At 50.9% G+C, this 143,055-nt stretch overlaps 2 protein-coding genes across 3 annotated transcripts; both read right to left on the bottom strand.

Moving 5' to 3' along the window:
• Positions 1–2,899: 2,899 nt before the first annotated feature.
• Positions 2,900–10,935, bottom strand: VPS37D (VPS37D subunit of ESCRT-I). Its single transcript, XM_038376183.2, has 4 exons — positions 10,763–10,935; positions 5,150–5,321; positions 4,774–4,856; positions 2,900–4,366 (listed from the first exon to the last, which is right to left on the bottom strand). The coding sequence occupies exons 1-4, from the start codon at positions 10,889–10,891 to the stop codon at positions 3,860–3,862; spliced, it is 891 nt and encodes a 296-aa protein (XP_038232111.1). The 5' UTR covers positions 10,892–10,935; the 3' UTR covers positions 2,900–3,859.
• A 32,590-nt stretch (positions 10,936–43,525) lies between these two features.
• On the bottom strand, positions 43,526–126,480 carry SEPTIN4 (septin 4). 2 transcript variants are annotated; one of them, XM_038375655.2, is made up of 12 exons: positions 126,317–126,480; positions 85,399–85,716; positions 84,450–84,543; positions 83,832–83,918; positions 75,085–75,208; positions 72,479–72,613; positions 71,889–72,006; positions 70,908–71,009; positions 68,300–68,396; positions 67,690–67,852; positions 49,505–49,604; positions 43,526–48,567 (listed from the first exon to the last, which is right to left on the bottom strand). In XM_038375655.2, exons 1-12 carry the CDS (start codon positions 126,317–126,319, stop codon positions 48,508–48,510), a joined length of 1,401 nt encoding a protein of 466 aa, XP_038231583.1. In that variant the 5' UTR covers positions 126,320–126,480; the 3' UTR covers positions 43,526–48,507. The 2 variants fall into 2 exon arrangements, with proteins under 2 accessions (XP_038231583.1, XP_043355345.1); XM_043499410.1 differs by lacking the exons at positions 43,526–48,567; positions 49,505–49,604 and adding an exon at positions 65,965–66,223 and having other exon boundaries at positions 126,317–126,425.
• Between the last annotated feature and the right edge of the window lie 16,575 nt (positions 126,481–143,055).

Raw genomic sequence — 143,055 nt, 5'->3', positions numbered from 1 at the left:
AGACTAACACGGCTGCTACTCTGAAACCTCAGATTAGACTGGTTTCCAAGCTGCCTGTTGGTTTTGACCTACAATGCCCTAAGGGGCCTGCCTGTGACCTGCCTATCCAAGAGACCTCTCTCTCCCTATGGCCTACTACACATCAGCAGAGGTATCCGAGCTGAAGCCCTGTTGGTATAATAGAGATGGGCAACTGGCAGGGCCTTCCTCGCAATGCACTGCCACCCCAGGCCTAAACCACATTGTCTGTCACCCTTCAGGGCATGGAGGCCAGCCCCACATCTTCCCCCTTCCTTTGCTGCAGTGGGCACAGGCTGGAACAGGTGGTGGGGGACTCTAGGGGCAGGGGGCAAGTCAATGGATTAGGGCTGTATTTCTGCTCTTGCTGGCTATTTGATCTGATCTGGGAGAGCAGACAGCTGTTTGTGTCTTTACCAGGCTCTGTAGGGCTCCCAGCACAGCGGTGGGTCATTTGGGCTAAAGGTGTGTCAGGCCTTCCTCCCCACACACAGCAGCTCCAGCACGGAGAGTCAGGGAGCTCTGCTAACTCCCCAAGCGAGCGGCACAGTTGGCCCCTATCTAACCTGAGTGACTGCCAGGGGGCGCGAGGGAATGCCTGCTCCAGCCGTCCTCTCTGAACGATCCCTTTGTGCTGCTAACCGCAGCGTCTGAGTAAAACCCCACAGCCTCACTGACACTGGAGAAGAGCCGCCTGCCTCTCCTCTCCTGCTCACTCCCATTGCACTGAAGTCCCCACCAGGGGTCAGGTTTGAAATGCTGCTATGCTTAGCGCTCTCTGCCTCCTTCCCCGCTTGGAGCAAACGTTTACATCGGAGCATCCTGAGGGGCCAGAGCCTCAAACAATGGGAGACACAGGGGCTCAGCACCTCTTAGGACTGGGCCTGTAATGATTGAGAATACCTGTTAGTTCATCCAGAGATTGGGCTGCTGTCCCCTACGGGCCACCTACAAGGGCACCTTCCCCCTCTAGCTTCCATGTCCCAAGCATGGGGACGTGCTCCCTCCCTGGGAGACCATTCCACAGCCTCACAGATCCCACTGGTGTGAAGTTGGTCTGTCTCCCTTTAATTAAGATTCCCAGCCTTCTCGCCTTTGTTCCTTATTCATTAGGGCCCCAATCCTTCATTGCACACTCAGAATTCTCAATGGGAGTTCTGGCTACACAGGGTAATTCCCCAAAACTGGCTTCCTGAAATCTGTAATGCTCCTTCATGAAAATGTACACAAATAGCTCATGGTCACTGGTTCCAAGCCTTCCTTTTAGTCTGAGTCAGACAAACCAGAGCTAGGGCACCTTCTCCTTGGGTGGGAATCTTTAGGTTAAGTTGGGCTATATTTGCTTGCTTAGATAAAATCTCACATGCGTATATCATCTTTCATTCCCAGTGCCTTAAGAACAAAGGGCTTTTTCAGTCTCACTGCTCTCCAGTCCTAGTGACCTGTAGTAGATACCCACGCTCATTTCTCCCCTTTTTTCCTTGCTCACTGGAGTTCCTCACCATAATCTTGCCAGGGCTTCCCTGCAGGACACTGACCAGAACCCAAAAGACTCCAAGGAGTGCTAAGGACACCAGAGGGAGGGAATCGCACTCAGGTGTTTGTGTTTTTCCATCACTGTGTTGCAGTCTATGAGTAAAGTGTGTACACACGTCTAAGAAGTTCCTTTGTAAAACCTGTGTTCTTTGCTTTACCCGTCATATGGTCTCTAAAGAGTTAAATTATAACCCAGAGCACCCATGGAGGATGGACTCTGGAGAGAGCATACACAGGCTTGGCAGGTTCTCAGAGCTAAGGGTAGTTGGACTGTGGGGTCCCACAGTGCCAGAGATAGAGTTTGCACCCTAGCAATGTGCCCAAGTGGCCACGACTAGAGCCAGTGCCTGGGCACTGCTCCGCCCCAGTTGGCTTGCAAGCACGAAGGATCCAAAGTTGGGATCCAATACAGCCAACTGCTGAATGTCCACATGGGGGGCTCAGCCAGGGCAGCAAGCGATAACAATGCCTTCCTTCCCCAATGGCAGGGGAGGCATAAGTGGGATGTAACGCTGGCAGGAGGACACGGCCGTTAAAAGCCCCTTGCTTGGTGAGACCCACCATAGGGCTTCCATGGCCACAAGGGGTTGGGAGCTGAGCCAAGCGGCAGCACGGGTGGGAGGCTCCTGGCGAGGTATGCCCCCCCCCACGCACTGAGGCTAACAAGGACGAGAAGGCTGTCTCTGGTTACCATAATTACTCACTGAGCGAAGGGTAGGAGAGGCAGAGCCACCGGGAGAAGGCCCTGCGGGCACCACAATTAGGGGAAACCTGAGATCCCTCCAACAGACAGGGCCACAAACCGACCTCTCTCCCCTTTGTCCATGGGCAGTTTAGCCTTCCCCTGCAGCAGGCTGCTGGCCTGTACTGAGCAGGGAGTCACAATCTAGGTATCACAGCAAGGTCTGGGACACCCAGGGGACGGGGTGCAGCTCCCAGAGCAGCACCAGAGAAGAGATGGGTGGGGGAGGAGAAGGGGCAATGGAGATTTTCAAGATTCACCCCATTTATTAGCCCCTCTCACATCCCAGCGCATCTGCCATTTCCCCAGTGCTGTGCCCTGGTGCCCCGTGGAGCAATCTGCTGCAGCCACCCCCTTCCCACAGCACGGCCTCACTCTCCCTATCCCTTCCATTTCCTCAAGCACAGCAAAATGCCAGCCAGGATTAAACAGCTCCCTCCCCAGCACAGCGTTCGCCCATCTCCCCCACACCGTGCAGCCCCCCACCAGCCCCCTATTCCCTGCAGCACAGTGCACTGCCCCTACTCCTCAAGGCACTCAGTGACTCTCCTGGGAGAGCAAATTCCCCTCCTCTCACAGCACAAGCACCAAGTAAAGAGCAGAGACTGGAAAGCGCCTTTATTTGGAAAATGATCTTTGTGTCCCATGCTCCCCAGGGCAGCCTGACAAACTGCCACGTATCTGCCTGGGAGGCCCTAGTGCCATACAGCGTGGTACCAGGGGCCCTGCCCTGTCCTCTTTGACCCTGCCCCTCATGTCTCCCACACTCCTGCCCCTGGCTATCACACCTCATTCACGCGCGCCCCCACACAGACTGTCCCCCACAGGCTGGCAGAGCTGGGGGGGGGGGAGGGGAGACAGCAAGAGCCCTCCTTCTGCGAGTCCTCTGCACCCCACATGGCCCTGTTCTTATCCCGCTCACTGTACCCTCATAGCCCTCAGCCCGGGTCTGCATTCCCCTCTGTGCCCCACGGACTCTCCTCGTCCCCATATCTTCCTCTCATCCGCATTCACCTCCAACCCATGCAGGGCAGCTGGGATCCTGTCCCTTATGCCCGTAATCTGCCAGCAACCCCCCCACCTCCTCAGGCTGTGTACCCCCCTCACCACATGCCTGCTGGCTCCTACTGACACTGCCATCTGACAACCCCCCATCGCCCCAGTCCCAACTCCGCCTAGCCTGCTGCTCTCACTGCTGCTGCAGAATCAGACGCCCCCATGCAACACCTGCCAGAATTTGGCACCCAGCTTCTCGGGAAACCCCTATTATAATTAACCACTGCCAGGCTGCCTCTAACACTCCTGCCTCTGGCCACGTGGCAGCCACACAGACCCCACTGCTAGCTGCATCCAGGAGCAGTTCATTACGTCACCGCCGCAGACAGCAGCGCACCCTAGAGGCTTCCTGAGAACCTGGGGTGGAAGCGAACAATGCCTTCGAGCCGCCCAGCTGGCAGGGACTGTGTTCGGTTCACATTCATTCTCTAGCACAGGAAGCTCACGTGTGCTGGTCGGCTGGTGTATCAAGGACTCGGGTCTGAGGACATCTCATCGCCCCAATAGCTACCGGTGGGGCGGCTCCTGCTTCTGTGGGTAAGATGGGTGCGCATGCTGCACACGGAAAGGCCGCGGGCTAAGCAGGGGGATGTGTCCAATCAGACGCAGAGGGGAGCCCAGGCATGGGATACTGGAGCGAGATGTTGGAGACTGGCCTGAGCGAGAGGCCAGGGGAGGAAGGTTTCGGCTGGGAGGGGCAACGGGCACAGGGAATGGTATGATGGCATCAGAAGGGACCAGCACGGCAGGCGTGTAGCCACAGTGGAGCTGGAACATCTTGGGAGAGGCTGCATTTTGCACCAGGGCAACTTGGGCTTGGGCTGGGCTTAGCGGGGTGGCTCGCTGCCCCTTGCAGCACGTGGGGAGCCAACTCAGCTGCTTCTCCTTCCGCAGGAGTTGCTCCAGTTTCTCCACTTGTGTCCTGCGGAGGTGGGACAGCATCCGGCTCTGCTGAAAGAATTCCAGGAAGGCATCCAGGGGCAGCTTCCGGCCCAGGAACTTCTCCACCTGCACCTGTGGGGCACAGAAAATGGGACATCAGCCTGGGGTGGAAGGCAGGAACATGCAAATCCCGGATGGCCCATGGGACCCCGGAGACGGATAGCAACACTGAGCCAGAGAGCAGGCAGGAACCATCCAGAGCGGAGGGGACTCCCAGAAACCTGATGGGGCAGCCGTAGGAGAGGATGCTCTGGGGGTGAAATCCTGAAGTCAATGGGGGTTTGACATTGACTTCAGCAGAGTCAAGATTTCACCCATGCAGGCTTCCGAGAGGATGCAGGTGACACATGGCTTGGTGGCCAGCTCCATGCAGCTCCCATCGCTACCGACCGAGAGGTCCCAGGGGCTGAGGAAGCTGAGTAGCTACAAGGTCACCAGAGTCAGGGAGGTCAATGGCAAAGCAGGTCCTGCAAACTCACCTCCGACTCCACCTCGGCTGCATCCAGAGTGGCTTGGAGTTGGCTCAGGATGCTCTGCAGGCTCCACTTCCTCAGGCAGGTCTCTGCTCGGGGGGAAAGCAGCTTCAGCCAGGGGCATACAAACGAACCTGGCCCTGCAACGGAGCCTCCAGCCACCCCCCTCCGGCCAGTCCAAGGAGAGGCCTCCGACCCCATTGCCCAGCCATATTTCTGCCCTTGCGGGGCCATCATTTGCTGAGCCGAAAGTTCCTCCCTCAATGGCCATCAAGGCAGGGCCCAGCCAGCGAGTGACAGGTCAGAGCCAGCTTCCCCACTGCATCCCAGAACCAGAGCCTGGGGACAGCTGTCCCCACTGACACAGGGCGGCTCCACTCACCCACTCGCTGCTGCTTTTCCTGACATGCCTCCCTTGTCTCCTGCAGCTCCTGGTACTTTATGGCCAGTGAGGCTTTGCCGTTCTCCAGCTGCGGCCGCAGGGACAGGTTTTCCTTGGCCAGGGCATAGTTCGAAGCCAGGCACATTTCCCGCTCCAGCTGCAAGCTCTGAAACTGTAGGGACATCATAGCTCAGAACTAGCCACCCTCCAACTCCATTGCCACCACCACTTGCAGGGCCTAACCCCACTCTCCAGAAAACACTCCTCAGCACTCTGTCACTCCCACAACTCTCCTCTAAAGCTAGCCCCGCTGACGGGCCCATCGCAGCTCAGTCCTCCACAGAGAGCACCCCAATTCACTCAGCCAGCCAAGTACAGAGGGTGTTAACCAGAGCACTGGCCAGAGCGGCCAGGTCCGCATCAAAATAAGACCTTTTACGAGCTCCGCCTCTCCGTACCATTCTGCTCCCTCCGCCCCAGCTTCCCCAGAAGCAACAGGTGGGGGAAGAGTTCCTGGCAAGAGGCAGCAGCTGCATTAAAATCCAGGCGCACAGCTAGGAGCCCCACACACCAACTGGTCTGGGGGAGATTACACAAAAATGCCACACATCTTAAATGGGCCAGACAGTTTCTCTGCGGGCTAACAGGCTAACACCTGTATTCCCCACACTGACAGGCACGAGCCAACCACTGAGACAGGTTTGCTTTCTGACAGGCCTGGGGAAGAGATGCTGGAAAGCGGGCCGAGAAAGACTAAAAATAATCTGACCCAATTCCCCAGGAACATATCCCAGCACGTCAGAGCCAAATAAACCTTCACAATTGATCCTAGTGGCACTAGCATTCCTGCGCAGAGCCCAGAGGCGGCATTCTGGTCATCCTTTTTTCTTTGGTTGGTTGGTTGTTTTTTTTTTTTGCTTGGGCAGTTGCGCTCTCAGAGCTTGGGGTGGCAAATTTTTTGCTTGGGGTGACAAAAAAACCTAGAGCCAGCCCTGGACAGAAAGATCTGCACAGCACTTCCTCTGGGGTTGTTTTAAGAGATGCCCGCACCGTACCACGGGGGGGGGAGGGGGCGAACTGGCTTTGGGAAAGCGTCTAATTAACCACTGGAACAATGTACTGAGGGTCGTGTTGAGTTCTCCAACACTGGCAATTAGAAAAACCTCCAATCTCTATTTAACAGATCTGCACCCGGAATTATTTGGGGCATGTCTCTGGCCTGTGTAATAAGGGAGGTCAAATGAGCTGGTCACAATGGTCCCATCTGGCCTTGGAATCTATAATCTATATCAGCAGTTCTCAAATTTTAGCAGCCCAAGGACCCCCATTTTGATTTAAATTTTTTGTGGACCCCTAAGGCCCCCACTCCACCCCTCCCCCAAGGCTCCACCCCTGCCCCTCCTCTTTCCGCCCCTTCCCCCAAGTGTGCCCCATCCCTCCCACGCGCCACTGAACAGCTGTTCCACGGCATGCAAAGGCACTGGGAGGGAGGGGGAGGAGTTGATCAGCAGGGTCAGCAGCCCTGGACATGACTTGCAGACCCCTGGAGTACCCTCACGTTGATCTATATATTTTAAAAAAAGAAAAAAGAAAAAAAAAAGGCAAGCAGGCCTCTGGAGGGGAACACTGGCTTTGGGAGAGGGATCCCTTTTCTCCCTTCACACCTAGGTTTCTTTCCCATGCTGACCCAGGCCTACAGTTTTGGATATTTTGCTGGTCTAGCAGAGATGATGGGAAGATCTTTGGATCATGGTGACTCTTCCTTCTCAATTACCCAGCCCAAGGCAAGCTCCCTCGGTAGCTCCAATCCTCACCATGGCCTCCATTAGCTTTTCAGCACTATGAACAGTTGGGGTGGCTAATAGAAAGTCTATCTCTTTGGAACAAGTTACTGTATCTAGTAATGACTTCAGACCAATTCCCACAGCTCCCCATATTCCTACTGGGTAATTAGCAAATCTTTAGGTGCCAAAGTCTACACTGTAAAATCTCCCAGACTGAAACTCAGTTCCAAATGACAGAGAAGGACCTTGTTGATATGGAAGCACAGGAAGTATCAAGGCACTAACTGGAGTCTTAATTAAAGGTAATTCCTCACTACCTTGGAATATGCCAAATCAAGAAGATTGTAGCAAGAATATTGGATTTGGCTTTGATGTCTGGGTGGGGAGCTTTTAACTCTCCCTGTTATTAAATTCTTTGCTAGACTGTAATCCTCTCCTCTGGCTATCTAAGATTTTGAGGATATCCAATAAAGGTTCTGCATGGAAACCTTTACACAAATCTAGTCTCTCACTGTCTTACTATTGTAAGATTTACACATTTTTTTATGATAAAGAGTATGGCCATAGTCAAGAAAAAGATGGAAACATTAAGTATGATAACAAGCAAACATCTTTCCAAATACATCTAAAGCCACCCACACTAGACGTAAACAACTATTTTTGCTTAAGGCTACTTTTGATTTCTTGCCCTCCTTTCTCTTCCCTGCCAAGCTTGGATTAATCGAAGTTCAAACACATTACATGTCTTCTGGGTATGACAACGGGAAGAACTTGCTGGATTCCATTAGCTCTGTTCATTTTTTATTATTTGATCCTTCTGAGACAACTGACTAATCTTATCTCTATTTAAGAATTAGTCTTGTATCAATTTGAGCAAATTCAACTGCTTTTTTGAGACTTTTGGAAGATTTTTTTAAAAATGAATTTTGAATGATTTTCCCTTTTGTTATCCTTCAATAAGTCCTTGCCTGAGGACTTATTTCTGAAGATAAAATGTATTCAAGAATTCCTATGATATTGAACTTCATACAAACTTTATTTGGTCTTTGATTATGAATGAAATAACAAAAGGCAAAAACCCTCACTAATATAGCTTCGATGCTGAAAATTAAACCACAGCGCACACAGGAAATGAAAGCATCACGGGTCTCAGAGCCCACACAGCACATCCTGTGCAGCTTGAAGTAAATGTTTAACAGCCTACCTAGAAAACAAAAATACTCCCTATGTGTAATATGGGTGAAGCGACGATGTTTGAGAGTGCGGACTTCTGCATTTCTTGGCCCGAGCATGTTTCCATTTGCAACATTAATACAGGTTTCTGCATTTCAGTGGTATATTATTCACTGAAAACACTATCTGGGCTAGCCATGCCAGGAAGAGAGTCAAGGCCCAATACAGAGATATGAGGCAGTAGGTGTGGTCATTATGGGGAGATAAGTCTACCTGTGAAGGAAGAAAAGGGCTTTACACCCCCACAGCTGGTGTTCCCCTCTGTTGGTCTCCTACCTCTCCTTCTGAACCCAGGTCCCAGGGATGCCAGATTCTGAGCCTTGCAGGACAATTCTCCCCATAGAAGTGCTAGCTGCATGTGGTCTGCCTCCCTCCTGGCAGCTGTGCTAGGCTGGCACTCTCTATGGCACAAGACCAACAGCAGCAGTGCTAAGTGGTGGCAGAGGGATCGGCTCTCAGAGAAGGCTGAGGAGGAAAGCATGGCCCAGGATCTGGCCCAGGGGCAGAGGAAGTGAGAGATTTGGGAAGCCACCTCTAAGCTGCCAAATGGGAGCAGACAAAAAGCCCCCCCGCCTGGACTCCCCTGCGCCCAGACCAGGGGAGGACAGGAGCAACTGGGGATGAGTTTACAGGATGGGGTCTGCCCCAGTCTCCCCCACCCCACAAGCTAGGCATAAGTGGAGGGGCTGAGTGGGAGAAGTGTTTGCTCCCACTAAGCTCGGAGGGGGGAGTCCCTACAGCCGTGTGCTCACCCCAGCGGTGCCTTGAGAGGCTCAGCCAGGCCTTGCCACAGGGCCAGCCCAGGAGACTGCCGGGGAAATATGAGGGTCGTTTACATTAAGTGAGTCTTGTCATCACGTCCCCCCGGCTGACCCTTGTGGACAGAATGTTGGGGAGCCCAGCCTGGCCCCCGACCCCCATTACAGACCCTCACAGCGCCTGCCTGTCTGCCGGCCAGGGGCGATCTCACCTTCATCCCCACAGCATCTGAGCCCCGCAAGGGACCACCTGTCCCAGCGTATCCCCGCCCCTTCCCCTGGGCAGCTACAGGCCAGGGGCACCCCAGCGTGTGGCCAAGCTGAGCCAGGGGGAGGAGAAATGGCCCGTGGAGGATGGGGGGGGACGCAGCAGGGGGAGCCCTGGAGGGGGGAGCTGCGGGGGGGGGGGAAGGCAGGATGCAGGGGGGATGGAGGAAGGCACGGGGACGGGCAGACAGCTGGGGGGAAATCACCAGGGGACAGGGTATGTAGGGGATGGAGCAGGGGACAAATAGAGGGGTGAACAGGGTGTGTGGGGGAAGATCCCAGAAGGCTGGAGGGAGATGAGGGAAGAAGCCGGTCGACAGGGGAGAAGGAGCCGGGAAGGATGGAGGGGGACAGGGCGCGGGGGTGGAGGAGCCGGGGAGGATGGAGGGGAACGGGGCGCAGGGGGGAAAGGAGCCCGAGGGGACGGAGGTGAAGTACCGGGGGGATGGAGGGGGACAAGAGAAGGAATGGGGGGGGGGGTGCAGCTGGAGGGGAGCTCCAGGGAAAGGATCCAGGAAGACGGGGGGAATGGATGGGGATAAGAGAAGGAATGGGGAGGAATGGAGGGGGATGGGATGCAGGGGGCGGGATGATTGGGGGAGACATGGGGATGGAGGGGGGAGAGAAGGAACGGGGGGGCGCAGCTGGAGGGGAGACGGGGGGATATGGAGGAGGATGAGAGAAGAAAAGGGGGGGTGGAGGGGGATGGGACACGGGGGAGGAAGATCCAGGGAGACGAAGGGGGGAAAGAACGAACAGGGGAGATGGAAGATATGGGGGGATGGAAGGGGGACAGAAAGGATGGAGGGGGGAGAGAAGGGACGGGGGAGATTCAGGGGGGACGGAGGGGGAGAGAACGGACGGGGGGAGATTCAGGGGGGACGGGGGGGGAGAGAAGGGACGGGGGAGATTCGGGGGGGACGGAGGGGGGAGATTCAGGGGGGACGGAGGGGGGAGAGAAGGGACGGGGGTGATTCGGGGGGGACGGAGGGGGAGAGAAGGGACGGGGGGAGATTCGGGGGGGACGGGGGGGGGAGAGAAGGGACGGGGGGAGATTCGGGGGGGACGGGGGGGGGAGAGAAGGGACGGGGGAGATTCGGGGGGGACGGGGGGGGAGAGAAGGGACGGGGGAGATTCGGGGGGGACGGGGGGGGAGAGAAGGGACGGGGGGGGGATTCGGGGGGACGGAGGGGGGAGATTCAGGGGGGACGGGGGGGACGGAGGGGGAGAGAAGGGACGGGGGGGATCGGGGGGACGGAGGGGGAGAGAAGGGACGGGGGAGATTCGGGGGGGACGGAGGGGGGAGAGAAGGGACGGGGGGAGATTCAGGGGGGACGGAGGGGACGGAGGGGGAGAGAAGGGACGGGGGGGATCGGGGGAACGGAGGGGGGAGAGAAGGGACGGGGGGAGATTCGGGGGGGACGGGGGGGATCGGGGGGGACGGAGGGGGAGAGAAGGGACGGGGGAGATTCGGGGGGGACGGAGGGGGGAGATTCAGGGGGGACGGAGGGGGAGAGAAGGGACGGGGGGGGATCGGGGGAGACGGGCGGCAGCAGCCCCGGCCCCGCTACCTTCCTGCTCATGCTCAGCCGCACGATGCGCTCCAGCTGCGGCTCGTCCTGCAGAAGGCCGCGGAGCTGCGCGGTGCTGAGCCCCGGGGAGCTGGGCTCGGCCGCCCGCGCGCGCCTGCCCCGGTACATGCCGCCCGCCGCCCCGAGCCGTCCGCGGGCTGCAGCCAGCCCGCTAGGGGGCGGCGCGGGGGCTCTTAAAGGGGCCGCGCCCCTGTGGGCGGGCACTGCTGGGGCGAGCGCAGCAAGGAGTCCCTGTACGTCGGGACCGGGGGGCTCGCTCCCCAGTGCTGCCTGGGCAGCAGGTGCCATCGCCCCCTTCATACCTGGAGCGGCCCCGGGCCTGCCAGGGCTTCAGGGAGGGCAGCTCAGCCGGGCTGCTGGGAGGCCATGGGACCGTGCGCGGGGGATCCGGTGCAGGGCCCAGGACTCCTGAGCTCTGGCTGGCCCGGGCAGATCGGCGTGCACCTGCCTTCCCCTCTGCCATGCGGTGAGGGTAGTGCCTGGGGCAGTGCCTGGGGCTGTCCCCGTGGAAGGGCTCTGCCTGTCTCCAGTTTCTCGCTCTGTGACATTAAAGGGACATGTTTAAGGTTGCGGAGTGGAGAACTCAAATGTCAGGAAATGCCAGAATTACAGCTTCGATCCCCTGCATTGAGTGAGACAGGGGCCTGTGGAAACTAAGATGGGGTGCTGTCATCAAGGAGTGGGTCGTAATGCACAACGGAGCAAAGTCAAGGGTGCCCAAGCAGCCGTAAACCTGGCCTTTCCTAAGGTTTGGCTGCTTGACTCTGCAACTGGGACATTCTTTTCATGTAAGGGGTTTGTGTGCAATTTCCGAGGGATTCTGCAAAAGATAAAAATAAATTCTAATGTGTGCAATTAGCTGTTATCAGCATACCATGTGTCAACAGTAGGGCTCCAGCTCGGAGCCTTCAGCAAAGACTCACACCACTTGAGCTACAGGACTAATTACATACACTAGCAGCACAAGGCTGTTATCCCTGGGGGAGGAGAGGGGACGGGCTGCACCCCTGTGGGTGGGCACTGCTGTGTAAAGGGGGTAGGTCTAGCTTTCTGTCCTTCCCCTGCTTCCCCAGGAGATGATGCTGTATGTGGAGCCCTAGGAGAGGAGGATGGGGTACTCGGGTCATGTGCAGGGCCCAATGGGTGCAGATCCAGGCCTAGCTATGACTCCAGCACCTCGCAGTGCAGCCTCTGCTGCTGTGGTGGCAGGACCCAGCTGTTGAGAACGTTCTTGTTCAGTCATTTGGATACCAACATTTTCCAGAGAAACACAATCCAAAGCAGGGTAATGGTGTATCCCAGCCAAAGCTGAATGGACAGGGACAAAGAAAAGGCACTCTCCTGCCCCCATGGCTTTCTCCCTGAGGAATTTCAGAGGCCAGCTGCAAACAATGGAAGTGCTGGAGCTTCTCAAAATGGCTCACCAGAGTTCTTTAAAATGGAAAATGACAGGCATGCTAAATAAAGGGGCCTCTACCAGCCGCCCTACAATTATTCCTGGTATTCTGGAGATGGCACTTAGCCTACTGGGAGCTGTTCTCACTGCAGGCTTCCCTGTCACACTAACACTGGGGGATGGAGTGGGAAAGACCTGCTTTCAGAGTAGCAGCTGTGTTAGTCTGTATTCGCAAAAAGAAAAGGAGTACTTGTGGCACCTTAGAGACTAACAAATTTATCTGAGCATAAGCTTTCGTGAGCTACAGCTCACTTCATCGGATGCATTCACCTGCATTTGCTTTCCCCAGCTCCTGGCAAACTGCCAACAACTGAGCTCAGTTTGGCTCTTCCCTCCAGGCCCAAAAAAGAAAAGGAGTACTTGTGGCACCTTAAAGACTAACAAATTTATTTGAGCATAAGCTTTCGTGAGCTACAGCTCACTTCATTGGATGCATCATGAAAGCTTATGCTCAAATAAATGTGTTAGTCTCTGAGGTGCCTCAAGTACTCCTTTTCTTTTTTGCGAATACAGACTAACACGGCTGCTACTCTGAAACCTCCAGGCCCAGTGATCCCTGTTCCTGTGGCCATGCTGGGTGCTCTGACCAGCCCTGCAGGTGGCATGGAGTCACTGCCAGATTATGAGAGGCTTCTGTTGAAACCAGTCTGACATTCCTGATGCCCATCTCCCTAGGAGAAGGGCCTGATCCGGACTTTCAGTGAGAGGATGCAGTGCTGCCGTAGTCGTGGCGGTGCCGGGATGCTAGACAGACAAGGTGTGGGAGGGAATGTCTGTTACAGGACCAACTTCTGTTGGTGAGAGAGGCCTGAAGCAGGGCTCGGTGTAGCTCCAAAGCGTGTCTCTCTGACCGGAGATGGTCTATTACAGGCATGGCCAAACTGCGGCATGCGAGTTGCATGCGGCTCTTTTACGGTTAAAGTGCGACTCTTGGAGCTCCCCCAGGCCCTCCCTTTTCTCCACCTACTAGACTGGGGAGTGAGCTTGGGACCTCTCCCTTGCAGCAGGATGGTGGGGTAGCCCTTCTGCCCTGCCGGGTGGGGTGGGGGGACTCTTGGGGACTCAGCCCTGTGGGGATTACCTGCTGGGGCTTGGGGATTCAGCAGGAGCAAGGCTGAAGCCTTGAGCACCGTCAGGTGTGCCCCGGTTCTCAAACTTCTATTACCTCCCCCGACTCATCTCTCTGTACCAGTGACAGGGCAGGAAGGATCAATCCAGGTCCCCGGGGTGGGGGCATTCAGAGGGGAGGCAGGAGGAGCAGGTCTCTGTTTACTAAAGGAACCAGAGGTACCAGCTGGGAGAATGACCCATCCAAGCTATTGAGCTGCTCGCTGGGGTGAATGCAAGTTGCTGGGGATGGAAGTGAAACACCTTGTGCTGCCCTGGAGCAGAACGTGTACCCCCTCAGTAGCACATGCTCCAGCCCTCCTGAGGACCCCCCCCCCCCCCGCCCCCGTGCCAGTCACTTGGGAGCCAGGAGGAAGAGCTGGAATGATGCTTTGCTCCTGGCAGACTGTGTCCTTTCCTGTGTGCTCAAACACAACCCACACCGGTACAGCTGTTCACATGGGGGCCACTTACTGGTTGGGTGCAATTGTTTTCGATTGTCTTATATCTGCAGGGTCAGGGCTGTGGCTCAGCTGCGAGGAGAGAATAGCACATCACACTGAAGAGAAGGCAGTGGAAAGGCTGATGAGAAGACAGAGTTGTGTCTATGTGCAGGTTACCACCTGTGTGTGGGGAGGCTGTGTGAGAGAGGGAAGTGTGTAGCCACATAGCAGGGAGATGAGGCATCGGTCTTCACCCTGACTGCAGTCTGAGTTTTAATGAAAACACATTTCAGAGGCATTAGGCTCTGCTGTCCTTGCAGCTCTCAGCCCGTGTGTGGTTACATTCGTTCCCCATACCCAGCAATGAAACCAAGGAACAGAGAGCAAAGGCATTTGGCCTCGTCAATGAGGTCAGCTACCTGTATAGTGAACACAGTGCCTCTGCCCGTGCAGGCCCCATGCCAGGGCAAGCAGGTTCCATGTCCTGCCTATTGTCAGGGTGATGGCAATGTGCCCTCCTTACCCCGGCTCACTGGCACACCTTGCAGGCACTTGGAATCCCACAGTGAACATGCCCAGTCTCCTGGTGCCAGTATCTGCTAGAGTCCCAAAGGTGCGCAGTGGCAAAGGTGCCAGCTGAAGCTGCATTGGGCAGTGAGCTCCCATTACACACTGTACTTGGAGGAGTAATACAGAGCCGGGACCCTGAGCACCTCTTCTGGGATGGCCACACCCACATTTCTGACACAACACCGGAAAAGGGAACGAGCCCGTACTGTGCATTCAGGCTGCTCATCTGTGCCCCGCCTGCTCAGCCCTGAGAGAGGGCAGCATCCTTGCTTGATGTGAGGGGAAGAGGTGAAATGTATTATATGCGTGAGAATCCAGCCCTGTCTTTTCCAGCCCCTTCACTGTCAGCAGCATAAACAGCTGTGGTTCCTTCTGCTGCCAACCCAGAGCTTGTGGCTCAGGCTCAGGAAACTTTTGTTAACTCTGATAAAAACTGATAAAAAGCTTCAGAGAACGTCTGAGATGCTGCAAATACCCAGCTTGGCCAGGGACCTCAGCACCCAGCTGCTTCAGTGCACAGCCTCTTTGAGATACTCATAACACTCTGTGTGCATTGCACCCCCCTTACTCACACAGAGCCCTCTGTGTGCATTACACAACACATACACACAGCCCTCTGTGTGCACTGTACCACACACACAGCTCTGTGCACACTACACCACACACAGAACCCTCTGTGTGCATTACACCACACACACACACACACACACACTCACACACAGCTCTCTGTGTGCAATGCACGACACACACACACAGCCCTGTGTGTGAACTGCACCACACACAGAGAGAGCCTTCTGTGCACACTGCACAATACACACAGCCCTCTGAGCACACTGCATCACGTGCACACACACATACACTCACAGACAGGGCTGGCCTTACCATGAGGCGAACTGAGACGGCCGCCTAAGGTGCCAGACTCGGGGGGAGGGCACCACTAGGACCCAGAGTGTAGAAAATTGTGTCTGCTGCTGGTGCATCTGTATTCTCTCTGCTCTAGATGCACAGAGAGGGTGCAGTGCTGTGCTGGAGGGAGGAGGGCACAAGAGACAGAACAGGCAGGCAGGAGAAAAGTGGAGAGGGAATAACAGAAAGCTGCAGGAGCTACAGGGAGAGAGGGGAGGAGGAGCCTCTTAGGTACCTTTTCAGCACCCCTAGGAGCCTGGACTGATTAACCCCATCTTCTCAGGGAGCTTCCTATTTCCAGCTGCTTCCCTGAACCCACTTGAGGAGAACAGGCAGTCAACTGAAGTAGTAGGAGCCAGTTAGGCCCTTAAGACGCTGACATCTTCCCTCGCTCAGGCCCTGCTACCAGTTCTGAAGAGTGCACAGAAGTTGGCAGAGGAACTTCATACTGAAGCTATTTTCCCACCCATTCAAGAATACAAGAGTCACCGAAGAAGACATTTTGATTGCGAGGCACGGGATAATCCCATAAGAGACCCCAAACAACAACTCAAAGTTGAATTCTTTAACCAGGTGCTAGACTGTGCAATACAGTCAGTTGAAGAAAGTTTCATGCAGCTCAAGGAACACAGCAGTATATTTCGGATGTTGTATGCTATTTCAAAACTCCTCACTATACTTGAAGAAGGCCTACGCCAGCAATGCAAGGCACTAGAGATAGTGTGAACACATGATGACATGCGCGATATTGAGGCGAGTGATTTAGGTGATGAATTGAAAGCTCTTGCAAGATACATTTCATCAGGATCAGCTCCAAAGGCTGTTCTGAAATATATGTGCACAAATGAGATGGCCACCCTCTTTCCAAATGCTTTTGTTGCTCTATGCCTACTTCTAACACTTCCTGTAACAGTTGCCAGTGAAGAACGCAGCTTCTCCAAGCCAAAGTTAATAAAAATACATCTATGTTCCACAATGACACAGGAGAGGCTGGTCAGCCTTGCAACCATCTCAATAGAGCATGAGCTGGCCCAGACTGTGGACCTTCAGGAAGCAGTTCAAATCTTTGCAACCAAGAAGGCACAGAAAGCATCACTTTGATTATTCAAACAGATAAAAATGCCAGTGTTTACTATGCAGACAAGAAAAGTTACATTTGCTGTTCAGGCGTTTGAAAGTTAAGTGTTACTTAAAATTTTCGAACAAGGCATTGTAAGTTGTTAGTTCTCCTTTTTAGTGGGGTAGGTAGCAGAGCAGTACCATGAGAGGAGTAGAACAGGAAGAAGGCAGAATTGAGACCCAAAGTTTTGGCCCAAGCGAGGGGGCATGGGGGCGTCATTTGAGCTCCCCGCCTAAGGTGCCAAAATGTTGTGGGCCGGCCCCGCCCAGAGGAAACCCTTCATCACACGCCAGAGCAAACCCTTCACCCAATCCAGAGCAAATTTCCACAATTTGCCCCAGATTCAATGTTGTAAAAAGGTTTTAGGAGCAGAATGGAAGGTGTTCTGAGCTGGAGAAAAAAGCCTATTTGTTGGGGAAATCTAACAACTGAGGTGAAACCATTCATGTTTAAAAATTGCATCTAAGATGGGCCAGAAAGCACGCAGCTGCACATACAGAGCGTGCAACATCTCGCTCAATTTGCACATTTGTATGTAACTATAAATGCAAGGGGCTGGCCTTAAGTCAAAAGTGCACCTAAAGGGTGGAGCCCATTAGGCTGGAATAGACTCCTGAAGAAATGTGTAGAAGTCTCATTCTGAGTCCTTTAAAACTAGACTGGAGAACAACAGACTGTAAGGACCAAGCCTATGCTACCCTGCAGAAGACAGGCCCTCTCAGAGGTCCAGAGAGGCCCAGGCCACTTCCAGCTTTTGAGGCCCCTAGCCATAATAAAAATAAAAAATAACAACATTTGGTCTAATCTTGTGCCATCAGAACTGATATATTTTTATCAATATGAATATTTTTAACTCTTTAATATGACAAAATCTATATCAGTTAACAAAAAAATTATGTCTTTTATCAAAAATTTGCAGCTCTAAGCTGAGAGAGCATGTCCCATTTTGGTCCAATAGGGATGTGCATAAAAACAAGTTGCAAAACTTATCAAATGCCAAATAAGTAACTAGTGTCTAAATTTGAGGCCCCCCTTTGAGCTTGAGACCCAGACCAAATGGCCCTCCTGCCCCCCGCCCTCCCTGATTGGCCCTGGCAGGAGATGGGCCGGATGGGACTCTCTAGGTGTTGTCCCTCTCTAATTTCCATGAACCTCAAAGATGTCAGTGTGCCAGGATCTCACATAGTGCTATTAGCGTCTATCTGGGGCAGGTTCCATTGTCTTCTACTAATCCTAGCAGAATTTAGTGCATTCACAATCGCTGCAGGGTGAGCCCGTGTTCATTTCCTCCTAGCTAAAAGCCACAGCCCGAGCCCCAGGTCCCAGAAGCACCACATTTTAGGTGCACTATTGGCTTAAGGCCAGCTGTTGCACTTACAGTTATATACAAATGTGCTAATTGTGTGAGGTGTTGCGCTCTCTGTAAGTGCAGCTGCGTGCTTTCTGGTGCAGCTTCAGGGCCGGCCTTTGGGGTAGGCTGTATGGTCTCGCCCAGGGCGACCCACCAAAGGGTGTGTCGTGCGCAGGGTTTGGATTCCCACCTGACCTGCCAAGCGCTAGCTGGGCTGACAGAGGCCTTATTGGGATTCAGGAAGTGGGCGGGCAAAGCCCGCCCACTGCTAAAGGATCCTCCCCCAGCCTAAGAGGGAGGTCCACAGGACCTGGAAAAACAAATAATTACGGGGGACAACTAATGAACAACAGGGACAGGAGTGCGGTCAAAGGGTCAAATGAAGGGAACAGGATGGGGACACCGAGCAGAGGACCCCGGACAGCGCCCACTGCTCCTTGAAGGCATCAAGGGAGTCAGAGGACGCCGCCCAGAGGAACTCTGCCCGGATACGTGAACGGATGGAGGATCGGAAATAGGCCCCACAGTCACAGGAGACTCCATCGGCCAACCTCCTCACTCTGGTTTTATAGATGGCCACTTTAGCTAGGACCAGGAGGAGGTTGACCAGGAGGTCCCGTGACTTACTGGGGCCACGGACAGGGAGTGCATAGATAAGGAGGTGAGGGGAAAAGTGCAACCAAAATCTTAACAAAATATTTGTGAGGAGCCGGAATAGGGGCTGCAACCTGGCGCACTCCAGGTAGACGTGAGCCAGGGTTTCCCTCATGCCACAAAAGGGGCAAGTGTCCGGGATTGGGGTGAACCGCGCCAAGTACAAGTCCGTGCTCATGGCCCCATGAAGGAGCCACCAACTGATATCCCCAGCAGGCCTCGGGACCAGGGTGGAATATAGGCCGGCCCACCAGGGCCCCCTCACCCTCTAAAGGTGGCAGGAGGTCCCGCCACTTCGTGTCTGGGCAGGGCACGAGGGTGAGGATGTGAAGGGTGTGGAGCACGAGTGTGTATAGATGTTTCCTTGACGCGGTCTGGAAATGGACCGGCTGCAGCTCGTGTAGCCGGCTCACGGTGAAGAGGCGGGGTGTCAGTCGGCGGGGTGATGACATCTTCATCATCTGGACCTATGGAAAAGAAGCCCCTGAGGAATTCCACCATGATTTCAACAATTTTCATCCCACCATCAACCTCAGCCTGGACCAGTCCACACAAGAGATCCACTTCCCGGACACTATGGTCCTAATAAGCAATGGTCACATAAACACCATCCTATACCGGAAACCTACTGACCGCTATACCTACCTATATGCCTCCAGCTTTCATCCAGACCACAAAACAATCCATTGTCTACAGCCAAGCTGTTTGATACAACCGCATTTGCTCCAACCCCTCAAACAGAGACAAACACCTACAAGATCTCTATCAAGCATTCCTTCAACTACAATACCCACCTGCTGAAGTGAAGAAACAGATTGACAGAGCCAGAAGAGTAGCCAGAAGTCACCTACTACAGGACAGGCCCAACAAAGAAAATGACAGAACACCACTAGCCATCACCTTCAGCCCCCAACTAAAACCTCTCCAACACATCATCAAAGATCTACAACCTATCCTGAAGGACGACCCATCACTCTCACAGATCTTGGGAGACAGGCCAGTCCTTGCTTACAGACAGCCCCCCAACCTGAAGCAAATACTCACCAGCAACCACACACCACACAATAGAACCACTAACCCAGGAACAAGAAAAGGAGTACTTGTGGTACTTTAGAGACTAACAAATTTATTAGAGCATAAGCTTTCGTGAGCTACAGCTCACTTCATCGGATGCATTTGGTGGGAAAAAACCAAAAACCAAAAAAACCAAAAACCCAGGAACCTATCCTTGCAACAAAGCCCGTTGCCAACTCTGTCCACATATCTATTCAGGGGACACCAACATAGGGCCTAATCACATCAGCCACACTATCAGAGGCTCTGTCATAAATATAAAGAAAAGGGTAAATACCTTTAAAATCCCACCTGGTCAGAGGAAAAACCCTTTCACCTGTAAAGGGTTACGAAGCTAGGATAACCTCGCTGGCACCTGACCACAATGACCAATGAGGAGACAAGATACTTTCAAAGCTGGAGAGGGGGAGAAACAAAGGCTCTCTCTGTCTGTGTGATGCTTTTGCTGGGAACAGAACAGGAATGGAGTCTTAGAACTTAGTTAGTAATCTAGCTAGAGATGCGTTAGATTCTGTTTGTTTAAATGGCGGAGAAAATAAGCTGTGCTGAATGGAATGGCTATTCCTGTCTTTGTGTCTTTTTGTAACTTAAGGTTTTGCCTAGAGGGATTCTCTACGTTTTGAATCTAATTACCCTGTAAGGTATTTACCATCTTGATTTTACAGAGGTGATTCTTTTTACCTTTTCTTCTATTAAAATTCTTCTTTTAAGAAACTGATTGCTTTTTCATTGTTCTTAAGATCCAAGGGTTTGGGTCTGTGGTCACATATGCAAATTGGTGACAATTTTTATCAAACCTTCCCCAGGAAGGGGGGTGCAAGGTTTTGGTGAGGATTTTGGGGGGAAAGATGTTTCCAAATGGGCTCTTTCCTAATAAAATAAAACCGGTTAGACATTTAGTGGTGGCAGCGAAAGTCCAAGGGCAAAAGGTAAAATAGTTTTTACCTTGGGGAAGTTTTAACTTAAGCTGGTAAAAGTAAGCTTAGGAGGTTTTCATGCAGTTCCCCACATCTGTACCCTAGAGTTCACAGTGGGGAAGAAACCTTGACATGGTGGCAGAGCGGTGGGATCAACTTGAAATCATTTTGAGATTTTTTGAACCAGAAGCACAGATTTGAAAAGGAAATATTTTTTTTTCCTTTGGGCTTCTGGAAATCAGGTTAAACTGAAAGCAGTTAGAGGGTTTTTTTTTCTCTGCTTTGGGGCCAGAGCAGAGACAAAAGGGAATTGTCTTTTGTGAGCTGGAGTTTTCTCTACCTAAAGGCAGGGTATCATAGAATCATAGAATATCAGGGTTGAAAGGGACCTCAGGAGGTCATCTTGTCCAACCTCCTGCTCAAAGCAGGACCAATCCCCAAATAAATCATCCCAGCCAGGATTTGTCAAGCCTGACCTTAAAAACTTCTAAGGAAGGAGATTCCACCACCTCCCTAGGTAACCCATTCCAATGCTTCACCACCCTCCTAGTGAAAAAGTTTTTCCTAATATCCAACCTAAACCTCCCCCACTGCAACTTGAGACCATTACTCCTTGTTCTGTCATCTGCTACCACTGAGAACAGTCTAGATCCATCCTCTTTGGAACCCCCTTTCAGGTAGTTGAAAGCAGCTATCAAATCCCCCCTCATTCTTCTCTTCCACAGACTAAACAATCCCAGTTCCCTCAGTCTCTCCTCATAAGTCATGTGTTCCAGTCCCTAATCATTTTTGTTGCCCGCTGCTGGATGCTTTCCAATTTTTCCACAGCCTTCTTATAGTGTGTGGCCGAAAACTGGACACAGTACTCCAGATGAGGCCTCACCAATGTCGAATAGAGGGGAACGATCACGTCCATCGATCTGCTGGCAATGCCCCTACTTATATATCCCAAAATGCCGTTGGCCTTCTTGGCAACAAGGGCACACTGTTGACTCATATCCAGCTTCTCGTCCACTGTAACCTCTAAGTCCTTTTCTGCAGAACTGCTGCCGAGCCATTCGGTCCCTAGTCTGTAGCGGTGCATGGGATTCTTCCTTCCTAAATGCAGAACTCTGCACTTGTCCTTGTTGATCCTGATCAGATTTCTTTTGGCCCAATCCTCTAATTTGTCTAGAGCCCTCTGTATCCTATCCCTACCCTCCAGCGTATCTACCTATCCTCCCAGTTTAGTGTCATCTGCAAACTTGCTGAGGGTGCAATCCACACCATCCTCCAGATCATTTATGAAGATATTGAACAAAACCAGCCTGGAGGTAGTTAACCTCCTGCAAGGAAATTCACAAGTCTTCACAGACCTGAAGTTTTTTTTTTACCTAAGAGCAACTAGAGGGGTTTTCTGCCTATTTGCCTGGAGACAAAGGTGTTAGGGTTTTTTGTTTTTTTTTTTTGTTTTTTTAGATTTTCTCTGTAGGCTGACAATCACTATCAGAGAATATAGGTATCATATTACAGCACAGCAAAATTTTACAAGCCAAGGTTTTTTTGTTTTCTTTCTAACTCTCGGGTGCAAAGTTAGTTAAAAACAGAGAGGTTAGGAAGACAGACTCAATGGTTCAACAAAAGCTGGAATTAGCCAGATTTGAGGCTGAGGAAAAACAAAAGGAACATGAAAGACAGGTAGAACTCAGACGGATGAAGATGGAGGAGAAGGAAAAAGAGACGAAGCATGCACTGGAGATGGAGAAGGCAAAGGCTCAGCAGAATATACCAACAAACCCTAGCAATCCTTCTCCAGGTACCACTTCCCTTCCCAGAAAGTTCCCCACCTACAAGCAGGCGATGATACCGAGGCCTTCTTAGAAAACTTCGAAAGGGCCTGCCTTGGGTACAGCATCTCTACAGACCAATACATGGTAGAGCTGAGGCCACAGCTCAGTGGACCCTTAGCTGAGGTGGCGGCTGAAATGCCTAAGGAACACATACACCAGTATGAACTGATTAAAACCAAGGCAAGAGTCAAAATGCTAACACCCAAGCATTCCCGTCGGCGGTTCAGAGCCCTAAGGTGGAAACCAGATGTGTCATTTACCCGACATGCCTACCACATTGTGAAACATTGGGATGCCTGGAGATCAGGAGCAAGTGTTAAATCTCCAGAAGATTTGCCCTTCCTAATGCAAATGGAGCAGTTCCTAGAGGGTGTTCCTGAGGAAATAGAAAGATACATCCTAGATGGGAAGCCCAAAACTGTAATCGAGGCGGGGGAGATTGGAGCCAAATGGGTGGAGGTGGCAGAAAAGAAAAAAACTGGTCGCAGTTGGAGCAGATACCAGAAGGGAGAACCTCAGAACACCCCCTACTACTGGGGGCCGCCCAAGACCCCAACTATCACCCAAGGAACCCTCCATACACCTTATCGTCCCGCCACACCATTCTCCAGCAACCCACCTCGCCCCAGTGACCCGTCAGCTGGAGGATGTTTTAAATGCAACGAGACGGGGCATGTAAAGGCCAACTGCCCCAAGAACCCCAACAGATTACAGTTCATTGCACCAGAATCACACCAGAGGTCCTCAGGCCCAGAAACCTCCCAGATACTCTTGGAGCGGAGGGAAATTGTGAGTGGGGGGAGAAGAAGGTCACCACGTGGAGGGACACCGGAGCACAAGTGTCAGCTATTCATGCTTCCTTAGTGGACCCCAATTTAATCAACCCAGAGATCCAAGTGATAATTCAACCCTTCAAGTCTAACTCTTTCAATTTGCCTACAGCCAGTACAGACAGTACCTTGCACTGTCCAGTACAAGGGCTGGTCAGGAGCATGGACTTTTGCAGTCTCTGATGATTAGCCCATCCCCATGCTGTTGGGGGAAGACTTAGCCAATCGTGTGAAGTCAGCCAAGAGGATGGGAATGGTCACCCGCAGGGAGGCTAAACCAGCCATCACGCATAGCTCTGTTCTGGAAACTTCTACCAAGACCCAGTCAGATGTGATGGAACCGGACCCCAGGCCAATGTCTGCAACAGCAGTAGTGGATCCAGTCCCAGAGACCCAGACAGAGCCAGTCCCAGAACCAGAACCTGTGGAACAACTAACACCAGACCCATTGCCAGCACTGAACCCAGTACTTGCAACCCCAACACCAGAGGGCCCCACCGAACCTGAACCGGCAGCAGCCGATAACCCTACACAAAAGGCTCAGCCAGAGCCTGAACCCCAACATAGTGCACCAGTGAAGAGCGGTTCACAGTCAATGGAAACAGCCCCATCCCCTACATCGCTTCCAGAGGGACCAAGCATAGGTCCACAATCCATTGAGGAACTGATGTCTCCAGCATCAAGGGAACAGTTCCAGATCGAATAGGAAGTAGATGAAAGCCTCCAGAGAGCTTGGATGGTGGGATGGAGCAACCCACCGCCTCTCACATCTTCTAATCGATCCAGGTTTGTTGTAGAAAGAGGACTTTTATACAAGGAAACTCTTTCTAGTGGACACCAGGAAGACTGGCATCCTCAGAGACAGTTGGTAGTTCCAACTAAGTACCGGGTCAAGCTCTTGAGCTTAGCCCACGATCATCCTAGTGGCCATGCTGAGGTGATCAGGACCAAAGACCGGTTGGGGAGGTCATTCCAATGGGAGGGAATGGGCAAGGATGTTTCTATCTATGTCCGGTCTCGTGAGGTATGCCAAAAAGTGGGAAAACTCCAAGACCAAGTCAAAGCCCCTCTCCAGCCACTCCCCATTATTGAAGTTCTATTTCAGCGAGTAACTGTAGATATTCTGGGTCCTTTTCCGAAAAAGACACCAAGAGGAAAGCAGTACATACTGACTTTCATTGATGTTTCCACCCGATGGCCGGAAGCAGTAGCTCTAAGCAACACCAGGGCTAAAAGTGTGTGCCAGGCATTAGCAGACATTTTTGCCAGGGTAGGTTGGCCCTCCGACATCCTCACAGATGCAGGAACTAATTTCCTGGCAGAAACCATGGAAAGCCTTTGGGAAGCTCATGGAGTAAATCACTTTGTTGCCACCCCTTGCCATCATCAAACAAATGGCCTGGTGGAGAAGTTTAATGGAACTTTGGGGGCCATGATACATAAATTCATAAATGAGCACTCCAATGATTGGGACCTAGTGTTGCAGCAGTAGCTCTTTGCCTACAGAGCTGTACCACATCCCAGTTTAGGGTTTTCACCATTTGAACTTGTATATGGCTGCGAGGTTAAGGGGCCATTACAGTTGGCGAAGCAGCAATGAGAGGGGTTTACACCTTCTCCAGGAACTAACATTCTGGACATTGTCACCAGCCTACAAAACACCCTCTGAAACTCTCTAGCCCTTGCTAAAGAAAACCTAAAGGATGCTCAAAAAGAGCAAAAAGCCTGGTATGATAAACATGCCAGAGAGTGTTCCTTCAAAGTAGGGGACCAGGTCATGGTCTTAAAGGCGCTGCAGGCGCATAAAATGGAAGCGTCGTGGGAAGGGCCATTCATGGTCCAGGAGCACCTGAGAGCTGTTAATTATCTCATAGCATTCCCCACCTCCAACCGAAAGCCTAAGATGTACCATGTTAATTCTCTAAAACCCTTTTATTCCAGAGAATTAAAGGTTTGTCAGTTTACAGCCCAGGGAGGAGATGACGCTGAGTGGCCTGAAGGTGTCTACTATGAAGGGAAAAGTGCTGGTGGCGTGGAAGAGGTGAAACTCTCCATGACCCTTGGGCGTATGCAGCGACAGCATATCCAGGCGCTGTGCACTAGCTACGTGCCGACATTCTCAGCCACCCCAGGACTGACTGAACGGGCATACCACTCCATCGACACAGGTAATGCTCACCCAATTAAAGTCCAACCTTACTGGGTGTCTCCTCAAGCTAAAACTGTTATAGAAAAGGAGATTCAGGATATGTTACAGATGGGTGTAATCCCCCCCTCTGGCAGTGCATGGGCATCTCCAGTGGTTCTAGTTCCCAAACCAGATGGGGAGATACGTTTTTGCGTGGACTACCATAAGCTAAACGCTGTAACTCGCCCAGACAACTATCCAATGCCACGCAACAGATGAACTATTAGAGAAACTGGGACAGGCCCAGTTCAATCCTTGATGGAAGATTTTCTGCTCCTTGAAGTCTTTAAACCACGATTTGAAGACTTCAATAGCTCAGACATAGGTGAGGTTTTTCGCAGGAGTGGGTGAGTGAGATTCTGTGGCCTGTGTTGTGCAGGAGGTCAGACTAGATGATCAGAATGGTTCCTTCTGACCTTAGTATCTATGTATCTATGTATCTATGTATGTATCTCTACCTTGGACTTAACCAAGTGGTACTGGCATGTACTGCTAGATGAATCCGCCAAGGAAAGGTCAGCCCTCACCACACATGTCGGGCTGTATGAATTTAATGTACTCCCTTTTGGGCTGCGGAATGCACCCGCCACCTTCCAAAGACTTGTAGATGGTCTCCTAGCGGGATTAGGAGAATATGCAGTCGCCTACCTTGACGATGTGGCCATATTTTCGGATTCCTGGGCAGAACACCTGGAACATCTACAAAAAGTCTTCAAGTGCAGAAGGGAGGCAGGACTAACTGTTAAGGCTAAGAAGTGTCAAATAGGCCTAAACAGAGTGACTTATCTTGGACACCAGGTGGGTCAAGGAACTATCAACCCCCTACAGGCCAAATTGGATGCTATCCAAAAGTGGCCTGTCCCAAGGTCAAAGAAACAGGTTCAATCCTTCTTAGGCTTGGCCGGTTATTACAGGCGATTTGTATCGTAATAGAGCCAAATCGCCACCCCACTGACAGACCTAACCAAAAAGAAGCAGCCAAATGCCGTTCAGTGGACCGAAGAGTGTCAGAAGGCCTTTAACCAGCTTAAAGCGACACTCATGTCTGACCCTGTACTAAGGGCCTCAGACTTTGACAAACCATTCCTAGTAATCCCCGATGCGTCTGAGCATGGTGTGGGAAGAGTTTTAATGCAGGAAGGACCAGATCAAAAATTCCACCCTGTAGTGTTTCTCACCAAGAAGCTGTCTGAGAGGGAAAGCAACTGGTCAGTCACTGAAAAAGAATGTTACGCCATTGTCTATGCTCTGGAAAAGCTACTCCCATATGTTTGGGGACAATGTTTCCACCTGCAAACTGACCATGCTGCACTACAGTGGATTCATACCACCATGGGAAATAACAAAAAACTTCTTTGGTGGAGTTTAGCTCTCCAAGATTTTGATTTCGACATCCAACACATCTCAGGAGCTTCTAACAAAGTGGCTGATGCACTCTCCCGTGAAAGTTTCCCAGAATCAACTGGTTAAAATTGTCTTTGAGATGTGGAAAATATTGTTAGTCTTTATATACTTGGCTAGTATATTTAGAGGTGCATGTGTCTATTTAACTCTGTTTTTTTCTAGAGCTCCAGGAAGAAATCCCAGCCAGCGTTTCACCCTATCTGTGATTTGGGGGGCGTGTCATAAATATAAAGGGAAGAGAAACACCTTTAAAATCCCAGCTGGCCAGAGGAAAATCCTTTTCACCTGTAAAGGGTTACGAAGCTAGTATAACCTCGCTGGCACCTGACCACAATGACCAATGAGGAGACAAGATACTTTCAAAGCTGGAGAGGGGGAGAAACAAAGGCTCTCTCTGTCTGTGTGATGCTTTTGCTGGGAACAGAACAGGAATGGAGTCTTAGAACTTAGTTAGTAATCTAGCTAGAGATGCGTTAGATTCTGTTTGTTTAAATGGCTGAGAAAATAAGCTGTGCTGAATGGAATGTATATTCCTGTCTTTGTGTCTTTTTGTAACTTAAAGTTTTGCCTAGAGGGATTCTCTGTGTTTTGAATCTAATTACCCTGTAAGGTATTTACCATCCTGATTTTACAGAGGTGATTCTTTTTACTTTTTCTTCTATTAAAATTCTTCTTTTAAGAAACTGATTGCTTTTTCATTGTTCTTAAGATCCAAGGGTTTGGGTCTGTGGTCACCTGTGCAAATTGGTGAGGATTTTTATCTAACTTTCCCCAGGAAGGGGGGTGCAAGGTTTTGGTGAGGATTTTGGGGGGAAAGACGTTTCCAAACGGGCTCTTTCCTAATAAAATAAAACCGGTTAGATGTTTAGTGGTGGCAGCGAAAGTCCAAGGGCAAAAGGTAAAATAGTTTGTACCTTGGGGAAGTTTTAACCTAAGCTGGTAAAAGTAAGCTTAGGAGGTTTTCATGCAGTTCCCCACATCTGTATCCTAGAGTTCACAGTGGGGAAGGAACCTTGACAGGCTCGTTCACCTGCACATCTACCAATGTGATATATGCCATCATGTGCCAGCAATGCCCCTCTGCCATGTACATTGGTCAAACTGGACAGTCTCTACATAAAAGAATGAATGGACACAAATCAGATGTCAAGAATTATAACATTCAAAAACCAGTCGGAGAACACTTCAATCTCTCTGGTCACTTGAGTACAGACCTAAAAGTTGCAATTCTTCAACAAAAAAACTTCAAAAACAGACTCCAATGAGAGACTGCTGAATTGGAATTAATTTGCAACTGGATACAATTAACTTAGGCTTGAATAACGACTGGGAGTGGATGGGTCATTACACAAAGTAAAAGTATTTCCCCATGTTTATTCTACTCCCGCCCACCCCCCACTGTTCCTCAGACGTTCTTATCAACTGCTGGAAATGGCTCACCTTGATTATCACTACAAAAGGTTTTTTTCTCCTCCGCTCTGCTAGTAATAGCTCACCTTACCTGATCACTCTTGTTACAGTGCATATGGTAATACTCATTGTTTCATGTTCTCTATGTATATAAATCTCCCCACTGTATTTTCCACTGAATGCATCCAATTAAGTGAGCTGTAGCTCACGAAAGCTTATGCTCAAATAAATTTGTTAGTCTCTAAGGTGCCACAAGTACTCCTTTTCTTTTTGCGGATAGAGACTAATATGGCTGCCACTCTGAAACCTATCTTAACTAAGTGTCATTCAGACACAATCCACAGTGCTGAGCTACTTGATTTAGATTCATAGATTCATAGATACTAAGGTCAGAAGGGACCATTCTGACCATCTAGTCCGACCTCCTGCACAGCGCAGGCCACAGAATCTCATATCCTAGACTTCACTAGGTACCTTCGCTATCTTGAGATCTGAGGTTCACGTGCAGTGTGGGGGGGTTTTCTCTGGAAGGTAGTGAATAGCCTCCAAGTATTTATTTACTGAGCTGAGGTTTCCAAAGCTACTTAAGGATATGAATCCCACAGGGCAGGAGGGAGATATAAATACTGGACCAAGCATCCCTCCAGCCAGCCTGCACCTGCAGCAGCTTCCAGCATCACATGTGTCCCTGCAGAGACGGCATGGGTAAGTCTGGGAACAACACAGCAAATGTGCCACTCCACTGCTGTATGCACCTGCATGTTCAAGAAAGCTATGGTTTCCTCTCCTGACACCTTGCTTTCCTAGGGTGTCTCTGACCTCTGCTATTTCTGCTCCCAGTGCCTCAACCTCTCCCCGGAACTACACTTCCCATGCCACGGCCTTTGAGTGCCTATGACAGCTGGTGCTCTTGAGGGGAGCCTGGGGAGTTGGGGGGTGCATATTGCTTTATAATCTTTGTACGAGTGTGGAGTGCCGCAGGGCCTATTTGAAAAAATGCAGATCAATCAGTAACTTACTGTGTTTCCTGCCCTTCTAGGAGTAGCACAGTGGCATCAAGTGGGCAATGCAGCTACAGTAACTCCTTGCTTAATGTAATTATGTTCCTGAAAAATGCTACTTTAAGCGAAACGATGCTAATCCAATTTCCCCATAAGAATTAATATAAATAGAGGGGGGTTAGGTTTCAGGGAATTTTTTTCGCCGGACAAAAGACTATATATATATATAGTATAGGTATAGTGTAAGTTTTAAACAAACAATTTAATACTGCACACAGCAGTGATGATTGTGAAGCTTGGTTGAGGTGGTGGAGTCAGAGGGTGGAAGAGGGTGGGATATTTCCCAGGGAATGCCTTGCTGCTAAATGATGAACTAGCACTCAGCTGAGCCCTCAAGGGTTAACACGTTGTTAATGTAGCCTCACACTTTACAAGGCAGCAGGAATGGAGGGAGGAGATACAACAGGGCAGAGAGAGATACACACATGTACACACACACATGTGTGTGTGTGTGTGTGCGTGAGACAGACAGACAGACAGAGACACACCCTGTGTATGAGATGCACATTGCCCTTTTAAGTTCACGGACCCCACTCTAAGCCTTGGTCTACACTGGGGAGGGGAAGTGTTGACCTAAGATATGCAACTTCAGCTACGCGAATAGCATATCTTAGGTTGAGTTACCTGGCTGTGAGGACGGCGGCGAGTCGACCGCTGCCGCTCCCCTGTCGAAGTGAAGACCTGACCTAAGCACACTGCCTTTTTAAGTAGATCAGCAAGTTGAGACAGCAACTGCTGCCAGCAAGCTCCCTCCGTCCTGAGCCCTGTCCTGTCCTGGCCCCTGCACAGCAAGCAGGAGGCTCCCGGGAACAGCTCCCAGGCAGAGGGCAGGAGCAGCACAGGGCAGTTGGGGAGGGACAGCTGAACTGCTGGCAATTGATAGCCTGCTGGGCAGCTGCTGCACAGGGAACTTAGGGGAGCTGATTCCAAGCCCGCACTGGGCTGCTCTTCCTGCAAGCAGTGGACAAAGCAGGCGGCTGCCAAACAACGTTCTAAGGGAGATTGCACAATTTTAAATGAGCATGTTTCCTACTTGATCAGCAACAAAACAACGTTAACCGGGAGGATGTTAAGTGAGGAGTTACTGTATTTAACTGGTGCTCACTGGCAGGTTGTGTGCTCACAAGCTTGCGGCCAGCACTGCGCCCCTTGCTGTGCAAGTGCATGCTGCTCTGCGCCGGGGGGTGGCCCTTGCTTCCAGGGAAGTCATGAATGGGGAACAGCCCCTCACCTTGTGCACTGAGTTGCCCTGTAAGGCCAGTACCACTAACCTTAATGTGCACCAACCTTTCCTGGCCTAACGAATGACTCAGAGTAGGTGATCAGTTACAAGTGTGTGAGAGCAAAAACTAACCAGTAACTCACACAAAATGGGTCTCTCCTAGGGAGGAGTCTAGCGCAGGCAATGCTGCACTACTAGACAAACCCACCTGCCTAGAAGGGACAGTCCCCGTTTGAGGGTTTCCCCACCCCGGCCCTACGAAGCTCTCCTCATGCAGCCAGCTCCGCTAATTGCAGGAGAGCTCTCAGGTCCTGGCAGGAAGGCAGTGAGAAAGTGTCTGAGCCTGCTATGGTGAGATACATTCTCCTCTTACCGGAGAGAGGCCCCAGCATCAAGGTTTTCCTGTAGTTTGGGACATGTGGGAGCCACTGTGCTGTACACACTTTATTTGTATTCACAGACAGCAATAAAAAATGGAAATAGAAGCTCTGAACTATAATTAAACTGACAAGGAGAACTCCACGGTAGCATTAAATACTAAGCTGCTTGTGTTAGTAACTGCATTTAACAGTGGAAGGGAGAGAACACTTCAGCCAGCCTATAAACCATAAAACCAGAGCAGCAGAGCCCCTGTTAGAATGCTGTCAGTTCCTTTGCAGGACAGGGATGTGTGCAGCAGTTATGCCAAGTGCCATGACTTCCCCGCTTGTGGTTGTTATGGCTAGTGCTGTGTGTTATGGCTCATGCCAGACATTTCTTGAGGGACACATGCTGAGCCGTCTGGTGGGGTTTTGCCTAATGCTCTCTGGTTCTGTCTATTGAGCTAGGTTTTTATCCCACACCCATCCTTGCAGTAGCTAAGCCCCTTTCTGGAAAATACAGACACAACCTGCTTTCCTGCAATAGCGATGATGCTCTTTGCTCCATAAGGGTAACATTTATCCTTAATCTGCAATTTGGACTATGCCCAGGTGCCTTCTCAAAACCAGGCTCTGAAAGCCAGCACCTAGTTCCAGGCCATGCTGCTGAGAGCCAGGGCAATGCAGAAGAGTTACTCACCTGTAGGGCCTTGCCAACTCCCTCTACAGGCTCTGCTTTTAACAACTTGTTCCTGATGCTGTTCGCTTTTGTTCTGGGTTAAGAATTTTTCACTGTTCTTGGGTCTTGAAGCACTAGTGTACCCTGTGGATTTGTCCAGTTCGTGAGTCTGGTGTGACTTCAGTGGAGCTGGGTCAGTTGTGATTCTTGAAGGGAGGGTTTGTATTTCTAGTGTCACTCCATCTCTTCCTTTTTTCAGCTGCCCAGCACTTCCTGCTCCTCACCTGCCTGCTGGTCCTGTCAGCCACAGTTCTCACCTTGGACATAGGAAACCTGAATATCTTCAATGGACCTTCAGATAAAATTCTGAACCTCAGTCCAGGGGATCCTGTGCCTGGTATGCAATTTATCTCTGCTGTCCTTAAACGCTGCTCTTTTGAGTTCCTGGAGTCCCAGAGCCGCCACACAGACAGAACAGGAGCAAGACAGACAAGATGTTATTGTGTTAGAGAGAGAGAAACTGGGTCAGATCCAGTAAGAACCTCTACAGACCTTCATCCCAACTCATACCAAACCCAAGCAGTTTGAGATTTGGAAGTTCAGACCATTTCTTCATTCTGCATTCTCTGGTTTCATAGAATCATAGGGTTGGAAGGGACTTCAGGAGATCATCTTGTCCAACCCCCTGCTCAAAGCAGGACCAATCCCCAATTTTTGCCCCAGATCCCTAAATGGCCCCCTCAAGGATTGAACTCACAACCCTGGGTATAACAGGGCAATGCTCAAACCACTGAGCTATCCCTCCCCTCAATTTCAACCAGGAAGGATGCAAAAATTCCATGAGAGCTTTGTTCTCTGTATTTCTGGCCCATCCAATACCAGGAAGTATCCAAAATCTTTGTGAAAGGAGCTAATCATTTCATGAGTCTTCAGCCCACTTTCAGAGAAACGATGCATAAGATACCCAACCAAAGTGCCCTGCTTTCTGTGGGTCACCCAGCACAAATCATATTGAGGACCGGGCATTAACAATGCCACAGCTAAGAGACCCTCTGCTGGGAACTTTCCCTTCTGGAACCTAACATTAGGGCTACCTCTGAAGTGAGGGAGCAGGGCAATCACCTGTCTACCTGCCACCTACAGCCTGAGGAAACCAATTTTCAAATCTGCCTGTGGGATTTGGGTGCCCAATTCTCATTAAAATTCATGGGACCTGCTGCCCAAATTCCTGGGGGACCCTGCCGATCTCACACTCCATACACAGCAGAGCAAGTGGGAAGGAAATTCCGACATTTTGGAAATCCCTTTCACCCCAAATGAGAATGAAAAGTCCGAATTTTAAATTTCCTCTAAACCCCCAAAGTTATAATATAAAATTAGGTAATGACATGACGAGGTAACCTAGGCCGGAAGCAATGTAATTACAGCATCTTCCGTGGCCACACTTTGCATTCCTCCTGTCTTGTGCACAGCCACCAAAGCAGCGACCGCTGGACAGTCAGAGAACTTTTCGCCATTTTGATGACTTTCTCTGCCCTGTGCTGATTGGCCATTTGCTCCAACCCCTCCCTCACAATCTCTTCCCCTCAGCTTCACTCCACACCTGCCCCTCTGACCTCTACTCCCCGGCCCAGGGCCCCTAATCCCTTTCCCTTCACTTCTCTTTCCATTAACTGAGTCCCTCTGAACTAAATTCATCCGCACAAAACTGTGGCACTTCCATAGTGTTTGCTGCCATCCCATTGCACCCTCTGCTGGTGGTGGTGTGTTCTACACCTTCCCCCGCGCTGCGTCTGGCAGGTCTATCTGGATAGACAGCTCTTTGGGCAGGGACCATCTGCTACTCTGTTTGTGTACAGTCCGTACAGCTTGGCTTGGCCTTAGGCACTATGGCAATGATATAATTAATAAATCACTCCAGGTTCCAGCTCTCCAGACTAGTGCACAATGGTGATGTCCACCCACCTTCTGGCATGAATCACTGACACCCCAAACAACTCCACCGGATTCCCACTCATTTCAGGAGCCAGTTCAAAAAGCAACCCCCATATTTTTGAAATCCTCCATGGATTTTCCCTTGATCCCATCCTAGAAATGTTCTCTCTTTATTTCCCTTCCAGTCTCCCTTCTTCTCCACCAGCACCCTGCTCCACCCTTCAGACAATCTTCTCATCATCACTGGTGGAAGAGTTTTCTTCTCTTCGCTGCCTGAGGCCTGGATCAGCTGCCCCAGCTCTGTAGATCATCAGCTCTCCAGCCATTGCTTTTTTTCCCCCTTGCTGTTATTCCCATTATTTTTTCCCATCTTGCTGTTATTTAGCATTTGATTCTGTAAAGCATTTGGAGACAAAATTTGTCTCAAAGATGCTAAACTGGGAAAATAAAGCCCCCCTTCCCTTGGACAGTTTGGGACTATGATGATGATGCTCACCTGACCCTGAAGTGTGTGTGTGTGGGGGGGGGCAAAGCCAAGAGGGAAGAAAGAACATGATAAAGGGAAGAGATGTTTGCCACGCTCTTCCGCTCTCTTCCACCTCCATCTACAGACATCACCACCAAGTGACTGAAGTGCTGATCAAAGGGGAAAGCCTGGCTGAAGGTTGACCAGCCAGCCTGTGGTGAGAAGCTTCTAAATTTATAAGGGCACTGAAAGTGTTGAGATCAGCTTCAAATGTGTTTTGCTTTTATTTCATTTGACCAAATCTGGCTTGTTGTGCTTTGACTTATAATCACTTAAAATCTATCGTTTGTAGTTAATGCATTTGTTTGTTTAGTCTATCTGAAGCAGTGCATTTGGTTTGAAGCATGTCAGAGACTCCCCTTGGGATAACAAGCCTGTTCATATCAATTTCTTTGTAAAATTGATGAACTCATATAAGCTTGCAGCGTCCAGCAGGCATAACTGGACATTGCAAGATGGAGGCTCCTAGGGTTGTGTCTGGGACCAGAGATATTGGCTAGTGTCATTCAGTTGCATGATCCAAGCAGCTTACATGCCAGAGGCTGTGCATGAACAGCCCAGGAGTGGGGGTTCTCACAGCAGAGCAGGGTAAGGCTGGCTCCCAGAGTCAAGGATTGGAGTGACCTAGCAGGTTTCCAGTCCAGATAACATCAGGGGAACATCACAGTCCAGAGAAGAGCAACAAAAATGATAAACGGTCTAGAAAACATGACCTATGAGGGAAGATTGAAAAAATTTGATTTGTTTAGTCTGGAAAAGAGTAGACTTGGGGAATATGGGGGGGGGCATGATATCAGTTTTCAATTACATAAGGGAGTAAATTTGTTCTTGTTAATCTCTCAGGATAGGACAAGAAGCAATAGGCTTAAACTGCAGTAAGGAAGTTTAGGTTAGACATTAGGAAAAACATCCTAGTGGTCAGGGTGGTTAAGTAGTGGAATAAATTGCTAGGGAGGTTGTGGAATCTCCATCATTGGAGGTTTTTAAGAGCAGGTTGGACAAACACCTGTCAGGGATGGTCTAGATAATACTAGATGACCTCTTGAGGTCCCTTCCAGCCCTACGATTCTATAGGTCATAGCAGAGGCATCTTTGTGGCAGCCTAGGGGACAGGATCCTGGTGTGCTGACTGAACCAGTGCCGTTGTCATGGTTATCCATGTGTTAGTGTATCTGTAACTCCTATGGGGCGCTAGTACTGGGCCTTCACAGCCATAAACCTGGCCGAGCGCCTTTGCTACTGAACTGAGCCCGTAGCCTGTCTTTATGAGGAACATTGAGGTGTGCTGAATCAGCATGCTGCATCCTCTGTTTGCGCAGCTTCTCTGCAATGCACCTCCCCTCCAGAAACCAGCCTCATCACAAGCTAAGGTAAGGGAGCTTTCTGGGGGAGCCCTGGGTTAAAGTATTGGCAGTTCTTCACTGTAGAACAGTCTCCTCTTCTTAGCCGGCATGCTATGAAACATCTGTCAGCTGGTGAGTCCTAACAGCACCTGGTAAAACGCAGCCACCATGTGCCAATGACCAGGGTGAGTGTGGATGGAGGACAGAACACTAGAGAGCAATACACATGGCATATTCTGGGTGTGATGCACCATCCTGTTAGTCCAGGGCTGAGAGAAATGGAATCACACACCATCCACCTGGAGTGGGGCATAACATGTGGGGCATGAATAGTGCTTAACATGGGACACTGCTTAATAACAGAGCACTGGATAGGCCCCCAGCTGGTGCCTTGAAGTCAAGACTATTATGGGGAACCCACCACGCCTTTCCTGACTACTGTACAACCCTATATGTACACCTGCCCCACCCCACACATAATGTCTGCCCAGTTTGTGACCATGCCAGTGGTGAATGAGGAGAGGGGACAGAGGGCTGGGGAGAAGTACAATGTGGTTGAAATTAGGGCTGTCAAACAATTAAAAATAGTAATCATGTTTATTCGCACTGTGAAACAAGAACAGAATACACCTAGTGAACTTTATTATATCCATTTTGGGATGTTTTTCTACATTTTCAAATATATTAATTCTAATTACAAGGCAGAATACAAAGTGTATAGTGCTCGCTTTCTTTTATTATTTTTGATTACAAATATTTGCACTGTAAAAAAAAGATAACAAAAGAATATTTAGCATATCTGGCACCTAAATACCTTGCAACACCAGCTACAACAGTGCCATGTGAACTCCTGTTCTCACTTTCAGGTGACATTGTAAATAAGAAGAGGGCAGTATTATCTCCCATAAATGTAAACAAACTTGTTGTCTTAGCAATTGGCTGAACAAGAAATAGGACTGAGTGGACTTATGGACTCTAAAGTTTTACATTGTTTTGTTTTTTGAGTGCAGTTATGTACAAAAAAAAATTTCTACATTTGTAAGTTGCACTTTCATGATAAAGAGATTGCACTACAGTACTTGTATGAGATAAACTGAAAAATACTATTGCTTTAGTTTCTTTTTTATAGTGAAAATATTTGTAATAAAAATAATAATAGAAAGTGAGCAGTGTGCACTTTGTATTCTGTGTTGTAACTGAAATCACTATATTTGAAAATGTAAAAAAAAACATCCACAATATTTATAATAGATGCAAGTTGGTATTCTGTTGTTTAACAGTGGGATTAAAATGGCGATTAATCACAATTAATTTTTTAATCAAGTTAATTTGTTTTGAGTGAATCTCTTGAGTTAACTGTGATTAACTGACAGCCCTAACTGAAATACAAAATGTTGCTGTGCTGTATGTGGGAAGAGTTCAGGCCTGGACCCGTAAAAGGTCATGGGTGTTGCAACAGCATCACACTGCTTACCTGTTAGGTGCCTAGCAAATCACTGGCACACACTGCGATCCGTGAGCCTGCGGTAGGTTCCCAGGTTCCCTGTACATTGCCCAGGGTGAGATGGGCTCCTGAGAAAGGGAGCATGCTAGGTGGGAAGCTGCCTAAACTAGCCAGTGGGAGAAGCTGCCCCGATGGGGTGCTGGGCCCCATCTCTCTCTCAGAGATAGGTACGGAAAGCCAGGCTGCAGGGAGGCACCCAGCTCTGCTAGTGAGTCTCAGCTGAGAAACAGCTCCAGAAAGTGGGTGCCTCTCGCAAGAAGCTGGTGGGAGGGCAGAGGAAGACACCCTCCCTTGTAAGACTTGGCCCAGTGATTAGTGAACTCACCCAGCCTGCGAGTGGGTTGTGGGTCCAGTCCGTCCTGCCTGATGAGAATGGGAGTTCCTCACCATGGGGTTGTGGGGCTCCCTCGTGGAGAAACTGCTCCATGTTGGCTAAATAATGAAAGCATGGGTGGGGTGGGATGGAAGGAGCACATGAGCACGAGAATGACGCTGCAGCCTGGTGAGAGAGCGAGCACCTTGCTCCAATGGCTCTGAGCATGACCACCAGATCGGGCCCAGCAGGCAAGCACCTCTCCTCCCCCAAGGTGTGACTCACTCTGGGGCTTAGCTGGGCGACAGGCATCCAGACCCCTAGATGGAGGAAGCAGAGCACAAGTCCAGAGGCAGAAATGGAGACACTTGCGAAACAGCCCAAGCTGTTGTTCTGAGAGCAGCAAGGGGACACTATGTACTGTGGGTTCCCCCCACTGGTGGGTCTAGCTTCTGCTAGCTCCACATACAGTTCACACCCCTGCTGAGGGCCTGTCAGGGATTCTCACTCACCACAGGTGGTACCTCCTCCTGGCTGCTCTGGGGAATAGCTCGCTTCCAGATCCGACGCATTCCCTTGTGGTCTCCCCTGACTGCAGCCCCTCTCTTGTGCCAGGAGCTGCAGCTTCCTCTTGGTGACTCAGCCCTCCAGCCAGGTCACTATGGGGTGTCCCCTCTGGGGTACAGAGTCTCACTGGACCCACTGTCCAGGCAGAGTCACTCCACCAGTGGCTGATAGGGGCCTCAGGCTCACCCACTACGCCAAGTCCAGCCCAGGGACCCTACAAGATGCAGCCAAGGTCTTCTCAGTCCCCAACCCTGCTGTTTTCTCCCTGGGCTGCTTCCTACCCGCCTCCCACAGGCTTCCCGAGTCCACCCTTCCCCTAGGGCCAGGCCCCCAGGGGTCCTGCTCTTTCCCTGGCTTCCCCCCATTCCCTCCCTAATGCACAAGAGGGGTGACTGCAGCCTTCCTCCCTGCAGCCAGTTCTGGAGCCAGCTTCCTGGCTATTCTAGCATAGCCTGCACCAGCTCCATCACCCAGTCAGCGGTTGCTTCTCCAGCCTGAGCCCCCCATGTGGGGCCAATCTCCCTAACTGGCCCTTTCTCCTCCCAAAGGCCTGACCGGAGGGGACTGGTCACACAATGGGGTTAACAATAAGAGAATACCCATGATGGACACAAAACTGCCTGACTCCCATTCGTTTTAATGGGATTTGGGTGTCTAAATCCTTGCAGCTACACTGAAAGTCTCAGCCATGGTTCCCAAACGCCCCAGAGGCTGGAATTCATTTGCATAAAATGTTCATCAAACAATTAAAAATAAACAAATTAGGAAAAATCAGTGTTTGTGAACAGTTTGGGCCAGCCTGATCCCCTTAGCTTTTTACCCTGGCCCTGGCCCCACTGGTGTCACTGGAGCTATTCAAGGAGTCAGGCACAAGTCACCATGAGCCAGGGGATCAGAACCTAGTCTCCTGGAACCAAAATATGGGCCAAATCCATCCACTGAGCTGTTTGTTACAAACCGGTCGCCTAGCCCAAGGCCTGCATTCTGTCATGCCAAAACCTAGAGATAGTAACTTTTTGCATCCGATGAAGTGAGCTGTAGCTCACGAAAGCTTATGCTCTAATAAATTTGTTAGTCTCTAAGGTGCCACAAGTACTCCTTTTCTTTTTACATGGACTCCTTCTCATTGGCACACACCTTAGCACAAACACACCCACACCCTACAAGAACAAACATACACACACGCATGCCAGGTTCCTGTTACAAGAGGTTCCCCCCACCACGTAATTCACATCAGCCATATTTATTGAGAACTTTGTGGAGGGATAAAAATATTTCCACTAGAGCTGTAAGATTTTATAAACCTATAGTCTTTATATACTTTAATAAATGCCTTTCTGACAATCATGCAAAGATAGGTATTTCTGTAAGAAAACAGCTCGATAAAAAGGGAAATGGAAAGCACTAATCCATCCAGTAAGGCTCTCCTGCCCTGGACAGTTGCATGGTCCCTCACGCAGCCAGGGAGAAGACACCCTCTGGCTTTTTGGCCTACTCAGGAATGCAAGTTTCAGAGTAGCAGCTGTGTTAGGTGCCACAAGTACTCCTTTTCTTTTTGTGAATACAGACTTAGAGACTAACAAATTTATTTGAAAAGGAGTACTTGTGGCACCTTAGAGACTAACAAATTTATTAGAGCATAAGCTTTCGTGAGCTACAGCTCACTTCATCGGATGCATTTGGTGGAAAAAACAGAGGAGAGATTTATATACACACACAGAGAACATGAAACAATGGGTTTAACATACACACTGTAAGGAGAGTGATCACTTAAGATAAGCCATCACCCACAGCAGGGGGGGGAAGGAGGAAAACCTTCCATGGTGACAAGCAGGTAGGCTAATTCCAGCAGTTAACAAGAATATCAGAGGAACAGTGGGGGGTGGGGTGGGGGGGAGAAATACCATGGGGAAATAGTTTTACTTTGTGTAATGACTCATCCATTCCCAGTCTCTATTCAAGCCTAAGTTAATTGTATCCAGTTTGCAAATTAATTCCAATTCAGCAGTCTCTCGTTGGAGTCTGTTTTTGAAGCTTTTTTGTTGAAGTATAGCCACTCTTAGGTCTGTGATCGAGTGACCAGAGAGATTGAAGTGTTCTCCAACTGGTTTTTGAATGTTATAATTCTTGACGTCTGATTTGTGTCCATTCATTCTTTTACGTAGCGACTGTCCAGTTTGGCCAATGTACATGGCAGAGGGGCATTGCTGGCACATGATGGCATATATCACATTGGTAGATGCGCAGGTGAACGAGCCTCTGATAGTCTGGCTGATGTGATTAGGCCCTATGATGGTATCCCCTGAATAGATATGTGGACAGAGTTGGCAACGGGCTTTGTTGCAAGGATAGGTTCCTGGGTTAGTGGTTCTGTTGTGTGGTGTGTGGTTGCTGGTGAGTATTTGCTTCAGATTGGGGGGCTGTCTGTAAGCAAGGACTGGTCTATCTCCCAAGATCTGAGAGAGTGATGGCTCGTCCTTCAGGATAGGTTGTAGATCCTTGATGATGCGTTGGAGAGGTTTTAGTTGGGGGCTGAAGGTGATGGCTAGTGGCGTTCTGTTGTTTTCTTTGTTGGGCCTGTCCTGTAGTAGGTGACTTCTGGGTTCTCTTCTGGCTCTGTCAATCTGTTTCTTCACTTCAGCAGGTGGCTATTGTAGTTGTAGGAATGCATAATAGAGATCTTGTAGGTGTTTGTCTCTGTCTGAGGGGTTGGAGCAAATGCGGTTATATCGTAGAGCTTGGCTGTAGACAATGGATCGAGTGGTATGATCTGGATGAAAGCTAGAGGCATGTAGGTAGGAATAGCGGTCAGTAGGTTTCCGATATAGGGTGGTGTTTATGTGACCATCGCTTATTAGCACCGTAGTGTCCAGGAAGTGGATCTCTTGTGTGGACTGGTCCAGGCTGAGGTTGATGGTGGGATGGAAATTGTTGAAATCATGGTGGAATTCCTCAAGAGCTTCTTTTCCATGGGTCCAGATGATGAAGATGTCATCAATGTAGCGCAAGTAGAGTAGGGGCATTAGGGGACGAGAGCTGAGGAAGCGTTGTTCTAAGTCAGCCATAAAAATGTTGGCATACTGTGGGGCCATGCGGGTACCCATCGCAGTGCCGCTGATTTGAAGGTATACATTGTCACCAAATGTGAAATAGTTATGGGTCAGGACAAAGTCACAAAGTTCTGCCACCAGGTTAGCCGTGACAGTATCGGGGATACTGTTCCTGACGGCTTGTAGTCCATCTTTGTGTGGAATGTTGGTCTAGAGGCTTCTACATCCATAGTGGCTAGGATGGTGTTTTTAGGAAGATCACCAATGGACTGTAGTTTCCTCAGGAAATCGGTGGTGTCTCGAAGATAGCTGGGAGTGCTGGTAACGAAGGGCCTGAGGAGGGAGTCTACATAGCCAGACAATCCTGCTGTCAGGGTGCCAATGCCTGAGATGATGGGGTGTCCCGGATTTCCAGGTTTATGGATCTTGGGTAGCAGATAGAATACCCCAGGTCGGGGCTCCAGGGGTGTGTCTGTGCAGATTTGTTCTTGTGCTTTTTCAGGGAGTTTCTTGAGCAAATGCTGTAGTTTCTTTTGGTAACTCTCAGTGGGATCAGAGGGTAATGGCTTGTAGAAAGTGGTGTTGGAGAGCTGCCTAGTAGCCTCTTGTTCATCAAGCCTCTGACATCATAACCAAAAAGGCTGACAAAGGAGGTGCTGTCGTCATCATGAATAGGTCGGAGTATGAACAAGAGGCTACTAGGCAGCTCTCCAACACCACTTTCTACAAGCCATTACCCTCTGATCCCACTGAGAGTTACCAAAAGAAACTACAGCATTTGCTCAAGAAACTCCCTGAAAAAGCACAAGAACAAATCCGCACAGACACACCCCTGGAGCCCCGACCTGGGGTATTCTATCTGCTACCCAAGATCCATAAACCTGGAAATCCTGGACGCCCCATCATCTCAGGCATTGGCACCCTGACAGCAGGATTGTCTGGCTATGTAGACTCCCTCCTCAGGCCCTTCGTTACCAGCACTCCCAGCTATCTTCGAGACACCACCGATTTCCTGAGAAAACTACAGTCCATTGGTGATCTTCCTAAAAACACCATCCTAGCCACTATGGATGTAGAAGCCTCTACACCAACATTCCACACAAAGATGGACTACAAGCCGTCAGGAACAGTATCCCCGATACTGTCACGGCTAACCTGGTGGCTGAACTTTGTGACTTTGTCCTCACCCATAACTATTTCACATTTGGTGACAATGTATACCTTCAAATCAGCGGCACTGCGATGGGTACCCGCATGGCCCCACAGTATGCCAACATTTTTATGGCTGACTTAGAACAACGCTTCCTCAGCTCTCGTCCCCTAATGCCCCTACTCTACTTGCGCTACATTGATGACATCTTCATCATCTGGACCCATGGAAAAGAAGCTCTTGAGGAATTCCACCATGATTTCAACAATTTCCATCCCACCATCAACCTCAGCCTGGACCAGTCCACACAAGAGATCCACTTCCTGGACACTACGGTGCTAATAAGCGATGGTCACATAAACACCACCCTATATCGGAAACCTACTGACCGCTATTCCTACCTACATGCCTCTAGCTTTCATCCAGATCATACCACTCGATCCATTGTCTACAGCCAAGCGCTACGATATAACCGCATTTGCTCCAACCCCTCAGACAGAGACAAACACCTACAAGATCTCTATCATGCATTCCTACAACTACAATACCCACCTGCTGAAGTGAAGAAACAGATTGACAGAGCCAGAAGAGTACCCAGAAGTCACCTACTACAGGACAGGCCCAACAAAGAAAACAACAGAACGCCACTAGCCATCACCTTCAGCCCCCAACTAAAACCTCTCCAACGCATCATCAAGGATCTACAACCTATCCTGAAGGACGAGCCATCACTCTCTCAGATCTTGGGAGATAGACCAGTCCTTGCTTACAGACAGCCCCCCAATCTGAAGCAAATACTCACCAGCAACCACACACCACACAACAGAACCACTAACCCAGGAACCTATCCTTGCAACAAAGCCCGTTGCCAACTCTGTCCACATATCTATTCAGGGGATACCATCATAGGGCCTAATCACATCAGCCACACTATCAGAGGCTCGTTCACCTGCGCATCTACCAATGTGATATATGCCATCATGTGCCAGCAATGCCCCTCTGCCATGTACATTGGCCAAACTGGACAGTCTCTACGTAAAAGAATGAATGGACACAAATCAGACGTCAAGAATTATAACATTCAAAAACCAGTTGGAGAACACTTCAATCTCTCTGGTCACTCGATCACAGACCTAAGAGTGGCTATACTTCAACAAAAAAGCTTCAAAAACAGACCCCAACGAGAGACTGCTGAATTGGAATTAATTTGCATACTGGATACAATTAACTTAGGCTTGAATAGAGACTGGGAATGGATGAGTCATTACACAAAGTAAAACTATTTCCCCATGGTATTTCTCCCCCCCACCCCACCCCCCACTGTTCCTCTGATATTCTTGTTAACTGCTGGAATTAGCCTACCTGCTTGTCACCATGAAAGGTTTTCCTCCTTTCCCCCCCCTGCTGCTGGTGATGGCTTATCTTAAGTGATCACTCTCCTTACAGTGTGTATGATAAACCCATTGTTTCATGTTCTCTGTGTGTGTGTATATAAATCTCTCCTCTGTTTTTTCCACCAAATGCATCCGATGAAGTGAGCTGTAGCTCACGAAAGCTTATGCTCTAATAAATTTGTTAGTCTCTAAGGTGCCACAAGTACTCCTTTTCTTTTTGCGAATACAGACTAACACGGCTGCTACTCTGAAACCTAAATTTATTTGAGCATAAGCTTTCATGAGCTACAGCTCCGATGAAGTGAGCTGTAGCTCACGAAAGCTTATGCTCAAATAAATTTGTTAGTCTCTAAGGTGCCACAAGCACTCCTTTTCTTTTCAGGAATGCAAATCACTCATGACGTGGTACAGTTTTTCCACAATGCCCTGCTTCTAGCAGACTAGCCAGATGTGTCCCCTCAGAGTGTGGAATGACCTACAGACCTTTCCCCACCGCCCAGCACAGGACATGTCCTAGAAAAAATTGCTTTGACCCATACTGACTACACTGAAGGGCAGCAGGGAGACAGCTTCCTTTCCTCCTATTGCAACTCTGTCCAGCACTCCTGGAGAGACACTGCGTCAGTCACATCTCAGAAGTGCTGTGGCCAGGAGGCTGACTGGCAAGTACCCACAGCTTTGCATGTAGCCTGCAATGGGGGAGTGGAAAATGATGTTGAACCAGAATGTGCAAAAGCAGCCAGAATTTGGAGACAAATACACATCACTGAGTGAAAAGCAAACTGTGCAAAAGGCAGAAGAGATGGAGGAAGCCCAGCACTCAGACCTGAGCTCGGATTCTGACCACCCATCATGGGAGGAATGGGATCTGGGTGGGCGGTGAGCTTATCTGCACAAATACACACACCAGTGGCAGGAAGCCTAGCACGCGGGCTGCAAGCTTCAGTGGCACCAAGACCGGGAGCAAGGACATGGCTGTTTGTGGAAAGCAGGCCACCTACTCCAACTTCCCAGCTGAACTCAGCTACTTTCCTAATAGTGGCACTAAGGGAAATGAAGCCCAGTTAGGCCTAGGAAACTGCCCTGACTTCCCATGAATGATGCCTTCAGAGAACCTCAGCTTGGTCTGGCAACCTACTAAGAAGCAGACGTGCAGCCGTCACTTTGGAGACAAGGTTGTTGCCCTCATTTATTAGGATCTTTACATACAAACAGGACCACTGGTGCTTAGGCATCCATGGGCTGCTTTTTGTTCCCCAGATTCTTCTGTGTGTGACATCACAGTGGTTGCTATGGAGATTATCAAGATGTCACAGAGGGTTCTGACAACTTCTGGGGAATAAACACCAATGATCCTGCTTTCATGCAAATGTCCCTTGTAGGAGACATAGCATGGAGGTGACTTCTAGAGCAGCCGGACTCTGCAGAATGTTATTCAGAGCTCTCAGCTGGTCTGTATGGGGAAGGAATGGGCTTGCACTGCACAGCCTCTGGTTGGTGCATCTGCATTTTCTATGTTCCTCGGCTCCTCTGCTGAGAGGGAGGAGCTAAGTGAGGTCAGCTGTGCTGTGGCAGATGCGATGACCTCAGTGGTTACAAAACCAGAAAGGGACTCTTGCCACCTGGAGTCTGATTGTTCAAACCCAGGACTGCCTCCAGCTGGGCACTCTCACTGGGGTAACGACACTGTGGGCAGTGTGGGAATTGCTATTGCAGGATGCTGCTTAGGACTTATGCTCACTCGGGTGGAACTTTGTTGCTGAAAATGGCTAGTGGGAAGGGATCGCCGGTCTGAGCCAAGCTGCTCAGAAATCACACAACACTTGAGAACAAGTTCAGGAAAGCCTTCCCCATTGGTCGCTAAACATTTGTTTCAATGGACATTTTTGATGGAGCTTTAAATTTCAGACAACGAAATGGGGTACCCCTATGGGGTAAGAGCTAATTAATACACTGGCATTTCAAAAGAGCCGATTGTCCTAGTACCTGAGCACCAGACACAAGAAGCTGAAGAATTCCCCTCTACTTGACACTGGTGAGGCCACATCTGGAGGATTGCATCCAGTTTTGGGCCCCCCACTACAGAAGGGATGTGGACAAATTGGAGACAGTCCAGCGGAGGGCAACGAAAATGATTAGGGGGCTGGGGCACATGACTTATGAGGGGAGGCTGAGGGAACTGAGTTTGTTTAGTCTGCAGAAGAGAAGAGTGAGGGGGGATTTGATAGCAGCCTTCACCTGAAGGGGGTTCCAAAGAGGATGGAGCTTGGCTGTTCTCAGTGGTGGCAGATGACAGAACAAGGAGCAATGGTCTCAAGTTGCAGAGGGGGAGGTCTAGGCTGGATATTGGGAAAAACAATTTCACTAGGAGGATGGTGAAGCACTGGAATGGGTTACCTAGGGAGGTGGTGGAACCTCCCTCCTTAGAGGTTTTTAAGGCCTGGCTTGACAAAGCCCTGGCTGGGATGATTTAGTGGGGTTGGTCCTACTCTGAGCAGGGGATTGGACTAGATGACCTCCTGAGGTCTCTTCCAACCCTAATCTTCTATGATTCTATGATTCTAAGTAGGCTCCTCCCAAGGGAGGACCCCGAACTCTTTGCTAAAGAGATGCTGAACCAGAGACAGCAGCTGGTGCAGGGCCTGTGCATGGAGATTGACGTGACACTGGGACACCCACAAGAATCACCCATCCTTTCTCCACATGGTATTGGTCACCATCTGACAGAGGCAGGATTCAGAGAAAGTGATGGGAACACCTCAAGGAACTGGACTGTGCCCCAAAGTGACACACCCCAAAGGGTGGAAGCTTCTCAGAATTTATCCAAACTATCTTGAACCTAGTGAGTCTGCAAAGTTGGGCTGGATGACTCACAAGAACCAGCTTCTTCAGGAGATTTCTGGTCTTCTTTGCTTTGCTGGGCTGGAGATGCTGTCAGGACAATGCTCCTCTCCATTCTTCAACACCTCTGTTTTGGGGCAGAATGCAGGCAGCCTAGCAAGCGTGGGAAGCCCTGGAAAGGTTTTGTTCAAGTTTTGGGCAAAGGTTCAAGTAAGTCTATTTTATTCAAATTGGTTTCTCCATCTATGGTGTCCCAGAAGGATAGAAATACCAACTGTCTGAATGAGGAATGCTCTCCGGGCACAACCAGAGAAGTCAGTTGTAGAGGGAAGAAGCTCCATGAGGACCATTGAGCAAGTCTTTAATCTGGATTGAGGCAAACAAAGAGGTTTTCCATTGTGTTTGTGAGTGATATTTAGTAGGAGACTTTGCGAGACAATGCAGAAGACACTGGGAGTGGAGGTCTGGGTGTAGATAGAAGAAAGCTGCTTCTGTCCTTGAAATGGTTTGGCTAGTCTCCAGGCCCCACCTTGTTGCCAGAGCTGGCTGGGAGGGTGAGCTCACCCAGGTCTTGGTTCCTGTTCTTTGCAGTGATGTTGGGAAATCCACTCTGGACATTGTGAGTCTTTGACCTCATCCACCAATTTGCTACAGTCACGCTCCTTGCAAGGTGGAGTCCGTGATCAGCAAGGGGGGTTACACGGAGCTGTCAGCTGCTGTGTCCCTGGACTGGTGTGCAGCACACTGCGGGATGGGAGACTGGAAATGGGGCCTTAGTCTCCAGCATGGCCAATGGAGGTTCATTGAGACTCTCCCAACGAGGCAAGGACACTGGCTGAAACAGGGCACAGAATGGCAACTTTCCTGGCCAGGGGATTTCTGGGAGGGCCTAGCGTCAGGGATCTCCTTGTGCACTGCCATGTACAACTCACAATGAAATGCTGCCTTCATGCCCCGATCACCCAGCTCACAGGAGAGAGGAGGGGCCCTGCAGTGTCTGTGTGAACGTGCCTGGAGGAGACCTGGTGCCTGCTGTATGAGTGCGTAGGCACCTGTGCCAGGCTAGGGCCCTGCAGTGTGTGTGTGCATGTGTGAGCACTGCAGCACCAGCCCTGTGCTTTCACACACAGCACCGCTCCCATTGCTAGGCCAGGTGTTCCTGTCCGTCTCTCACTGCCCTGCTGGGGGAGTGCCTGGTGTGGGAGATGCTGCCTGGCCACATCAGGATTAGCAGAGCAGACGGGGGCACTGGAGGATCCTGATATCCAATCCCTCGAAGAAGCATATTCCTGAGCATATTTACCACCATGGGACATGGGTTCTGTGGCACTAGGACTGTTTCTATCGTCTCTGCTCCTCTCCCACCGGTGCCATTAGGCCACACTCTTCTCTGAGTGCCACGTATGGAGCCCACTGGCCTCACCAGTGTAGCACATGTAGGAGAGAATAGAATGTGGTCCACCAGTCCCAAGACCTGGGTAGGTCCCTGAGGGTGGCTCTCAGCTGGTGGCTGGGAGGGAGGGGGCTCACAGAGGCTACAGGTGCCCAGCAAGTGGTGTGTGACTGTGGCTTGGGGACACAGACCCGCACTAGTTTTAATATAGCGAGGGCGGGCTGCAAGTAGTGAAGCTAACTGGAGTATGGACCCAGCATCCTGGAGAGTTTTACTTGGGAGGCTAGCCCATGTTGAAGCCTGTGCTGCTGTCGTTACCCACGCTAGCTAGACTGACGCTAACAGGGGCATGCAATGTCTGCTACAATCCCCCCTTCACTTGCTGTGTCGACATCCCATACATCCGCTCTGCCTGGGCAGGGCACTGGGGGAGCAGCTCATGCTTTGGTGGGAGCAGAGCAGAGCTCCCTGCAGCATGAGCTGCCAGGTCACAGGCTGCCTTGGGGACTGAGGGTTTTGCTCTGGAATCACTGCAAAATGCTGACTTCACTGGCTCCTCACACTGCTGGGGAGCAGTCTGGGCACACGGCCATGGCCACTGCGCTGCACCAATCAGCCACGTCCCAGACCTGCACCTGCAGCACGAGGCCTGCTCTGGGGCCCAACTGTGCAGGAGCCTTGAGGGGAAAATATGTGAAACTCAGCACTGGGGGGGGGGAGAGAGGGGGGAGGAGGGACTCTGCAGACAGACATGCAGCTCTGCACACATTCAACATGAGGGAAGCAGCCCAGTGGCTGGGCCTGACTCAGTCAGACCACAGGGAAGCACTGCCTGCAGCCGCAGCTGGGCAAGGCTGGGTTTGCAGGAGCCTTGCCAAGGAAGCCAGCTGAGTCCAAGCCAGGGTAGGCATGGGGAGGGTGGCTGTAGAAGCTCTGGTGCGGGTCAGCCTTTATTTCCTGTAGGTCGCTGAGGAAAGCGCAGTGAGGGTCCACCATAAGGCATATTGCATCAGCTGAAGGTGTTAGGTGCGTTGTTGGTATTGAGTAGCATAGCTGGCTTTGATGGCTGGGGTTTGATGTAAACACTTCTGGTCTAAGTGGGGCGGGAGCTGGAGGGGAATGTGGTGGCTAGTGGGAGTCCTTCATCTGTCTCTGGATCTTCTGCAGCATCTCCTGCATCCGCCGCAACTGAAATGGAATAAAAAAGCATGTGAGGGCCAGCTCCCCACCACCCATTGCCTGGGCACTCAGAACTCTGCTTCGGAGACTGGGACACAACCGCTGTGCTCCCTTGTGCCAGCCAGTGGGAGTGACAGCACAGAAGACTCGTCCTCTATCACTGTAGGGCCTGATTCTCCCCCACCTCACACTCGGGCAGCTCTTTTATACCTGTGCACAGTGAGTGCAGGGGCTGTTCAATGCTGCCCCGTCTGAACGTTCCACCTGCACTAAGGGTGAATGATGGTGAAGAGTGTTGGGGCGAGGAGCAGCATAGTTAGGCAAAGCCTTGGGAATACAGCGAAAGGGGTTTCTCCTGGGAACTCCAGTGGCAATGCAGTGAGGAAGGAGGAACTGGTGAAGCGGAAGGGGTCCAGGCCAGCTCTGGCTTTAGCTCTAGCTCTTCAGTCCTGAGCTGGAAGAGGGGAGCAGGTCCCTGGAATGTGCAGAGGAGGCCAACCTCGGGGTGTGCCAGGGCCAGCGAGAACAGGGAAACAAGCCGGTTAGCACCATAGACAGAGCAAACTCGACCTTCAAAGGAGGTAGCTATTTCCTTGGGGGGGTGGGGGAGAACCCAAAGCCCAGTTCTGCAGGAGGGAGACCCAGGGAGGCGGTAATGGCTGCAGGAGGCCAAAGGGCAGTGGACAGCTTTGCACTGTAGTTGCAGCTGGACTCTGTTAGCTCCTCCAGTGGGAGGGGAGTGGAAATACGCAAAGCGAGGAGTGTGTCAGGCCCTGCTGCAGGCTGCCTGTGCTGCCATGGAGAGCGAGGGGGCCACAGCCCAGCACAAATGCATGCAGGGAGCAGGAGAGAGTGCAGCTCTCAGTTCTAACCAGGCCTCCCACGTGCGGGGGTGGCTCCAGTGCAGCCCCTGGCAGGAGACAGAGTCCCCAGCCCCGACACACACCTCTTCGTCCTTCTCCCGAATGAGTTTCTCTGTCTCAGAGTCCGGCACTGCTGGGATAGCTGGGATGGGGAAATCTGTCCCGCTTTCCCGCGTCAGTTTGCTAGGAGGCAAAAGAGGAAGAAACACAAGAGTAGTTAGCATGGCCCTCAGTGTCCTGGAGAGGCCAGGCCAACCAGGCAGGAGGCATTCAGAGCAATGGCACGAGGGCAGTGGAACCGCGGGAGACTGTGCCCCATAAGCCGCACCTTCCAGTCTCTCCGAGACTGTACACCAGTGGTACCAGCACCAGAGGAGCAGGATCGGCCCTGAGGCTCCTGTGCCCTATGTCCGTGTTTCCACCGGTGCAAATGGGGGGCAGAGCAGCACCACGCTGACAGGTCAGCGTGTCACACCCAACCTGCACTGGGGAACACGACCCCACAGACAGCGGACAAGGCAGACTCAGGCCGTGGCTGCAAAGGCTCCTCAGAGTTGCTCTGGTGTTTGTGTTGCCCATGGTCACACACTGCCGGGCCTGTCTCCTTCTGGGGAGCGCGCAGGGCCAGCCGGCTTGAAGGGGAAGTGAGCAGGGACTGCTCCCTACAGAGCCCCTGCCCCTCACAACAGTCATAGAGTGAACAGGTGACTTCCCATCACAAGGGACAGGCCCACAGTAGGATCTTGCTGGAGAATTGGCAGATCAGAGAAAATCAAAATGCAGAGGGGGGTGGATTTACCACAGAGCCCAGAGTCGGGGGAGGGGAGTAACGGAACAAGCCAAAGTTCCTAATTCCCCCCAGATGGGGCCATCACTTAACACCCGAGCAGCTCCCCTTTGCCACTCAAAGCCCGGCCAAAGAGCCAGGTCTTGGAGACGGGGGAGCCCATTGGTAGGGCCCCAGTGCCTCTTCCCTCTCCTCCCACCTGGGGTAACCTGAGGATATGCACACTGGGTCTGTGAGCCCTGGGGCTTCTTTCTGAGAAGTCAAGCCCCAGCAAACCGCGCCCACAAGAGGGCTTGACACTGTGCCCATCACTTTGGTATCTTCCAGAGAGGCATTCATGACCTGACTGGCCCCGGGCCCCCTCCTGCTGCTGTGCAGTGCTGGGTTTCAACTGGGGAAGGCAGGCTGAAGCAGTGCACCTCAACTTGGAGCAGGACGGGGCGAGGTTTGTGGAGGTTCTTTGTCCTGGTGGAAGGGAGTTCCACAGTCCCGACCTAGCCTCTGAGAAAGCTCTGTCCCCAGGTGAGCTACTCCCATGCCACTGGCTGCCGGTGCTGCAGGTGACAGAGTCCTGTTCCACTCCTGCTGCTGAGGGGCTTGCCAGACAGGCTCTGGGGCCACTGCTTGACCCCATTTGGATGTATGGGGATGTTACATTCCCCAGTCTAGAGGGTCCAGGCACATAGGCTCCGTGGTCATAGCCAGCTACCCAGAGAGGATGCTAACGTGTTCTCGGACCACCATGCTCGGGAATGGTCCAGCTGGCAAGTGCAGCCTGGCTGCTTCATGGCAGATACTCTCCTAGTCTCTAGCTTTGCATCCATTTATCTCAGGGTCAGTCAGCATTTAGCCAGAGACCCAGGTCACCCCCCCCCACTCTGGCCTTTACCAAAGACACACCCAGGCCCTGCTCAGTGGGGCAGCTCTTCTTAACACGCATACTATGATTCATATAGGGATCAGCCTTCTAATCCACACAATAAGACTCAACATGAAATGCGATGGCCCAGTACGACATAATCCACCCAAGGCTTTGCCATGTGGCTGGACCACAGAGCTTCACCCTGGGATGCCAGGGACCTGTTCCTCCAGCAATCAGGGAAATTCCACAAGAGCATGAGTGCCATCTTGTGGGGCATCCAGGATTGTTAGGATGTCCCACAAGGTGTCCCTACCACGCATTGGGCCTTGCGTGTCTCTGGGCATTAGGAATAGCTGACGATCCCTGAGCATACTCCCATGGGGAACACACACTGGCCTCCCCTTGTCATTCTGCAGACAGACTGGGCCCATCAGCAGCCAGGGCTCCTTTCTCCTGTACAGGCATCTGCGGTGCTTTTGGTGGGTCCGGTACCCTAGCAAGGGCCTTCCCCTCTGTCAGCGGTCAGTGTCCTCTCTCAGCCACTGGCCGACATCCGGACCCATCAGCCAGACACTGTCACACAGCTTGGGGACCGCGATACTTGCCATCAGATGATCAGTTTGTAGACATATAAGAACTGCTGTTGAAAGAAGCCCAGGTTAACGGGGAGGGCCCAGGACAAGTAGAATCCAAGACCAGTGCAGGGGCAAGTGCTAGGACTACAGCCCCCCTTGCCACTTGTGTGGCTCACCAATATAGCAGCAAACTCACTGTACGACAGGCAGTGCTTGCCTAGCAAGCGCTTGTTCCAGGATTTGCTGGATTCCAAACTCGGGTGCAAAACTTCAAAATACATTTCTTTAGGAGGAAACTCAATTTGTATAAACATAGCCAGATTGGGATGGTCCCACGCTTCCCAGGGGCAAGGGGCCATTTCACAGAAAGTGAGATTCCTCAGTGGGAGAAGAGTCTGGAACAAAACAATGGTGATGCTCTCGTTACATGAAGCACAGCTCCAGGGGACAACTGCTCTAGCTGAGCTCAGTGACGAGTGAAAGTCACCCCTATGCAGAGGGTTAGCACATGGCCTATGCACTGCTTCCCTCCCATCTAAACTCATGCCACTTCAGCACTGCCCATGCCCTGGGCTTGCCTTCTGCCCAGCAGCAAATGCCACCCAACAGACAGCAAACTGCAGACAAAAAGGCAGCTTGTGTGCAGAGGAGCAGGAGAGCGCTGGGGGGTCACCCCAGGTAAGAGACTAAACTGGCAGCTGGAGCAACTCATTCTGGGTGATGAATCAAAGCATGTCTCTTCATGCGCAGTGTTTTCCACTTCCCCCTGGAGAACGAGGAGAGACACGGTGCTGCAGCAACTGTTCTATGGACTGAGCCTGTGGAGTGCTCGGCATCGACTGACACCTGGCAGGTCTGTCTCCCAGGGACGCCAGCAGAAGGGGAGAGGCTGTGGCTCTATGGAGCACAGGACTCCCCCAGTGGGAGAACCCTGGTGCTGGTTCACGTCCATCCTTTGGTGGAGTGTTGCTCTGACTTGTCACAGATCGTGTCCCCCTGGGGGTGGATCTTCAGATGCATTCAGCACTGGCCTGGCTCTACTCCCACTGATGTCGGGAGGAGTTTTCCCACTGACTTCACCAGGCACAGAGAAAGGCCAGCACTGAGCACTGACCAAACTCCCACCCCAGGGGATTTAGTTATTTATTATCTGACGTGGTCGTGCCCAAAGCCCCCACTCTGGCCAACCCCATTGTGCTGGACACTGTACAAACCCAGAAGACAGAGACCGTCCCTGCCCCAATGAGCTACAATCATATAACAGCGCCTGGAGGGGCTTGCTGCTTGTCACTAGCAAAGCATTGTGAGAGACAGCCCAGGCTGGGGAGAGTTCAGGGGGCACAGTGCTCCCACGGTCCCAGGCTGCATCCTGGGGATCCCATTACAGTGCCACTGTGAGCAGGATGAAATACACAGCTTGTTGTACTGAGCAAGATTTGCACTTCATACACTGGTGTAAAGATTTTAAGTGTGGTGGCTAAGGAGTGTCAGGAGGAGGCTACCAGTGTGTTATTTTGGGAAAGGGAAGTAGGGACAGAAAAGCAGGAAAATGACTGAAAGAAGTGAAATCTTTGTAAAGTTGGAGTTTTTTAGACTGCAGGTTGCAGAAAAAGAGAGAGAACACCAGAGACTCAGTCTCAGCACTAAAGAAACTGGCCATGGAGGAGAAGGAAAGAGCGTGAGAGGAAACAGAGAGAGAGAAAACATGAACTGGACCTGCTAGAGAAGGAGAACCAGAAACCACCAACCCCAACCATTCCTTTCACTCCAAAAATTCACAGTTGGGACCATCTATGGCCTGCATACAACAAGACCAGCTCCTGCATTGGAGCTGGAGGCAACACCACACCAGGAAGAGATGGTGATGTAATGCCTGCCAGGGAGTGAATTGTCCAGCAATTTGCAGCTGAACCAGAGACAAACCCAGCTCTAGGGAGCATAGAGAAATGTGTCCCAGAGGAGAGCCCAGGGAAGGGGCAGGGAATCTCAGAAACTACTGAGGTGGGTGAGGATTCCTGTGACTCCGTAACACAGGGAAGCAGGGTGCTTCCAGGTATGGTGGAGGCTGAGACTAGCTTCTTTCCAGCAGAAGGCAACATGCCTTCAGGAGCAGGGGCAGGAGAAGTGTTGCCAGTGATTAAGGAAACTACCCCAGTTGTTAGCTGGCAGTGTTTTGCAGATGAACAAGGGATGGATTCCTTCTTGGAGAGCACAGAAAAATGTGTCTTGGAGGGGAATCTAGAGGAGGAAACTAGGGAAGGAATAGTGGGAGTACAGGAATGTCTCCTCATTGGTCACTTGAGAGAGGATGCTCACGACTGAATGGGTGAGTCAGCATCTGATCAGTCTGTGACCCAGGTTTTGAGACTGACCTTCTGGAGGGGGGCAGTCACACAGCTGACTTCTCAGGGACAGAGAAAGGGGTGGCGGAGGGTACCCCAATCCAGGTCCCAGTTTTTTGGGATGCTATTTCTGATAAGTTTTTGGAAAGTAACTGTCTCTTTACATCAAGATGCAGCTCCAACGCCTGTGACAGCAGAGGAGTTGAGACCAGGAAATTGCCAGGTGGTCGTTTGTGAGAATGCAAATGGCCCAACTGACAGAGAGGGGGGTGTCCTTCCCCTGACTGGTGAGACATCGAAAGCAGCTGTGGGAAAGCTGCTGGGAAAAGGTGAACCTGATCAAAAGGTAAACACACCTAGCCCAGAGAGCATGGATCACAGCCCTCTAGGGGCAGGGAAGGACTCGGTGCTGGGAGGGGGAAACACAGGGTAACCCCAAAAAGGGAGCTGGATTTTTTGCATATGTACAGTCCTGTGGTTGGGAGACAGCTCCCCAAAGGGCCAGCCAATATGCAGGATCCCCCTAAAAATCTATCTTGCCAGACCCTGAGGTACCAAAATCCCAGAAACATGATTAAAATAAGAACCCAGGCAGAAGGGAACACTGGAGGGAAAGAAAAACCAGTGCCTGATTACATGGGAGAGAGTCAAAGGACACCATAGGTAATGAACAAACCAACGTCAAACCAGACTGTCTGAACAGAGGGCATGGTATCATAATGATACTTGTAAACACCCATCTGTTATAACAATGTTGGTATTAATTTTAAATCTTGGGGTAAGAATTTTGATACTGATGTTAAAACTTGTGGTAACGTTAGTTCTCAGTTAATACATGTAAACAGATTTAAAGCTTATCACAATAGAGAAACCATAACAAACCTGGTTTGCTGTGTGTGAGGGGGAAACTGAGGCATGCTGCCTCATGGTCTTGATGGCTGGATTCCAAGAGAACTATAACACAAACTGCCTTCAGGTTAGTCAGTGACTAAATCCTCTTGCAGTAAACTAAGGGGGGGGGAGGTGTGACATTCTGTACCTTGGGGGAGCACCCTGTAATCCTCCATGTTCCTTATTTTTATATAATTGTGATATTACATATAAAGTAGGCCTTGTAAGGCATCAGGGGAAAGGTTATGATCTGCTGAAAGTCATTTCTCTATCCATAGATGTATATCATTAATGCACATGATGTTATGAGAATTGTGTTGTATGACTGTCACTAAAACATGCTGCAAGTTGGGGAATCAGCCAGATATTAGTTCCCCAGAGGCAACTGCAAGGAAAGTGACCAGCGATCGGGCAGGGTGTGAAACAGCCCATCCACAACCATTGTCCAACAAGGGAGCTACAATGCAGTGACTCACCTGCATGAGGCTATACCAGGGAAATTGCTCAACCTTGCCTGTAGATTAAGCAATGCCCCCCAGACATGCCTGGATTTGTGTTCTACAAGCACATGGACTGGGAGTATAAAATTGAACACAGGGGGGCCATGCTTGACCTTTCTACTTCACCCACCTACACTGCAAGCAATAAGGACACTCTGAAGCCTCCAACTGAGGGGACTGGCCCAGATTTCAAGGGTGAAATCTGTGTACCATGAACTGCAATATCCAGTGTGGTGAGAAAAACTGCTTAGTCTAGTTGTTGCCCAGTCTAACAGGGTTGAGAGACTGCATGCTTATATTTTATTTCTTTTGGTAACTAACTCTGACTTTTTGTCTATCACTTAATATCACTTAAAATCTATCTTTTGTAGTCAATAAATTTGATTTACTGTTTATCTTTACCAGTGAGTCTGTATGAAGTGTGTGGCAAATCTGCTCAGGTTCTGCAAAGGCTGGTGTATGTCCACTTTCCACTGACGAAGTGGTGAACCAATTAATAAATTTGCACTGCTCATCTTGAGCAGTGCAAGACGGTATATTCCTGAGGTACAAGGCTAGGAGCTGGTGCCTTTCTCTGTGTGATTCATGAGTGGTTCTGGTTCTGATTCATGCAATCTAGCTGGGTGTGGGCTCCACATGCTGTTGTGCTGAGTGATCACAACACCTGGAAGGGCTTGCTGCTTGTCACTAGCAAAGCATAGTGAGAGACAGCCCAGCCTGGGGAGAGTTAAGGGAGCACAGTGGTCCCACGGTCCCAGGCTGCACCCCACAGAACCCATCACAGTTCACACGCTGTACTGTGGCCAAATAAAGCCTCCTATTGCTACCCCATAGCCTACAATTGGGCAGCATAGGGCATGAGGGAAAGCTCTGGTTAACTACATAGGGCATGTGATTTTTTGTGTTATTAGATTGGATGACTTATGTAACTAGTCATAACCCCAACATGGACCCCAATACCTGGTGTTGACCCTCAGCCCGATTCCTGACTCTGTCCCTAACCCTTGGTTTGACTGCTGACTTGGACCTCAACTCGTTCTTGACACGGATACTTGCTCTGACCCCTTGCTTCAGTTCCTGGCTCCCAAGCTGTTGCCACTAGTCCTGCCTACCTCCACCCTGGATCCTCAGAGTTTGCCTGGACCCCCACATAACCATGGAGAAGGCCGGCCTGGTGGGGACATGGAGGCAGCGGGACACCACTTACCCGGCATGTCCCACCAGGCACTAGACTTTCCTGAATGGGTTGACAACCTCCAGGAGGACTTCCCCCATTGTGAACACAAGTTGTGCAGCTCTCATCTGAGAACCAGTCTCTGCAGGTGCAGATCACCCAGCTATTGCGAGAGCAGGCTGCCCAGGCTTGGAACGAGATCACTGCGCTCCGAGCATGCGGTGCAGCCGCTCACCTGGACCCCAGACTGACACTCCCCCTCCCAGAGCACTTCAACAGAGACTGCCAAAACTTCAGCAGGTTCCTTAACCAAAGTTATCTGCTCCACCCCCCTCTTCTACCCCACAGACCAGGCCAAAGTAGGACTCATAACTACTCTCCTGTCAAGGGAGGCGCTGGATTGGGCTTTGCCTCTACTAGAACGACAGAGCCTGACACTGTCATACTGGGAAACCTTCCCCCAGGCCTTCTCTTCTGTTTTTGATGACCCCTATCATGCTTGGTTGGCTGAGGCGGCCTGCAAAAACTACAGCAAGGGCAGGGACCACTCGCCTCCTTGGCCACCCACTGTAGGTGGTTCCTCTCCTATACAGAGTGGAACAAAGTGGCCCAGCTCCACCAATTCCAGTGAGGATCATGCAAAAAGACCAAAGATGAGCTAGCTCACATGGAAATACTCACCCATCTAGGTGACTTAGCTGGCCTCATCATATGCACTGACAACAAGTTGCATGAGCAAAGTGAAGAAAGGAAGGGGACTGCGTTGCTTCCTAGTTGGTGGTCCCGAGTACCCATCTCCAAGCTGGTCCCAGAAACCAAGCAAATTGGTGCAGCCCATCATCACGTGACCCTGAAGGAAAGGGAGCACCATCCAGTATTTCTACTGCGGAGAGTCTGGCCATACTCTCGCCAACGGTCCCTTGCAGGCTCTCACACAGAAAAAGACAGGAATGACCAAACACAGGCCTGGAGATGTGTGCCAGCATGGGTGGGCCCTGGGTTATACATCTCGCTGGTTGCCCACATATTATCAAACCACATCCAAGACACAGTAAGCCCTTGCCGTACTTGCAAATCCAGGTTTTTGTGCACATCACAGGGAAGCCCTAAACAAATTCCCCACAGTGGTGCTCGTGGACTCCAGGCCTATGGTCACTTTTATAGATGCCGGTATGGCACAAGCCTTGGGCATTCTGGGGCAGCAAAAAACAGCCCCCAACCTCATAGAGACTATAGATGGCTCACACCTGTCCTGGCCCAGTAACTCTGGAAACTGTGCCCCTGGAAGTTGTTATCCAGGACCATGAAGAAATCCTGTGATTCAGAATGACTGGCTCGCCCCAATTCCCCGTAATTCTCAGCACCTTATGGCTGGCCACTCATGACCTGCATGTCCTTTGGCATGAGCAGAATGTCAGTTTCTGCTCTGAATTCAGTTTGCCTGAGTGGACCAACAGACAAGTCTTGGCTTCAAGATACACTCGTCCAGGCCAAATCCAGGTCGCCCTAGAGGTGCCCTCAGGCCCAGGGTGTGGCCCAGCTGTGTTCTACCATCCAAGCTGACTCCTGCTCTTCCTGCTAAGCGCCATGACTATGCGGATGTTTTTGAGAAGAACATTGATGTCCTACCACTGCACTGTGACAACTGAGCTGTAACCTGAGGCCAAGACACCTTTTGGTTGCATCTTTGACATGTCAGAGCTGGAGATGGCCACCCTGTGATCCAAAATCCAGGAGAACCTAGCCCAGGGGATTATCCATCCCTCCACCTCCCCTGATGGGGCCCCAGTTCTTTCTGTGCGCAGATTACTGGGCCCTCAATCAGGTAAACCATCAGAAACCAGTATCTTCTCCCACTCATTTCGGAATTGTAGGACTGCATATGATCAGCCCAGATATTTCCCAAACTCAGTCTGCGAGGAGCCTACAACCTGGTGCAGATATGTGCAGGGGATGAGTGGAAAACAGACTTTTGAACCTGGTTTGGCAGCTACAAATGCCATTTGGTTTTACAAATGCTCCAGCAACATTCCAGCACTTTGTGAACAAGGTATTTTCTGATATCCTAGATCACTATGTCTTAGTCTACCTTGATGAAATATTTGTCTTGTCAGAGAGCCAGGAGCAGTACATTCAACATGTCCAGTCAGTCCTGGATCGATTCTGCTGACATGATCTATATGCACAGCTCCAAGTGCACCTTTGATCAGCACTCCATGGAGTTCTTAGGTTACATCTTGTCCCCTGAGGGCCTCCAAATGGATCCTGGAAAGGTGAATGCTGTTCAGTCCTGGGCAGTCCCCCAGAACATGAAGGAGCTGCACGCTTTCTGGGTTTGCTAATTTTTATAGGCACGTCTTCATTCCTGGATTCTCAGACTGAATAGCCCCATTGACAGAGCTTCTCTGCAAACACAGCTCCTTCACCTGGTCTCCAGAGACTCAACAGGTGTTCAATCAACTCAAGATGGCCTTCACCAGTGCTCTAAACCTGATCCATTCCAATCACACATGCACCTTTGTCCTTGAGACTGATATATCTAATGAAGCAATGGGGTCAACTTTTTCCCAAAGATATGGGCCCCCAACAGCAATTGCTCCCCTGTGCCTATTACTCCCAGAAACTCATTCTGGCAGAATAAAATCATTAGATTTTAAATAAGAACTTCCAGCAATCAAGGCTGCCTTAGATGAATGGTGCCACTACCTTGAAGGTGCCTGATACTGGTTTACACAGATCATAAAAACTCAGAGTATCCCCACAGACCAAAGGCACTCAGCCAAAGACAGCTTTGATAGGCCCTGTTCTTCACAGGCTTTAATTTTACCATCACCTATCACCCAGACCAAGGCAGCTGACATCCAGTGTTTCATATATCTCTATTAATGCCATATATCCCAACCCCTTTGTGCATCAAACACAACCACCTCCCCACCAGTGCAAGTCCAGGGTCATAATGAACATGTGATTCAAAAAATACTGGATTCTAAAATGAAATGTGTCTTTTTCAGGCATCTAATTGACTGGGAAGGCTATGGCCCTGAGGAGTGATCCTGGGAGCCAGTGTCCCAGCTCCCAACCTCATGGCGGCCTTCCATGCAGACCACTCAGACAAACCTGGCCCAGCAGGAAGCACCCATAGAGGGTGGGAAGTAATGTAAGGATCGGTGGCACTTGAAGCTGGGTCTGAAGAGCTACCAGGCAACCAACAGCCTCACACAGCCAGCTGGTGGCAGCTGTAACCTGGCACTCCCTGCAACCTGCAATCTGCAGAGATGGCATGCCACAGGAAGTTCCACCCTAAGTGATCTGACTGACAGTTGTCTTGGTGATCCCTGATTGGCTCCTTGATCCAAAATAAGCCCATGGAGTGTGCTAAGAAGCGTCCAGTTAACAATGTGGATCCTGGCTCGCTGCCACAACTGCCCTGCTTCTCTGTTCCTGAACTCTTAATACTGACCTTAGCTCCGACTTGGATTTTGAGTCCCGATCAACCCCTGGAACTGCAACATGGACCCCAATACCTGGTATTGACCTTCAGCCTGATTCCTGATTCCATCCCTGACCCTTGGCTTGACTCGTGACAGGGATACTGGCTCTGACCCCGGGCTTCAGTTCCTGGCTCCCAAGCTCCTACCACAACTCCTGCCTGATTCCACCCTGGATCCTGACAGCTCCTTCTAGTAATCCAACTAGTACCATCATATGCTACTGAATCGGTCTGGATCTGGGCTTTGGGCGCATGTAGACCTGAATAGGGATGCCTCACTAAATCTGGGAATACATTTTGCAGCATGAACAGCTCCAGGTGGACAAGAAGAGGGGGTTGCAGCAGTCTTTGGTTTTACACTTGAAAGGAATTTTGGCTTCTTCAGTTCATGCCCACTCCACAATTATCTTCAGTTGTTCAGAGGAGCCAATAAAGCAGCAAAGGTCTTTATGTATCTGTGGTATCAACCTTCCATCTCCAAGCAGCATTAGGTCTCCTTCAGATTTCAGAGAAGGAAGTGAGGTTGGAATGACTGTGTAGTTTTGGTCGTCTCTGGCACCTGCTCCTGACCCACCTGCTCTTGACCCTGCACCCAATTGTAGCTGGACTTCCTTCTGGCAGAAGAGACTGAGATCACCTCAGGTATTCCAAGAGCTGCTATTCTGAGAATCGAGGAAGACTCCGACAGAGATTAAACAATTCCCTCCCTTTGAGATGCTCAGGGCCTGGGGTTCATGCACAGCATTGTAGATCAGGAGACCTGGTTTTTATTCCTAGTTGGGAACAGAGTCAGGGTGTGACTTGGGACAAGTCACTTTAGGTCCCTTTGTCTCAGCTGCCAGATGGGGATGACAATCCCAAGTGCCATGTTTGTACAGTCTGCGAGACCCAAGCACGGAGGCTGCTGTACTGAGCAGGGCAACTATTATAGTGCCACTGTCTCTGCTGGAGTGGATCGGCACAGCTCCACTGCCTACAACAGGGTTACACCAGTTTACACCCCCTGAGAATATGGCCCAAAATACATATAAATCACTACATGCACACATGATCACTGACACCTTTAGGACCCCAAAGCAACCCTCTGAATCAGTACAGTCCATGTGGAATGACAGAGGCAGGCTTCTCCCTGATCACAACATCTTGTGCGCTGGGCATGGACCTGTTATTTATGCCATGGAAGCCGGCCCAAGAACTGGTGATCCTCCTTTTTACACACAAGAAACAGGGGCCACCCACAGTAATGGGAATGGCTCACCAAAGTCACTGCTGTTTTACTACTCAACGGCCTTCCCAAGTGACTGAAAAACCTGTGTCTTCCTCCCAGGCAGAGCTCCTCAATGGTCCATACAGATGTACCAGTCCAGGCTGAGGGCTGAAAACAGGAAGCCCCTACCTCTTGTGGCCTGGACACTGAGTGGGATGCTAGGACCAGAAGTTTATCATCACATCTGGGATATCAACGGTGTTGGTAGAATGGCCTGTTCCAACTCCCAGAGATTTGGGAAGAGATTGCTAGCCAAAAACACATTAGCAGCATTCACTTGTTTTAGGGGGCTGGACTCCTCTTCCACACCATAGTAGAGGCTCAAATTAAACATGTATCCCAAATTAAAAAACATAGTAAGAGGAGCGAAAAAGTGCCACCGTGGCTCAACACAAAAGTAAAAAAGGTAGTGAGAGGCCAAAAGGCGCCTTACAAACTGGAAGTGAAAATCCTAGTGAGGAAAACAGAAAGGAGCATAAACTCTGGCAAGTCAAGTGTCAAAGTATAACTAGGCAGGCCAAAAAAGAATCTGAAGAGCGACTAGCAAAAGACACAAAAGCTAACTGCAAATAAATTTTTCAGTGCACCAGAAGCAGGAAGTCTACCAAACAATCAGTGGGGCCACTGGATGATCAAGGTGCTAAAGGAGCACTTAAGGAAGATAAGGTTGTTGGAGAAGCTATATGAATTCTTTGCTTCACTGCAGAGGCTGTGAAGGAGATTCCCACACCTGAGCCATTCTGACAAATCTGAGTAACTGTCCCAGATTGAGGTGTCAAGAGAGGAGATTTTGGAACAAATTGATAAATTAAATAGTAGTAAGTCATCAGGACCAGATGGTATCACCCAAAAGTTCTTAAGGAACTCAAATGCAAAATTGTAGAACCACTAACCACCTACTACATCTCTATCAAGCATTCTTACAACTACAATACCCACCTGCTGAAGTGAAGAAACCGATTGCGTACCAGAGCCAGAAGAGTACCCAGAAGTTACCTACTACAGGACAGGCCCAACAAAGAAAATAACAGAACGCCACTAGCCATCACCTTCAGCCCCCAACTAAAACCTCTCCAACGCATCATCAAGGATCTACAACCTATCCTGAAGGACGACCCATCACTCTCACAGATCTTGGGAGACAGGCCAGTCCTCACTTACAGACAGCCCCTCAACCTGATGCAAATACTCACCAGCAACCACACACCACACAACAGAACCACTTACCCTTGCAACAAAGCCCGTTGCCAACTGTGTCCACATATTTATTCAGGGGACACCATCATAGGGCCTAATCACATCAGCCACACTATCAGAGGCTCGTTCATCTGCACATCTACCAATGTGATATATGCCATCATGTGCCAGCAATGCCCCTCTGCCATGTACATTGGCCAAACTGGACAGTCTCTAGGTAAAAGAATAAATGGACACAAGTCAGAAGTCAAGAATTATAACATTCAAAAACCAGTCGGAGAACACTTCAATCTCTTTGGTCACTCGATTACAGGCCTAAAAGTGGCAATTCTTCAACAAAAAAACTTCAAAAACAGACTCCAATGAGAGACTGCTGAATTGGAATTAATTTGCAAACTGGATACAATTAACTTAGGCTTGAATAAAGAATGGGAGTGGATGGGTCATTACACAAAGTAAAACTATTTCCCCATGTTTATTCCCCCCCTCCCCATTGTTCCTCAGACTTTCTTGTCAACTGCTGGAAATGGCCCATCTTGATTACCACTACAAAAGATCCCCCCCAGCTCGTAATAGCTCACCTTACCTGATCACTCTCATTACAGTGTGTATGGTAACACCCATTGTTTCATGTTCTCTGTCTATATAAATCTCCCCACTGTATTTTCCACTGAATGCATCCGATGAAGTGAGCTGTAGCTCATGAAAGGTTATGCTCAAATAAATTTGTTAGTCTCTAAGGTGCCACAAGTCCTCCTTTTCTTTTTACTAACTGGTATGTAACCTATCGCTTAAATCAGGCTCTGTCCCAGATGACTGGAGGATAGCTAATGTGACATCAATTTTTTAAAAAGGCTCCAGAGGTGATCCTGGCAATCACAGGCCGGTAAGCCTAACTTAGGTACCATGCAAATTGGTTAAAACTGTATTAAAGAACAGAATGATCAAACACATAAATGAACATGATTTGTTGGGGAAAGAGTCAAAAAACGGCTTTTGTAAAGGGAAATCATGCCTCACCAATCTGCTAGAATTCTTTGAGGGGCTCAACACTCATGGAGAAGGATGAACCAGTGAATATAGTGTACTTGGACTTTCAAAAATCCTTTGACAAGTTCTCTCACCAAAGGCTTTTAAGCGAAGTAAGCAGTCATGGGATAAGAGGGAAGGTCCTCTCATGGATCAGTAACTGGTTAAAAGATAGAAAATAAAAGATAGGAATAAATGGTCAATTTTCAGCATGGCGAGAGGTAAATAGTGGTGTCCCCCAGGGGTCTGTCCTGGGACCAGTGCTGTTTAACGTATTAGTAAATGGTCTGGGAAAAGGGGTAGATAGGGAGGTGGCAAAATTTGCAGATGATACAAAATTACTCACGATAGTTAAGTCCAAAGCAGACTGCGAAGAGCTACAAAAGGATCTCACAAAACTGGATAACTGGGCAACAAAATGGCACTTGAAATTCAGTGTTTATAAATGCAAAGTAGTGAACATTGGAAAACATAATCCCCACTATATATCCAAAATGATGGGATCTAAATTAGCTGTTACCCCTCAAGAGATCGTAGAGTCATTGTGCTCTGAAAACATCCACTCAATGTGCAGAGGCAGTCAAAAAAGCTAGTAGAATGCTAGGAACCATAAGGAAAGGGATAAATAATACAACGGAAAATATCATAATGCCACTATATAAATACTGCATGCAGTTCTGTTCGCCCCATGTCAAAAAAGTTATATTAAAATTGGAAAAGATACAGAGAATGGCAACAAAATTGATTAAGGGTCTGGAACAGCTTCCGTATGAGAAGAGATTAAAATGACTGGGACTTTTCCGCTTGGAAAAAAGACAACTAAGGTGGGATATGACAGAGGTCTATAAAATCATGAATGGTGTGGAGAAAGTGAATAAGGAAGTGTTATTTGCTCCTTCTCATAACACAAGAACCAGGGGTCACCCAATGAAATTAATAGATAGCAGTTTTAAAACAAACATAAGGAAGCACTTCTTCACACAACACACAGTCAGCCCGTGGAATTCATTGTTAGGTGATGTTATGAAGGCCAAAAGTAATACTGGGTTCAAAAAAGAACTAGTTAAACTCATGGAGGATAGATCCATCAATGGCTATTAGCCAAGATGGTCAGGGATAAAACCCCATGCTCTGGGTGTCCCTAGCCTCTGACTGCCAGAAGCTGGAAATGTGAGACAGGGGATGGATCACTTGATGATCACCTGTTCTGTTCATTCCCTCTGAAGCACCTGGTATTGGCTACTGTCATGATCCTGGGCTAGATGGACCTTTGGTCTGACCCAGTATGACCGTTCTTATGCTCTTACCCATGGAAAGAGATAGTAGCAATAATCATGTCCAAGAGGAACCCTGTAGGTTCTAGGATGCTCTTCTATCTTGGGGCTTTCTACAGCAGCTATCACCACTGCATCTGAGTGCTACATGGAGTCTTTTGCCCCCTCCCTTCTCTGGTTATGATCTGAAGACCAGAGACGGTGATGAACTGTTAGTCAGCTGCTAGTGGAAATGTGACACAGAGATAGGCACATGCCACGACCCACCATGGAGGCTGAACAAATGCATTGTCCTTCCACTGAATGCATCCGATGAAGTGAGCTGTAGCTCACGAAAGCTTATGCTCAAATAAATTTGTTAGTCTCTAAGGTGCCTTTTCTTTTTGTGAATACAGACTAACATGGCTGCTACTCTGAAACCTAAATATCACTGAGGATCTGAGCCACTGGGACTGAATTCTAATCCCTATTCTGGTGTCTGACCATCAGGCCTTTGTTGTACTCCACCTTTAAGCACAGAACTTGGGTATGGCTAAAATTTCCTGCTCTGCCAGTTGTCTGAAGGCTAGAAATTGTTCCCACAGCTCAGTAATGCAGGAGGCTTAGCTCAGGAGAGGCCGCACTGTGCTGGGCTCAACAGGGTAAGTGCCTGTGGCTGCCTTTAGTGGAATAGTCCATCTCCTGGCCACTGTTTAGGGCTATGGTTCTCTTAAATGCCTCCTGTGTCCACTTGGCTCAGATCCGGAGCTCTGGCCAAGCTGTCTCCAGAGCCACCACGGGGGTGCTCACAGACTGTGCATGCCTTAGTAATACTAGGGCTGCACAAGAAGGAATGCCTTCCCAACAGCACTGGTTACTGCGTACCATTCACAATGCCAGCCTGTTAGAGTACTGCATGCCCACTGGCGATTCTGGGCTGCAGAGCCACCATGACTGATGATGATGCACAAGAAAGGAAGAGACCAGCTTGACTCTCAGACTCCAGGCAGAGTCTGAAAAGAGACTGTCATAGTAACTGAGCCCTGCTGGATTGGAAATGACTGGGGCATAACAAACCATTGGCCTAGCATGCCATTTCACATGGTCACTTTCCGGAGTAGATATGGATGAGACCAATACAGGATTTGATACAACAAAATACTTTTTATGAACTAACGCAGGTAGAACAGACACACAGGGCCAGCTGCAGCCTGTGACAGCAGATTAGGGCAGCATTCCACCAAAGGACAGCCGTGAACCAGCATGAGGGAAGGGACCTGGGGAGAATCCAGTGCTCCAGAAAGCCACAGCAGCTCCTGGCCTGCTGGTGTCCTTAGGAGACAGCACTTCCGGGTGTCATCTGATGCCGAGGGATCAGCGGGGTCACTCCATAGAGCAGTCGCTGCAGCATACTCCCAAGGTGGAGGACTTTCTCCTTCTTCCCCAGGGGATGCCGCAAAACACCGTACACAAAGAGACGAGCTTAGATTCATCACCATGAATGAGCCATTAGAGCTGCCAGTTTAGCCTGCTACCTGGGTGTCACCATCCACTCAAGCTATGGGCAGACAGCTCCTTACGTGACCAACTTGCCCTCTGCTGTGCTGGCCTAACTCAGGAGTCGCTCTACTGAAGCCACTGGAGTTACACCAGGATGAGAGGAGACGCAGCAGTAGAGGCCAGAGCCACAGCTGGTGTAAACTGCAGTTATTCTCTGATTGCAACATGGGTACGGAGCTTTTCCCCAGCGGAGGTTCTAGCCCTAGAGCTCAGTGCATGTATGAGGGCACTGCAGATAGTGAGCAGCAGATACATGGGCAGAGGGCCTGGCTCTCCTCTGCCCTGCGCCCTTGGCCACCACCTACTTCTGGGCAAAACGTGACCAGAGGAGAAGCCAGAGCACTGTGCACCTCAGCTGTCCCTCCCTGCCGGAGCACTACTAGAGCAACCTGTGCTCCCAGCCCTGTGCTGGCCATGGAGCTGCCCCTTGGCTTCCAGGCTGTGCACGTGAGGGAGGAGTTCACCCTGGCAGTGCAGCCATGTTGTGCCAGCTACACATGGGGTTGTACGTCCCACCCAGGCATACTGCTGCAAGGCCCATCAGGCAGGGATGCTCGAACCAGCCCCCAGCAGCCACAGGAGTGCATGCTTCAGGACCCCCCCCCCCCGGGCTCTGCACAACACAGAGATGAAAGTGACCCATGGTTTTTCTGCACAGTGTCTGTCATTGTGGCTCGGTGTGCAGGGTGGGGCGGCCTCACCCCACACCCCTGCTGCCCGCACACCGGTATCATGCCATGTTCCTTGCCCAGCCTTGGGCTAACCCCCAAAAGGGGAGAGGCTGTCAGGGATAGATGGTCTCCTCTAGCTCCTGTCCTTGACCTGCCTCTCCCAGGCCCATTCCTGGATGCGGGCACCATGGCTCTGCTCCCCCAGACTTCCCCATACAGAGCTCAGTGCAGAGGCTGACAGAGGCTGTCATTGCGGGCTGAAGACCTTGCTCGTGACTCCCAAGGTTCTTGGCAGGGTGGGCACTTGTGTCTGGCTCCGTCCTGCTGCTCCTGTGCCTGTTTCCCCATACCCTCATAGGCCCTGTGCCTGCTCCCCCCATACCCACACAGGCCCTGTGCCCGCTCCCCCCGTACCCTCTCAGGCCCTGTGCCCGCTCCCCCCATACCTCCACAGGCCCTGTTCCCGCTCCCCCCGTACCCCCTCAGGCCCTGTGCCCGCTCCCCCTGTACCCCCTCAGGCCCTGTGCCTGCTCCGCCTGTACCCACACAGGCCCTTTGCCCGCTCCCGCCATACCCACACAAGCCCTGTGCCCACTCCCCCCGTACCCCCACAGGCCCTGTGCCCGCTCCCCCGTGCCCCCACAGGCCCCTGTGCCCACTCCCCCCATACTTGCGGTTCCTCTCCTTCACCACCATGCGGGTCATGCTCTGGATGCACTGCGCCCGGTAGTTCTCATAGTGGGTCTCTCGTGTCACGTCCTTAAGGTCCTGCATGTGGGTCTTCACCAGCATGGTACGCAGTTTCACAAAGTCACAGTGCGCAGGGTTCTCTACTGCAGGGGAGGGGCCTGGCTTAGATGGGCAGATCTTGGGGTCACCCAGCAAAGCAGGGCCTCCCCGACATGGGTTGGGGAGCTGAGGGCTGAGAGACCAAATGACCCAGTACTGCAGAAAGGCAGAGCACTGCTTTGAGTTGGCCTGGCTCCATAGCTGCATGAGGGCACACCGAGGACTAAGGAGGGCCCTGCAGCAGGCCGGGGACCTCGCCCTGGCCTCCCCCAAATCACATGGAGATGGGGCAGCACCTTAGTGCCCCCCGAGTACCCCCACTGAGAGTGCCGGCCAGGACCTCTCTGGTGTGAGTGCCATGGCCCTGCCTGCTGAGACTGGCAGCAGTCCCCATCCATGAGCACCACTGCCCTGAAAGTGGAGGTGGGTGCAGGAACAGGGAGGAGGACGTGGTCCCTGAACCACTGAGCTACAAGCCAAACCCGCCTTACCTTCCACGATGCCCCAGGGATACAGTCGCCCACGGATTCGCCTTCCTTTGGCCTCCACAACCATGTTGCTGCCGATCACAGCGAAAGGAATACTCTCCTGGAACAGAGCCATGGGGTTATTCCTGGCCATGGCCTTCCCTATCCCTGGTGCTCTGGGACCCCATGGTCCATCTGCACTGGAGTGGGCAGTGTCATTCCCCATGTGGGCAGACACACACACAGTAGCTTGCTCACTGCACGGGTGTAGATCTGGTTGCACAGGTGATGGGGCAGGCTGGCTGCCCTGAGAACAATCCCATTGGAGCTCCTACACATGCTAGCGCGGGTGAGTCCACCTAAGTGTAAGTTACACAGCCAGCTGCAGTGTAGATGCACCCTCTATTTGCTCTGCAGTCCAGCTAACAAGCCTGATTAATGCTTTCATGGGATCTCACTAGCCACCGCCTAGCACAAAGTTGCCCAAACTACAACTGGAAGGACACACCGTGTCTGAGCCCTTGCTAAATCCAGCCCCTGGCATGGGAGTGCAAGCAGCTTTCCACTACTGACACTCCTTCCCCTTGAGATCAGCACTCAGGGAAGGAGCGGAGCCAGCGAGAGAGAAACTGGAGCAGTGAGAGAGATGGGCTGGAAGAGAGAAGCCAGCTGCAAAGGGTCACACAAGGTTGGTGGTACCAGGTATGCCCCACTGAACAGGATCCAGAGCAACCCAGAGCAATGGCTGGAAAGGACCTGGAGAGCTGCTGCTGGCTAGGAGTGGAAGAACCGTGTAAACTAACGGTTCAATGGGAGCCGGAGCAGGGCCTGAGTCTGGGCCCAGCCACTGATCTAGGAGCCCTGCAGCAGTGGAAAGTGGGGGCTGGACTTGCGACAAATCACTGCTGTGTTAATCCTGCTGCAATTCCTGCCAGCTGGGCCGGGAAACAGCATCTTACTGGCCCTTCTGGTCCTTTCTGCATGCCCGTCACTCAGAAACTCACCTCCCATCCTCTCAGTAGCCAGCAGCGATCACTGGCGGATCCCCTACCAACCCAGAGAATCAACTGGATGGCTGCCCCTCCCTCTGCTCCATACAGCAGAGTGTGATGCTGAGGTCCTCCATCTGGGCCTGATGTGCCATGCTACAGGCTAGGGCAGCTCGATACATTGCGCTGGGCCACCACCCTGGTTCTGTGCCCCTCCGGAGCTCAGAATGACAGCACCATGACGGTGACATTGCTGGCTGATCATTGCTTGGCTTGGCTAAGGCAATCTGCTCGCTGTGGCAAGACCAGCAGCCTGTCAATCCCACTGGGGAGGCCTTCCTCCCCAGGCAGCCTCCTTCCATGAAGCTTTTTGTCCCATCTGGGGAAGCTGCCCGTGGCCACATTAACCTGCAGCTCCTCTGTGCACTCCGGGTATTACCCTGCGGGCCAGTATTTAACCACCATCCTGCATGGCAGCAGGTGCAATATCATCCCTGGCACTAGGTAATGCTGTAACACAGGTCTGCCACGCAGTCCTCCTCCCACTCTGCTGTCTGCCGGGATGTGGCGGCTGCAGCACCCCCATGACAAGCCCCCCAGCTCGGTGCTGCCCTTCCTTGCTTGTGGCCTCCCCGCCAGCGCTGTGGCTGTGCCAGGGCACGGGGAGCCCAGGGAGGAGGCTGGGAGACGCCATTGCAGGCGTGATCCTGCCCATGCCAGACTCAGTGGCAGATTTGCGATCGATGCCAGCGGGAGCGGGAGCAGGCCCAGGGTGCTTTACAGGCCACTCTGGCAAAGGAGCCGGGAACTCAGCTGATGCGCTCGACAGTTTGTGTCCAGCTCTCCTCACTGCCGGCAGCTGTCAGCAGCTAATAACACCGAGTTCCCGAGACCGCGGTCTATATTCTTTCCTTCAGGTTTCTTTTAAAAGATTTATTGTCAAAGGCAGCTGTCACTCTGCTGGCTCTGAAGTCTCCCTAGCCTTGCATTAACACCTGGGCACTGTCTCTCTCTAGTGCTTCCCCCCAGGGTTCTTCTAATGCCCATACTTTGGAAGATCTAGCTGCCTTAGTCCTTTGGTACATGTCCACTCATTCCTTTATCTGCCACTGGTCACTCTTCCTCCAAACCCTGGGCTGGTTCTGAATACGGACTGGTCTGGTTGCTTCCCCAACATGCTGTATTTTCAGGGTGTCTCTGAGCAGCCCCACCTGCAGCCATACTGGCTGATTTGTGCTCCTTGCCTCTTTCCTTTTCAGAGGATCTAGCCTTTGGGGATCCCCCACTCTTCTCCCATGTCTGTGGATTTTAACCCTCCTTCCCATTGCTCCTTACTCACTAGACCAGGTGATTCTCCAAAACTGGCTAAAGCCCAGGTGCTGCTGTGTTCTGCACGTACCTTGTGAAGTTTAATTCCATTACCTCCTGTTCTCGGTCAGAGCCTCCCTCCCAGTAAGCAGATGATCCAGGAAGGTTTCCCTTCTGGCTGGACTACAAAGCTGCCCTTCTCAGAGTGTAGAAGCCACTGGGCTGAAGCATGTCTGGCTGCATTTGTCACACAAGAGATACCTGGGGCTTAGCAGGCAACTCTAACCCTGTTCCCTGAGCTGCATTCAGTGGGACAGCTGCTCTCATCTGCTCACCTTCAGTGCCTGGTCCTGCAGCTTGAAATCCTCATCTTCATCAGAGTCGCACTCAGGGAACTGGTAGATCCGGATCCCATAATGTTCGATTTCCTCTCTAATCTGAACAAAGAAACAACCCCCAAGACTGATGGCTCTGGCGCTCAGCCCTGTTTTATGGCACCCTCATTTTAAGGGCATCCCAGGAGAGAGAGGAATACGTTATGCTCACCTACATGCCAACTACTGTCTGTTCTTCCATCTCACACTGAACAGTAGAATCCCGACACCGGTGGTTCATTTCCTATGGTTTCCAAACAGGCCAGGTCCTCGACATGGTACACGGGCCACTTTCTCCCCGGGGCCAGTTCTGACCATTGTCTTGTGCCCCAGGAACCCTCTGGCACACACGGTATGGCAATTGCGCTCTCTGCAGCCTGGCCTGTACCTCTGTCCCTCTTCTCACCAATCCCCAGACTCCATGAGGCCACAAGGACCAGCTCTTGTCTCTTACATCCTCCATTTCAGAGGGGTTGCACCCTTCCCTTAGTATCCTGTAGGACTCTGCAGCTCCCTCTCACATCCTGTCCTCTCCCATTCCTGGGATCCTGAGGGGGGCACTTGGGACTCTGGGAGCAGCCCTTTAGAAATGCCTGTTTAGAACAGGCCTTGGCTACACTGACCCAATGGGATGGAATACCCTAGGTGAAGCAGCACCCGGGGAGCGATGGCTGAGGCTGGAGTGTAGACGGAGCTCATTGTACCATGGCAGTGCCCAGACACGCGCAGGACACCCTGGCTGAGTCCTGGGAGGCATACAGTTGCTCCCATAGCTGTCAATGGTTCACGGCGCAGGTGGGAAATTGTGGCTCCCATTTGCCAGAAGAGATGCAGTGCCAGAGTGAAAGACCCTGTGTAAGCCAGGGACAGGGGTGGGAGGAGCATTCCATTACTTGGGCTGGGGGGAGGGAGAAATTCAGCGGTAGCCAGGCCTCCTCTCACCTTGCTTTTCTTGCGCTCCACCTCTGAGGGTGTCAGGGTGTCAGCTTTTGCCAGGATGGGCACAATGTTCACCCGCTGATGGAGAGCTCTCATGAATTCCACATCCAGGGGACGAAGGCTGCTGACAGAGAGCAGAGTAAGCCCTGTGTAAACTGGGGCTGGATGTTCTCCTAGCTACAGGACTCTGGCAGTGCGAGCATCCGCCAAACATTGCCCTGGCAGTGCGAGCTGGGAACTCCACAGTGCAATGCCCTGGCAGTGTCCAGAGCAGTGCCCTGGCAGTGCCCAGCCAGGACTGCGGCAGTGTGAGCATCCTCCAAGCACTGCCCTCCCCCCACTGCCCGCTGAGCCCCCTGCAATGCAAGTGTTCCCAGAATAGCCCTCAGTCAAGAGTCCTGCAGCAGTCCAGTCAGCGCTTGGCTGGGAGTCCAGAGCTGTGAGCGTCACCCTAGGGCCCACCCAGGGCCCACACTCATTCACTGAGCTGCAAGTCTCGCTCCCTAGGGCCATGTCTCGGACTTGTGGGCAAGGTGGTTTTTAGCCTTCTCAGGGAAGGAGGGAGGGATCGGCTGTGGCAGGATTTCCCATACCCATGTCCAAAGGGTGAGATGAAGTAGAGGCAGCAGTGCACGCGGTTGTCCTGGATGTTCTTCCGGTTCAGGCCGCTCTCATCCCGGAAATATTGCTCAAATTGCTGATCTATGTAATCAGCCACAGGTTTCCAGCTGTGGAGAGAGGGGACAGGCTGGAGAAAGCCAAATGAGGCCAGTGCCCGGTGCACCGGCCGGCATGTTAAAAGAACGCTCTGTATAGGAAATGTAAGACCGTCAGCTCGGAATTACCCGCTTCCATTGTCCTGCAGCTGCAGGTAGATGCTGCCCCTCTCCAGCTGGGACCCAGCTGCAAGAAGCTACGAGCTTCACTAGTGCTGAAATACAGGGATGAGTGCACCAGAACCCAGGCCGGCATCTGATCTATGACAGTGCAAATGGTGGAGGGCAATCGGGAGAAATTCTTATCCTCCTCTGTCAGCCTCGCGTCCCAAATTAACCTCACAGGCCTGGGGAACTGTCCTTCATCCAGGCCTCCACTAAGATAACAGAGCATGCGTAAGAGCACATCATAAAGTGCTGGAAATGTAACAGAGCCACCCCTCGCCTGACAGAAGTGATGTGCCAAATCAGGAGATCTGGGACTCTGCTATTAGACCCATGTTGCGAGAGCTGCCTCTTTAGCTCAAGCGGTAGAAGCTCATGCTTTCTCCCACGGTGCCAGGTTCAATGCCCTTGATGACCCACACACAGGCACTGCACTGTCTATGAGCACTAGCTTGCAATCTGCTCCCACGGGCAGGAAGACAAACCGCAGATCCCACTGCCCCATGTTCTGCTGCTGTGTCACAAATTCTTGTGTAGCCCACTGGAGAGTTGTGTTCTCCTGTACAGGTCAGCCCACAGAGAACAGCAGTTAATGTAGACGAGGTCTGAGCTATGGACCTAAAGATGGTGGGTTCATACCCAGCTGCTAAGCCAGGGGAGCAGTAAATATAGACACGTATAGCTGCTAGGGAGAGGAGCCTGGTGTGACTGTTAGTAGGGGTCTAGACTGTAAGCTGTGCTATGAGAAGTGAATGGGGACACTGTACTAACATTCGTTATGCTGGGGCAGTTTATTATTTACTGGGTTAATGGGAACTGGCTGTTTGCGGCAGCCTGAGACTGAGAGCAGTTGTTGGGGTGGGATTTTGCCTGTGTCCAGGGCAGGAGAGCCTGGTTCTGAACTTGATTTAAGAGAGCAGCCTTGCTCTCCTCCACACCTATTACAGGGGGGGAAGAGGGTGCTGTGTATCTGTCACCAGTTTGAATCCTGCCCAGTGTAGCTCCCAAACATGTCTGGGGGCTCTGCCCCATTTCCAGCTCCCACGCACCCCTGTGCTCTGCATTACACTGTAAGCTCTTCAGGGCAAGGCTGTCTCTGACGTGTGTTCAGACAGAGCAGAGCATCATTGGGGCATGCCTCCCTGGGCATGTGACAGAGTCGGTCCTGCTGTGACTGGCACAGGGGGCGTGGGAAGCAGATCAAACAAACAGAGAAAAAGCCACTCATCTTTTCTGGTAAATCTCTCTGTCTCTGAGCCGGTCTCAACATCTGTTGGGGTCTGGGTCAGGATTGTTGGACTTTTAAGGTTGGCCATATGGTTTGTCTGATCTGTAGCTGTGTCTGGGGAAAGGCAGTGTTTCCCAGTGGGTAGAGCACTGGACTGGACTGGGACTCAGGAGACCTGGGTTCTAGTCCCAGCTCTGCCACTGGCTGGGTGACCTTGGGCAAGTCACTGCCCCATGCCTCAGTTTCCCCATCTGTAAAATGAGGAAAAGGACCCTACCCTCTGGAGAGCTGTTTAACAGCTAGGTGGCATTCTTTCCTTTACTTCCTTTGGTTCAAACTAAAGTGTTTCTCTGCACCACGAACTAGACTTACTGGCAGAAATGAATCCAGAACAATGGGGTTTGTTAAAGGGCAAAGCTCACACCACAGGTGGGGTCAGGACCTGCATGTACACATCCCTAGCCCTGGAGCTTTGGCGGATGTAAGAACTGGAGTGTGCCAGGCTGGCTTTCCAAAGTAATTTCCCTGGCTGAGACCCTCACATTGTGCAGATAAATCACAGGAGCAACAAACAGCCAGACCAGACTGGACATTTACCTCGCAAGGCAGCCTGGGAAGCCAGGAATTGTGTTCCAGCCATGAACATTGCCACCTTGTTCAGCTCCCTCTCTAGGGTCACCAATAACTGTACAGACAAGCACTGACCCCAGTACTGCACTCCGGGATTGACCCCTTTGTACATGATGGCTCAGTTACTACCACTTTTATGTTCCTCTCTCCAGACCGGTGTCTGCCCCACGCAGCCACTCAGCACCAGGCTTCCAGGCCATTAGCAGAGAGCCTGATTTGTACCCCGAGCCTCCTCCAGTCTCTGCCGCTCCCCAGGAGGATGTGAGCAGTTCAGTGAGGCAGGGCTCACCTGCTCAAGCCAGCTGGTTTGTGTGCAGTGGCCTGGGCTCATCTAGTACTTGGTATCATTTGTTTTCTCTCCAGGGGCCAGACTGCCCAGTGGGCGTGGCTGCCCGGGCTCCTGCTCATCCTGCCAGGTGAACTGCGGAGCCATGGCCCCTTCCTCTCCTGTGGGACGTACCATTCCATGTTGTTCACAGCGTCGCCGAATCCTGGGGTGTCCACAATGGTCAGGCGCAGTTTGACCCCCTTCTCCTCAATGTCCACCACGTGTTTAGTGATCTCCACTGTCTGAGTAATGCGCTCTGAAATAGCAACAGAAGCAGTCAGTGGGTTGATCCGGCAGGGGCCAGGGGGAGCCGAGCTTGGCTGCACCAGGACGGTGGAGGCCCAGATCAGTTACCTGTGTGCAGCTGCAGGGCCAGCCTGTGCCAGGTACCTGGGGGTGATGAGAGCTGTGCTGTGCCAGCGAGCACTAGCAGGGATTGTCTCAGATCCTCAGCACACAGAGGCAGGGGCAGGACCACGGCCTGGCCTCTTCTCAGCTCCTCCCCTTGCTCTCTGGGGAGATCTGTGCCTCACGGATGCTCAGAGGGGACAGCCCTTGTGCTCTCCTGACTGCAGGCCCCTCGACTGGGACTTGCCCTTGTTCAGGGGTGCAGGGGCTGGGGTTAGAGAGCTCCAGGCTCCCTCTTCCCCCACTGCGCGCCTGTGCCAGTGGAACTTTGAACACTGCTTCGCTCCTCTGGTGGTAACGCACGGCGGGCAGGGAGCTGGGAGCACGTTGGGAGGTAGAAAGAGACAAGTGGAGAAGAGGCAGCTGCAGGGCTCCCCTGAAAGAGTGGAAAAGGGGCAGCAGCCCGTCAGGGAGCATCTGGGCAGGGCGGCATGAAGGGAGTGATGGGAGAATCAGGCTCTTTACACTCACCAGGGCAGGGCAAGCAGGCTGAGCAGGAACCGCTCCCTGGCCATGCCCAAGGCCCCTTGCTGCAGTGTGTGGCTACATTATCAATGCCACACTGCTCCAGTGCCTTGGAGGGGGAACTCGGTGCAGGGAGGGTTGCAGCCCTGGGGCCCGAGCGAAGGCCACACTGGCACTGCTTAGAGATGGCAGCTCCCGCGTCTGTGGTGTGGGGACAGTGAAGATGTGGGCACTGCCTGTCATGGTCCTGCACTGCAGTAAAGGAGCTGGCCTGCTGTACACTGACCGTACATAAACAAATCTGGGTCATCCCCGGAGAGCCCCAAACACATTGCTCAGGGCCCTGGCTGTGACAGGTGCTTGGCTCCCATGCAGCTTCCCAGACCCTGAGAAGAGAAGCTTGATCAGGACCCATCCCAGCCCTGGAGGAGCTGATTCTGGGGGCTGACATGCCAGGAAATGTACGAGCCCCCTCCCCCTGCTCAGCTAATGCAGCGGAGCCCTTTGGATTGTGTAAATGAGCCTGGATTCATTTCAGCATCTGCGACAGTCTGCCATTTAACCCTCCCTCTTCAGAGGCTATTCCGGAGGCACTGCATTCTGCGGCTCCAAGCCAACACGCAGCACTGGGTCCACCGGCACCTTGGCACACGGCGGGCGGGAGTCATTTGGCAGAGGCCTTCACTCGGGCTTTGTCATTGGTTGGGCTGCACACTTTCAGGGCTGATTCAGACAGCCTTAAACAGGGTGTCCCCAGGCAGGGGTTCAGCCTTCTCCATACCGGACAAGCTCCAACAGGCCAGAGGGGAGCAATGGACTCCAGAGCCAAGCTGTGCGTGGGCAGGGAGGAACAGAGACAGTGCACTGCCACAGAGGCAGTAGATCCCCAATTCTTGTGGGATGGGGGAGAGCTATACAGAGTCCCCTCTGTGCATGGCTGAGGGATACAATGCTGCCCCCACTCCCCCAGTACCTGGGCACTGACCACAGCCAGGTATAACACACACACAGGACTCTGCCCTGGCCGCTCGGGGCATCTCTCCTGTCCTCTTGGGGGTTGATTTTCTGTGGGAGGGGAGTGTGACATTGCACTCCATATGCTTTATGAAGGTATGCTTATTAATGTGAATATGATGTAACTGGAATATGCTTTATAAAAGGTCTCTTGTAAGGTATCATTACAAAGCTTATAATCTATTGAGTGTGGTCATCCTATTTGTATGCATGTACCATTCTTGTATCGGAAGCTAGAAATATGAAGTATGACGCTGAGGTCCTATTGTAATTATGCAAGGTGTGGGCCATTAATGGTGGTTAGAATCTTGATGACTCCCATTGACTAGGACAATTGGTTGTAGATGGTTTATTTACTGGCAAGCCTTCCTGTGTATGTGTGGGCCAGCCCTTGGGTAATGAAAAATGAGGTCTCACAGGACATGTGACCATGTCACATGACACTGGAATCCATCTTAAATCTGGTACTTTTCCATTTAGAAGGACGGGTTTGAACCCAGAGAGACAAAAGATTCCCGCCTTGTGCCAAAGCTATAAAAGGGGGTGGAGCAGGACAAAATGGTCCCAGTTATGAGAAACCCCCTAATTTCCACCTAAGATGTCTGCTGGAACTAACAAGGACTGTACCAGGGGAAAGGATTTGGCCCAGACTAGGAAGGCATCCAGTCTGTGAAAGAAGTTTATTGGAACATCTCTGAGGGCAAGATATTACCTGTAATCAGTTTCTTAATGTACTAGGCTTAGACTTGCGTGTTTTTGCTTTATTTTGCTTGGTGACTTATTTTGTTCTGTTATTACTTGAAACCACTTAAATCCTACTTTTTATACTTAATAAAATCACTTTTGTTTATTAATTAACCCAGAGTAAGTGATTAATATCTGGGGGACAAACAGCTGTGCATATCTCTCTATCAGAGAAGAGTGAGGGGGGGTTAATAAAAGCCTTCAACTACCTGAAAGGGGATTCCAAAGAGGGATGGAGCCAGGCTGTTCTCAGTGATGGCAGATGACAGAACAAGGAGTAATGGTCTCAAGTTGCAGTGGGGGAGGTCTAGGTTGGATATTAGGAAACACTATTTCACATGGAGGGTGGTGAAGCACTGGAATGCGTTACCTAGGGAGGTGGTGGAATCTCTATCCTTTGGGGTTTTTAAGGCCCGGCTTGACAAAGCCCTGGCTGGGATGATTTGGTTGGGGTTGGTCCTGCTCTGAGCAGGGGGTTGGACTAAATGACCTCCTGAGGTCTCTTCCAACCCAAATCTTCTATGATTCTATGAATTCCAAACTCACCGGGAATGTTCTCAGCAGGGGTGGCCAGAACGCTATTGATTTGGGGACAACTCAGAAGAGGGAAAATGGGGACACATGGAGCCATGGGCAGCCGTTGATTGCACTCTGCTCGCCGGCCTAAGAGAGCTGCATGTGTGGACATCCTGAAGGAGAGGTGAGAACTAATGGTTCTCTCAGCTGGGAGCCTGGAACAGAGGCTCAGCCAACAGGGGCAGCCAGAGGAGAGGGGAGAGAGGCTTCATTCCTTCAAGCCTGCCCCAGGTGGGCAAAGTCCACCCTCCCTTCCAGTCTGGGGGGAAGAAAGGTACTTGGGGGTGGGGGGAGGAGAGGCACTGGCATGGGCGGAGAATGGGGGAGCCTCTGCAAGGGAGGATGGGAGGATGGCATGCAGTGAGCTCAGGGGAGAGGGGAATGCAGGGATGCCGGGAGCCCTTGGTGTGTATAGTGAGCTCAGCCACGCGTGTGCACTCCCCTCAGACAGTCCCTGGGCTACTGTCACAAAGGGGCCCAGGCACCTCACCACCTTGTTAGGTGTCACTGGCATCTGCAAACCCTCGCTTGGCTGCCCCCGAACCCTGCAGGTGCCTAAACTCGACGGTTTCCGAGTGGAAATTCCACACACACTGACGCTTCTGCCTCTGGGCATCGCACTGCAGGCCCCCGGCAGGCCTGCAGCACCTGAGCCCCAGTGCGAGCCATGAATGGGGCATTCTTCCACTGCACTCTGCTGCAGGGCCCGATCCCACAAGAGCTCTCACAGCCTGCCCCGCTCTACCCAAAGCGGCCAGGAGAAGCAGAGGAGCAGGGGTTCCCTGCTACCTGCCAGCCCAGCAGGCAGGGCACTCACCCGGGAGAAGAGACGTGTGGTTCTGGTCCCCCTGCTCCAATTGCTCTAATTCTGTACCCACCATGGAACTGCTTCACCAGGAGAGACTGAGGAGCCCAGGGAAGAACAGCCCCCGGCAAGGACACTCGCCTGGGAGGTGGCAGGTCCCTGTTCACAGCTCTTCTGCTTAGGCCAGGAGAGTGCTCCAACCACTGGGCGAGAGGTTAGGGGCTCATGGCAAGCAGAGACAGGCGCAGCTCTGCAGCTTGGATTGAGGTGGTGAACTCCCTTGGGGTGGGTCTTAGGACACCTCCCTCTCGTCAACATCTCCCACTGGCTAGCTTAGCGTGCTGACTTTTGTGGATCCCGTTCTCAGCCGCCAATCTCTCCTGCCACACGGGAATCCCAGTGATCCAGAAACCAAAGTTAGGTGTTGCAATACTGAGCATTGCAGCGCCTGAGACCCTTGGTGTATCTAGCCCTGTGAGACACAGCAGGGCACGGGCCTTTGCTGTTGCGCTCCTAGCAAGCTCTTGAATCGTTTCTTTTCTTGCCAGCATCCCTCCCCCTGCCCTGGGCTGGGCTCTGGGCAGCTGTGGGCCAGTGCGGGGTACTGGAAATGAACTCTGTGTGAAGATGGTCACTGACTGTGGAGCTCAGCAGTGCTCAGCCTGCTGATGGCTGTACAGCCCCTGGCATCCGATGAGCTCACCAAGGGTCACGTATGTTGAAAAGGACATGGGGTAGGGTTAATGTCATGGCATGGGGTCTGGAGGAGGAAGGGCAAGGGCCCATTACAGCCCTGAATGCTGCTGGCGAGAAGTATCAAGACTAGAGCTGTGAAAAGAACCCAGCTGGCCTGAGTCCTCATCCTGTGTTTTCCATTAGCCTCCCTCCACCAGAAATTAACTCACTTGTTTAAAAACCTGAGGGTTCCATATAAGTTTTGGCCTTTTATAATGACATGGTCCCAGCCAGCCAGGTGGAACCCAGGGGAAATGGGGGCCGCCTCCGGGGCACATTCATCAGACTGCAAACAGCAGCATAAATCACACGCCAGTTCTAAGATGATCATAAAACAGGTGTCAGTGTCACAGTAGCACCTCTCTCCCTGTTGTGGGATTCTGGCTTGTGCAAAACCAGTGGGATTTACATGCAAACTTCACTGGCAGTTACAGCCACTTATAATGGGCCTGAATTTACACAGCAACTAAACAACATGCTTCTCCTCAGCTCCTCATCAGCTTCTCCTAATGCTTCTCCTCAGATCCCAATGTCCTTTACAAAGGAGAGCTGTATCATTATCCCCATTTTACAGATGGGGAAACTGAGGCACAGAGCTGTCCAAGGTCACCCAGCCCCCCAATGGCAGAACCAGGAAAAGACGCAGGTCTCCCGAGTCCCACCCCAGTGCTCTACTGCTCTGAAGAGAAATGCCACACCAATGAAAGTTCGCCTGCTTTGTCACTGATCCGTATACACCTAATGGTCTGATTTGTCCTGGCCCTGCTCCTTGTGTTGTCACTTACACCTGGGCAGAGGGTGTGAAATGCTCCTAAATCAGGATTCCGCACGAACTGCATAATGCCATGGAGACAAGCTGTGTTGTGATTTCTGGCACTGCTGAATTTAGCCCATTACTGAGAGTCTCCGTGCACTTACACTGGCTTTAACTCCACTAACATGCATGCGGTTACTCCAGAATCTCTCTGGTGAAGGGAGAGGAGAACCAGCCCCTAGGATCATGTTATCTAGGGCCTATCTGGGGAAGAGCAAATGGGTTTGGATAAAGTTAGAACTGACCCGAACATTCGCACCTGACTCAAACTGAGCCCCAAACCAGAGCCGGGCCCAAGACAGAGTCTGGATGTGCTCTGGTTTCACAGATCGAAAGGCCAGAAGGGATTGTGAAGATCAGCTCCTGCTTATCACAGGCCTAGAACTCCCTCCACAGACTGGAGGCCTTTTTCCTCCCTAGCATTGGGGGTGGAGGGTGCCGATGCAGGAGTTGGGTCAGGCCCAGCTCTGCCTCAGACCCAACTCGAGGCCTGAAAACATTGAGGAAGCTTCTGCTGGGGGTGGTTGCTCATTCTCCTCCAGAAGCAGAAGCCCCCACTTTAGGGAAGGCTTTTTCTCAGTCAGTGGGTTCCTGGCAGGGGCACTCTCCATCTCCAGCCCAGAGACACATGGGGGATCGTGCCAGAAACTAACCATCTGTGACTCTCTGTCCGCCATGGCTGAGGTGCTGACAAGTGATGGCAGAGCAGCACCAGGGGCTCGGCAGTTAGTCACTCCAACCCAGAGCTGTAGAGGTAGTTAGGACTTTAATTGGACTAAATCAGTGGAAGTTAGGAGCCCAGTTACATTATCTTGGAGGATCCGGGCCTCAGTGACTTCCCCAGCAAACAGGTTCCATTATAAATCCAAGGATAGTTTCTCTAACTGCCTCCAGTCCAGCCAGGAACTCAAACCCGAGCTGTACTATGCATACATCCTACCATATAACTGGGTGTGAGCCCCATCCGAACCCAGTTGCAGAGATCAGAGCTGGCTGAATTTAGCCCCTGCTCTAGTCCACAAATCGTGCGGGATCTAATCCTGATTTTCCATGGATGCAGTCGTTACACCCAAACATGTGAGCAAGCAATGTTCAGCCTGTGTGTTGTTCAGGCTGTTGTGAATATTTGTTACTCGTGGGGTACAATTGGTCATCTGAGCTACCTGATTCTGTTTCTGCTCCTTGATTCGACAGCTGATTAATGAACAGTCCAAAATGGCCCATTAGACCATCTAGTCATGTTTCAGACTAAGGCATTTACAGGAATGGATGTGCAAGAGAATACTAATTCAAGCTACGACCTGTGAAGCTTCCAGCACCCACAGACATATCCATTAAACCTGGGGGAAAGTTTGTCTAAATGTTGAAATTCACAAAATTACAAAATAAAACCAGGAAAGTTTGGAATCCCTGCCGCCCTCCCCACCCCACCCCACCCCAAATGTTTGAACAAGGGGTGAAAATGTTTCAGACTCTGAGGGGATTCCACCCAGCTGCTGCAGATAATCAGTGAGCCCAACAAGGGGCTCTGAGTCCTCCTCTGGCTGTGCCTCCATGAGAAGGCTTTTCACAAATGGTGCTATTTACATTGCTGTAGTTAAACTGGTACAAAGCTCTGTGTGGACGATCTTATTACCTTTAAAGAGCAGCTATAGCTGTTTGGTTTAATACTGTTCCTCAGCGACACAAGCAAGAGGGAGGGGGTTGCTGTGGCAGACGTGTTCTCCTGTGCATGAGGCAAGTGCTCAGGCGGGAGGGGCCTGGGCAGGCTGAAGACTTTCTAAACCCCACCCTTTGTAACCCACCCTTCGGGGACCCTGTGGGCCCACCTTTCCTGCCTCCCAGTGCAAGCAGCTCGTCTTTCTGGCAGCAGAGGGATGAGGGCAGCTCTGCATGGCACCCATCGGTGCTGCTCTGGCTGGGACACAGGGACTGCCAGACCAGGCCATCTAGCCAGAGGCTAAGGAAGGATCCCTGCAGTAGATACTTATGATCAGTGATGGTCAATCAAGTGACGCACTTCACAGGCCTAGTCCCGCTCACTTGTGGCCGCAGGGAGCTGAGCGGCTGGGAAAGGAGGGGACGCTTTTCGGTGGATATGCGGGACCGTTACTGGGGCGCCGTGGGAACAGGCAATAGCTACAGCTGTTCTTTATAAAAACCCTCAGAGACAAAAGCAGCGTTTCATCTGCAGTGGGAACTGGAGACTCCTCTCTGCTCACAGCAAGCGGGCATCAGCACACCAGCTGACTGCAGCAGAGGTGAAAGGAGCCAACCCGTTGAGAAGCCAGACAAGATCCTCACTGCGCTAATCAGAGGAGTAAGCAGGCCTCCTGCGGGATGTTAGAGCAGGAGATGCGCCACCTGCCCAAGGACTAGCTCAGTCTGCCTGTGCCCAGAGCAGCTAGAGCCACCCCAGCAGAGCCTGAGACAAACACTGTGTTCTAGACGATCCCAATCAAGCATCAGCCACCCACCACACCCCTCCTTGAGCTCATCAGCAGGGCCCCTGGAACAGGTCTGCTTGGGCCAGTGGAACCCGGCAGGGAGCACAGACGGAGCCGCCAGCCAACCGGACCAAACGGGGATTAGGACACCTGTGGGCCAAACCCTTTGCCCTTGTGCAGGGCTAGGTCTCCTTGGGCCAGCGTGAGAGGGCAAAAGCAAAGCTCCCACTAGCATCAGTGGGAGCTGACCCAGGCCCACGGATATGAACTCTACATGATCTCTCCAAATAACCACCACCCAGAGGGCCTCAGTCAGGGCTCCCGTTGGGGGTGAGGAGGCTTCTCCCAGAAGGCCGTCAGTTAGGGCTCCCCCTGATGGGGGGAAGAAGGGGTTCTCCCAGAGGACCCCCAGTCAGTCTCCCCCCTCACAGAAAGGTCTCAATAACAGTCTCCCACTCATTTACTAGCAGGCCTCACTGTTCTCTGAAGCTCCACCTAAGGAGCAGACGCTTTCGACCAGCTCTGGGGAGCTCCAGGGTGCTGCACTGATTTCCACCAGCCGGGGAGCTTGCCCAGTTGCCCGTTTCACTTCACTTCTAAGGCCCCGGCATAAGAACGTCCTCAAAAGAGAGCAGGAAACCCCACCGAAGATCCCTCCCTCTCATCTGAACAGCCTGTCTCTGCTGTGTCACCCAGGCAGGAGCATGGGGCAGCCAGCCTTTCCCTAAAGCTGCCTCCTACCAGGCACTGAGCTCTAGCAAGCCCCACATGTAGTGCTCCCTGCTGAATGGACCAGGCTGCTCCCTCCCTGCCGATCCGTTGGCTGCTCCCAGCTGGCTGGGACAGGGAAGGCTTTGGTCTCTCCTCTTACCTTCTGCACTGAGGAGTTTGCGATCCCTGTACATGTCAGTGAGGAAGAGGCTGTTCACCAGGGTGGATTTCCCCAGGCCAGACTCTCCTAAGGGAAAGCAGAAAGACAACAGTTCATAGAGATCAGAAGCAAGGCAAGAGGCCCCTATCAGGTTCCCAGGGGACATGCCAAAGACACAGATCAGGAGCTGCTGCTCCAAAAATGAAGGCACCACAACCCAGGAAGTGTGACCCCCAACCCAGAGACCCCGTGTGTCTGGGATCCTCTGGGATTTCTACCTCCTCCCCAAAAGCAGCAGCAGGGCCATGGCTTACAGGGGAGAGGAATGGAAGACACACATCTCTTCCACTGTTCTGCGGCTGAGTTCCCAGGACATGCTGGGCTCCTGAACAAGGGAGTGTGAATCCACCTGCCCAGTTCCCACAGTCTACACTGCTGGGGTCTCTTCTTCCTTCCTTCTCTGCCCACTGTCACCCAGCGTGCAGGTCAGTTCTGCTCCCGCAGTAGGAGGCAGCATTCTCAGCCTTTCTGCTTCCCCCACAGCCTGTCCCAGTGCACCTGTGCCTGGGGGCCCCTTTAAGGGGTGCCCCTACCTGCCACCCTCAGGGGTGCCCCTACCTGCCACCATCAGCGTGAAGTCAAACCCCTTCTTCACCGATTTCCGATGGACCTGATTGGGGAGCGTCGCAAACCCCACGTACTCCTTATCATCCTGCAGGGCGGAGGATGGAGGGCATGTGAATCTGGAGTGCCACCCCTATCTCACTCCCACCTCGTCCCCAGGGCATACCCGCTGTTGGTATGGAGAGCAGTCAGCTGGCCCCGTTCTATGCCCTGGCTCTTGTCGCCAAAGCCCTAAGCAGGCTAGGGCTCCCTCAGACCTCTGCACTTGGCAGGGATGCTCCGGTTGAAGGAGTCCAGAGCTCACAATGGGCAGAGGAACAGCCTCCACTGATGACTACAGAGCCCATCTGCTGAGAATGAGGCAGTCTGAATTCCCCAGCTTTGGGGCTTGCCCTCAGATGTCCCTGCTCAGGCTGGCTTTTCCCTGGCCAGCTGTGTATGGGATGCCTGCACCACTCTCACAGGCCTGAGCAGGCAGACAGCATCAGAGACCAGGGCAGGCAAGGTCGCCCTCTACAGGGGTGAGGGCCAGCACCTGCATGTCACAGGGTACCCAGCCGCTGCGGCAGTGCACAGCATCGTCCTCGCCGCCTAGCAAGGAGAGGCCAGGAGGCAGGGATGGGCCTTTGCACAGGGACTTGGACACTTTGGAGTCAATCCCGACACAAGTCGAGTACCCTCAGCTCCAGGAAGCCAATGCGAGGAGATCTAGAAGGGCTTGGCCCCTCGCAGGCCCCAGGCTGTCAGGTACAATGGATTTAGGAGCCTATGCAAGCCCTAGCCCTGGTGTGTAGGTGTCCTTGATCCCTGGCATCTTGCACAGCGAACAGGCAGATCCTTCAGCAGATCAGAGCTGTACAAGCCACCTAGCTCCCTGCTCCCCAGTAACCCAGAGGCTGGAGCTCCTTGTCGACTGAGAGGCTTGCCCCAGGATGCACCGTACCTCAGAAGAGTCGTATGGATCAAGCTTGCCCCATGGGCTTCTAGGCCGCGAGGGGCTCAGGGGTGCTGGAGCTGCAATGTATTGCTGAAAGTCTGGGGGCTGAGGCCGGGAGAAGGGCCTCAGTTCCTTCTCGTCTAGCAGCTCATCGGCAATGGGCCAGGCTACACTGGAGAACATGCCGGGATCTATGGGACCCTGGCCATGGGCCCTCTTGTCCTCCTCCGGTTCCACTTTCCTAAAGCTCTCGCCTGAAGGGAACTCCTTCAGGAACTGGGCCAACTCTGCCTCCTCCGAGTCTTCTTTCAGGAAGCGCTTTATCTGCAGAGAAGGGAGAGCGGGGGGAGGGAGAGTGGCAGGAGGAGATCAGGGAAGAGAGAGGAGCACGCTGGTTTATGGAGAGTTAGACATGATGGAGCGAGGGCAGGTGGAACGAGCCTATGCGTGCCGCCCCGCTAGTCCCGGCGCAGTTTGTTACCCGTGTTTGCAGGTTACTTTCAGCTCAGGTGGAACTTTATAGACTGGAAAGCTCAGCAGCTGTTGTAGATATCTAGTGCGACCTGGCCCACCCCCCCGCTATGAGTCGTTAGTGCATGCAAGGAATCTGCTGTTAATAATCACATGCACCAAGGGGGGGCTGGGAGAGCATGAGGAAGAGTCAGGAAAGTGGTAGGATCTTCCTCGCGCCCAGTGGGTTCAGGGCTCCCAGAGGTTAAGGCTGGGGATACATCGGGGAGCGGTATGGAGATGGCCTAGGCTGGAGGGACATTCCCATGCACCTCAAGATACAGTTCAGACTCTTACTGCTTGCTCCCCATGCATTTCAACTGGCTCCTCAGCATGCTCTGGGAGGCAGGGGCTGGCCCCTTCCCTAGGGACAGCAGGGACAGCCTGCTCCACTGCACAGGGCTGGGTCTCTTCAGGGTCTCCAGGAGCAGCTGGGCCCCCATCACACTCTGCTGCCTGATTGCAGCATGTGAGGGGTGAGAGAGTGTGGGGTGGGATGGAGAAAAGGAATCAAAGAAAGAAAAGATCAAAGGCAGGGACAGAAAGCAGCTGGCTGGGAAACCCCACTAGGGCTCAAGCCAGAACTGCACAGCTTCCTGCAGAGAGCACAGCCGGGTATGTCTGCGAGCCCTGCATGAGCTCTGTACTGGCACTGCCAGAGGAGATCAGTGGAGAGGCTGCACTACCGAAGGAGACCGTCGGGGGTCACAAGTAACTCTAGATGCTCAGCACTTGCTGCATCTTCAACACAGCACAATCTGTGCACCCTGCAGCCTCCCCCATGTGCGGTGAGGTGATGGACACTGCAGGCAGTGATAGCCAGCCCCACCCCCCATGCCCCAACTCCCGCTGCCACATTTTGGCTTCCTCCTATCTCTTCACATGCCTGGATGTGCAGGGGCACAGGGCTCCCATCACATCTGAATGTGCCCCTGTCTGCATGCCTATGCACACATGCGATGGGCTTGTCTGTGTGCCCACTGGCTGAGTCTGCCGATGTCTATGTGGAGGTTTGTATATATGGACATGTGCACATTATGGAGGTGAGTATCTGCACTGCGCACGTCCCTGTGTGCACACGGGGATGCCTGTGTCACAGATAGGTAATTGGTCAGGGCTGATTTCACCATGCACACACAACCCGACAATAAATACCTCCATCGACACTAATCATAATTTACAGCTAGGCAAAGAAAGAGAACTGCTGCTTGAGGGCGTATCAGAGTGGCTGGAAGGAGATTTACTTGGTATATTTTGACATTGGATGTGGATAATTTGTGTGTTAATTTGTGCTTTAACTTTCTGAATCTCAACATCCGCTGTCATTAAATAATTAGTCTGAAACCCCCCCCCCCGAACTTCCTGCAACTGTGAGCGTTTAAATATCAAAACAGCTTAAAACTAAACATTGCCATTATCCGCTGCAATTATAAAAACCCAACTGCCAAGCCCAAGCAAGAGGTTAGAAACAGAAGCGAAACAGGCTGGCCCTCTGCAGGGTTCTCCAGTTTAGCTTTGTCCCATTTCACTGAGAAGGCCCAAATAATCCCACCTCCACCCTGCAAAAAGGCCTTTCAGCTCCCCCGGGAGATGGTTCTGCAGCCTGACCTAGCTCAGTAAGGCTGATATTGGATTGTGTGGCTGCATGTGCCGGGAGCGTGTGGCTCCATGTGTCTGACTGCACATACAGGCCCCTGCATGTATCTCCAGTGTTCACACACTCACCAGCATGCGACAGAGCTGCATTACGGACCGTGAATGTCACGGCCAGACCAAGAGTTCATTCCAACTCTTGCTCAGTTTGGGGACCCCCCAGAGACTTTCGCAGGCCAAGCCCAGGCCTCTCCCCTGCAGTGGTGAAGCTCCCCATTCCTGTGCTGAGACCATAGGGGCAGCTGGCAGTTCCTGCTCACCATTTCAGGCACACTACTCAGCGCAGGGACCAGGGAGAGTAGCCCAAGGGCTGGCTCACATCCTCGCTTCCCCCCTTCCCCAGCAGAGAACAAGTCCTGTTCGCTGCCCCACATAAGGCAGGCAGTGATGGCGAGCCCGCTGTCCTGTAACCGGGGAGCACAAGGAATAGCAGCCACGGCAGAGTAGCTCAGGAAAGGATGCCGCTCCTCCCATCCCTAAATGGCTCCCCAGGACTTAGAGCCCAGGAGGAAAGGTTAAGCAGGGGCCTGGCCTGCATGCCTGAGGCACCCACATGGCCCTGCATGCACCTCAGCGGGAGACAGTGTGTGCAATTACCCCAGGAGCCAGCCCTACCTGAGAATGGTGCCCAGCCTGGACTGGGCCGCAGATAGCGCAGCAAGGAGCAGCTATGTCACCTCCTCCCATTCCCGTGCTAGCAGGTTTACGCTTCACCCTGGAGAGCACAGGCTGTCACTGCTGCATGTGAAATCCCTGCGGGACTGGAGAATTGCCTTCCTCCCTCGCTGGGGTCCCAGCCCCCCGGGTCGGGGCAGCAGGGGGCAGGCACTCCCATTTCATGATAGTCCTGATGCCCACCATAGCCACGGTCAAACGACGGGAGTTCCCTAGGCTGCGGGAGGAAGCCTCTACGGACATGCCCTGGGCCCTCCCCAGCCCTCTGGCACACAGCACGGCTCAGTCACTGCCCTAACCTCCAAGGTGCCTCCTCCATTCAATCCGCCCCCCTGGAGCTTGCTGCTGACACTTCCCCAGCAGAGGGTCCCCTACCCTGGAGCAGACTCTGCCTGGGCCGAGCGCTCGGCTCTGCACCCAGTCTGTCCCTGATGGTAGGCTGGGCTCCAGCCTCCGCTCAGCCTGGGCCTGCAGCTCCCTGTGACAACGGGAGACAGGGACAGACGGCTTGGGAGAGGGGAGGAGCTGGGCAGAGCCCAGAGAAGAACACAGCACACACCTGAGCTGTCGCAGGTCAGCAGGCTCATGGCTTCTGGCCCAGGAACTGGGTCCCTCCGGCCTCCACTGACACAAGCTCTACAGCCTGTTTACAAGCCATCCCAAGCAAAGAGGGATTCCCTGGAGGGCCACCCTGGGAGGCAACAGCCCTGAACCCAGTGCAAAGTAGCTCTCCAGCACCCAAGAGCCCTCCAGAGCATGCAGGAGGCCCGCCCCCCGGCTCCTCTCTGCTGTCTGCATGAGACCTGAAGGGGGGCCTCAGGCCAGATTGGAAATCCCTCCCAACCTTCACAATACTTGGGGGCTGGGCAGTCGAGACATATAGGTTCTCTCCCTCCCAGCCTGGAAGGTCACTTCCTATTGCCATGTCAGATAGATCATTTTACCAGACAAGAGCCCAGAGCCAGGCCAGCCGTGGCAGGGCCAGCAGAGCTCAGAGCCCAGAGAAGCTTAGCTGAGCGAAGGATGGATGAGCCAGGGCAAGGCACAGAGGGGCCAGCCATGCTGAGAGCAGGTGCAGAGCAGAGACTGTAAGCAAGACTCAGGTCTGAACCCCACAACCTCGAAGAGACACTCAGCTGAATTCTCCTGCTTTGGATCCCAGCTCTGCCCAGATAAGAGATGAGCTAGAACCATTCCTTCACCCCCACATACAGAGCTCAGAGATCCCAAACCTTACAGAGCAGCTTTTGCCCCAGCAAAGCCAGTGTGGGTATGGGCTATCTCTGCCCAAGGAATTCTGCCCACCTGGCTTTGCCTCAAACTGCTGCACCTGTCCTTAGGGGGTGGGGGATTCTGTGTACCCCCAAGCCAGCTGAGACACAAACATTTCCCACAACCCTCCCTGCACTTGCTCTTTACAGGGATGCTCTTTACAATGTGCAGCACCCTTCTAGGCCATTTTCCCCAGATCCCACATGGGATCCTGGCCTGGATGCATGAAGGCATGCTGGCTGTAGCCCCAGGTTCGCCAGCAAGCTCCTCCACGTGGCAGCTGTCCTTTCACAGCCTGATGTTTTTAAGGGCCAGGGAGTGCTCTCAGCTGCCCTTTGGACTCCTGTCCTAGGAGAGACAATGAGATTGACAGCAGTTGCAGCCGAAGTTGGAGGCAATATGTGACTCAAAGAATTAACTGGCTGGGCTGCACCAAAACCAAGGTCATGTTGCTTCCCGGGCTCCCCTGCCTTGCTCAGGGGCCTCTCCTGCACCAATTCCCCACTGCAGGGTTCTCGGCATGTCATACCCAACCTGCTGTTCCCATTTCCTCTGCTAAGTCACCTGAACGCCTCTCCCCAATGACTCCTACAGGCAGCAAGGACCCATCTCCACAGTGGGCTGGAAGAGGCTGGAATTAGGGTCGCTGTGGGTCCCCTCCCCCAGCAATCCCACACCATCTAAAGCAGAATTTGTTATTACAAATCAATGCCCTTCATTATGTTTGTGGAACTGCAGCATTCCTCTCCCACTCCTCCCCCCCCAGCCCGGCTGCCCTCAGGGCCTCACTCCCTCTCCACCCTTGCAGAGGTCACCATGCAACACAACAGTGCTTCGCAGCAGCGCACACACTGCCTCAGTGCTGCAGCTCTGTCTGTCCCATGGCCAGGCGAGCAGCTGCTCCTGGAAAGGCTGCTACCATGCTGCAGGCTCAGGCCAGGCCCCCAGCCATCTCCTGAAATGAAGCTGTCCTGGAAGGGTGAGCGAGCAGCCCCGGCCAGCAGGCCAGTCTGTGCCATGCTGGTGCAGCTCACCACTAGCCCGTCTGGGTGCTAGCGCTGATAGCTGGGCTGGTCTCTCCGGACGTCTGCACTGCAATAGAAGACCCATGGCCCAGCCGCCACTGGCGTGGGTCAGCTGACTCGTGCTGGGGCTGCAGAGCTAGAAAAGTTTCAGAGTAGCAGCCGTGTTAGTCTGTATTCGCAAAAAGAAAAGGAGTACTTGTGGCACCTTAAAGACTAACCAATTTATTTGAGCATAAGCTTTCGTGAGCTACAGCATCCGATGAAGTGAGCTGTAGCTCACGAAAGCTTATGCTCAAATAAATTGGTTAGTCTCTAAGGTGCCACAAGAGCTAGAAAACTGGCAGGTAGATTTTTGAGCTTGGGCTGGAGCCTGGGCTCTGAGACTCCATCGGGGGCAGGAGTGGAGGGTCCAGCCCAAGCCCAAATGTCCCCATGGCTATTGTGAGCCTCCCAGCCCAAGCCTGAGTCAGCTAACCAGGCTCTGAGACTCACTGCCAGGGGGTTACTGTAATGTAGATGTACCCTCAATGGTCACACTCAGCAGCTCTAATCCCTGCTAGGGCTTCCCTGGCTGGGTTCCCAGCTGGCCACAGGAACGAGTCCACAAAGTAAACACCCCAGACAGACACAGTAGGTCCCAGAAGGCTGTGCCGAGGGGGCAGACCCTTCCTGAGAGGGCGCAGGCTAAAAGGGAAAAGGAGGAGACCTGGGAGGGTGCAGCATGACAGAGGAACAGGACCAAGCCCCTTAAAATGGGAGTGGGGAGAATGCAGGGAGAAGCGTCTCTAAGCTCAGCATAGTGAACGCCCTGGACAGAGGGCCCCAGCTGGCTTCCTGGAGAGGCACTGCGGGGTCAGCCCCCAGGACAGCATTTAGGGCAGCCTGAGCCACACACATGACCCCCCCCCCCCACACACACATGCAGCAGGGGCCCAGGAGGACGTGGCTGGATACTCCCTACCTGCAGCTCGCTCTTCGGCTGGGCGCTGGAGGCCATGTCTGACCCTCGGGGATGTCCGTCCAAGGGCGAAAGAAGATGCGAATGGGGAAGCGGTGCTGCTGGGGCTCATTAAGACGGGCCGGGGATGGCCCTGGCAGAGCTCCGCCCTCCCAGAGAAGCTGAGCCCGGTGGCTATGCAGCAGAGCTCAGGGAGCTGCCACTCCAGAGGGACGCGTGCTGGAGATGCCTGCGCACGGCTCTGCCAGGGCAGTCGCTGGCGCACAGGGAGGGCAGCTGGCCTGTGGCTCCCATCGTGGCTACTGTGGCTCAGCCACATGCTGCCCAGCTCGCTGGCGGGAAGGCAGGAGCTGACGGAGGCAACTTGCCAAACAGTAACGCACATCCAGAGCCACCCAGCCGTTCCAGGGAGCCACAGACGCTGCCAGGGGTGGGGGTGGTGGAGAGGGGTTTTGAACAGAGCCAGGGACAGAGGCAAGAAGATATCCTTATCCCCAGTTCAAGATGGGGAGGCCAGGACAGGTAGCCCCACCCCTGGCTCAGGACAGAGCAAGACAGACAGGCTGCGGGGCGGCTTTGGGCTCCTTCGCTTTCACTCCAGCACCACAGTTGGTGGCAGCTGGCGGGGTGACGGGCAGCCCTGCGGGAAGGCTGGAGAAGCAGCAGCAGATGGTGCTAACCTAACCCGAGGCCGCTGGGAGAGAACAATCTGGCAGGGTCAGTGGAGGCCTGGGCTGGAAGGTGCAGGCCATTTAACCAGGCTGTGCAAAGATTAATGGCTGAAGAGTCAAAGCCCAGGAGGCAAACCAGAAAACTGGCTGGGGAGCAGGAGCCAAAGGTGAAGCCCCCCGCTGAAAGGGCTGGCTGAGGGGCTCCCAGGCCCTGTTGCTGGGAGCTACAACCAGGCTTACACACGAACCTGCTGCCTCCACAGATCGTTATTCAGGTAGCAGTGTCATGCACAGGGAAGTCAGGAAACACCAGAATTACGGTTTCCCGGGTGGCTCTAATTCAGCCTCCTCGTGTGTCTGTGCTCTGAGACAGCCTTCATTGCATGCCCATGCTCGATTCTTCCCATAGGTTCCTGCCTCCCTCTGCGCCAGGACAGATGAAGGGGCAACTTGCGATTCTTTATGCTCGTCATTCAGGACATGGCCTTGGCGGTACTAGCACCCAACCAGAGTCTGCCCTGTTTCCTTGTGGGCTCTCGCACAGGCACTCGCTCAGCACCAGAGTATCGAGTGCGTCACGGTACTGATGATGCTGGGTGAGGAGAGCCCAGCATCACCCCAATTCACAGATGGGGAAGAGACAAAGGGAGTGGCCCCATGCAGGGAACCAGTGACAGAGCCGGGATTCGCACTCGGGACCTGTCCCTCCAGAGCGTCCTGAGAGATACTGAGTGCTCCCAGCTCCTGCCGATGGCAACTGCAGCTGGCAGTCAGCAGCTCTGCAAAGCTGAGCTCAGCTCACTCAAGAGGCACACAGATAAATGAGCCCCCCCCACCCCGCCCCAATCAGTAGCTACACTCCTTATGCAGGTGGAAGGGAGATGTTGGCATAGGAACCCCACCACAGTATCACCCCAGGGGAATCCTGAGGGGGCAGTTATCGTGGCTTTCTGGCTGCTTTATGCAAAGTGCAGGCCAGCCACGGGCTTGGGCTGAGTTAGCTCTGATTGACAGCAGTCGGAGCGAGAGGAGAATCAGGCTGGTTTTATAGGACTCTCAAACTGGAGACAGAAAATAGTGATGAAAATGCAACAAGGCTCCAAAGGATCCAGCTGGTGAGCTGGCAGACAATGCAGTGGGGAGCCCTTGGGACTCAATGGGGACTGTGAGACCTTCTTGGAGAGTAGAGTTTGGGGCCTGTGAAGAGGCTCTATAACCATTTACTTGCTGCCAGTGAGAGCCTGGCTGTAAGGCCCATGGGCAGCATTCAAATGCCAAAGGGCTGAGCCTGGTGCTGCAGAGGGGACTTGGGGGCCATAATGGGGATGGTGTCCCTAGCCTCTGTTTGCCAGAAGCTGGGCATGGGTAACAGGGGATGGATCACTTGATGATTCCCTGTTCTGTTCATTCCCTCTGGGGCACCTGGCATTGGCCACTGTCAGAGGACAGGATACTGGGCTAGATGGACCTTTGGTCTGACCCGGTGTGGCTGTTCTTATAACATTCAGGGCCCAGAAGGAGCAGTGGGAATCAGTGGCATTGCCCAGTGTGAACGGAGTCAGCTTCCCACCAGATGACATGATGGACTCCAGGGGCAGCAGAGATGCGGATAACTCAGCTCTGTCGGTGTGTCCACACTAGGAAAGGAATGGGAGTTCTTCCCACCCGCTGGTTGGCCTGTGGGGTGATCCTAGTGAGGAGAAGGCAGTATGCACACAGTTCACCGCACTCTGCTAAGACGTGACCACTGCCTTGTCTTCATGAGGACTTTACCTAGTGTGAGTTACCGCAGCTTTTCCTGGAGTGTCTGAGTTATGGGGGCTCCAGTCAGGAAAAAAGAAGGGACTCTGAGATGACAGCAGGGGGTGGAGGGAAATGGTTCACTCTATGAGGAAACCAGGTATAACGATGCTGGTTCTGGCGGGACCCAACTGAGAGTGCCAATTCAGGACAAATTGCTTAAACCAGGGCAGTTACAGCCCAAGGCTAGGGTTTCTATGCACACCAAGGCAAACCAAACCAGCCAAACAGAGAAGACTTTGGTTTTACCCCACTGGCTAACCACTAGTCACACAAGCAATTCCCTTAGACACTCCAGTTTCCCAATATCACCACCAGTGCCACTCGTTATGGGGACAAATGGTTATGAAAACCGATACCCCAGTAAAAGAAAAAAGGTTGTCTCGATCCCAAAGGACCAAGCCCCAGACCCCGGTCAATATACAAATCAGATCTTACCCACAAATCACGCTGTTGCCAATCCTTTAGAATCTAAAATCTAAAGGTTTATTCATAAAAGGAAAAAGATATAGATGAGAGCTAGAATCAATGGAATCAATTACATACAGTAATGGCAAAGTTCTTGGTTCAGGCTTGCAGCAGTGATAGAATAAACTGCAGGTTCAAATCAAGTCTTTGGAGAACATCCACAGCTGGGATGGGTCTTTCAGTCCTTCGTTCAAAGTTTCAGTGTAGCAAAGTTCCTCCAGAGGTAAGAAGCAGGACTGAAGACAAGATCGAGGAGCTGCAGCAGCTTTTTGCAGTCTCTTGCCATGTGGTCTTTCTTTCTTTGTTCCAAAGACTAGCTGTCCATCACATGGCCTGGAAACACCTCAGAGTTCTGTCCATAGGCATGTCCCTAAATACCTTGCTAGTCCTAAGGCGTGTCTGCCTTCTCTCAATGGGTCAGTTGTATAGCTGATGGTCCTTAATGGGCCACCAAGCAGGCTAGGCAGAGCTGACACCAACTTATCTGGGGTGTCAACCAGAAGCATAGCACAAGTTTGAACTACAGACAATACAGAGCCAATATTCATAACTTTAACTACAAAAATGATACACACATATAGACAGCATAATCACAATCAGCAAACCATAACCTTGTCTTAGACACCTCATTTGACTCCTTTTATATAAGATTTGGTGCCACTACAGGACTTTGGTTGCAATAATGATCTATACGGTCCCAGATTATGTCAAAAACATCACACCCCCAATGCAAAATTGATGCAGGAAGGGATGATACAAACATCACTGATTGCATCCCAAGAGCTTCCCTTCTTGGTTCTGTCTTACTACAGCAAGTATTGGTGTATAATGGAAATGGTTTATCAAAATCATGTTCAATAACATGACTGAATCTTTTTACAAACTCAAGGTAAAACTTGGTTAGAACAATAGTGGATTGGATCTGCTTTTGCAGCATGGTTCCTGTATGTCTCATGTGATTTTGCCAAGAGCTAAAGAACATAACTACTTTATCCATGCAAGCTCTGGCAAATGTTTGGAACCCAATTAACATCAACTTAATGTAGATATTACTGTAATGTAGATATTACTGTAGATATTACTGTAGTTTATGAATCTTGGCATTTAGCCATGAAAGCAATACGGTAGTGTGCCTCAGTTTCCCTTTTCATACAGCACATCAGGTTTCAAATGTCTTTTTCCCTGTGAAAAGTTACAATACTGTTTACAGCCCTTAACTGTGAAACGTCAGTATAAAAAGGACTTTTAATACAAAGTGTGTTCTCATGTATTCCTTTTACCATGTTCAAGGGATTTTCCAAAAGATTAGGCACATTGTACATTTTTACAGTTTTTGGTAATAGCAACATATTAGTTACCAAAATTACCATGAGCAATAACAACAAATTCATTGCAAGTGTCCATCTACATTTACGTTTGTTATTCCACACCTTTGGCTCAATACTATTGGGGTTTGGGCCTTTAGGGTTAGCCTGTGGCTTCCCTTTGCAAAATTAAGGTCTCTTTTTCCTCCTTGTCCTGAAGGATCAAACCCTGATTTCTCTTGCGTAACAGAATTCACTGGCTGATTGGGTATGCTCTCTGTGCTAACAGCTATTAGCTTCTTCTCCCTACCAGCCAAGTAATTTGCATTACCACAGACAGGAGCCAGTTCATCAGTTTTCAGATCCTTAGCTGCTACCAATTTCAAGGCTGGACTCTGTCTTAAAGAGAAACCATCCATTTTCACTAACAAGCCAGACTCAAAGCTCTGTTGTCCTTCCCTTACCAACTCTTGCTTCCACATGGAATCAGATGTTAAGTTCACTGAGAGAATACAAGTCATATCCAAAGCATCTAGAGATGAGGAGTATACCTGCCATCCCCTGCATTCTCGAGAGATTAACTGCCCAGCTGTTCTACTTTGCAGACTCAGCTACCAATCTTCCCTCCGAACCTGAGATACAGACTGTTCGCTCACAGAATCAGCATGGAGACATTCCTCTCTCAACAACCTTGTCTCCCCAACAAGCTGGCCAAACCCAGCCACTTGGTTATAGGACTCTTCAACTTTCTTAACAGCTTTCACTCCATCTGAGACCTTCTCAAAGCTATCCACGCTGGATCTTTCAAAAGGAAAATCAGTGGATCCGTTCACCACAGAAAATTTCTGGCTGTTAGGAACTAAAACTTTCTTGATTAAGTTTCAGAGTAGCAGCCATGTTAGTCTGTATTCGCAAAAAGAAAAGAAGCACTTGTGGCACCTTAGAGACTAACAAATTTATTTGAGCATAAGCTTTTGTGAGCTACAGATTATGCTCAAATAAATTTGTTAGTCTCTAAGGTGCCACAAGTACTCCTTTTCTTTTTTCTTGGTTAAATCACTTTCACACCCTTCAGTTGCAAAGACTACCATGAGGATTCCTTTCCCTAGGAGCTTTTCTAAGCAGCAATTCAACCCTCACAGAAATTCTGCCTTTACCCTCTTCACCTAGGGCTTGCTCTAAAGGAACACTTCCCTGAGCAACAACAGACTCGTTCTGGGTCTCACTTACATCCAGAATCACCTCTGAGCCAACTACACTATTTTCAACCATCACAGGCTGAAAGGCACCTTCTGTCTGCTCCACAAACAAAGAAGGGCTGGAGACACATTCTCCTTTCCCAGACACACAGCTTGGGATCTCATTTCCCTTGTCCCAGCACATAGGGCTGTTCACAGACAACTGCTTGGAGACCAGAGTAGCTCCCTCCATAGGTAAGTCAATACCCCTGACGGACACAGGCACATTTCCTTTACTATCACAATTCTCCACCCAGATTAACAGGTAAGGTATAGGGACACTCATCTTCCACTCTCCTCACCTTCCCACACTGCTGACTAGACAAAGCCATCAGCTCAGAAGGCTGCCTAGGCTCATCCAAACTTTCCTTCCCAGGCACCTTGCCATTCCCCACAGATAAACTGCTGCTCTTCTCACTACACTGAGCTACTTCCAGCAAATCACAGTTACCCTTTTCCAGGTTCACTTTTACAAGCTGTACTAGCCAACAATCCATCCCCCATCAAAAATCTACCCTTTCCTTTCTCAGTTAGGGCTTCAACCTGACCACCCACTTTAATCTGCTCCTGAGAAACCTGGTCCTGAGCAATGAGTTCTTTCTGTGCTTGATCTAATTCCAGATTCACTTCTGAGACATTAGACAGACAGTCAGAAGCTTCATTCATAGACAAACAGCTACTTTCCAAAGATAAATTTTGGGAAAAACCCTCCACAGACACAACTTTGGGATTCATCCTCTCCTGTGCCTGGTTTGTGTTAACTTGACTGAACATAGCTTTTATCATTTCCAATCATAAGATCCTTAGGGATTGGGTTCTTCACTCCCACAACCATGATGCCCTCAAATCCCTTCCATTTAAGGTGGATTTTAGCCAAAGGCACCCTGACAAAATACTCAGATAGGGCTACCACAGTTACACTTTCATCTCGCCAATAATCTTCCTCCCTGACAAGACTTGCTTTAACCAAAATAATATCTGCTGCGAGGTCCCTCCAAGCCATACACCTTACTCCATTCACTTCTGCACTGCTAATAAACTCTGTGTTATTTTTCCCATATTTAGCTTTAATATGAGTTTTAAGGTCAAAGTCTTCAGAGACCACAGAAACAGCATTTGCACACGGGGTACCAGCGCTGGGCTCTGTTGTGGCTTGCCTGTGAGTTTATAATAACAGGATTAGCATTTGCCATGGCATTTGGGGTTGCTGGTTTTGGGCCGCCCTTCAGGGTTGGGCAATCTGGTCTCATGTGGCCCAGCACACCACAGTGATAGCATTCAACCTGTTTATTCTTGTGGTGAGAGTTCCTACCCTCTGGGCCCCCATGAGCTCCTTTATAAGAGTCAGGGCCAGGTTTACTTTTAAATGCTTCCCTCCTCTTGTACTAGGGAAAACGGTGATTAATTTCCCCCTGGGGTTTTTAACCTTCCGAGCCCTGTTTTGGGTATGGACATCTGCAATCGCTGCAGCCTGTAGGACTGACTCAGTCTCTATCACACACAGCTGCTCTCACATGGTCAGGCACGATATCTAAGAACTGTTCCAAAGTTATTAACTTCAGCAGTTTTTCAAAACTGCCATGCATCTTTGCTCCCACAACCCACTTTTTAACAAAACCCATCAGCTTATGAGCACATTCTACAAAAGTACAATCATTAGACATTTTAAATTTTCTAAACTTAACCCTGTAAGAATCAGGAGTAACCTTGAACTGCCTCAACACAGAATCTTTAAACCGCTCATAATCCAAGGCTTCTTGTTCCCCCAATTCATTAAATACCTCCCTGGCTTTCCCTGTCAGGATGGTCAGCAGGACAGACATTCGCTGATCATCGGAGATCTGGTACAGATTGCAGAGGCATTCAGAAGTAGACAAAAACTCCTCTATGCCCTCAGTATCGTTGTAAATGGGACACATCCTCTCCCAGTTCTTCTCGTGGCAGTGGGGAAGGGGAATACCAGGTGGCGATATCTTTCTTCGCTCTTCCATGACTTGGAGCTGAAATCTGTCTGTCTCCTGTTCCATCTTGTGAGTCTCCTGTTGCCCCTGTCAACCTTTCTCCTCAGCCACCAGCAGGTCCAGACGCCCCTTAGGAGTTTTTCTTCTCTCTCAGCCGCCTCTTTCTCTCTTTCAACAGCTTCTCTTTCGAACTCAGCATTCTTCTGCTTTTCCAGCAATCGAAGATCTGCTAGATTCCGTTCATGCTCAAGTTGCAGTTTATTTGTTGCCTTTTGCACTCTAATTTTTTCTGCAGCTTCTGTAGCCTCAGCTAAGGGCTGTGCTCCTGCCTCCTGATCATTGGCCACTAACAGATTTCTCAGTTCTTGATTTGTAGCTTTCTTTCTAAAGCTCATCCCCTTTTCTGAGCACAGATCTTCCAGGGCTTTTTTGCTAAGGCCCTCATATGCTCTTCGTTCACCCATTACAACTGCTCTTTAACCAACCCAACTCTCAATACTAAAATTCAAATTTGGATAGTGTGGGGTTCTGAGCCAAAGTTTAATTGACCTGGTTCTGTGGATCCAAGCACAACTACACCACTGTAATGATGCTGGTTCTGGCAGGACCCAACTGAGAGTGCCAATTCAGGACAAATTGCTTAAAGCAGGGCAGCTACATCCCAAGGCTGGGGTTTCTATGCACACAAAGGCAAACCAAACCAGCCAAACAGAGAAGACTTTGGTTTTACCCCACTGGCTAACCACAAGTCACACAAGCAATTCCCTTAGACACTCCAGTTTCCCAATATCACCACCAGTGCCACTCGTTATGGGGACAAATGGTATGAAAACCATTAAAAGAAAAAAGAAAAACCAGTAAAAGAAAAAAGACAGGTTTCAGAGTAGCAGCTGTGTTAGTCTGTATTCGCAAAAAGAAAAGGAGTACTTGTGGCACCTTAGAGACTAACAAATTTATTTGAGCATAAGCTTTCGTGAGCTACAGCTCACTTCATCGGATGCATTTGGTGGAAAAAACAGAGGAGAGATTTATATACACACACACAGAGAACATGAAACAATGGGTTTATCATACACACTGTAAGGAGAGTGATCACTTAAGATAAGCCATCACCAGCAGCGGGGGGGGGGGGGGGGAAGGAGGAAAACCTTTCATGGTGACAAGCAAGGTAGGCTAATTCCAGCAGTTAACAAGAATATCAGAGGAACAGTGGGGGGTGGGGCGGGAGGGAGAAATACCATGGGGAAATAGTTTTACTTTGTGTAATGACTCATCCATTCCCAGTCTCTATTCAAGCCTAAGTTAATTGTATCCAGTTTGCAAATTAATTCCAATTCAGCAGTCTCTCGTTGGAGTCTGTTTTTGAAGCTTTTTTGTTGAAGGATAGCCACTCTTAGGTCTGTGATCGAGTGACCAGAGAGATTGAAGTGTTCTCCAACTGGTTTTTGAATGTTATAATTCTTGACGTCTGATTTGTGTCCATTCATTCTTTTACGTAGAGACTGTCCAGTTTGGCCAATGTACATGGCAGAGTGGCATTGCTGGCACATGATGGCATATATCACATTGGTAGATGCGCAGGTGAATGAGCCTCTGATAGTGTGGCTGATGTGATTAGGCCCTATGATGGTGTCCCCTGAATAGATATGTGGACAGAGTTGGCAACGGGCTTTGTTGCAAGGATAGGTTCCTGGGATAGTGGTTCTGTTGTGTGGTGTGCGGTTGCTGGTGAGTATTTGCTTCAGATTGGGGGGCTGTCTGTAAGCAAGGACTGGCCTGTCTCCCAAGATCTGTGAGAGTGATGGGTCATCCTTCAGGATAGGTTGTAGATCCTCGATGATGCGTTGGAGAGGTTTTAGTTGGGGGCTGAAGGTGATGGCTAGTGGCGTTCTGTTATTTTCTTTGTTGGGCCTGTCCTGTAGTAGGTGACTTCTGGGTACTCTTCTGGTTCTGTCAATCTGTTTCTTCACTTCAGCAGGTGGGTATTGTAGTTGTAGGAATGCATGATAGAGATCTTGTAGGTGTTTGTCTCTGTCTGAGGGGTTGGAGCAAATGCGGTTATATCGTAGAGCTTGGCTGTAGACAATGGAATGCTTCCTCAGCTCTCGTCCCCTAATGCCCCTACTCTACTTGTGCTACAATCTAGCTTTCATTCAGATCATACCACACGATCCATTGTCTACAGCCAAGCTCTAGTACAAGCATAATGGTCATTTGTAAACTGCCTTGTGCTAGGTGTCCCCAGCTCATTCAGCTGTGGCCCAGCTAATGCCCTCAGGTCTGCTCAGAGGGCAGAACATAGCTCAGTAAGTGGCAAGCTTTAATGGGAGCCAGAAGACTCACATCTCGTGCCCTTTAGTACTGCAAGGATACTTCATCCTTCCCCACCTCACATGCATTCCTTGCACATGCTGTTTACTTTGTACTTTCCACCACCTCCAAATCTCAGTTCAGTTCCTGTTACACCTTTACAGCACGGCACATCCAACCAAGGGGAATGGTGAAGAGTTCTCTTTTTCTGCAGTCTGGCTGCTGCTTTGCTCCGGGCTGGCCAGCAGGAGGCACTGCAGCCAATGGCCCCTCCTTGAAGGCCCTGTCACTGCATCAGAGGCACGGCCACTGCCAAAGGGTTGGAGCAAATGCGGTTATATCGTAGCGCTTGGCTGTAGACAATGGATCGAGTGGTGTGATCTGGATGAAAGCTGGAGGCATGTAGGTAGGAGTAGCGGTCAGTAGGTTTCCGGTATAGGGTGGTGTTTATGTGACCATCGCTTATTAGCACCGTAGTGTCCAGGAAGTGGATCTCTTGTGTGGCCTGGTCCAGGCTGAGGTTGATGGTGGGATGGAAATTGTTGAAATCATGGTGGAATTCCTCAAGGGCTTCTTTTCCATGGGTCCAGATGATGAAGATGTCATCAATGTAGTGCAAGTAGAGTAGGGACATTAGGGGACGAGAGCTGAGGAAGCATTCCATTGTCTACAGCCAAGCGCTACGATATAACCGCATTTGCTCCAATCCCTCAGACAGAGACAAACACCTACAAGATCTCTATCGTGCATTCCTACAACTACAATACCCACCTGCTGAAGTGAAGAAACAGATTGACAGAGCCAGAAGAGTACCCAGAAGTCACCTACTACAGGACAGGCCCAACAAAGAAACAACAGAACGCCACTAGCCATCACCTTCAGCCCCCAACTAAAACCTCTCCAACGCATCATCGAGGATCTACAACCTATCCTGAAGGACAACCCATCACTCTCACAGATCTTGGGAGACAGGCCAGTCCTTGCTTACAGACAGCCCCCCAATCTGAAGCAAATACTCACCAGCAACCACACACCACCCAACAGAACCACTAACCCAGGAACCTATCCTTGCAACAAAGCCCATTGCCAACTCTGTCCACATATCTATTCAGGGGACACCATCATAGGGCCTAATCACATCAGCCACACTATCAGAGGCTCGTTCACCTGCGCATCTACCAATGTGATATATGCCATCATGTGCCAGCAATGCCCCTCTGCCATGTACGTTGGTCAAACTGGACAGTCTCTACATAAAAGAATAAATGGACACAAATCAGAGGTCAAGAATTATAACATTCAAAAACAGGTCAGAGAACACTTCAATCTCTTTGGTCACTCGATTACAGACCTAAAAGTGGCAATTCTTCAACAAAAAAACTTCAAAAACAGACTCCAACAAGAGACTGCTGAATTGGAATTAATTTGCAAACTGGATACAATTAACTTAGGCTTGAATAGAGACTGGGAATGGATGAGTCATTACACGAAGTAAAACTATTTCCCCATGTTATTTCTCCCCTCACCCCGCCTCCCACTGTTCCTCAGATATTCTTGTTAACTGCTGGAAATAGCCTACCTTGCTTGTCACCATGAAAGGTTTTCCTCCCCCCCCCCCCCCCCGCTGCTGGTGATGGCTTATCTTAAGTGATCACTCTCCTTACAGTGTGTATGATAAACCCATTGTTTCATGTTCTCTGTGTGTGTATATCAATCTCCCCTCTGTATTTTCCGCCAAATGCATCCGATGAAGTGAGCTGTAGTTCATGAAAGCTTATGCTCAAATAAATTTGCTAGTCTCTAAGGTGCCACAAGTACTTCTTTTCTTTTTTTAAAAGAAAAAAGGTTCTCTCGATCCCAAAGGACCAAGCCCCAGACCCCGGTCAATATACAAATCAGATCTTACCCACAAATCACGCTGTTGCCAATCCTTTAGAATCTAAAATCTAAAGGTTTATTCTTAAAAGGAAAAAGATATAGATGAGAGCTAGAATTGGTTAAATGGAATCAATTACATACAGTAATGGCAAAGTTCTTGGTTCAGGCTTGCAGCAGGGATAGAATAAACTGCAGGTTCAAATCAAGTCTCTGGAAAACATCCAGACTTTGGTTGCAACAATGATCTATACGGTCCCAGTTTATGTCAGTAACGTCACACCAGGGGACATACAAACCCCTTCAAGCAAATAACTCATCCCTAGGGATAGATCAGTCTTGCGCCACTGGCATGACAGCTGGGACGAACATGGCCCCGTAGCCATGTGCAGCAAGTGACTTGGGAAAATGACTGAGGAAGAGTCATGGGGAGTTAGACGGATTCCATTTCTGGAAAGGATGGAGAGGCCTGGTGCAACAGCTTTCTCCTTCTCTGAAATAGCCTCATATCCACACAGCCCTGTGCCCTCCCAGAGCTGGCACATGCTCAGGAACACACGCTTACAGTCCCTCACCCACAAGCAAACGCAGGCCTCTAAGCTCTCTCTACATGCAGCACCACTGAAAGGCAGCCACTTCTGGGGTGGAGGATGGACAGCACAAAGCACAACAGTAGGGGCAAGCTGGCCTAGAGTGCCAGGTCACCCTCTGCTCTAAAGAACAGGGTGATGGCGTCTTCAGTGTCCATGCAGGGCGGACAGGGCACCTGAGGAAAGCTGAGCTGACAGCCAGGGTCTCACCCTGGTTTGGGGTGGCAGGGTGGGGAGTGGAGCACTCCATCTTACACAGGAAAAGCAATCAAATCATGACGCTGAGCACTTCCACAATTCCTCCAAGCAGGGAGCTGACAATACCTTACAGACATTCACCTGCTAAGCCCTCTCCCCCACTGTGGGGCAGGATCACGATCCTCATTTCATAAATGGAGAAACTGAGGTACAAGGAGGGGCAGTGACTCACCCAAGGTCTCCAGGGAATGAGTGGCAGAGATGGGTCTAGGAGGAGCACAATGTCCTGACTCCCAGTCCGGTGATCTGACCTCAAGACCATGCTGCCTTTATGAGCCCCATCAGCACAGCAAGAGGGGACGGGGGAGCGGACAGAGCCATGGTCCCAGCCAGCCTGCAGCAGCTGCTTGTAGTGATAACAGAAGCAGCTGCCATCTCAGCTCCTGATCTTGCTCTATTCCCAGAGCAGAACTAATCCCCCCATCCCCAGCCCTCGGGTCTCCCCTGCGAGGCTTCAGGCCTGCAGCAGACCAAGCAGCTGGAAGCAAGAGACTGGGAGCAAGAGCCACCCTGAATTGTATTCCCGGTCCCTGCAGAGCCAGACCTTTCAGGAGACAGCAATGACGCCAGCACACGGGCAGCCACCAGAGATCCCCTCAGGCTCACCGACAGGAGCCACTCATCACTCATCCAGGAGTCCCAGCCACTCATCACCAGTGAGAATACACACAGCAGTGGGAAGACTCATTGTCACTGGGCACAGCGCCCCTTTCCTCAGAGACGACAGTCCCACTGTGCCCAGAGAAAGCTGCTAACGCCAGAGCCTATCTGCTTCTGCTGACCTGCTGCCTCCACAGTCTCTTACCACCAGGGCAGCCCCTGGCTAACGCCGAAGTGTTCCTGCCTCTCGCTGTGTGGGCTTCTGTGCTCACACTGGGTGAAGGGGCAGAGCAGGTTGGAGACAGCTATCCCTGCTGGCCAGTCCAGCGAGGGCTGTTTCAGATGGGTACTTTCCGGGAGAGTCTGGAATGTCTCCCAACAGTCACTAATAACAGCAGCACCATCAAGGGACACAGCGCTTTTCATCCCAAAACAATTTACAAACATACACAAATGTAGCAAACTGATATGCAAACGCTATACAGATCATGTACAACAGTGAAATGCAGCCACCTCAGGGGTGGAATGCAGCAGCAGTTTAACAGTGCACAACACCACTATCAACAGGCCAGAGTAGACAGTGGAAAGTAAGACCCAAAGGAAATGGCAGGGGTATGTTGGTTGGTAGTATGTAACCCTCCAGGTCGGCATTTTCTCATGACAGCAAGAGAAACCCCCTCCTGTTGGGAAGTGTGTCATGGGGTTTCTCATGCCCATCAGTGGGCAGAGCCTCAGTTTCATATCCTGTTCAAAAGCTGGCAGTATCATCTCTGGCCGCTGATGACGAGAGTTGAGTTCTTTGCCCCCCATGCCCTGGGTCCAGAGGCTCAGATATCCCAGCAGATTTCATTCCCTAGGGTAAACTGGATTTTGTCTCTATTTTGTTAGCAAAGAGCATGGGTGGGGCTGCCTCATAAACAAAAGTGCACACTCACTAATTACTGGTTTCAGAGTAGCAGTTGTGTTAGTCTGTATTCGCAAAAAGAAAAGGAGTACTTGTGACACCTTATTTGTTAGTCTCTAAGGTGCCACAAGTATTCCTTTTCTTTTCACTAATTACTGTTATTACAGCCCCAGCATCTTGGGATCATCATACTGCCTCCCATCTCGCTCAGCATGGGGTTTGAATGACAGGGTGTCCCTAGCCACACGTGGGATCCAGATGTGAATACAGTAGCATGACAGCTACTGCTGCCTGGAACTAAAACAGCTCTACCTCATGACTCAAGACAGCTATTTGTTCCAGAGGAACACGAGCAAGGAGAGTGTCTCGCTGCCCTGACCTCCTGGGAGTACAGGGGCTCTCAGCCCTACGACTCAATCATTTCCCGTCTCTGGCATGTTGGGGTCCCGTCCTTTTGCAATGTCCAGCTAAGCCTGTTTGAAACACCATATGTTGTCTCCCTGACCTCATTCGGTGGGCACACCTGGAGGGACATAGGCATACAAGAACAGAGAGGCTCCTTTAGTCCAGTATCTTGCCTGACAGGGATAATACTGAATGATTCACTGGAAAGTCCAACTTCCTGCCATGTGCAATACTACAGCATGGGAGGATACTACTTCCTGCCCCCAGTGATGTCTTGAGGCATGAGTATTGACAGCTCTTCTCATTTTATCTTAGCCCTGGTCTACACTATGAGTTTAGGTCAAATTTAGCAGCGTTAGATCGATTTAACCCTGCACCCGTCCACACAACGAAGCCATTTTTGTCGACTTAATGGGCTCTTAAAATTGATTTCTGTACTCCTCCCCAACGAGGGGATTAGCACTGAAATCAACATCGCGGGGTCGAATTGGGTTAGTGTGAATGCAATTCGACAGTACTGGTCTCTGGGATCCCACAGTGCTCCACTGTGATCGTTCTGGACAGCACTCTCAACTCGGATGCACTGGCCAGGTAGACAGGAAAAGCCCCACAAACTTTTGAATTTCATTTCCTGTTTGGCCAGTGTGGCAAGCTCATCAGCAGAGGTAACCATGGAGTCCCAGAATAGCAAAAGAGCTCCAGCATGGACCGAACGGGAGGTACTGGATCTGCTCGCTGTATAGGGAGATGAATCCATGCTATCAGAACTCCGTTCCAAAAGATGAAATGCCAAAATATTTGAAAACAATCTCCAATGGCATGAAGGACAGAGGTTATCACAGGGACCCGCAGCAGTGCCACGTGAAACTTAAGGAGCTTAGGCAAGCCTACCAAAAAACCCAAGAGGCAAATGGCCGCTCTGGGTCAGAGCCCCAGACATGCTGCTTCTATGATGAGCTGCATGCAATTCTAGGGGGTGCCCCTACAACTGCCCCATCCCTGTACATGGAATCCTGCAAGACGGGAGTCTCACACAACAGGGTTGAGGATTTTGGGGACGAGGAAGATGATGACAGCTGCAGCGGCACAGGAGCTAGCAAACAGAGCTCTAAACAGGGGAGTTTGAGTGGGAGTTTGTATTGTGGTGCTTGTTTGGGGTTTGCTTTTGCTGGGGGGGGGTGGTCTTTTTGGTGTGGCTTGTGTTTCCCAGATTAACAGGATTTAGGTGGGAAGGCGATGACAGATACAGAGGAAGCTGTGGGAGTGACTCCTGCAGTGAAAGACACATTGAGGATGACTGGATGTGGAAGTTGTGGTATGTACATGATCCTGGAGGGGGGAACCGGTAAGAGTTTTGTCTGCATGAAATGCCGTCTGATAGAGCTGATGGAGGAAAAGATCCGAGGTTTGGAGATGCAGGTGGAAAGTCTGGTTGAGTTTAGGAAGGGGTTTGAGCAGATGATGGAGCAAAGATATGAGGTATCTGAAGGGAAGGTATCTGAAGGTATCACGGATGGAAGCAGGGCTGGGGAATTTTGAGGAGAGACTGGATGAGGAAAGTGGTCAGTAGAAACATGTGACTCAAAGAACCAGGCAGAGAAAAAGACGGGCTAGTGAAGGAGAAATAGAGCTTAGGAACAGGTTTGCAGAGTTGGAAAATGAAGAAGGGGCTCAGCAGGTAGTCGCTGAAGGTGAAAGGGTAAGGAAGAAGAGAAGAGAGGCTAGCCCTATAGAAAAAGGGGAAGAGTCAAGGGAGACTACACCAAATATGAGCCCCAGGAGGATACAGGATGGGTTGAAGAGGATTATAAGGGAAAATAGGAATGGAAAGAACTTGCAGCCAGAGGGAACAGGGGAGAGACTGGAGAATAGCACTGTCACCAGGAAAAGGCAGGTCTATGTGATCGGGGACTCTTTATTGAGAAGAATAGACAGGCCTGTAACTAGAGCTGATCCAGGGAATAGAAGGGTGTGCTGTCTTCCGGGTGCTAAGATACGGGATGTAGACCTGAGGTTGCAAAGGATCCTCAAGGGAGCGGGAAAGAATCCCCTAATTATCCTTCATGTGGGAACAAATGATACAGCCAGATTCTCGCTGGAAAGTATCAAGGGAGACTATGCTAGGCTGGGGAAGACGCTTAAGGAAATTGAGGCTCAGGTGATCTTTAGCGGGATCCTTCCTGTTCCTAGAGAAGGGCAACAAAGGTGTGACAAGATTATGACTGTCAACAGATGGCTTAGGCAGTGGTGCTATAAGGAGGGCTTTGGGATGTATGGCCACTGGGAGGCATTCACGGACAGAGGTCAGTTCTCTCGGGATGGACTTCATCTGAGTAGGGAAGGAAATAGACTTCTAGGATCGAGGCTGGCACAACTGATAAAGAGAGCTTTAAACTAGGAATTGGGGGGAGATGGATGGGAGATGTCCAGAAAATCTCCACGCCAGATTTTAGCATTGAGAGGGAAGAAGATGAAGTAAGAAAGGATACAGCCATGGGTAGGAGAATGTATATAAGGAGCGAGGGCGGTGTGGTACTAGTCTAATAGGTTATACTGGCTGTAGAATGACTGTGCCTAATAGGGTACAAAATGTGAGCGAGGCCAAACAGCAAAAATTAAGATGTTTATACACCAATGCGAGGAGTCTAGGTAACAAAATGGAGGAACTAGAGCTACTGGTGCAGGAAGTGAAACCAGATATCATAGGGATAACAGAAACATGGTGGAATAGTAGTCATGACTGGACTACAGGTATTGAAGGGTATGTGCTGTTTAGGAAAGACAGAAACAAAGGTAAAGGGGGTGGAGTAGCATTGTATATCAACGATGAGTTAGAATGTAAAGAAATAAGAAGCGATGCAATGGATAAGACAGAGATTGTCTGGGCAAAAATTACATTGGGGAAGAAAACTAGTAAAGCCTCTCCTACGATAGTGCTTGGGGTGTGCTATAGACCTCCGGGATCTAATTTGGTTATGGATAGAGCCCTTTTTAATGTCTTTAATAAAGTAAATACTAATGGAAACTGCGTGATCATGGGAGACTTTAACTTCCCAGATATAGACTGGAGGACCAGTGCTAGTAATAATAATAGGGCTCAGATTTTCCTAGATGCGATAGCTGATGGATTCCTTCATCAAGTAGTTGCTGAACCGACTAGAGTGGATGCCATTTTAGATTTAGTTTTGGTGAGTAGCGAGGACCTCATAGAAGAAATGGTTGTAGGGGACAATCTTGGCTCAAGTGATCATGAGCTAATTCAGTTCAAACTAAATGGAAGGATTAACAAAAATAAATCTGCAACTAGGGTTTTTGATTTCAAAAGGGCTGACTTTCAAAAATTAAGGCAATTAGTTAGGGAAGTGGATTGGACTGAAGAACTTATGGATCTAAAGGCAGTTGAGGCCTGGGATTACTTTAAATCAAAACTGCAGAAGCTATCGGAAGCCTGTATCCCAAGAAAGGGGAAAAAATTCATAGGAAGGAGTTGTAGACCAAGCTGGATGAGCAAGCATCTTAGAGAGGTGATTATGAAGAAGCAGAAAGCATACAGGGAGTGGAAGATGGGAGGTATCAGCAAGGAAAGCTACCTAATTGAGGTCAGAAGATGTAGGGATAAAGTGAGAGAGGCTAAAAGTCGAGTAGAGTTGGACCTTGCAAAGGGAATTAAAACCAATAGTAAAAGGTTCTATAGCCATATAAATAAGAAGAAAACTAAGAAGGAAGAAGTGGGGCCGTTTAACACTGAGGATGGAGTGGAGGTTAAAGATAATCTAGGCATGGCCCAATATCTAAACAAATACTTTGCCTCAGTCTTTAATAAGGCTAAAGAGGATCTTGGGGATAATGGTAGCATGACAAATGGGAAGGAGGATATAGAGGTAGATATTACCATATCAGAGGTAGAAGCGAAACTGAAACAGCTTAATGGGACTAAATCGGGGGGCCCAGATAATCTTCATCCAAGAATATTAAAGGAATTGGCACCTGAAATTGCAAGCCCATTAGCAAGAATTTTTAATGAATCTGTAAACTCAGGAATAGTACCGAATGATTGGAGAATTGCTAATATAGTTCCTCTTTTTAAGAAAGGAAAAAAAAGTGATCCGGGTAACTACAGGCCAGTTAGTTTGACATCTGTAGTATGCAAGGTCCTGGAAAAAATTTTGAAGGAGAAATTAGTTAAGGACATTGAAGTCAATGGTAAATGGGACAAAATACAACATGGTTTTACAAAAGGTAGATCGTGCCAAACCAACCTAATCTCCTTTTTTGAAAAAGTAACAGATTTTTTAGATAAAGGAAATGCAGTGGATCTAATTTACCTAGATTTCAGTAAGGCATTTGATACCGTGCCACATGGGGAATTATTAGTTAAATTGGAGAAGATGGGGATCAATATGAACATCAGAAGGTGGATAAGGAATTGGTTAAAGGGGAGACTGCAACGGGTCCTACTGAAAGGCAAACTGTCAGGTTGGAGGGAGGTTACCAGTGGAGTTCCTCAGGGATCGGTTTTGGGACCAATCTTATTTAATCTTTTTGTTACTGACCTTGGCACAAAAAGTGGGAGTGTGCTAATAAAGTTTGCAGATGATACAAAGCTGGGAGGTATTGCCAATTCGGAGAAGGATCGGGATATTATACAGGAGGATCTGGATGACCTTGTAAACTGGAGTAATAGTAATAGGATGAAATTTAATAGTGAGAAGTGTAAGGTTATGCATTTAGGGATTAATAACAAGAATTTTAGTTATAAGTTGGGGACGCATCAATTAGAAGTAACGGAAGAGGAGAAGGACCTTGGAGTATTGGTTGATCATAGGATGACTATGAGCTGCCAATGTGATATGGCTGTGAAAAAAGCTAATGCGGTTTTGGGATGCATCAGGAGAGGCATTTCCAGTAGGGATAAGGAGGTTTTAGTACCGTTATACAAGGCACTGGTGAGACCGCACCTAGAATACTGTGTGCAGTTCTGGTCTCCCATGTTTAAAAAGGATGAATTCAAACTGGAGCAGGTACAGAGAAGGGCTACTAGGATGATCCGAGGAATGGAAAACTTGTCTTATGAAAGGAGACTTAAGGAGCTTGGCTTGTTTAGCCTAACTAAAAGAAGGTTGAGGGGAGATATGATTGCTCTCTATAAATATATCAGAGGGATAAATATAGGAGAGGGAGAGGAATTATTTCAGCTCAGCATCAATGTGGACACAAGAACAAATGGGTATAAACTGGCCACCAGGAAGTTTAGACTTGAAATCAGACGAAGGTTTTTAACCATCAGAGGAGTGAAGTTTTGGAATAACCTTCCAAGGGAAGCAGTGGGGGCAAAAGATCTATCTGGCTTTAAGATTCTACTCGATAAGTTTATGGAGGAGATGGTATGATGGGATAATGGGATTTTGGTAAGTAATTGATCTTTAAATATTCAGGGTAAATAGGCCAAATCCCCTGAGATGGGATATTAGATGGATGGGATCTGATTTACTATAGAAAATTCTTTCCTGGGTATCTGGCTGGTGAATCTTGCCCATGTGCTCAGGGTTTGGCTGATTGCCATGTTTGGGGTCGGGAGGGAGTTTTCCTCCAGGGCAGATTGGAGAGGCCCTGGAGGTTTTTTTGCCTTCCTCTGTAGCATGGGGCATGGTTGACTGGAGGGAGGCTTCTCTGCTCCTTGAAGTTTTGAACCATGATTTGAGGACTTCAATAGCTCAGACATGGGTGAGGTTTTTCATAGGAGTGGTGGGTGACATTCTGTGGCCTGCGCTGTGCAGGAGGTCGGACTAGATGATCAGAGTGGTCCCTTCTGACCTTAGTATCTATGAATCTATGAATCTATGACGAGGAGGAGGTTGAAGATAGCGCACACCAGGCAAGCAGAGAAACCATTCTCCCCGACAACCAAGAACTGTTTGTCACCCTGGATCCAATACCCTCCCAACGCTCCCAGCCTGGGCTCCCGGACCTTGAAGGCGGAGAAGGCAGCTCTGGTGAGTGTACCTTTGTAAATATAATATATGGCTTAAAAGCAAGCGTGTTTAATGATTAATTTGCCCTGAAGACTTGGGATGCATTCGCGGCCAGTACTGCTACCGGAAAAGTCTCTTAACGTGTCTGGGGATGGGGCGGAAATCCTCCAGGGACATCTCAATGAAGCTGTCCTGGAGGTACTTGCAAAGCCTTTGCAAAAGGTCAGACTCGATGATCATAATGGTCTCTTCTGACCAATATCTATGAAAAAGGTTTCTGGGGAGGGCAGCCTTATTGCGTCCTCCATGGTAGGACACTTTACTGTTTGCCTGTGGCTGAAAAGTAATCATCCCTGCTGTTAGTCACGCGGTGGGGGGTGGTGGTGAAGTGATCATCCCAGAGAATTGGGTGGATGAGAGGGGGTTAGTTGGGTTTGTGCTGCAGTTTAACCTGAAAACATAAGCCCCTCCTTTTAAATGGCCAATGTGTCTTTATCAGTTTTAATCTCCTTTTTTTTCTTCCTGCAGCTGCAAATGTGTCAACGCTGCAACTAACATCTTCGTCCCAGAGGCTAGCGCAGATAAGAAGGCGAAAAAAACACACTCGCAATGAAATGTTCTCTGAGCTCATGCTGTCCTCCCACACTGAAAGAGCCCAGCAGAATGCGTGGAGGCAAACTATGGCAGAGTCCAGAAAAGCACAAAATAATGCAAGGACAGGAGGGACGCGTGAGAGGATAGATGGCTGGAGCAACAGGAGAGGTGGCGGGATCAAGAGGAAAGGTGGCAGCAGCGTGATGAGAGGAGACAGGATGCAATGCTGAGGCTACTGCAGGATCAAACTGATATGCTCTGGAGTATGGTTGAGTGCAGGAAAGGCAGCAGAAGCACAGACCTCCACTGCAGCCCCTATGTAACCAACTGCCCTCCTCCCCAAGTTCCATAGCCTCCTCACCCAAAAGCCCAAGAACTCGCGGGGGGGGGGAGGGGCGCTCTAGGCACCCAACCACTCCACCCCAGAGGACTGCCCAAGCAACAGAAGGCTGGCATTCAATAATTTTGAAGTGCAGTGTGGCCTTGTCCTTCCCTCCTCCACCATCCCACCCAGGCTTCCCCTTCCCCCTACCCCCCAGGGTACCTTGGCAATTATCCTCCTATTTGTGTGATGCATTAAGAATGCATGAATTTGAAACAATGACTTTATTGCCTCTGCAAGCGGTGATTGAAGGTGGGAGGGGAGGGTGGTTGGCTTACAGGGAAGTAGAGAAGAGAAGGAGAAACAAATAGAACTGTCACACCGTAGCCTGGTCAGCCATGAAACTGGTTTTCAAAGCTTCTCTGATGCGCAGCACGCCCTGCTGTACTCTTCTAACCACCCTGGTGTCTGGCTGCACATAGTCAGTGGCCAGGCAATTTGCCTCAACTTCCCACCCCACCATAAACGTCTTCCCCTTACTCTCACAGATATTGTGGAGCACAAAGCAAGCAGTAATAACAATGTGAATATTGCATGAATATTGCATCCGATGAAAGTGAGCTGTAGCTCGCGAAAGCTTATGCTCAAATAAATTTGTTAGTCTCTAAGGTGCCACAAGTACTCCTTTTCTTTTAATGTGAATATTGGTTTCGCTGAGGTCTAACCGAGTCAGTAAACTGTGCAAGCACGCTTTTAAACATCAAAATGCACATTCTACCATCATTCTGCAGCCTATAGTTGAACAGCTCCTGACTACTGTCCAGGCTGTCCAAGCTGAAGTAGTACAGCTTCATGAGCCATAGCATTAAGGGGTAGGCTGAGTCCCCAAGGATAACTATAAGCATTTCAACATACCCAACAGTTATTTTCTGGTCTGGAAAGTAAGTCCCTTGCTGCAGCTGTTCATACAGACCAGAGTTCCTGCAGATGCGAGCGTCATGTACCTTTCCTGGCCATCCCACGTTGATGTCGGTGAAACGTCCCTTGTAATCCTCCGGTGCTTGCAGCACCATTGAAAAGTACCCCTTTCGGTTTATGTACTGGCTGCCTTGATGCTCCGGTCCCAAGATAGATGCCCTATCGCCCCACCACAGTTAGGGAATCCCACTGCAGCAAAGCCATCCACTATGACCTGCACATTTCCCAGAGTCAGTACCCTTGATAGCAGCAGCTCAGTGATTGCGTTGGCTACTTGGATCACAGCAACCCACACAGCAGATTTGCCCACTCCAAATTGATTCCAGACTGACTGGTAGCTGTCTGGCTTTGCAAGCTTCCACAGGGCTATCGCCACTCGCTTGAGAACTGTGAGGGCTGCTCTCATCTCAGTATTCTTGTGCTTCAGGGCAGGGGAAAGCAAGTCACAAAGTTCCATGAAAGTGCCCTTACCCATGCGAAAGTTTTGCAGCCACTGAGAATCGTCCCAGACTTGCAACACTTTGCGGTTCCACTAGCCTGTGCTTGTTTCCTGGGCCCAGAATCAGCATTCCCCGGCATGAGCCTGCCCCATTGCCACCAGGATGGCCAAACTGCCGGGGCCCGTGCTTTGAGAGAAGTCTGTGTCCATTTCCTCATCACTCTCGTCGCTGTGCTGTCATCGCCTCATTGCTTGCTTTTGCAGGTTCTGATTCTGCATATACTGCATGATAATGCGCAAGGTGTTTACAATGCTCATAACTGCTGCGGTGATCTGAGTGGGCTCCATGCTTGCAGTGAACTGGCATCTGCAGGAGAGCAGGGTTGCAGGGGAAGCGGTGGTTGGATGACCAGTTTTGCAGACCTACTGCACCATCTGCTGCCAGGACACAACAGCTGAGCGGATTGCACACTTGACGTGCTATGGCGAGACAAGAGCAGGCGAGCAGAGTTGCAATGGAAGTGGCCCTGCGAGACCACCAGGAGAGCAGCAGAGCAGAGTGGCAGCGGAAGCTGTGGATGACGATGATGATGATTAGCAGTCCTACTGCACCGTCTGCTGAAAGCAGTATGGCGCCCGCACGGAAAAAAGGCATGAAACGATTGTCTGCCATTGCTTTCATGGAGGGAGGGACATGTACCCAAAACCACCTGCGACAATGTTTTTGCCCCATCAGGCATTGGGAACTTAACCCAGAATTCCAATGGGGGGCGGAGACTGTGCGAACTGTGGGATAGCTACCCACAGTGCAAAGCTCCGGAAGTCGATGTTAGCCACGGTACTGTAGACGCACTCCGCCGACTTAATGCGCTTAGTGCATTAGCGTGGGGACACACACAATCGACTGCCTTCTAAAACTGCCTTCTAAAAAATCGACTTCTATAAAATCGACCTAATTTTGCAGTGTAGACACTCCCTTAGTTAGGGTCATTGCAGATGCTATTCTTCTCCACAGAATGGCTGAGCCTTTATTAGGCCTCACTAGTGACTTGCCTCAACAACGTCCTGTTGCAGTGTTTCACTGGTTAGTTACGCGCCAAGTTGAAAACACTTCCTTCCATCGCCTTTTAATCTTAATGGCTCCCTTTACCTCATACTATGTGATTGCTCACACAGGAGCAATTCCTGGCCTCCACTATGCCAGTCAGCAGCCCCCGTGAGACATTGTGGCCAAAAGGGCTAATGTGATCCTGGGATGCATAAACAGGAGAATCTCGAGTAGGAGTAGAGAGGTTATGTTACCTCTGTATTTGGCACAGGTGCAATTGCTGCTGGAATCTGTGTCCAGTTCTGGTTCCCACAAATCAAAAAGAATGTTAAATTGGGGAAGGTTCAGAGACGAGCCACAAGAATGATTACAGTGAGAGACTCGAGGAGCATGAGCTGTTTAGTTTAACAAAGGGAAGGTTAAGGGGTGACTCGATCGCAGCTTGTAAGTACATCCATGGGGAACGGAAATGTGATTCTAGAGAACTCCTCAGCCTAGCAGAGAGAGGTCTAATGGGATCCAATGGTTGGAATTTGAAGCTAGACTGGAAACAAGACGTATGTTTTTAACGGTTGAGAGTAATTACCCATTGAAACAAATTACCAGGGGTTGTGGTGGATTCTCCATCGCTGGCCATTTTAAAATCAAGATTGGCTGGTTTTCTAAAAACTCTGCTACAGTTCAACCAGGAATTAATACAGGGCAGGTCTCTGGCCGGTGCTATGCAGGGGTCAGACTAGATGATCACAATGGTCCCTTCTGGTCTTAGAATGTATGAATCATTGTATTTCACACTTAACCCATTTCTCTTACTCTTCCTGTTCCCCAATGGTACAGCCCTTGGCTTGCTAATCTGCTTGCCTGGTAGCCCCTGCCCTAACACACACACTCAGCTATGTTCATTGTTCTTCTCTGGGTCTCCAATTTCATCTGCATCTTTTCTGTGATAAGATGACTCTATCCCCACAACAATGTACCCTCAATTCAGATGGCATTCTAATCTTTTCTACATTAACCTCTATTCCTTTTTAATACAATCTGCCATCACACCACCTCCTGACAACAGCTAGCCTCTGAGCACATCTGCCCTGAACTCACCCCATGGACTCCTAGAACATTTTACTCCAGTTCACCACTGTGCAGCCTAACTGAAATCGCACATTCTTAGGTCTGTGACCTTGCGACGACTGCAGCGACTAATCTACCATCAGGTCACCAGTTCCTTAGCTTGCCAGGTCACTTTGTGCCTTTTCAGGATCCAATCAAGCCTTAAATTCTCACTAACGTCATGTTACTACCGTGCTTTCCATCCCCAATAAACGTTCCGAGCACCAGCACTCCTGAAAGGAGTTCAGTGGCAGGCTCTGTCTAGGCTGGGTTTGCTCATGGCTCTCTCTCTCCTAACCAGTTTTTAAGCCACAGCAGGACTTCCCCTTCCACGCTGTGGCATCACGTTTTCTCAAAGTGCTGCTCTTCTGTGAGCAGCAACCCTCCCATGGCACTGCAGGGCACAGCATTTCCATCTCTCAATAATTCCAGATTGAATTAGCACAGTTTATAAGCATGGACGTTCCTAAATGCAAATACTCCAATGGCTCTGGAAATCAAGCTGGAATCTTTTCTTTTTACACATCAGCACCCCCGATATGAGGCCTGAAGACCAAATCAGGCCCTCAACGACACTTGTGCTATCTCATCTAGCGTGGGTTTGCAAAGGTGTGTAAACAGAGTCAGGATGAGCGCTACCCTGACATGTGGTGGTGAGTCGTGGAGGGTTGTGAAAAAGAACTTCAGGGGCTGATCTCATTTGCATAGGCACACCCACCCTGCCTAGATGGTCACTTTGGCTGCTGTAGGAGCCCCAGTTTCTCTGTTATTGGGGCAGGAATAAACTGTTATTATCCTGATTATGTGAATCAAGGACTGTGGAACTGTACTTGTCCTTTTGTTATGATGGAGGGACTCACCATCAACTAAGCTGCACTCGCTAGGCAAGGGTCATGGATTCCAAAACCCAGTGAAGAGAGAGCAGTTGAGAACAGGGATTAATGTGTGGTGGTATGGGTCTGCTGGTGAGGGTCCTACATGCTAATTGCACTATCTCCACTGTAGAATATCAGAGATAATTTTGATTCCCATAGAAGTCTAGTTATAGGCTGCTAAGTTAGGCCAATAGTGCACCAGCACTAAGGGTATGTCTATACTATGAAATTAGGTTGAATTTATAGAAGTCAGTTTTATACAAAGCATTTTTATACAGTCAAGTGTGTGTATCCCCACACAAATGCTCTAAGTGTATGTAGTCGGCAGACCGTGTCCACAGTACCGAGGCAACAGTTGACTTCCGGAGCTTTGCACTGTGGGTAGCTATCCCACAGTTCCTGCAGTCTCCACTGCCCATTTGAATTCTGAGTAGAAATCCCAGTGCCTGATGGGACTAAAACATTGTCGCGGGTGGTTCTGGGTACATATCGTCAGGCCCCTTTTCCCTCCCTCCCTCCATAAAAGCAAGGTCAGACAATCGTTTTGTGCCTTTTTTCTTGAGTTACCTGTGCAGATGCCATACCACGGCAAGCATGTAGCCCGCTCAGCAAACCGTCACCGTATGTCTCCTGGGTGCTGGCGGACGTGGTACTGCATTGCTACACAGCAGCAGTTTATTGCCTTTTGGCAGCAGACAGTGCAGCATGACTGATAGCTGTCGTTGATGTAGTCCTGGGTGCTCTTTTAACCGGGCGCTTGGGCGAACATGAGAGTGACTCAGCCAGGTCATTTCCCTTGTTTAGTCTCATGGCGATTGAGTCCTAACAGCAGTGCACTGTCTTTTAATTTGCAGCCAGCAGAAGATGATGGCCAGTAATCATACTACACCGTCTTCTGCCGAGCACCCTGGAGGTGACGATGACTAGCAGTTGTACTGCACAGTCTGCTGCCAGCAAGATGTATAAAGATAGATGAAGTGACTCAAAACAAGAAATAGACCAGATTTGTTTTGTATTCATTTTCTCCTCCCTCCCTCTGTGAAATCAACGGCCTGTTAAACCCAGTCTTGAGTTCTGTCCTTGAGGCAGCCATTCAGTTTCTTGCAGAGCCACCCCCTTTGTTGATTTTAATTCCCTGTAAGCCAACCCTGTAAGCCATGTTGTCAGTCGCCCCTCCCTCCGTCAGGGCAACAGCAGACAATCGTTCCGCGCCTTTTTTCTGTGCAGATGCCATGCCACAGCAAGCATGGAGCCTGCTCAGATCACTTTGGCAATTAAGAGCACATTAAACACCACATGCATTATCCAGCAGTATATGCAGCATCAGAACCTGGCAAAGCGAAACTGGGCAAGTAGGCGACGTCAGCGTGGCGACGAGAGTGATGAGGACATGGACACAGACTTCTCTCAAAGCACGGGCCCTGCCAATGTGGGCATCATGGTGCTAATGGGGCAGGTTCATGCGGTGGAATGCCAATTCTGGGCTCGGGAAACAAGCACAGACTGGTGGGACTGCATAGTGTTGCAGGTCTGGGACGATTCCCAGTGGCTGCAAAACTTTTCCATGCGTAAGGGCACTTTCATAGAACTTTGTGACTTGCTTTCCCCTGCCCTGAGGCGCAAGAATACCAAGATGAGAGCAGCCCTCACAGTTGAGAAGCGAGTGGTGATAGCCCTGTGGAAGCTTGCAACACCAGACAACTACCAGTCAGTTGGGAATCAATTTGGAGTGGGCAAATCTACTGTGGGGGCTGCTGTGATGCAAGTAGCCAACACAATCAAAGATCTGCTGATATCAAGGGTAGTGACACTGGGAAACGTGCAGGTCATAGAGGACAGCTTTGCTGCAATGGGATTCCCTAACTGTGGTGGGACCAGAGACGGAACCCATATCCCTATCTTGGCACCGGAGCACCAAGCCAGCGAGTACATTAACCGCAAGGGGTACTTTTCAATAGTGCTGCAAGCACTGGTGGATGACAAGGGACGTTTCACCAACATCAACGTGGGATGGCCGGGAAAGGTACATGACACTTGCATCTTCAGGAACTCTGGTCTGTTTCAAAAGCTGCAGGAAGAGACTTTCTTCCCAGACCAGAAAATAACCATTGGGGATGTTGAAATGCCTATAGTTATCCTTGGGGACCCAGCCTACCCCTTAATGCCATGGCTCATGAAGCCATACATAGGCAACCTGGAGAGTAGTCAGGAGCTGTTCAACTACCGGCTGAGCAAGTGCAGAATGGTGGTAGAATGTGCATTTGGACATTTAAAAGCGCGCTGGCGCAGTTTACTGACTCGGTTAGACCTCTGTGAAACCAATATTCCCACTAAAAAAGAAAAGGCGTACTTGTGGCACCTTAGAGACTAACACATTTATTTGAGCATAAGCTTTCGTGAGCTACAGCTCACTTCATCAGATGCATTCGATGCAGTGAGCTGTAGCTCACGAAAGCTTATGCTCAAATAAATTTGTTAGTCTCTAAGGTGCCACAAGTACTCCTTTTCTTTTTTACTAATACAGACTAACACGCCTGCTACTCTGAAACCTGAATATTCTGACTGTTATTACTGCTTGCTGTGCGCTCCACAATATCTGTGAGAGTAAGGGGGAGATGTTTATGGCGGGGTGGGAGGTTGAGGCAAATCGCCCGGCTGCTGGTTACGCACAGCCAGACACCAGGGTGGTTAGAAGAGCACAGGAGGGTGCGGTGCGCATCAGAGAAGCTTTGAAAACCAGTTTCATGACTGGCCAGGCTACGATGTGAAAGTTCTGTTTGTTTCTCCTTGATGAAACCCTCCGCCCCTTGGTTCACTCTACTTCCCTGTAAGCTAACCACCCTCCCCACCTCCCTTCGATCATTGCTTGCAAAGGCAATAAAGTCATTGTTGCTTCACATTCATGCATTCTTTATTAATTAATCACACAAATAGGGGGATAATTACCAAGGTAGCTCAGGAGAGGTGGTGGAGGAGGGAAGGACAAGGCCACACAGTACTTTAAAAGTTTAAAACTTATTGAATGCCAGCCTTCTGATACTTCGGCAATCCTCTGGGGTGGAGTGGCTGGGTGGCTGGAGGCTCCTCCACCGCTTTCTTGGGCGTCTGGGTGAGGAGGCTATGGAACTTGGGGAGGAGGGCGGTTGATTACGCAGGGGCTGTAGTGGTGGTCTGTGCTCCAGCTGCCTTTCCTGCAGCTCAACCATACGCTGGAGCCTATCAGTTTGATCCTCCAGCAGCCTCAGCATTGAATCCTGCCTCCTCTCATCATGCTGCTGCCACCTTTCAGCTTCAGCCCTCTCTTCAGCCCGCCACCTCTCCTCCCGGTCATTTTGTGCTTTGCTGCACTCTGACATTGTCTGCCTCCATGCATTCGTCTGTGCTCTGTCAGTGTGGGAGGACAGCATGAGCTCAGAGAACATTTCATCGCGAGTGCTTTTTTTTCCACCTTCTAATCTTCGCTAGCCTCTGGGAAGGAGAAGATCCTGTGATCCTTGAAACACATGCAGCTGGTGGAGAAAAAAAAAAGGGACAGTGGTATTTGAAAAGACACATTTTATAGAACAATGGGTACACTCTTTCACAGTAAACCTTGCTGTTAACATTACATACATAGCACATGTGCTTTCATTCCAAGGTCACATTTTGCCTCCCCCACCGCGTGGCTAACAGCGGGGAACATTTCTGTTCAGCCATAGGCAAACAGCCCAGCAGGAACGGGCACCTCTGAATGTCCCCTTAAGAAAAGCATCCTATTTCAACCAGGTGACCATGAATGATATCACTCTCCGAGGATAACACAGAGAGATAAAGAACGGATGTTGTTTGAACGCCAGCAAACATACACTGCAATGCTTTGTTCTACAATGATTCCCGAGTACATGCTACTGGCCTGGAGTGGTAAAGTGTCCTACCATGGTGGATGGAATAAGGCTGCCCTCCCCAGAAACCTTTTGCAAAGGCTTTGGGAGTATATCCAGGAGAGCCATGAATGCCAGGGCAAATTAATCATTAAACATGCTGGTTTTTAAACCTTGTATAGTATTTTAAAAGGTACACTCACCAGAGGTCCCTTCTCCGCCTGGCGGGTCCAGGAGGCAGCCTTGGATGGGTTCGGAGGGTACTGGCTCCAGGTCCAGAATGAGAAACAGTTCCTGGCTGTCGGGAAAACCAGTTTCTCCGCTTGTTTGCTGTGAGCTATCTACAACCTCCTCATCATCGTCTTCCTCGTCTCCAAAACCTGCTTCCATGTTGCCTCCATCTCCATTGAAGGAGTCAAACAACACGGCTGGGGTAGTGGCGGCTGAACCCCCTAAAATGGCATGCAGCTCATCATAGAAGCGGCATGTTTGGGGTTCTGACCCGGAGCGGCCGTTGGCCTCTCTGGTTTTCTGGTAGGCTTGCCTCAGCTCCTTAAGTTTCACGCGGCACTGCTTCGGGTCCCTGTTATGGCCTCTGTCCTTCATGCCCTGGGAGATTTTCACAAATGTTTTGGAATTTCGAAAACTGGAACGTAGTTCTGATAGCACGGATTCCTCTCCCCATACAGCGAATAGATCCCGTACCTCCCGTTCAGTCCATGCTGGAACTCTTTTGCGATTCTGGGACTCCATCATGGTCACCTCTGCTGATGAGCTCTGCATGGTCACTGCAGCTTGCCACACTGGCCAAACAGGAAATTGAAATTCAAAAGTTCGTGGGCCTTTTCCTGTCTACCTGGTCAGTGCATCTGAGTTGAGGGTGCTGTCCAGAGTGGTCACAATGCAGCACTCTGGGATAGCTCCTGGAGGCCAATACCATCCAATTGCATCCCCAGTACCCCAAATTTGACCCAGCAAAACCGATTTCAGCGCTAATCCCTTTGTCGGGGGTGGAGTAAGGAAATTGATTTTAAGAGCCCTTTAAGTCAAAAAAAAGGGCTTCGTCCTGTGGACAGGTGCAGGGTTACATCGATTTAACGCTGCTAAATTCGACCTCAATGCCTAGTGTAGACCAGGGCTGAGGCTCCCTTACTGCAAGCTGAAATCACTAAAGAGCTGAAATCACTGAGCATTGTGTTAAGTAGTGGAGGGGCCTGAAGCTATATTGTGGAGCAGTTTGTGGGAAGGCTGGAGCAGTTCATGGGACGGCTGGTGGAGCGGAGCAGTTTGCGAGAGGCTCACGGGATGGTTGGTGGAGCGGAGCAGAGCAGAGCCCCACGGAGAGGTGGGGCAATTGGCTTCGGACCACAGTAAGGTGCCACTTAACCTTCCTCCCCCCGCCCATTGCCACCCAGGTTGGAAGGTAGAACTCTGAAGATAAACTTTTGAACTCTGGGGCTGCACTGACCAGGGACAGAGACTTTGGGGTTGTTGAACTTTTGGCACTTTGCGTGACTTTTGGGTTGCTGGTCTCAAGAACCAAAGGCCCAATTTGCTTGGGGTGGGTTTTTGCTCATGGGTTATGTTATGAATCCTGTTGGTGGTGTTTCCCAAACATAATGCCACATTGTTTCTCTCTGTTATTAAAAGGCTTTTGCTACACTCAGACTCTGCGCTTGCGAGCGGGAGTGGTATATATTTGTCCCAGGTCATTGGGTGGGGGCTCGAGCTGGCTTTGCATTGTGTTATTGGAATGGAACCCCTAGATACTGAATCCGGCCCTTGTTGCTGCCAACTTTGACAGGCAGAAGGATTACAGGTGTATTTCACTGGAATTTACTAAACAACTCTGTTGCTGATGCAAAAGAAGAAATAGAATCCAGCTCCGCTAACTTAGCTGGGGCAACTCTCCAGGGTTAATGGGGATAGACTCCAGCTCCCTCTCCCATCGATGGGCTGGCTGGGCAGGGCTAAGCAAGGAAACACAGTTTTGAATTCACATCAGAAAGCATCTTGTTACACAGACCCTTTTCAGAGCACACTTGCCCTTCAGTAGCCCCTTGGGAGAAACTTGCTCACAATTTTATAAATTAAATTCACCAATTTGATTTTAAGTCTTTCAGAAACTCTGACGGGTTTCTAACCTGTACAGCACAGCCTTAGAGAAGCCAAGCCAATTACAACATATTCCTCTAGCTGCTTTTTATCCTCTTTAGTGACTTCACTATTTGTCCTTTGCATAATGACAGGTTTCAGAGTAGCAGCCGTTAGTCTGTATTCGCAAAAAAAAAAAAAAAAAAGAGTACTTGTGGCACCTTAGAGACTAACAAATTTATTTGAGCATAAGCTTTCGTGAGCGAAAGCTTATGCTCAAATAAATTTGTTAGTCTCTAAGGTGCCACAAGTACTCTTTTTTTTTTTTTTACTATTTGTCCTAGTACTCAAACATGGCTCACTGGCCCCTAAATCCTGCATGTTACCTTTGATCCATTGTAGAGATGTCTACAATGCTGTCTGCCTGGCAGCCAAGCAGTTATCTAATGCTACATTGCATATTTCTAAAGGGTAGGTCAGATAGTTCCACAGATAGTTCTGACAGAGCCACTGGGCAGTAATCCCTTTGGCGCAGAACTCCATGTTCTGCAAGTGAATGCTGTATTTCAGGGCAGCATTCTGGTCTGTACTCTGCAGGAGGTCAGACTAGATGATCACAGTAGTCCCTTCTAGCTTTGGAAGGGAATCGAAGAATCTATATAAGTGGTTATTAACAATGATGCCACCAAGCCCTGTTGAGTGCCCTGTAATTTTGTGAGCTGCCTATTCTCCTGTCTCTGACATCTCACCTCCTCCACCTGTGAGGAGTAATGCCAGGGCTGGTATTTCACCCACCACTCCCTGTGGTGAAGCCAATGGAAAGAGAGGATTTCACTTTTCTGCAGTCCCCTTAACTTCTCTAACTGCCTCCCTGGATCCACCAACTCTGCCACAGCCTTCCAAATTGTGATATCTATCAAACATTTATTAGAATTTTACAGTTTTGCCTATTTGTTCTGCAAGTTTCTTTAGTCTCCACCTTATGTTTTACCAGGGAAATATGTTGCTCTCAGACAGGCCTCATTTGGGCTGGATTTCTATGTATAAAGTCCATTTGTAGTAATTTCATTTCTAGCTGTACACATCTGCGTGAGGTGGAAAGCCAGTTCTGTTCATTTTATGTTTACTACAGAATTACGAAAGCACAAGCTGGATGCAATTCTGCCTCCACCAACAGTCAGACAAGTTCCCGTGGCAGAACCTTTTGCTTGGTGCCAGCATGCGTAGCAGAAACCACTAGCTCGGATCCCATGCTGAGCACCCGGTGCTGACGCTCGCAACACCAACTTTCGATTTGCAAATTGCATCGATTTGCTCTGAAAGTCTTCGATAGTAAACACCAGTCCTATGGGACCTATACTGCACTAACTTTTCTAATTGCAGCCACACTCTAACGCAGTCTACCCTGGCCCATATACACTCTTGCATAAGTTGCATTGGTCCCTGGCCTTATGCCTTGTCCTGGCCTGGAAGATCAGCTGTTTCCTACCCAGTCCGGTGTCACTTTGGTCTCAGGAGGCTTTGAGGAGAAAGGGACAGCGGCTGAAGGGGCAGTAGCTAAACGCTCCGGGAAACAAACTTTATCTTGGAGCCCATCTCCCAGAACAGACCTTCCTCCCTTCCAAGAAATGGGTAAACAGCTTCCCAGTGACAGAACGAGAGACACAAACTGACAGAACTCAACCTCCCCTGATGCCCAATGCCTGCTGGTGCACACGGTCACGGCTGAAGGAAGCAGGGTCACCTTTTGCTGCCAGGTTCCTAGCTTGGGTGATTTTGAGTCACAACCCAAATATTAATGAGCATGAGTCACATGACCCAGAAGGACAATGCGTTTCCAGCCCTGGTAACTGCAAAGCAGATCCTGTACTGGGATTTCCTTTGAGGCTGTCCCCAGCTCATATTCCTCTGCCTGAAGCTAGTCAAGAGCTTTATCAGCTGCATATATCCTTATAGCTGCCCCAATCCCCGTGCCATGCTACGTGATGGAAACTCCAGGGCTTTTCATGCCTGGGGCAATACATTAATAAAGGCAAGCCATTTCCAGAAGGCTGTCACTGCTTTTCTGTGCACTCCTTCCCCTTTCCGGTCCCTTGTGCGATTGGATGGAAGGTGGTGCTGCTCTGCATGTTAGGTACGCACCGCAGAAGAACGGTTATAGTTTGAACTATAGCTTTGATCTGTATTTCTCCTTCAAGGGCTCCCATGCCAGGATGAGGGCTACATGTAGGTGCCCAGACACCACGGTGATGGGCACAGTATGAGCAGCTAGATGGATCGCAAGGTTGCACTGATCTCTGTGTGCTTCTCTCTTCCTGGGGTCCCATCCCCAGGCTGGCATGGTTTCTGATAGCACTGGCTGCTGTGCTTGTGTTCTGCTCCCCAGATCCCCCTTAGGAATATGCTGGGAACTGTGGTAGGAGCCATCTGTGTCTCTCTCTCCCCTGTGGTTCATTGGGGGGGGGGCTCCCATCCTGTCCCGTGCGGCTGACCCCTGTGACTGTTTCTCTCGCATGGGCCCTGCCCCCCGAGGTGTTTTGGATGAGGACGGATGCGTGTGTGCCACGAGATGGGCGCGGGGGTCAGTGTGAACGGTGGCACTGACCTCGGGGTGGGAGTCCCCCCGGAAACCCTGGCACCTCTCTCTCCCTGCTCTCTGGGCAGACTCCCATGCTGGGCCGAGCTACAGCGTCCACTGCCTGGCGCTAGCGCTAGCGCTGATCTGCCCTGCGTGTTCCGCCGGCCCAGGGGCCCAGCAGGTGGCTGGGAGGAAGCCGGGGGGCTCTGACCTGCACCCCGCTGCGGCGGGAGTCCTGAGCCTTTTCAAGACAGGCGAGAAGGGCCAGGGGTCGGGCAGAGACTTCGGCACCTTGCTCTGCTTCGCCTCCGACTTCTGCAAGCCCAGCCCGGCCCGGCGCCGGACGGTTCCCACGCTGACTGGCCGTGCCCCCGCCCGGCTCCCCGCCCCCCGAGCATGCCCGGCCGAGCGGCCTCGACGCCCCCCAGCCCGCCCGGAGCCCGCCGCCGCAGCGCGTCCCCCACCGACGCGGCGCAGCGCCCGGCTCCCCCGGGGCACCAGGGGATCCGACTGCAGGTGGGACCCCCGGCGCCCTGCCCCGCGCCCCCTGCCCGCCGGGCGGCCGAGAAGCCAGGCTCACCATGGCGCAGCGCCGGCGGCTCCCGGGGATCGCGCACAGGCTGCTCCGGCGGGCTCGGAGCGCAGCGCGGGGGGGCCGCGGCGTGGCTGGCTGCAGTCAGCGGGTCACGTGGCGGGAGGAGGCCCCGCCCGGCCCGGCCCGGCTCGGCTCGGCTCGGCTCGCCTGGCCGGGGGGTGCCCCGGGGAGCTGGCCACCCGCGCGGCGCGGCCCTACCTGCCTCCTTCCGAGGGCTCCTGGCTCCCCATCATCGCGCCCGCTCCGCCGCGCCCGGCTGCTGCCACGGGGGTCGGGGACACGCCAGACTCGGCCCCCGCTTCGGGGGCTTCAGGCCGCGGTGCGGGCCGCTCCTGTGTCCCGCCCGCACAGGAGGAGCCCGCTCTCCTCCGAGCCTCCGGGGGGATTTTCCAAAAGCACCTGATCTAGGAGCGTTTGGCATGTGATTTGTGCCCTGGGGCACCAAACCGCACTGGGAACCGCTCCTGCGCCCACTCCTGAAACTGGCCTTGGGCCCCAAGTCAGCCAGGCACCGGGGAACGTGCCCCCTCGCCGGCCAACACCGCGGCGCCGCCCCGCGCATTGCTCCAGAGGGCCAGCGTTACTGCGGGCGGCGTGCGGGCGGGCATCGCAGCGGCCATACACATCAAAAGGGTCCGGGTGAGATTCGGGAGACAGTCCTGAGCACTTGGGAAATCTCCCGGTTAACAATTGTTTAGCAGAGCCCTACATGTACCTGGCACATTGCAAACCAGGGAGCACTTCCCCTGGAAGAAAAACCAGCCAAGAAGATGCAGGAGAAAGGTTGCTGAGTCAGGTCTCATCTGGTGGTTCTTGAACGTCCCTATCCCACCACAAGAAAGGTCTGTGCTACACTGAGCCCAGCCCGAGGCAGCATCTTTCCCAAAGATCCCTCCAACCAGCGGGCTTGGCATTCAGTCCCTGCTTGGGAGAAGAGGAGCTCAGGCCCTGTCCACACAGGAGGATTAAATCATTGTTGGAAATGCACTAGCCCAAGTAACGTGTTCTGCATTCATGGGTGCTGGCATGTATTGCAGACGAAGGGTGGTCCAGTAGTTAGCACACTAGATCCAGGTTCAATTCCCTGCTCTGCCACGAACATCGGGTGTGACCTTGGGCTAGGTACTTAGTCTCTCTGTGCCTCAGTTTCCCATCTGTACAATGGGGATAAGAGCCCTGACCTACCTCCCAGAGGTGTGTGAAGCTATACATAGCAAAGATTGGCACTCAGCTGGGGGGGGCAGGAGGGCATACAAGTACTTAAGATAGCTACAAAATCACACGGTGATTAAGGCAGGCTCCTGCAGTGGAAACCGCCTGCTCGGCAGCCTTGGGGATTTCCGGAGGGATTCCTCCTGCGGAACGAGATTGGTTTGCTGTGACCGAGATACCCTCAGCATTCTCCTCTGATTCCCAGAGGTGGCAGCTGTGACCACGATACCACTGTGGCCTAGGAATCAGAGCAGCATTGCTGAGGATCTGGTGGAGCAGGCCCTGGGATGGGGCACATGTAGTTGTCTGGCATGGCATGGGGAGAACAGGCTCAGATGAGCACAACTGGTTATCTTGGTCTGGCCTAGGGTCGCTTCAGGAAGAAGCTGTGGCAGGCTCACGCACCTTGCCTGACCCTGTATCATGGAAATCTGGCTGGATGATTCAGCTGGGCCAGTGCTGACCTGGTTGCATTCAGCCAAGAAATCGTGCATCATAAAGGGCAGGTGGGTGGGCTAGGAATCAGTTGCAGTTGTGCTTCTATGCAGCTGGTCCCACCCCAGAGACAGTGCTGTGACTGTATTGGCCTCATCTATTAGTCCTCACATGGAAAGAGGTCAGGGATTCTAGGACAGCCCACCCCTCTGCTCCTGACTCCGAGCCCTACATGGCTGATCTCTCTTCAGATTTGGCTTTGGAGTTGCCCAGGTTAAATGTCCTGAGTTATTTCAGTGCTCATTTATGTGAACTCAGGATTTCATGAGTTCCATGACAGCTCTGGGGCTGCCCCACAGAGGCTGGTGTGCTCTGGCTGTGAGCTGTGGTGTGGGACTGGAGACTTGGCACGTGGACATTCCCTTCCTGGGCATTGCCCCCTGCAAGTTACTGCTGTGCAGATGGCAGGTGGGACACGAAATGGCAACAGAGATAGGAATGATGGTGGCTGTCACTTGCTCCCAGTCTGACTCACTGAGGAAAGGGGCGTTTTTACATTCCTGTGCCAGGGAAGTGGTAGAAGCACAAGCGTCATATCTGCCAAGATGGGGCCAGCAGAACCATTCCTGGAGTGGCCATTCTGGGAAAGCCTGAGCTCAATCAGAGAGTCGAGTGTTTCTAACACTCAGGAAGTTTCTGTCCACTCCACCAACAATCAGTTGGCTCTGGACTGATTTCGCCAAGGTAGCAGAGCCAGAGCAGAAGGACACAAAACATATGTCTGTCTCTGGTTGAGTTGAATGTAGTTTCATCAATGGAGGAGTTGGAGATGCTGGGAGAGTGACAGAACCCAGCACAAAACTTCTGGGGGGTGGGGACTGTTAATACCTCCCTTCAGGAGTGCAAACTGTGCTCCAGGGTGCAGTGCTGGAGCTTTGCTCAGAAAGCCGCCTCTTCTCTAGTCTGAACTTTCAGGTGTTGGGGAGGAGTAAGCCAGATCTATGTCCACAAGAACCAGTGTTTTTCCACCTTTTTGATACCAGGGACCAGCTTGCTGCCTTCCTAAACCGCGTCAGGGAGATCTCAGGGACCGGCGCCAGGCCATGGACCGGTCATCGAGAAACACTGCGCTAGCCCACAGTGTAATGTAGCCCTTCTGTTCCTCCGTTTCTCCACCCATAAAATGAGGACAATACTGTTTGCCACAAGTGAAAGGTGAAGCTAACCACAAGCTAGAGAAGTGAATGAAGAATTGGCTTGTTCTGGTAATGGCTTGAAATGAGGTGAAGGTTTCTACCCATCAGAGGAGTGAAGCTCTGGAGCAGCCTTCTAGGGGGTGCAGTGGAGACAAAAAACCTAACTGCATTCAAGACTGATCTTGGTAAGTTTACCGAGGGGATGGGATGACGGGACTGCCCATTGGTGACTGCCAGTAGCAAATATCCCCAGTAGCCAGCTGGGGAGAATTCTTTTCCAGGTATCCTTCTTGTGGGTCTTGCCCGCAAGCTCAGGGGCTAACTGATTACTGTATTTGGGGTTCAGGAAAGAATTTTCCCCCAGGTTAGATTGGCAGAGACCCTGTGGTGTTTTCACCTTCCTCTGTAGCCTGGGGCACAGTTCACTTGCAGGTTTAAATTAGTGTAAATGGTGGATTCTCTGTAATTTGAATCTTTAAACCATGATTTGAGGACTTCAGTAACACAGCCAGAGGTTAGGGGTCTATCACAGGAGTGGGTGGGTGAGGTTCTCTGTCCTGCAATGTGCAGGAAGTCAGACAAGATGATCATGATGGTCCCTCTTGGCCTTAAAGTCTATGTGTGTGTGACTGAGAATGGCTGAATGGCCTTGGACAAAGCACATAGCCTCTTTGAGCTTCAGCTTCCTCTCTGTAAAATGTGGATAATGATATTTCTCTACTTCCTAGCATTTGCCAAGTGCTAGCTATGTGCCCAATGTTCTCAGGACCAGGGCAGAGGGGGCACAGAGTTCTGATCTCCACGCTCGCTCCTCTAGCCCCTGTGGCTAGTTCAGGGCATTATTCTTTCTGTCTTTCTTTGCAACCATCCACACAGGCCAAATATTTTGCATCCTATTTAATCATAAAATAGAAACGTTTAAGAAAATAGCTGTAGTTCAGGGGCACTTACACTCACTGAAAACAGGCAGATTTGCTTGGAGAGAACGTTTGCATTGATATTTGCCCAGCTCCTGCCGTAGCTGCGGTGTTGGAATCTGAGATCTCCGTATGCCCCCTGCTCACGGCGCCCCTCTAGGGCGAGGGATAAAGTCCATTCTACTCTGTGCTGCCAGCCCCACCCTGCTAGGCCCCAGGGACAATCGTATTCTTGAACTCAAGGCTCTGTCTGTATCCTTCCAGCAGGTGTTTTCAAGACACAGATGGCTCTCGCTCTCCACGCAGAGAAGCTCACTAACAAAGTGTGATGAGATGAAGCTAGATCCTTGCCTGGATCTCATGCACGCCCGGGCTGCAGAGGCAGAGCTCACACATATTCAGGCTCTGGGGTTAGGAGAGGCTGGGAGAGGGAGGAGACTATAGATGTCTAAATCTCTAATCCCCCCATCGAGTGCTTTCCTCCAAGACTCAGCATTACTGAGGATTACCCTCTTAAACTCTTCAGGAGATCATCTGCATCTCCCTGTGCCCTTCAGGGGCCAGCAATGCTGCAGTGTTGGATTAATGTTCACACTCGGTGGGGGGAGAGGGAAATCTGCTCCTCGACATTAGTGAGATGAGCTTAGCAGACTCAGCTGAGTGGGGGACAGATATGGGGCCACAAATTCACATGCAGAAGCACCAAGCAACCAACAATAAGCCAACCGGTCAGAGCCCTGTGTAAAGTGCAAAGTCTGAGGCAGGTCATGGCTGGATGAAGCTGCTCAGGGTAAGAGAGATGAGCTGCAGCAGTGGAGCTGGTGCATGGCCTTTAAATAAGGCATTAAATCCCAAGGGGATCAAAAGCACAGTGCAGGAGGGTGAGACAGAAGGGAGGGAGACGCTTCCAGCCTGGAGTATTTTTCTGCAATCATTCTGCCTTGGTCTATGAGAGAACCTGAGCAGGACTGCGCTAGGCCCACGTGTGTATTGGAGACTTGCTAGGTGGAGTTCTCCCCTGAGTTGTAAACAAAGTGATGCCCAATGTAGTGTTAAGGGGTGCCATGCTGCTGTAGGTGCCAGCTTTCTTCTGAGACTGCTTCTAATTATGAAAGCTTCCCAAGAGGCAGGCGCTGATGCTATCATCCGGTCAAATTCCAATCAGAGTAATTACATCCTGACTAATCCCCACAGGTTCACATGCTGCCCTGCAGCCTTTTGCTGTTAAACAGCAGCTGTGTTTCATCCCAGAGGTGGCCGCACTTCAGTGGTGGATGTGGTCATTCCCATATTTAAAGACACTTCAGGATGAAAGAAAAAACATATTATGAGAGATCCTCAATTGCAGGAGTCAGGCAGATGCTGATGGGTGCCTGCACTGCTTGGGACACTTGGAGCAGTCAGGAAGGCGACAAGCTAATTCTGGGCATTCCAGGGGTAGATGGGCCGGAAACTTGCAACCACATTGCATGGTTCCCATGGGCAAGGGAAGAGCAGAAACAACTATTTCTGCTCCCCTAGACCCCTAACCAGAACTGTGCCTGCTGGCGAGCCTTTCCCTGAGAGCCCCACCAGAACCCCAAAGAGATTTCCTTCGGTCACAGCTTCCAGGGAATGCAGCCTGTCTGTCTGCTTCCTGGAGAAGGGTAGCTCAGTGAGACTGTCCAAGTCAGGCAGAGTGCAGCACGCTTCCCAGTGCCTCCCTGCGGCTTTGTGAGAAGATGGGACTCCTGACCCTAGAGAGTGCTGGCCCAGGCCTTGGGGGGCTGCAGGATTGTGCCTTCCTTTGGCCAGGCCCATCGCAGAGGAACAGATTCTTGCGCCTACTTTCTCAGCCTCAGGATGCTGGGGCCCTGGGAGACATCAACCCCACATGCAGAGGGTGTGGGCAGATGTGCCCAGCTGGCCCGCCGGAAGGGGGCTCCTGCCTGCTGGGGTGTAGTTTCTAGCAGTGGATGGGATCTGACTGATCAGTTCAGCCTCCCTAGTAGAGGCAGAAGTGGAGCTGAGTGGGTTGCTCCAATGGCTGGGGGAAGCCCCAGTGCCCTGAACCATTAGGCAGATGCTGCTATATCCAGCTGGCATTTCCTCTCCCTAGCAAATAAGAATGAGAGACAGTGCTGCCTGCCACTCAGAGCCAAGGACAGGCACTGGGCATGCTCTGTGGACTCTCCCGAGGTGAGGGACATTGCGGAAGCAGGATGCAGAGAGAGATGGGCAGAAATGACAGAGTTTTTAGCAGAACCTTCCCTTCTCTAGCCCTGGTGCAGTGACCAAGCTCCCCCATGCCTGGGCCTGGCCTATGGCAGAGGGGTTAGTGAGGACATGGCAGGGAGAATTCTCAGGCCGTGTCCTGGGAAGCAGAGCTTCAGTCAGCGGCTAACGGGCTAGAGAGCTATAATTATCTTTGGAGGCTGAGTTATTTTGGGGAGAGGCCATGCTGCCGCCAAGGCTTTTATTCTCCAACCCAAAACAAGATGGAAAGAACCCAGCCCAGAATGTCCTATTTGGAGTGCAAGAAAATTAACCCCATGCCTGCCTGTGCACAGCAGGGTCCTGCACAGATTGCTGCATTCCAGGCGGCCATTGTCTTGCTCTGTAATGCCCAGAGCAGACTAGCTCACTGGCTCTGCCACCGGAGATCGTGGCACACCATCAAGATCGAGACAACTGAAACACCGGCCACGCTGCCCGGGGTCACAGCGTGTTCTGCAGCACCGTGTCTGATGCTAAGCGCCTCCTCATGCCCACACCCACCAGCGCGGGGCCAGCAACACTCTCCTGTGGTTCGGAATCAGTTGTAAATGTTTCCGTGTGGACACAGGATGTGTTTAAAACACCAAACATGTCTGTTTCCTTAACCCGCAGCGTCCTGGCAAATCGTCAAGGCCAAGATCGTCAAAAGTGCCCACTGCTCTTCACTCAAACGCCCTGGAACCCAAGCACCCAAATCAGTGGCTGCTTTGAGTCCATGGCTCACTGTGAGTTTTAGACCATGAGTACTAACATGTCTGAGAGGAAGCCACAGGGGAGAGGAAAGGTTTCCTTCAGGGGAGCCTGGACTTCTGGGCCAGTGGCAGCTGGGCCAGGTTGGGCCTTGGCCGAGACTATGTCCTGACGTAGCCAGCTCTCCCTTGCCAGGGCGCCCTCCTTCCATCCTGCTCCCCCCCTTTCTTCCATGTGCTCCTTTCCATATGCCTCCCCCACCACGCCGGCTCCTCCCAGGCGACGTTCCTAGGTAGCAGGTCTGAGGTTTATTGGAGAGGCTCTTTGCAGATTGGAGCTGTAATGGTCTGTCTGTTAATGTCCACTCCAAACACACCTAGCAATGACTTGATGGACAAGGTCTGGGCTTGTATTCAGAGCTCTCCAGTGCATGGGGCTTAGTGAAATGTTCCATGCTGGAGCTAATGCAGGCTGCCTGTTCCCCAGCTATGGCAGAGCGACAAAGCCCACCCAGATGCCTGGGCAAAGCGCATTGGACATTCCTGGGAGTCAGGAAGCCAGGCACTCTAGTCCCACCTCTAATGACGGCTGGTTATATTTCTGTCCACCTCAGATCCCAGCCTTCCAAGTCAGTCACAGCAATCCCCCATTTTACAAAGAAGTGAATGGAGACTTGTCTCAAAGTCACTGCAGGCAGTGTTGAGAAGAGAATCCAGGTTGCTGATACGGCCCACTCTGGTCTCATGTGCTCATGTGCACTGCCATAGCAGCACGGATCAGTGTTGGGACCAATCTTATTTAATCTTTTTATTATTGACCTTGGCACAAAAAGTGGGAGTGTGCTAATAAAGTTTGCAGATGATACAAAGCTGGGAGGTATTGCCAATACAGAGAAGGACTGGGATATCATACAGGAGGATCTGGATGACCTTGTCAACTGGAGTAATAGTAATAGGATGACATTTAATAGTGAGACATGTAAGGTCGTGCATTTAGGGATTAATAACAAGAATTTTAGTTATAAGCTGGGGACGCATCAATTAGAAGTAACAGAGGAGGAGAAGGACCTTGGAGTATTGGTTGACCACAGGATGACTATGAGCCACCAATTTGATTTGGCTGTCAAAAAAGCTAATGCAGTCTTGGGATGCATCAGGCGAGGTATTTCCAGTAGAGATAAGGAGGTGTTAGTACAGTTTTCAAGGCACTGATGAGAGCTCATCTGGAATATTGTGTGCAGTTCTGGTCTCCCATGTATAAGAAGGATAAATTCAAACTGGAACAGGTACAGAGAAGGGCTACTAGGATGATCTGAGGAATGGAAAACTTGTTTTATGAAAGGAGACTCAAGGAGCTTGGCTTGTTTAGCCTAACCAAAAGAAGGTTGAGGGGAGATATGATTGCTCTATATAAATATATCAGAGGGATAAATTCTGGAGAGGGAGAGGAATTATTTAAGCTCAGTACCAATGTGGACACAAGAACAAATGGATGTAAACTGGCCATTGGGAAGTTTAGACTTGAAATTAGATGAAGGTTTCTAACCATCAGAGGAGTGAAGTTCTGGAATAGCTTTCCAAGGGAAACAGTGGGGGCAAAAGACCTATCTGGCTTCAAGATTAAACTCAATAATTTTATGGAGGAGATGGTATGATGGGATAACATGATTTTGGCAATTAATTGATCTTTAACTATTCATGGTAAATAGGCCAATGGCCTGTGGTGGGATGTTAGATGGGGTGAGATCTGAGTTACTACAGAGAATTCTTTCCTGGGTATCTGGCTGGTGAATCTTGCCCACGAGCTCAGGGTTCAGCTGATTGCCATATTTGGGATCGGGAAGGAATTTTCCTCCAGGGCAGATTGGAAGAGGTCCTGGAGGTTTTTCGCCTTCCTCTGTAACATGGGGCACGGGTCACCTGCTGGAGGATTCTCTGCTCCTTGAAGTCTTTAAACCACGATTTGAGGACTTCAATAGCTCAGACATAGGTGAGAGGTTTATCGCAGGAGTGGGTGGATGAGATTCCGTGGCCTGCGTTGTGCAGGAGGTCAGACTAGATGATCATAATGGTCCCTTCTGACCTTAGTATCTATGAGTCTATGAGCTTGGTGGTGCCAGATTTATGTGCTTCAGCTAGACTACGTCTAACCACTCTACACCACTCCCCTCCCAGACCTGGGGATGGAATCCAGGATTCCTGAGCTCCAGTATTCTACTGCTGTCTTATGTAACCCACTGGAAAGGGGTGTGTCACATCCCTCAGTAGTGGCTGGTCCACACAGGGCAGAACAATTTATCCTGGAGACCCAATGGTTGAGTGTTGGTGAGTATCTGAGTGTCTGTTGTGGGGACAGTTTGACTGTGTGCTTGATTGGTTGTTTGAAAAGTGTGAATTGGGAGTGCTTTGTTCCAGGTGAGCCTTGAGTGGGCCTGACTGTTATAAAAAGCCAGTCAGCTGCGAACCAGCTGAACAGTAAACAGCAGAGAGGCTAACAGAGGGAGTTCGCCTGGGGAGAGCCCACTGAGGCTTACATCTTGCCAGGTTCTCTGAGTAGTTACTAGAACTCCTGAGGAAGCTCGTAGAAGGAAGGTAATATGGATGGGGAGTGTTCATCTGTTGTGACCTGCACTGGATGTGCCATGTTTGTCTTTCTTCCACAGGACAGAAGCAACTTTGTCTGTACAAAGTGCAAGCTGGTCTCAATATTGGAAGAGAAGGTTCAAGGTCTGGAGCAACAGGTATCGACCCTGCGTTGCATAAGAGAACCTGAAGATTTCCTGGAGAGACGTCAGGATATGCTTCTACGGACACAACGTTCTGAAGATTCAGAGCAGGCTGCACTGCGGGGACAGGAGGACGGTGAAGAAATTTGGCAGCATGTGACCTCCAAAAGAAGAAAGGGAGCGTCCATGTACCAGCAACGCAGATATAGGTAAGTAACCGTTTTCATGTTCTTTCCACAGGTACTAATGCGGAGAGTGGACTAGATGACACATCTGAGGGAAGGGAACAGAAGGAGACTCCACCGATTGGAAGGCATGAGATGCCCTGTCCTAGGGATGCAGGTTCCACGACCACCGCTCCCAAGAGGAGGAGGCGGGTGGTGGTGGTCGGGGACTCTCTCCTCAGGGGGACTGAGTCATCTATCTGCCGCCCCGACCGGGAAAACCAAGAAGTCTGCTGCTTGCCAGGAGCTAGGATTCACGATGTGATGGAGAGACTGCCGAGACTCATCAAGCCCTCGGATCGCTCCCCCTTCCCGCTTCTCCATGTGGGCACCAATGATACTGCCAAGAATGACCTTGAGCGGATCACTGCAGACTACGTGGCTCTGGGAAGAAGGATAAAGGAGTTTGAGGTGCAAGTGGTCTTATCGTCCATCCTCCCCATGGAAGGAAAAGGCCTGGATAGAGAGACCTTTGAATCGTGGAAGTCAACGTATGGCAACAAAGGTGGTGTCGGAGAGAAGGTTTTGGATTCTTTGACCATGGGATGGTGCTCCAAGAAGGAGGAGTGCTAGGCAGAGACGGGCTCCACTGAACTAAGAGAGGGCAGACCATCTTCACAAGCAGGCTGGCTAACCTAGTGAGGAGGGCTTTAAACTAGGTTCACCGGGGGAAGGAGACCAAAGCCCTGAGGTAAGTGGGGAAGTGGGATACCAGGAGGAAGCACGAGCAGGAGCATACGAGAGGGCAGGGCTCCTGCCTCATACTGAGAAAGAGGGATGATCAGCGAGTTATCTCAAGTGCCTATACACAAACGCAAGGAGCCTGGGAAACAAGCAGGGACAACTGGAAGTCCTGGCACAGTCAAGGAATTATGATGTGATTGGAATAACAGAGACTTGGTGGGATAACTCACATGACTGGAGTACTGTCATGGATGGATATAAACTGTTCAGGAAGTACAGGCAGGGCAGAAAAGGTGGGGGAGTTGCACTGTATGTAAGGGAGCAGTATGACTGCTCAGAGCTCTGGAATGAAACTGCAGAAAAATCTGAGAGTCTCTGGATTAAGTTTAGAAGTGTGAGCAACAAGGGTAATGTCATGGTGGAAGTCTGCTATAGACCACAGGACCATGTGCTCCATGGTCTGCTATAGACCACTGGACCATGTGCAGGGGATGAGGTGGACGAGGCTTTCTTCCGGCAACTCACGGAAGTTACTAGATCGCAGGCCCTGGTTCTCATGGGAGACTTCAATCATCCTGATATCTGCTGGGAGAGCAATACAGCGGTGCACAGACAATCCAGGAAGAATTTGGAAAGTGTAGGGGACAATTTCTTGGTGCAAGTGCTGGAGGAACCAACTAGGGGCAGAGCTCTTCTTGACCTGCTGCTCACAAACCGGGAAGAATTAGTAGGGAAGCAAAAGTGGATGGGAACCTGGGAGGCAGTGACCATGAGATGGTCGAGTTTAGGATCCTGACACAGGGAAGAAAGGAGAACAGCAGAATACGGACCCTGGACTTCAGAAAAGCAGACTTTGACTCCCTCAGGGAACTGATGGGCAGGATCCCCTGTGAGAATAACATGAGGGGGAAAGGAGTCCAGGAGAGTTGGCTGTATTTTAAAGAATCCTTATTGAGGTTATAGAGACAAACCATCCCGATGTGTAGAAAGAATAGCAAATATGACAGGCGACCAGCTTGGCTTAACTGTGAAATCCTTGCTGATCTTAAACACAAAAAAGAAGCTTACAAGAAGTGGAAGTTTGGACAAATGACCAGGGAAGAGTATAAAAATATTGTTTGAATATACAGGAGTGAAATCAGGAAGGCCAAATCACACCTGGAGTTCATAGAATCATAGAATCATAGAATATCAGGGTTGGAAGGGACCCCAGAAGGTCATCTAGTCCAACCCCCTGCTCAAAGCAGGACCAAGTCCCAGTTAAATCATCCTAGCCAGGGCTTTGTCAAGCCTGACCTTAAAAACCTCTAAGGAAGGAGATTCTACCACCTCCCTAGGTAACGCATTCCAGTGTTTCACCACCCTCTTAGTGAAAAAGTTTTTCCTAATATCCAATCTAAACCTCCCCCATTGCAACTTGAGACCATTACTCCTCGTTCTGTCATCTGCTACCATTGAGAACAGTCTAGAGCCATCCTCTTTGAAACCCCCTTTCAGGTAGTTGAAAGCAGCTATCAAATCCCCCCTCATTCTTCTCTTCTGCAGACTAAACAATCCCAGCTCCCTCAGCCTCTCCTCGTAAGTCATGTGCTCTAGACCCCTAATCATTTTTGTTGCCCTTCGCTGTACTCTTTCCAATTTATCCACATCCTTCTTGTAGTGTGGGGCCCAAAACTGGACACAGTACTCCAGATGAGGCCTCACCAGTGTCGAATAGAGGGGAACGATCACGTCCCTCGATCTGCTCGCTATGCCCCTACTTATACATCCCAAAATGCCATTGGCCTTCTTGGCAACAAGGGCACACTGCTGACTCATATCCAGTTGCAGCTAGCAAGAGATGTTAAGAGTAACAAGAAGGGTTTCTTCAGGTATGTTAGCAACAAGAAGAAAGTCAAGGAAAGTGTGGGCCCCTTACTGAATGAGGGAGGCAACCTAGTGACAGAGGATGTGGAATAAGCTCATGTACTCAATGCTTTTTTTGGCTCTGTCTTCACAAACAAGATCAGCTCCCAGACTACTGTACTGGGCAGCACAGCATGGGGAGGAGATGACCAGCCCTCTGTGGAGAAAGAAGTGGTTTGGGACTATTTAGAAAAGCTGGATGAGCACAAGTCCATGGGGCCGGATTCGCTGCGTCCGAGAGTGCTAAAGGAGTTGGCGGATGTGATTGCAGAGCCATTGGCCATTATCTTTGAAAACTCATGGCGATCGGGGGAAGTCCTGGACGACTGGAAAAAGGCTAATGTCGTGCCCATCTTTAAAAAATGGAAGGAGGAGAAGCCTGGGAACTACAGGCCAGTCAGCCTCACCTCAGTCCCTGGAAAAATCATGGAGCAGGTCTTCAAGGAATCAATTCTGAAGCACTTAGAGGAGAGGAAAGTGATCGGGAACAGTCAGCATGGATTCACCAAGGGCAAGTCATGCCTGACTAATCTAATTGCCTTCTACGACGAGATAACTGGCTCTGTGGATGAGGGGAAAGCAGTGGATGTGTTGTTGCTTGACTTTAGCAAAGCTTTTGATATGGTGTCCCATAGTATTCTTGCCAGCAAGTTAAAGAAGTATGGGCTGGATGAATGGACTATAAGGTGGATAGAAAGTTGGCTAGATTGTCGAGTAGTGATCAATGACTCAATGTCTAGTTAGCAGCCGGTATCAAGTGGAGTGCCCCAAGGGTCAGTCCTCGGGCCGGTTTTGTTCAATATCTTCATAAATGATCTGGAGGATGGTGTGGATTGCACCCTCAGCAAGTTTGCAGATGACACTAAACTGGGAGGAGAGGTAGATATGCTGGAGGGTAGGGATAGGATACAGAGGGCCCTAGACAAATTAGAGGATTGGGCCAAAAGAAATCTGATGAGATTATGAATGAAGATATTGAACAAAACCAGCCCCAGGACCGACCTTGGGGCACTCCACTTAAACCGGCTGCCAACTAGACATGGAGCCATTGATCACTACCTGTTGAGCCCGAGTGGTAGTCTGCAGTAGTCTGTGAGCTGACCTTGTTTGTGAAGACAGAGCCAAAAAAAGCATTGAGTACATTAGCTTTTTCCACATCCTCTGTCACTAGATTGCCTTCTTCATTCAGTAAGGGTCCCACACTTTCCTTGACTTTCTTCTTGTTGCTAACATACCTGAAGAAACCCTTCTTGTTAGACTTAACATCTCTTGCTAGCTGCAACTCCAGGTGTGATTTGGCCTTCCTAATTTCACTCCTGCATGCCCAAGCAATATTTTTATACTCTTCCCTGGTCATTTGTCCAATCTTCCACTTCTTGTAAGCTTCTTTTTTGTGTTTAAGATCAGCAAGGATTTCTCTGTGAAGCCAAGCTAGTCGCCTGCCATGTTTACTATTCTTTCTACACATCGGGATGGTTTGTCTCTGTAACCTCAATAAGGATTCTTTAAAATACAGCCAGCTCTCCTGGACTCCTTTCCCCCTCATGTTATTCTCACAGGGGTTACTGCCCATCAGTTCCCTGAGGGAGTCAAAGTCTGCTTTTCTGAAGTCCAGGGTCCGTATTCTGCTGCTCTCCTTTCTTCCCTGTGTCAGGATCCTGAACTCGACCATCTCTTGGTACTGCCTCCCAGGTTCCCATCCACTTTTGCTTCCTGGTTTGTGAGCAGCAGGTTGAGAAGAGCTCTGCCCCTAGTTGGTTCCTCCAGCACTTGCACCAGGAAATTGTCCCCTACACCTTCCAAAAACTTCCTGGATTGTCTGTGCACGGCCGTATTGCTCTCCCAGCAGATATCAGGATGATTGAAGTCTCCCATGAGAACCAGGGCCTGTGATTTAGTAACTTCCGTGAGTTGCCGGAAGAAAGCCTCGTCCACCTCATCCCCTGGTCCGGTGGTCTATAGCAGACTCCCACCACGACATCACCCTTGTTGCTCACACTTCTATACTTAATCCAGAGACTCTCAGGTTTTTCTGCAGTTTCATACTGGAGCTCCGAGCAGTCATACTGCTCCCTTACATACAATGCAACTCCCCCACCTTTTCTGCTCTGCCTGTCCTTCCTGAACAGTTTATATCCATCCATGACAGTACTCCAGTCACGTGAGTTATCCCACCAAGTCTCTGTTATTCCAATCACATCATAATTCCTTGACTGTGCCAGGACTTCCAGTTGTCCCTGCTTGTTTCCCAGGCTTCTTGCATTTGTGTAGAGGCACTTGAAATAACTTGCTGTTTGTCCTGCTTTCTTAGTATGAGGCAGGAGCCCTCCCCTCTCATGCTCTCCTGTTCGTGCTTCCTCCTGGTATCTCACATCACCACTTACCTCAGGGCTTTGGTCTCCTTCCCCTGGTGAACCTAGTTTAAAGCCCTCCTCACTATATTGGCCAGCCTGCTTGCAAAAATGCTCTTCCCTCTCTTTGGCAAGATGGACAAGAACACTACTTGCGCCTCAAACTCTTTTATCCTTCTTCCAGAGCCACGTAGTATTTGTACAAAATCACACTAGTATTTGTACAAAACTGCAGGCTCTTACCCTGCCTGGAGCCCGTCGCTCCACACACCCCCTCCTAAGGTGACCAGATGTCCCGATTTTATAGGGACAGTCCTGATATTTGGGGCTTTTTCTTATATAGGCTCCTATTACCCCCCAGCCCCTGTCCCGATTTTTCACACTTGCTAGCTGGTCACCCAGGCTAGCCCAGCCCATCGCCCAGCACCAGGATCCTGAGCCACGGGCCCGTCGCACCCCTCCAATTCCGTATGTCCAGTGCTCACCCGTCCTGCCCCACGTGAGCAGGCCAAACTAGAAAGGCAGTTGGTTTTGTTTGTGATAAGAGCTGGGAGTTCAGGGGCAGCTGCACGTTTCTGACTCTCGCTGCTCCGATGGAGATGTTAATTCACCATCTTTGCCTGGAAGTACCCCCAGGGGTGAGCATGCTTTACCACAGAGAACAAAGAGAGGAGGAAGAGGGCTGTCCCAGAGAACCCTCAGAGTCGGGCGGTGAAGAGGTATGGGCAGGCAGGCTGTTGGGGATGGCAGGTGTGGGCACCATAGGATGAGGCCCCCCCCACAGTGTGAGCAGAGAAGATGCCAGTGCTGGATGGATTGAGGGAATGGGAAGAGGAACAGAGAAAGGCTCAGCAAATTTACAAAAGGTTTTAACCAGTGGACATGCCATGGCAAGGCAAGCGGAGACGAAGGCCTGGCAGAGAATTTTAGTCCAGGTGGAACTGGGGTGATGGCAGCACCGGCAGTGCAGTGGCACTGGGGACTGGCAAATACAGGACCCTCTGAGATGCAGCCTAACGAATGTTCAGAGATAACTGGATGGAAAAGACCTTAATTAGGTCCCATCCAGTCCGTTTTCCAACTGGTTTCAGGCAGAGCAGAACCAGGCCCAGAGCCACAAGTTAACTGGCAATGTGTAGCAGAGAGAGGAATGAGGAGGGGTCATGAGGATGGCAGGACAGACAGCATGCCTAGGAGTGTGTGCCAGCAGGCCCGGGAGTGTGTGACAGCATGCTGGTAGACAGTGCACCCTGCATTGCACCTTGTAGTGCATGACAGTGCGCCTTGTAGTGTGTAAAAGTGGTCCCTGTACCATGCCCTATAGTGCGTGACAGTGCACCTGGTAGACAGTGTGCCCTGAAGTGCGCCCTGTAGTGTGACAGCACACCCTGCTGTGCACTCTGTAGTGCATTACAGTGCGCCCTGTAGTGTGTGACAGTGGTCCCTGTACCATACCTTGTAGTGTGTAACAGTGTGCCTGTAGAGTATGACAGCACACCCTGTAGTGTGACGGCATGCCTTGCAGTGTGACAGCATGCCTGCAGTGCGCCGTGCAGTGTGTGACAGCATGCCCTATAGCGCACCCTGTAATGCGCCATGCAGTGTGTGACAGCATGCTCTGCAGTGCACCGTGCAGTGTGTGACAGCGTGCCCTGTAGCGCTCCCTGCAGTGCGCTGTGCAGTGTGTAACAGCATGCCTTTCAGTGCGTCATGCAGTGTGTGACATCGTGCCCTGTAGCACACCCTGTGTTGTGCCTATACAGCATGACAGCATGCCCAGCTGCGCGCCGTGCAGTGTGCCTGTAGACTATGACAGCGCACCGTGTAGAGGGGAAGCACATCTACAATTAAAAGTGGAAATACGATGAAGGCAGCCAGATGGTGATATGTAGTCACTAGAGATTCAGTCACGTTTACTAACTCATTCTACGTGTGCTGACAGCCAGGGTTTGTATGCAGGCCTCACAGCAAAGCCTGTGCTTAAACTCCCCGAATTCCCCCTGGGCTCCTCACTCCCAGAATCTGTTCCCTGCAGAATTAGCTAACACTCACTGAATTTTTGCTGAATAGCAATATATATGTTCCTGAATGTGTCAGTGTGAAAGTGTGCGTGTTTGTGTTTCTCTGTA

The sequence above is a fragment of the Dermochelys coriacea genome, chromosome 17, assembly GCF_009764565.3.
Source record: "Dermochelys coriacea isolate rDerCor1 chromosome 17, rDerCor1.pri.v4, whole genome shotgun sequence".
In the NCBI taxonomy this organism is placed as follows: domain Eukaryota; kingdom Metazoa; phylum Chordata; order Testudines; family Dermochelyidae; genus Dermochelys; species Dermochelys coriacea.
This window is presented reverse-complemented; position numbering and strand designations above follow the sequence as displayed.

What these genes read in the sequence shown, in the direction of transcription:
- VPS37D (XM_038376183.2), bottom strand. Translation starts at nt 10,891, where the DNA reads ATGTACCGGGGCAGGCGCGCGCGGGCGGCCGAGCCCAGCTCCCCGGGG. An exon ending in GGAAAAGCAGCAGCGAGTGG is followed by an intron (nt 4,857 to 5,149) that starts GTGAGTGGAGCC and finishes CCCCCCGAGCAG; the next exon opens with AGACCTGCCTGAGGAAGTGG. An exon ending in CAGCCGAGGTGGAGTCGGAG is followed by an intron (nt 4,367 to 4,773) that starts GTGAGTTTGCAG and finishes TGTGCCCCACAG; the next exon opens with GTGCAGGTGGAGAAGTTCCT.
- SEPTIN4 (XM_038375655.2), bottom strand. An exon ending in ATCCATACGACTCTTCTGAG is followed by an intron (nt 84,544 to 85,398) that starts GTACGGTGCATC and finishes TCCGCCCTGCAG; the next exon opens with GATGATAAGGAGTACGTGGG. An exon ending in CAAACTCCTCAGTGCAGAAG is followed by an intron (nt 75,209 to 83,831) that starts GTAAGAGGAGAG and finishes TTGCTATTTCAG; the next exon opens with AGCGCATTACTCAGACAGTG.